The sequence below is a fragment of the Emydura macquarii genome, unplaced genomic scaffold (assembly GCF_026122565.2).
Source record: "Emydura macquarii macquarii isolate MOO-44397 ecotype Brisbane River unplaced genomic scaffold, CSIRO-AGI_Emac_v2 contig_2422, whole genome shotgun sequence".
NCBI classification, from domain to species: domain Eukaryota; kingdom Metazoa; phylum Chordata; order Testudines; family Chelidae; genus Emydura; species Emydura macquarii.
In genome coordinates this window covers 20,989,263-21,111,469 of record NW_027132559.1, presented here as the reverse complement: position 1 = coordinate 21,111,469, position 122,207 = coordinate 20,989,263, and the positions used below count along the sequence as shown (strand labels likewise).

At 41.4% G+C, this 122,207-nt stretch overlaps 2 protein-coding genes and 1 long non-coding RNA gene across 3 annotated transcripts; 2 read left to right on the top strand and 1 right to left on the bottom strand.

The window, feature by feature from the left end:
• Positions 1–570: 570 nt before the first annotated feature.
• LOC137162100 (uncharacterized) lies at positions 571–9,984 on the top strand. Its single transcript, XR_010922278.1, has 3 exons — positions 571–643; positions 8,372–8,561; positions 9,521–9,984. It is a non-coding gene; the product is annotated as an uncharacterized lncRNA (long non-coding RNA).
• A 3,375-nt stretch (positions 9,985–13,359) lies between these two features.
• Positions 13,360–61,645, top strand: ABCB5 (ATP binding cassette subfamily B member 5). The gene is made up of 28 exons (XM_067561665.1): positions 13,360–13,446; positions 15,596–15,690; positions 19,876–19,936; positions 20,409–20,559; positions 22,633–22,687; positions 23,762–23,953; positions 25,815–25,986; positions 28,785–28,909; positions 28,999–29,176; positions 30,706–30,819; positions 31,215–31,325; positions 31,975–32,100; positions 34,011–34,214; positions 35,243–35,413; positions 37,154–37,315; positions 39,225–39,380; positions 39,929–40,072; positions 41,202–41,309; positions 41,616–41,693; positions 46,847–46,930; positions 47,995–48,198; positions 48,867–48,967; positions 50,134–50,274; positions 55,131–55,287; positions 56,646–56,843; positions 58,530–58,736; positions 59,398–59,544; positions 61,011–61,645. The coding sequence occupies exons 2-28, from the start codon at positions 15,620–15,622 to the stop codon at positions 61,206–61,208; spliced, it is 3,816 nt and encodes a 1,271-aa protein (XP_067417766.1). The 5' UTR covers positions 13,360–13,446; positions 15,596–15,619; the 3' UTR covers positions 61,209–61,645.
• Positions 61,646–79,172: 17,527 nt separating this feature from the next.
• On the bottom strand, positions 79,173–81,752 carry SP8 (Sp8 transcription factor). Its single transcript, XM_067561664.1, has 2 exons — positions 81,732–81,752; positions 79,173–80,781 (listed from the first exon to the last, which is right to left on the bottom strand). Exons 1-2 carry the CDS (start codon positions 81,750–81,752, stop codon positions 79,336–79,338), a joined length of 1,467 nt encoding a protein of 488 aa, XP_067417765.1. The 3' UTR covers positions 79,173–79,335.
• Positions 81,753–122,207: the final 40,455 nt, after the last annotated feature.

The window sequence follows — 122,207 nt, the reverse complement described above, 5'->3', positions numbered from 1 at the left end:
TGAGTTCTTCGTGCCAGGGACCTGTTTACACAGATTCTCTTCTTCTCCACACCTCAAAGAAGGAACTTTTAGGGACACAGAGGCTACTGTGCCCTCTAGGTTTATCATCTACAGAGCAACTTGACCATCTAATTAGAAAGATTCCACCCCCCTGAAGCCCTTATGGCAATACTCAGGACTGTTTGGTGAATTGGAGGATTTAAACTGAAATCACTTGGCAGTGATGATGAGATTTCTTAATGGGTTAGTGTGATGGGAAGGAGTTCTTAGTCACATCTATTACATCTGTGTCATAATTAGTTAATAGCTAGACAAGATGAGTGAGGTAACATCATTTATTGGACCAGCTTCTGTTGGTAAGAGAGCCAAGTTTATGAGCTAACCAGGGCTCTTCTTCAATACTGCAAACAATAATTAGGTTATTGCTTTTCAGCCAGAAGAGAAGAACTAAGAGGCATCAGGTGATGCTTAATGAACATCTGGACCTCATAAAAGGGGGGGGGGGGGAAAGAGAAAGTCCCTTTTGAAGGGAAGAGCCACAGGGAAAATAGAGATCCCTGTGAAGGGGGTGGAAAAGCTAAAAGACTCAACTTTGGTACTAGAGCAGTGGAAGAAGGAGACTGATGCTAGAACTCATAGTCAGGTAGATTTGTTGAGACACTTTGGATATTGATCTGAGTTTTTGTTCCCTTTAAGGGGGTTGGATTTAGATGCTTCTCAGCTGGAGGGCTGAATTTTGTAGGGTGGATAGAAAACCCACAGGTGGCTGTAGCTAAGGTTCCTAAAACCTCCAATCCTGACTCAAAGGGTACTCTAATGGTGAGTGTGCCCTCTAAGTTTGCGTCTGACAATCTTGGTTCCAGATTGTTACAGCTGTGGAATGCACCATAACCTAATGAGATGCAGGGAATTCAGGGATGACGCCGCCCCCTCCCCCCCCCCCCCCCCCCCTAGGCTCTAATGAACAACATCTAGTGATGCAAGTATTGGGTATACTAGTGGGCTCAGAATCTGCCTTGTGCTATATCTGACTGCCTTAACAGGAGCACATTTGACATCATAAATATAAAGAAAGAAAGCTGACAAGTAGTAATGCATTTTAATTACAGGAATAAAAAGTGGATGACCATTAGGAAACAATGAGTGTCTAGGGAGGACAGGACTAGTAGCAAGAAGTTAATATTTTCTATTTCAGCAAGCCTGCTTCCATGTGACCAGGGACAGGGGAAAGTGTGTGTGTGTGTGTGTGTGTGTGTGTGTGTGTGTTTGAAGTGAGCTAGTCAGAGCTATTCAGCTAGACAGTGAAGTAGCTGTCAGACTCTGGTTAGAAATAACAGCTCCCTCCTTTTTGAAGAATAATGCTGTTTCTCAACACTGTAAACTGTGTTTCCCATCTGGTTACTGAGACAGCTATGAAAAGTGGCTGTTGCTGATAGTGTTAAATCTGATGGCCTTGCTAAATACCTTGTCACATGTAGCTCTCAGTTACGTATATGCAACCCTATTAGGTGCAAGTAGAAATCTCCCCCGCGTGCCTCAGTGAAGGATGCTTTGTCTCATTTATAGCTGAAGTACTGGAGCGTGCCTTCACCATGTTAAGTAGCTCTAAAATTGTCATTGCAGGGGTTCCATATGTATCGTCTTTCAGTAATATCCTATCATCAATTTACAAGTAAAGTGTTGTCTAGCTACCAGCTTCACAAATTAAAACTGATCAAGAGTCAAACTGTATTTTTGGCACCCTCTGAAATATGGAACTGTGCATAAGCCTGAAGAGTTCCATTCCCATCCTTTTATTGGCAGTAAAAGGAGTAAGTAGATCTAGAGGGGCCAGATCTGTAGAGTGAAAATGGGGTCCTTTATACAGTCACTTTTCTGAGCACAACCTTGCTGTAGTGTTTGCAAGGAGTGTGTGTGCAAATTAGCATTACATACACAACAGTGACATCTAATGGTTCAAGAAGGTTCACCTTCTACTTGTTTCCTCTGTTTAAAAGGGCTACAATAATGTTTAAGTGTGTTTTAACTAGCACTGTGTCAAATAAAAGTAACGAACAATGTTGAAATAGAATAAAAGCCTCGGAACTAACTCCTGCAGACCAGCAAGATTCAGATATAAGTGGAAGCTGTCAGAGGACTTTAATAGGAAGGAACTGAACATGCAGTTTTAAATATGCAGGCTCTATTTTCTTTACAGTTTTATTGATTACAAGCTCAGAAGGGACCATCTAGTCTGAGCTCCTGCACACTGCAGGTCAGAGATCCTCATCCACTCCTGAAATAGACCACATAGCCTCGGGCTGAGTTACTGAAGTTCTCAATCGTGGTTTTAACACTTCGTTACAGAGACTTCAACATTTACTCAAACCAACAAGTGACCCCTGCCCCATGCTGCAGAGGAAAGTGAAAAACCCCCAGGGTCTCAGCCAGTCTGGCCTCGGGGGGGAAATTCCTTCCTGACCCCAAATATGGCAATTAGGTAGACCTTGAGCATGTGGGCAAGACCTACCAGGCAGAGTCCTGGGAAAGAATTTGCTAGTAACTCAGAGCCCTCCCTATCTGGTGTCCCATCTTCAACAGGTGGGGACTTTTTGCTACTGGCAGTTGCTGAAGGGCCATATGCCATCATAGGCAGTCCCAGCCTACCATCCCCTCCACATTGATTGAGAACAGTTAGCAAGTTAGGTATTCCCATGCCCTCCCACTGCTCCCCTTGAAACTTCACCCCTGATGATTTAAAAACTAGTTCTTTATCCATCTTTCGATTCTCCTATTAATCCCCATCTTCTCCAATTTAACTAATTTCCCATGCGGAACTGCATCAAATGCCTTATTGACATCCAGGTAGATTAGATCTATTGCATTTCCTTTGTCTAAAAAAAGTGTTCTCTTATCAAAGAAAGAGATCAGGCTGGTCTGACACCATCTATCTTTTGTAAAACCTGTTGTATTTTATCCCAATTACCTCTGTCCTTAACTACTTGCTCCTTTAAAAAATGTATTCCAAGACCCTGCGTACAAGTGAGGTCAAACTAACAGGCGTGTGGTTTCCTGGATCACTTTTCCCTTTATTAAAAATATGAACTACATTAGCAATTCTCCAGTCACCTTTGCTTTGTTGAGCTCTTAGAGTCTATCTATTTAGCTTAATCAGTGATTAAAGCATGCTTTATATTCTCATGGCTCTTCTCTGATCTCTCTCCAATGTATCAACATCCTTCTTGAATTGTGAGCACCAGAATTGGACAAAGTATTCCAGCAGTGGTTGCACCTGTGCCAAATACAGTCATAAAATATCCTTGCTACTCCTACACAAGATTCCCTTGTTTATGTATCTCAGGATTGAATAAACCCTTTTGGCTATAATGTTCCGGTAGTTTGTTGAGCAGAATATCCACCATGATCCCCAGATCTGTTCCAGAGGCACTGCTTCCCACTGTAGATCCTCTTCCCTTCCCCCTCCCCCCCCTCCTGTAAATACAACCTACATTATTTGTTCCTAGATGTCTACAACTACATCTGGCCATATTAAAACATACATTGTTTGATTTGCTTACACGCACCTTCCCAAGTGAGCCAGATCTCTGTATCGGTGACCTGTCCCCTCCCTTATTTACCTATCCCCTGACTTTTGTGCATCTGTAAACTTCAGTGGTGGTTTTACCTTTTTTCTTCCATTGATTAAAAAGCTAAATAGCACAGGGCCACTATGCTGTAAAAACTACAAGCAGTTTATGTTCCTGGAACTCAAATGTTTTGGAAAAAGTTGGCTAAAATCTCCCCCTGCTCCCCATCTTTGTTTTTAAACCCTTAATTTAAAAAATGAAATCCTCTCTCTATGGGTTAGCTGAGTAAGGGTGGGGGAAAGGGATTTCATGGTTTGCCCATCTCTTTGGGACCTCTATGGTATTCCAGAGCTATATGGAGTGAGAAGCAAGAAGACTAATGTGACAGGGTACCCCATCCTCTTAAGGCTGATAGGATATTAGTCCACCCTGTTCTAAGATTTTTAGGAGGTCTTTTATGGATTCAAGGACCTAGAAAATAAGAGAGATTTGTGAAGGGATGCATGTCCAGGAATAAGTTGTATTTTTTGAGGTAAACTCCATTACTGTTTCTTTAAGGAACTGGAGCCAGGAGCCTTGCAAAGTAGTTGGGATGAACTCTGGGAAGAGGACCAGCATATATATTCTGCCCCCTCCATAATAGCAAGGGAGATGCCAGCAGGAGAACTTCTGACTACTGAGCCTTCCAAGTCTGAAGTTAAAGCAACTCCTTGGGGGAAAAGGGGTGGAGAAGCAAGCTGATGTCCTCCAGCTGACTTGAAATACAACCCAGATCCAGGAGAGGCAGAGGGACTTCTTTTTTTTGGAGGGGGAAAGAGAGGGAGAGTAACTAACTGTTCAAAGTTCAATACAACTTCAGGATGACACCCGGGTCTTCTGAATAGGGAAGGAAAGCTGCCAGGAGCCTTGTAGGGACCGAGAACATGAATGAACTCAAAGGCCTAAAAAATGGTTTGGACTCTGGTTTTGGGGTTTGTTTTTGTTTTTGGTGTGTTAAAGTTAATAAACCAGACCCCATGAAGAGGGCATTTTGTTTCAGGTAATCTGGTCTGGGTCACTGATTGGAAGAACCTGAGCAGGGGCTGAGTGTCCCAACAGGACCACAAGGGGGTTTCATGCCAGAGGGCAGGCCCACCCCCGCAACTGTAACTGGTACCAGCAGTGGGATCTGAAACCCCCTACAATCAAGGAAGGATGACCAAGCAGCCAGGCGTGAACCTGTTCCTCGACTGTCAGGTGTCCACCCTCCAAATCAACATACAGAGGGGTTGCAAGGATGGGGGGAGGACATTTTTTTGGAAGTGCCCAGAACAGGAGCTACAGCAACTGGAAAGAATCAGTTGCTGCAGATGTAGAAAGGAAAGAAGAGGGACCCTACACTTTTGCCTGTGGTCACGATTGAGGGGCATGTAAAATGAGTCTGCCCCATAACAGCACCTTGCTACAGGGATCAGGGCAGAACCATGGGCTAGAAGGGGCTCCAGGCAAGAAGGAGCTGACCATGCTCTGTGCCCTGAAGCGAGGGGGCGCTTCAGAGCCCAAGCTCCAGCCCAAGACACAAGTCTACACAGCTGTTTTTAGCACCATGGTGTGAGCCTGAGTCTGTAGACATAGCTGCTGAGACTCACTGCCACAGGTTTCAAATGCAGCATAGACTTACTATGTGCAGGCACTTACCACACCTCTGTATGGCCCCGTAGGAACTACGCACCAAAGTGAGGTATTCTCAGAAGTGAATTTAGGGGAGGCTTCCTCTCTTTCGTAACACCTGAGTGGCACAAAGGGAGGAGAGCAGGTAGAGAATCTGCCCTCATTCTTTATGGAGAGGCTTGGATGTGACTATTTTATTACACGGCACTTAAGTGGGCGACTGGTTTGCAAAAGGGTAGAGTTGACATAATAGTGCACTAGTGAAATGGACAGAGAGAACAGGGGAGGGAAATAGTAGCATATCCAGCTTAGTCCCAGATCTAGCTACCCATATTTTTCCATGCCATACGGGATTCTCTAAACCACTCAAACAAAGCTCTGTTTTATTAAAAGAATCCTGGAGTTTGTCTCATTCATAAAAATGGCTTCAGTTTTTCAAGAGCTATTCAAAGTATTTAAAGGGATATCTGTCAGTTGTAGAAACTTATCTTATGACTAAGAAGAGAATAGGAGGGGAAAAAAGTGAATGAAAAATTGTCACAAACCCCATCAACCCTACCCACTGTGGCATTGGTGGAGCCATGGAAAGTTACTGGAGGACTCAAAGCTATGTAATTTCTTTCTGCCAGCAATTAGGATGAGCCCCAGTCTTGCTCCTTTTAGATCACTTCACTTGAAAGACTTCTCTCCTTAAAGCAGGCTTTCAATCTTCTGACAAAAGCTACCATGTAACTAAACATTATCTGGGTTACACAACTAAGTGATCCCACTCAGGAGGGCAGAGCGTTTAAGTTCTCTACTGCATCCAGTTGGATTTAGGGGGACCGCAAGGGACTTTTGTTGTCTTTGTAAATGATTGTTGCACTCCAGAAGTGATAGGAATTGTATAGCACAAGAAGAAAAATGAATGTTGAAAGATAAAAGCACCTAAGTGGGGCATAGCTTTGGAATGGTAAAAAATTTCTTTAAAAGGTGGGAATTCCAAATAGGCTGGGCTAATACTGAAATGAACCCAGCATTTAAAAAACACATTATACACTGATGCCATCTACTGGATATTGACAGAAGCAGCAGAAAAACTAAGTGCTGAAATCTGAGAGCCAGTTGACCAGTGCCCAATAGAAAATAAGAGAATTGCCTTCTCCCAGGCCCTGAAATAGGTTATATAAACTTGGGGCCACCATGTAGACCTCAGAGTTTTGCTGAACCCCTTTGAATGACCTTGCCTCTCATCCAGGGTTACAGGACTAGAAGAGTTGATGATCTACAAATAAGCTGCAGAACCCAGACAGTCTATTGGTAGAGCCCCATGTTTTCAAACATGCAAAATAAAACAAACAAAAATCTCGGCAGCCATGGTTCCTACAGCTTGTGTCCTGTGGTGGGGGGGGAACCCAGCTCTCCATTCTGGGTGTTGCAACCAATCACAGAGGGTTGTAGCATCCCTCAGGTTTGGCCCAGCCATCCCTACAACTCCATGCACCAGGTCGCAATGTCCAGAGCAGGGAGCTGGGCCCAGTCTCACAGGACAGAGTTGCAGAAGCCACAGCTCTGGGGTGAGTATGGGGAGGACTTGCTCTGTAAACCCGTAACGCGTCCCTGCCCTCCAGTACCAAACAGGACCTGATCTCTGGGTGTGAGGGAGAATGCAAAAAAAAAAAAAAAAAATCACAAAAGATAAAATGAAAAATTACAAAAGAGCCTTGTGAAGTTATAAGACACTCGGACCAGTCTGAACAACTTTCCCTCCTCTAGTGTTGCAGGGCTAAGAGTGTGATTTCCTTTTAGAGATTGTATTCCTTTCTGTTCTTGAATATAAATTACTGAAGGGTTTTTATGGAGCCCACAAGCTTTAATGAGGCCTCAAGTAACCACATTTTGGATTTTAACTAATGCTATAAACATGTTCTCCTTTGTAAGCCCAGGCAAATTAGCCCAGGAGATACTTAACTAATAACTTTATGCAATTGCTTTTGATATTCTAAATGTTGTCCCTTTCATACAAAACGATTCAAACGGTAAGAGAAACACACTCTTACAATAGCCTTTTAGTTCTCCTCCTTCCTTGGAGAAGCATTGAAATGTGATAAATGTTAGATGTACTAAAGAACTGAGGATTAACTTGATCATAAATGTAATACATTTGGTGATTTGTGTAGTGTTACAATATAATTGCTGCACATAGGATGTTGCCTGATAATTTCTTCAAAACTTTACTTTGGGTTCAGTGCATACCTAGAAGGTAGCATGTATCATCACTTGATTAATCAAGTGTTAATTGGTTGAGAGCACTAAGTGTCTTGATTTGAAAAATACTGTCCAAGGTAAAAGTTGCACTGACCTAGTGTTAAAATTATTAAGCAACATTCCCTGGACTCAATAAAAAAAGGAGTTACCCTAAGTAGATTTCATTCCAATCTTGGCTAGAACATTTATCAAATTGACAAATCTAGTTTTAGATTTCAACTTAAAAATCTAACTAGCATATTGGCAAATTCATAAAGTTGATCCCATGCACATTTAGTGTCTGATCTGTAACTGAGTATTTCAGAGAAATCCCAGGTCAAGTTAAGCCCCAAATTTTGAATTCTGAGTTTTTTTTCTCAAATCTCATTTTAGTAGAATGGAAGTAGTTTATGCTCTCAGCAGTAATTCCCTCCAGAGTTTGCAATTCAAATATTGTGGCATCCTGTAAATATATGAGAGCAGGTGAAAAGTTGAAAAGATTAGAAATTGAAACAAACAGCTACTGGTTTGCTTTCATTGTCCCAATATAACTCGGAGGAGGGGAGGAGTAAACAGAAGATATAAATGTTTGGGGTTTTTTTTAAATTAGATTTTTAAAATCTCTCACTTTCAATAATCTTAGGAGACCTGGGTTTTCCTTATTTTAATAGAAACAGCTAGCACTGGTATTAACATATAATTTCAGCATGACAGGTGCTTCTCTGTAGTCTGGTTTAAAAAATACTAAATTAAAGAATGAGATCACACACCAGGAATATTTTGAAAAACTTTAAATAGAGACTACCGGGAAACGGCTGTGTGAGACAATCTCCCGCTGTGGGGGATGTGCAGATCCAGAACAGAAGCACAGGAGAAAGATTGCCTGTGGGACTGGATCTCAGATGTGATCACATCCCCTCTTCTATTAGTTGCCGCCTATGGAGGAGGAGAGGTTAAATGTATTCGTCAGCTGTGGCTAAGGAAGCAGAACCCCATCTGGATGCAGTACTTTAGAAGAGGAGGGTGAGCTCTTTCCACAGAAATAAAGAAAATCCCCTTTGAGTCATTCTCTCTTCTCTGGGCGAGGAAGATAGCGCTTGCTCAGCATAATGGAAGAAGGTAAATTATTTACATTCTCTATGGCTCTTTCTCACACAAGGGCAAAGTCTGCTTAGGTTAGCAAATCCAAGCATTTAAGATGCTTGTTAATGAATTTCAGTGTCCGAGTTAGAGCTAGGCAAATAGTGGGGAAATGTTTTGAGAACACTTTCACTAAATCTGAATGGCTTTGGGAACTAGCCATGGTCACATCCCCCCCCTTTTTTTTTTTTCCCCCCATTTTTATTGTAATTTTATTTTCAAAGCGTTCTTGAGCAGCTGTAGCAATGGTGACTGTTCTTGTGCACATGCAAACCAGGGTCTTCATTATTCAAATCAAAATAATGCCTGGCTGTAAAGTTTGTCGTACAGTCAGGGACTAAATACACTATTGTGCAGCTTAGGTGACCAATCGCATATCTCAAATAATGAATAGTAAAGAGCTGAAGACAGAGTCCAAGTGGATCAATTTTGAACAACTTACATGTCACATGTTAACAGCAATGAAGAAAGAATGATTTCTATAAAAAAAAAAAATCCATGTCTGTCTACAGAGAAATCAATAATACCAAAAGGGCTAAGATTGTCAGACAAATACTCCAGGTTGCCCAGCTCTGATCTGAGGGACTTGCTAATATGTGAGTTGATACCTCAGAACTGTCTGAGTCTGAGCGAATCCCAGTGGCTAAGCTCAGTGCTACTGACTTTCATGCCTGCGTGAAATGCTGCAGGCTGCTAATATCAATGTTCTCCAACTGGTAGCTGGTTCCTAGCAAGCTGGATGTCAGAGTTGTCTGTGAATCAGAACTTTTCTGCCTCAAGCAGTAGAAAGAAAAGAATATTGTCTAGCAATGACTTGAAGTGGGGAGGAGTGGGATGGAGGCTTTGCCTTGTAATCATCACCACTTCCTAATCTGTTTTGTTTTTCTCCTTAGAAAAATATTCACAAATAAAATTGTCCATCTCTTCCCTTTTACCAGCCTCATTACTCTAGAACTTCCCTGACTGCTGGAACTGTCATCATGGTAAAGCTGCAGGCAGGATGTTATCACTGAAAAGCCAAGGGCCTGGGGGATTGGTGGGTAGCAGAGTCAGAACCTGAATTCCTCCTTCTTTTTCCCCAATTCCCATTGAAATCCTTGTTGGAATCTGTGGGTGTGATAGTGTCACTGGGCTGTCTGCTGTCTTCAAGCCTTGTGTGTTCTGGGACAGCCTAAGGTTATTTGCAATCCAGACTCTGACAGAGAAGCCCTGCGATTTGATCAGATGGCCAAGACTGCAAACATCCCTGATGGAATATGACAACGGCAGAAATCCTTCCCCAACTGTGTGTAGGGCCCACAACACCATAGGAGCAGCTTTAGTTGCTGAGGGGAAGTAGGATAAAAAACAGCTCCAAGATCTGCCCCTCTACCCTCTTTCTGATCAGCCTGCAAATGGGTGAGGGCAGGCATCATGTGAACATGATAAAGAATTGCAGGAAGAGTCACTTTCTTCTAACAATGAGCAAGGAATTATATTAGAAATAACAAAAAACAACACTGTCTTTGAAGTTGTTCTGTCTCCCACTGTGCTTAGAACCTTACCCAGCCCTTTCCTGCCTTGCTTCCGGCTACAGTTTCAAAGAAACAGTACATGTACCCTCACAGCAGGGGAGAGCTGAGGGCAAGGAAAACTGCCAAATCCTGGCTCCAACTGCACTAAGGTCCAGATCCTCAGAGGTATTTAAACACCCCACTCAAGTTAGGAGCCTAAATATCATTGAGGATTTGGACCTAAGTTTGTATGGCTACTCTTATGGTATCGTGAAGAAGTTGGTGACTCTTTCAAAACCTGTCACACATTTGTGTGTTTCCTCTCTCTTGGTGAAGCTGACTGTAAGAGCATCCTGGGGAGAGCTATCTAGCTGCACACCAGCCTGCAGGGGATAAAAGGCTGAGGCTGGTTATGGCTCCATACTTGAGGTTGAGCTAAGTTTTATGCTTTGAACAAGGATTCAACCTGTTTGTCTGAAGAACACACTGAATCTTCCCCAAAACAGCAGCACTTACTCTGAGTATATAACGAATTTTATGAGAACTTAACATACATTTTAATCAATTTGAATTAAAAATTTTAAACAGGCCCTTTAAGATATTTAACATTTGGTATCAGACCTGTTATTTTGTTCCAAATGACCTCAGCTAAGGCATTATCTAACTACATAAAAATTGACAGAGGTGAATCTTGAGGTGATCTGGTGCAAGGGTTAAAGTATTTTTTTAAAGTCTTTTTTGCAATTAATGGTCATTTTTCTCAGTATTCTTAACTGAAGTTTCTCCTTCAGCAGAAGATCAAGAATAATATCTTTCAGAGACACTTGGCAAAAATTGCACACTTTCAAAATGGCAGCCATTTTGTTTTCAAGGGGACTGAGACTACTGGTTTTCCTTATTAAAGGTGGCCACTGCTTCCTTTCATCTGTGCCTTACAATTGTTTTCTCTGCATCCTGAAAGCAAAGGAACCACTGTATTCCAGGAGTCAGAGCTGCGCTCTTAACTCCTATTGGGCGCAAAGGGAAACAGTGACTATCTTAACTGAGGAGACCTGTGGAGAATAATGGAAGAAATAACCTTAAACCAATAACCTAAAATTTCTCTGCAAAACCTACTTATTGCACCATATCTACTAAACAGAGGGAATAGATGTGGGAAAAGTGGAGTAGGGAGTGTTTGCATGGTACTGTAGTGGGGAATAGTTTAGGACTAGGGAAACTCTGTGTGTGTGTGTGTGTGTGTGTGTGTGTGTGTGTGTGTGTGTGTGAGAGAGAGTGATGGGGAGCACAGGAGAGGTGAGGTTGAATTAGTAACTTCTATAGCAAAACCATATTGTCACAAAAAAAATGTAAACACAATTTTGTAAAGCAGTTTAATTGTTCTACATATCGTGTCTGTTGTATGAAAAATTCCTTATGATAGTGAATGTGTAGGTATTGCTGTTACAAATTAACATTCCTACAATGTATTATGTACTGTGGAAGGGTCACAATGAAATTGACTGTTGAACCTGACAGGCAATCACGAGGACATGACTCTTTAGAAGTATGTAAGAGTCTCACTAAGATCAACCAGTATATTATAAATAAAGGACTTAGAGACCATTCTAAAGCATTTGTAGATGCAGAACATATTGGTGGAGGTAACTCTGCTAGCTGTTGGCACATGATAAGGTCAGTATGCTTGTTTTGTGTCATTTGTGGGCCATATTCTTCCCTGGTACAGATAAATTGGCTGCAGCAGGATTTACAGCAGGGAAGAATTTGGCCCAATAAGCTTAAAGAACATTCAATTATGGACTTACAGTGTCTCTTTATTTTTACCTCCTTGGTGCAGAACTCAAATCTTGCTGATGTACAAAAGAGTTTAAGTACCAATTACTGTCTGTCAAATCGTGCTGTGTATGATGTTAATTATAAATGTTACCCTTTCAGGTACTGTTGATTCAGTGAAATAAGCTTAAAATGACCTGAAATGTCTGTATGAGGATGGAAGGTGCTTGTGTCAATTATTATATTATCTAAATCACTTCACCAATTCCTTCTCATCCAAAATAATGTTACGTAGTCTTCCTTTTCTGTCATTTTATGAAACCATTTTTTCAAAAGTATGGAAACTAAAGAGACAAATTGAGTGATGTAATATCTTATTGGACCAAAAATATCAGTCTGTCTAATATCCTGGGACCAATACAGCTACAATATTGCAACCAACATGCTGACACTAACACAGTTATTGAATAACCTGCCCATAAAGCAAAATTGATCCTAAACTTAGGAAGGTTGTGGAACCCCTGTGATTGGAGGTTTTTAAGAACAGGTTAGACAAACACCTGTGAGGGATGGTTTAGGTACACGTGGTCCTGCCTCAGGGCAGGGAGATGGACTAGATGACCTCTCAAGTTCCCTTTCAGTCTTACATTTCTATGATTCTACAGCTTATGCAGGCCATTTTTGGAAGGGGTGTAATTTTATTAAATGGTTTTTAGAAACCTCTGAAGTCAGTGGGAGTTGTGCTATTCATGTCAATGAGAGCAGGCTTGGGCCCTAAATAAGAAAAATTTTAAATAGATTTAACATTTACTTTTGTTACAATTAATTAGCTAACTATTATTTGTTTTGGCTAATAATAGATTTAGAAGTATGGGAATTGCCTTACTGGATCCTATGGTTCTAATATCTTGCCTCTGAAAGTGACCAGTGTCAGATGCTAGGAAGGTGTAAGAAACCCCATTGTGAAAGATTCCTCCTAAACCTAATTAGTCAGTGGCTGGCTTGTGTCCTAACATAATAGGATTTAAGCCTGATCATACATGTATTGAAGTCAATGTAATGAGTCCTATTGACTTCAGTGGGCATTAGATTGGGTTCTATGTGTGGTCTAACTTTAAAAAAAATCCCATCTAATGTAACTATTGGTGTTCTCATTCATATAAAGGTCTAATAATTCATTTTCAAACCTAAGGTCTTGGCTAAGTGGTGATTAACAAAGAATGCCACAGATTAACAATGTTATATTGAAATGAAGTACAGTAGAATCTCAGAGTTACAAACATCTCAGGAAATGGAGGTTGTTCGTAACTCTGAAATGTCCGTAACTCTGAACAAAAGATGATAGTTTCTTCCAAAAGTTTACAACTGAACCTTGTCTTCGGATAGCTTTGAAACTTACTATGCAGAAGAAAAATGCTGCTTTTAACCATCTTAATTTAAATGAAACAAGTTCAGAAATAATTTCCTTATCTTGTCAAAACTTTATTTTAAATGTTCCCTTTATTTTTTTTAGTAGTTGATGTTTAACAGTAGTGTACAGTATTGGCGCTTTTTTGGGTCTCTGCTGCTGCTGCCTGGTTGCGTACTTCTGATTCCAAGTGAGTTGTGTGGTTGACCGGTCAGTTTGTAACTCTGGTGTTCTTACCTCCTGAGATTTTACTGTATTTCCGTCACTTTTAAATGTGCTGCCTGACAACTTAATTTAATGTCCTCTGTTCTCATTTTATGAGACGGTCAACAGAAGCATCAGATTTAACTTCTTTGTATCATTGATTATTTTGTATACTCTCTATCACGTCGGATGCCTCTGATTGTTCTCATTGCCTGTCTCTGAATCCCGTCTATTTTTATTATGTCTTTTTTGAAATTTGACTACATTTAAAGCGCCTTCAGATGTGTCGCATGGTGGAAAATAAGGAGCCCAATTGCTTAGCAGGATTTGCATGCACTACGTTACACTAACGTTGTATCAATTGCGCTGAATTCCTATTTGCTACTGGGGGCAATTTACACTGCACTGCAGAAAACAACCCTGTGACAATGAGTCTCCAAACCTGAGTTAATTGACTCAGGCTTGTGCAATGGAGCTACAAATAGCAGTGTAGACTTCCCCGCTTGGGCTGGAGCTTAGGCTCTGAAACCCAGAGTGTCTTTGGCCCCGAGACCCTTCCCCGTCACTGGATTTCAGAGTCCGGGCTCCAGCTCAAGCAAGGAAGTCTACACTGCTATTTGTAGTCCCATAGTGAGAGCCTGAATCAGCTGACCCGAGCTCTGAGACTTCCTGCTATAGGGTTGTTTTTGCAGTGTAGATGTACCCTTGGGTGCTGAGAGGCCCTATATGTGAATACTCAGGAGCTGTCATCAGGAAGATGAATTCAGCTCTGAAACTTCCCCCATTGGTCCAAAAGAGCTTAAGTTTGTTAAACTCAGGGTATGGCGCCATGCCATATCTGTTTAGGCAAACCATAAACAAAGTGTATTATTTCTGTTTTTAGGGTGAGTCCATTTTTCTTTAACATTTGTTATACTAATTTTGTTTGCTTTACAATAAGCATCTGATGGATGTAGTGAAAAATTGTAAATAAATTTAAAAAAAGAAAATATGTAAAAGATGAACTGAAAATAATATTCTTGGAAGTATTGTATCATACTAGAGAGATAATAACCAGGAAAAAATATGATAAAAAAATATGATAAAGCAGTCCATGATAAAGGACAGGAAATTGGTTCCAGTTGAACTAATATTTCTGTTGAAATGAGTTGCGTCTACTATTCACTGTTCATCTTCTGCATATCCTAGAGCAATACCGGGTGCTGCCCAGGAAAACTCTCTGAAGCTACATACTGCACTGCTATATAGGAACAGATAGCAGAATTTCTTATTCCTTTAGCACATCAATGCAAAAGAATTATTTCTGTTTATAAAGCATGCTGTGATTTTTTTTAAAAAATGCATGTGGCATTGGATAACTTATTTAATATTTTCCCTTGCTGAGTGAAAAATAAAGCAAGAAGCATGTCTAAAACAGTATCTGGTTCAGTGCTTCTAATTTCCCTGCATGGGTCTCTATAAAAAGAAATTGATCCTGAACTGACACAAATGACATACTGTACAGGCAGTTATAGCGGACATGGTCCCCAAAATAACTTTGAAGTGAATTTTTATGCTTCTAATAGGTACCAGATCGATCACCCTTTGTTCTTTATTATGAGATTGGGAACTTTTGTTCTACCTATCCATCTTATTCTACATACTTTTATCATGGCCCCTCTTATTTATTTTCTCAATCTTTTCAGTCTCTCTTCATAGGAAAGCTTTTCCATGGCCCTAATAATATGTTATCTTTCTCAGTGTGAACTTGGAAGGATGTCATAGAGCAAGTGTACTCCTCACGCTGTTCTTGTGCCTGTTTATGTACTATTTGACATTTCAGAAGCTATCGTGTCTGCTGTCGGACAAACTAATATCTAATTCCTTTATCTCTCATTGCTGCTTATTTAATCGAAGGGAGCAAGGCAACTCATTCAATAGGGAAACCAGAAAAAAGTGGTAATACTGGAGAAAACATCTTGTTAATCCTGTTTTTAATTGAGAAAAAAAAAAAAAAAGCTACAATGACCAAACTAATATATCTAGTATTAAATGCTATATTAGAGATTTCTCATTGGTGTCACTTAAATGGAAAGTCTGTTCTTACTGGATTTCATGATGAATAATGATATTAACAGCATTACATTTTATTTTAGAATAAATAACCTCATCACATAGTTATGGGTGACATTGACATAGAAATCACTGGACAGGCACCAAAATATTCTACTAATGAAGATGTAGCTGACAGGTAAGTGTTTGGGTCTTGCATCTTATTTGAGTTTGGCTTTATATCTTGTTTTGGGTTGATCATATTTTTTTTCAATGGGACCAACTGTCTTAAATGACCTTAGTATAGCTTTCTGAATAAAGCAGGCTTTATAAGGAACTTTAACCCAACTACACAGATGAGCGTAGCAGACACACTTCATTCAGGGTAACAATAGTGGTCTAAAAAGTACGGGGGCACATCCAAGACCACTCAGGAGTTTGAGCTATGTAAGCAAAATTCTAGGCTGGGCATTGTCTGACGAAAGAGGGGTGTGTATGAAAAAGAGAGCTGGTCTACACTGAAAATTTACATCGGCATAGCTATATCTCTTGGGGGTGAAAAACCCACACTCCTGAAAGACCGAGGTAGGCTGACCTAACCCATAGTCAACCAGAAGAATTCTTCCACTGACCTAGCTACTGCCTCTCAGAGAGGCGGTGGATTAGCTAGAATGACAGAAGAGCTCCTCTCAGCAATTCGGTGAATGTCTACACTGCAGTGCTACACGGGCATAGCTGCAATGCTGAAGCTGTGCCACTTTAGTGTTTTAAGTTTAGACCTACCCAGAGATAGAAACATAGAATGTTTAGCGTTGGAAGGGACCTCAGGAGGTCATCTAGTCCAACCCCCTGCTCAAGGGGACTAACCTCAGCTAAATCATCTCAGCCAGGGCTTTGACAAGCCGCAGCTTAAAAACCTCTAAAGATGGAGATTCCACCACCTCCCTAGGTAACCCATTCCAGTGCTTCACACACAGATGGGGAAAGACAGAGAAAGCTTGGACAAGCACAGGATGTATGGTGTGTGTGACCTGGGAGAAGCCAAGAGCAGGGCCTTCTGGGTCTGCAGAAGCTGGGTAAAGAGGCTTGGAGCTATTAGCAAAGAACTAACTCCTATGGGTAACACACATACAGACACCAGTTAATGAGCCTTATGGTCTTCTCATAAAGGTCAAATCTATTGACTTCAGTGGAGTTACCCCTGATTTACATCCATTTAAGTGAGACTGGGTTCAGGCCCATTGGTTTCACACTGAGTTTCATTTTCAATTCTCAACATTTGTATCATGTGCCCAGCAATGGGTTGAATTTCTTGTTCTTTACAAAAGTATTTGTTTCTATTTTAAGTAAACTTGTGCTAATCTGAGCTCCCTGTGACTTGTGCTGTTGGAATGATTTTCCCAGTGTTCCACCTACACAAACCATTTTCTCTGCTTTCTCATCTCAGAGGAACTGTGCAGTCTTTCTATTGATTTCTTAATAAAGAATAAAAAGAGATCCAATATGCTGATCTGCTTTTGGCATGCACTCCAGTCTGGCAGCACATCAAAAAAGGACTAGTGTGACAAGATGATTCAGATGTAAATTACAGCTCCCTGCCCCCATGTGGCTCCCAAGTCCCAAAGGGGGAGAGGGGCTCACCCTGAAGGAAGGTGTTGCCACCACCTATGTTTCTTTAGGATTATTTGAGGGTAGTTAGCTTTAAGTTGCTTAAAAGCCCCCTTGATGTTGGCACATCCTGGACGGCACATCCTGGACGACCCCTGGCTCTACCCCATCCCTAGCTAGTTCCACCTACATGTGGGTTGTGATAAGACCCGATAGGATCCCTGGAGTTGCAGTTTTCGGATAAATGCTACATTGCTGTCTGCCAAACATTCTGTTAAGATCACTGTCTATGCCAGCTACTGGGCTGAAGCTGGGCCATAAACTTTGGCTCCAGTTTGACTGTATTGTCAGTCTTCCTTCTATGTATTAAAACAAAATAACCTTGAAAATTAAGAAGTCACTGGTAAGGTAACAGATTGAGGCATGGCCCAGAATTTCAAAGAGGAGCAGAGCAGAATTCAGTCACCTTTTGTACCCTTCCAATTCTGAGCTGCTTGTGAGTTGGAGAGGCCCCAGGAGTAATTCCGCCCTGAGGACCTGTCTAAACTACATCAGCCTTTCCAGATTGCCCTATGGCCCCCAGCATTTTAGACGGAATCCCAACCCTTCTCACCACCAGCCAGGGGTGCAACCAGACTCTTTGTAAGGAGGAGGTCCAGAGGCAAAGGTCACTAAAAGTCTGTAATATTCTGTGACACATGTACAAATAAAGTCCAGACATTGCATCACACTGACCGGTGGGACTAGCTTATCAACATACAATCAAGAGCTGCACATCTCTGCGCATATGCTACATTCCCAATTTCCACACTGCCAGGATCCCGCTTTACACGTGCATTGAGTACCAAGATGCACGCATGTATACCGGGTTCCCCCCACTTTGCATTGCCATGTGATGTGTATCCTTGCTGAGCCACCATTTCTTCTTCCAGAGTGGTCCTAGAAATGGAAGAGGTGAAGGAGGCAGAGTGAGGAGATGGCAGCTTGGGGTTCTGGGAAGCAAGGAGCTGAATCCCGGGGTCCCAGAAACCAGGGTCCCAGGAGGAGCCCCAATCCCTGCTCTGGCTCATGCTGCTTGCTACCAGCTTTCAGTTGTTTTCTTCCCCATCTCTAAGGTCCTGTCCTGGGTGAGAGAGACCTCTGTCACCTCCCCTTCCCTCCCACCAGCGAGACTGGGAAAGACCGTGAATTTGTGGTAGCATCTATGGCCCCCTACCACTACTTCTTTGCACCCCTGCCCCAGTCATTCCTCCTACAGCAGGGCTTGCAATGACATCCTCAGAGGGCAGTCTTACAGCTGTCTTCTGCAGTGTCTTCAGGAGGGGGAATTCTCCCTCAGCAGCAGTCAGGGCTTTTACGGTCCCTATACGCTGCTCTGGCCCTTTTTACCCAGATAATACAACTGAAAGAATTTTAAAAATCAAAATGACTTTTTATGACTTTTGTGATGAGTTCACTCAGTGAAGCAAGACTAACTACTTATGAGCCATTTCCCTTTCCAGTCTTTGTGCTGCTGTCCGGTTTGGGTTTACAGCACAATGTTTGATTTTCGAAATTCCAGTTTTATATTGAAATACAAAAAAATCCAAGTAAAATGTTTTTATTCAAATGTGTTGCTTTAGAGGAAACTACTACTAAAGTTTTGGCCTAAATTTTTTTTTTTAATATGAATCCCAGCTAATCAAGTTATATTTTTATTTCATGTTACTAACCCAGCTTTGGCTAGGAAATGAACTTCATGTGTTATCTGTGCAAAAAAGAATTGAATCAGAACATCATAATGTTTTTGCTGTCCTAGCTGTATAATTTCCTTCTTTACATACGGATCTCCATCCCTCCTTCCCCAACAAAATGGTGTGAACCCCAAAGGTCATAGATAACTGCTCAGGTTCAGAATTAATTTAGGTGAGGTGATCCACAGTAGGGTCAGTTTTTGCCCCCCTCTGGTCACATAAATATTCCAACTGAAATGAACAGAATTACTCTCATGAATAAAGAGAGATGAGGCTGAAATCTTGCCCTTTCCACCAACAGAAACTGGTCCACTAAAAGTTATTACTCCACCTGCACTGTGTGTCTCATGTTGGGACCAGCATGGCTAAAACACTGCAAACACTGCACAAATAAAAGCTATTGATGTGGATAAAAGCTTTTAGGATCATCAAGCCCTATATACAGCCCTGATACTGCCACTGCCTCCATATGGATACAGGGATCCATCCATGTGCAGCAGTTGCAGGATTGTGACTTTAATTTGTGTTGCCTGCTTACTACATACTTTTTTCCTCTGGTAATCGTGTTTATATTTGACTTTAAGATTCCATTAAGGTTCAGTGATTTAATAGTATGACCATGTCTGCTAGAATAGTTTGAGTTCAAATGGTATTAGAACCAACCCAAATGGTCTACAGGTTACAGCACTCCCTTATGACTCTGGACACCTGGGTTCAGTTTGCTGCATTGCTCTAGGCTTCCTGTACAACCTTGGGCAAGTCACGTAACGTGAGTTCCTGACCCTAGTGAAGTCAATGACAAAACTCTCAGGATTCCATCATTAAATCTCCCTATTTTTCACCCCATTAGAAAATAGGGATAACAGTACTTAGCTACCGCACAGGGCTGTTAATGTAAGTGCTATAAAATATTGTGATACGCTCCAATTCTACAGTAACGGGGGCTATAAAGTACATAAGATAGCTAGGATGTAAAATAATTTACATCTTTGTGCCAACCTTATAAACATGGGACATTTCCACTTTTAATTTATATCTTTCAGGAGACACACAGAAAAAGAGAAAAAAAGCAAACCACCTGAAGTTGTTGGTCCAATCACAATTGTAAGCAAGAGTACCCTTGTAATAGTTGTAACTACACATTGGTCTAGTTTACATGCAGTGAAATGTGAGTTTTGTATTTCTTCCAAAATCATATTATTCCAGGTTAGTTGCATTCATTTGTCAATCAGCTTCTTTAGAATTATACTTAAATTTGTAACAACTAATTACAAATGCGGCCCTTCATCCATATGAAGCACTCCCAATGCCATCTGTAGGTATTTCACCACAGAGGGCAACATAGGAGAGATGCCACTTGAACATTTCTATACCTCTTTTGTATTTCCATTGATGATGTTCTGACACATAATCCAAAATACTATACTCTGTTAAATGAATCAGAGCATTAACTTCCTAACATTTTATTTTAAATAGTTCAGTTTATTTTATTAACATTCGAACAACCAGGAAGTCATCCTGGTTTCCACTGAGTAAAATAATCTGATATTTACTCTCTCTTACTTATTCCCATCAGTTTAGATATGCAGATGGACTGGATATTACTCTTATGGTATTTGGAACAATAGCAGCAGTCATAAATGGAGTTTGCCTTCCCCTGATGTCACTGGTTTTTGGTGAAATGAGCGATGGTTTTGTGAGTGGCTGTATATCCCAAGAAAATTTATGTAAGGAAATTATGTATACACTGCATTTACTTTGCTTTTGTTCGTGATATGTTCCTCTCCCCTCACCCGTTTATTTCCTTATGATCGCCTTAGCGTTCCTCTGCAAAAAGAAGGGCTGTAGCAGAGCTTGGACATGTGGGTATTTTCATGGCTAAGTAGTACCTTAGAGAAAAGTTTGGAAAGTAGTAAGTCTTCATATAAACTTTTAGTTGGTTTCTTCTTATATGTGTGTTTAAACTTCACTCCTCATTGTCATTTATTTTATAGGTGAAATTCATTCCTGGCTAAAGGGCTCGCACAAGGCCTACTAGTCCTTGAGAGGACTTAAGTGGTACTGCTGGCCTTTTCATGGGGATGGAGTTCACCTTATGACATTAGGCAAGGTCTTCATGAAGAAATGCTTATGTATAAGAGTTGCTAATTTAGTGCTGACCCACTAGTATTCTTCAAGATGTCACTAGCTGTGTTTCCTATGGAAATAATGGCTGCTGCTCTTCTTCATTCATGCTGGTGGTGCTAGGTAATGTAATGTTATAACCATGGGTGTGGAACCTCTCTTCTCACTCTATTTGTGCTGGTAGAGGAAAGTGGAAAAGGCCAGGGCTGGGATGAGGAGCATGGAAGTGAGGAAGAAGCGGGGCAATTACTTCCCTCGGTGGCTTCTATCACACTCAAAGAGAAGGGCAGAGCATATAGCCAGTGGCAACAAGTCTTCTAAGAGCTCTCTGCTCTTCCAGGGAATCCAGAGAACCAGTAGAGCCAGGGAAAGCCATCCCCAAGGTAGCCAGTGATCCATTGGTTTGTGCTTAGTAAACACACTTAGTTCTAATAATAATAAACAATATCCTCTTATTTTTATGGTACTCAAAAGCAGAAGGTAAGCAATGATCTACAATAGACTGGAAGGGTTTTTTCCCCTTCTTGTGCGCTCCTTTTTTTTTTTTTTTTTTTTTTTTTTTTTTTTAAAAGATGCATTTTTTTAATTTTTGCTTTGTTACATTAGAAATTTGGATGGTGTTTACTCCACAGCCCAGGAAGACTCTAGGCATTGTAGAGAATTAGTTGGATTATTAAATCACAAAAACCCAGGAGGGAAAAACCTGAGCAATTGGAGGGGTGGGGGGAATTTCAATCAGAAGTAAACAAAAGCACCTGTGTAACTCAAAGTTCTGAGAAACAGTTGGGAGAAAAAGTCCCTTTGTAGGAGATTCAACACTGGTGTCTCTTCAATTGAGGGCTGAGGAATCCCCAACTAAAGCCCTCTGACTATCCAGTGTATACTCCAGTAGGACAGGGAAGACAAGACCAGACATTTCTGATATTTATCATGTACAAATACAAACTCTAAAAACACCTTTAAAACAACCACCATCTTGGCTTATGCAGGGAAAAGTTCATGCAAACTGGGATAAATCTGGACTATAAAATATTACCCTCCCTAGCTTAATTTTTAATGAATATGTTTGCATGATTATTTTCAGCTATTCAGTGTTTTCAGTGTTGCTTGTGAGCAGGAGGGGAAATAGTTCCACATGTCTGTGTTTTACTTTCACATAATTCTAATGGTGATATGGTAATGTGACAATTCCTAAGTTTAACCACTTTGCTGCTGATTAACACACCAGGCCTGTGTGTCAGGCACAAAAAAAAATTAAAGTGGCATAGCAGTTATGTTACAACTTTCAATTTCAGTGGAATGATGTACTAAATAGAATGACACTGTATGTGGTCACAACAAATACTAGTGTGGAGAATGAGCAATGGATTGTTGAAGGCAGATGGTGCAAAGAATTAACCATTTACATTGTTGTATGCAATGCTGTTGTTGTATCCATGTTGGTCTCATGATATTAGAGAGAAAAGGTGGGTGAGGTAACATCTTTTATTGAGCCAGCTTCTGTTGGTGAGAGAGAGACAAACGTTCAAGCTTACACAAAGCTCTTCTTCAGGCCTGTTCCGTGTAAGCTTGAAAGCTTGTCTCTCACCAACAGAAGTTGGTCCAATAAGACATTACCTCACCCACCTTGTCTCTGTAACAACTTATATAACTTTTAAACTTCTTTCCCCCCACAGCAAGTTCATTGAACTGCAATCAGTCACAAGTGCCTTTTGAAGAGCAAATGACAATGTAAGTTCAAAGTAATTATTAACTTTGGGTTGACTAGCAGCTGTTAGGTGTACAACAGATAAAGACTCTAAGTACACTGTCACTAGAGATGGTTAATAGCATTAGGTAGGTGTTGTAATTCATCACTTGCCCTCAAATGAGACAACATGACTTATCTCCTGCATTGAATTACGTCCCCATGACTACTTGCCCTTCTGTCACACATCCCAACTGTTTTACCTCATGAGTAAAATTAAAATGAATGAACCTGACTCTTGGCTCCGATACATTGCTGTGAATCAGGGCTAACGCCAGCTGCATTGATGGGAGTCACTCTGGTGTAAAGCTGGTGAAAGTACAGAATGGGAAAAAATCGCTGAGTGCGGGGAAGAGCAAATGAGGAGATTCCAGGCACTTCATGCATAATTGTGACGTAATGAACAGCCTTTTAAACTCATTAGCATCCAAAGATGTAGCATTTTTATTGGCCTTTTCAATAACAATGAGGATGAAAAGGTTTTACTTTTGAGTGGAGATAAGGAAAGCTCACCAAACAGAAATAAGATCTTAGATTTAATGTGCATTGTGAGGAATATGTTGAGCAGCTAGAGGTCAGCAGAGGACAGTATAGTGAATCTGATGAGAGTGAATCTATTGCTACCTTTGTGGCTTCTGACTTGGGGGGTGATAGAAGGCAGCCAAAAGGGAAAGGCTCTGTGTAGCAGTTAAGAGGATGGTTGGAGACCTGTAGGAACAGCAAAGGAAGCAGTTGTTCCTAGCGGCTGGGAGCGGATGTGGTGACCGAGCTGGGGTTTCCAGAGCTGCTTGTGATATGCTGGGTGTGTCTCTGTATCAGAGCCATAAATCTCATCTACATCTCACTTGCACTGAGTTCAGTGGAGTTACACCATTGTGAAGGGATGAGGCCTCAGAGATTTTGCTAGATAAACATCTGTGGTTCACACCACCCCAGGAGTTTGGAATTCTGCAGTGAAACTCTTCGAAACAAACTTAGGTTACCTCTTTAATAATAATAATAAAGTTCCCTCTCTTCCAAGTTGTCACAATTTAAAACCTTTTTTTTTTTCTTTTAAGGTTCGCTTTATATTATGTAGGTATTGGAGTGACTGCCTTAGTGTTTGGCTACCTACAGATTTCATTTTGGGTTTTGGCAGCAGCAAGGCAGACAAAGAAAATAAGAAAAACTTTCTTCCATGCAATTCTGGGACAGGAGCTCAGCTGGTTCGATGTCAGTAACAGCGGAGAGCTTAACACACGTCTGAATGAGTAATTGCCTTTGTATTTTGTGTTCGTTTAGGGCCCTGTTCTGCAGCCTTCAAGTAGTCCCCATGAGTAAAGATTGCAGAACCATATCCTTAGTCAGTCATTAAGCCTTCTGAGGACATTTCTATTTGTTCTTCTATTTGTTCTTGTGCCTGAATTGTGTATATATTTCCAATGAATGTGAAATTCTGGATAGAGCTGAGCGAATGATTTTTTTTCATTTAAAAAATTTTTTTTTTGCGTTAGTAGCCAAACCCAAAAAAAAATCTGGGGGGGAGGGGGAGGGAAATAATTTCGTGTCAAAGAAAAACTGAATTTGTTTTGTTTTCTTGCCACAATGAAAAACAGAAACAAATAATTTCTGATCAAATTAAACGTTTTGTTGGACCAGAAACAAAAAAACGGTTTAACCAATCTAGCTAAACTTCTAAACAAAACACTATTTAAAAATAAAAAGTTGAAGCATTTTGTTTAGAAAATGTCAAAATGAACCTTTTTGACTCTCTTTTCATTTTGTATTCACCTAAAAATATTCACCAAATTTAACTTGAATTCACAAATAGGTTCATTTAACCAAAAACAAAAAAAATTACCTGGCTCCTGGACAGTTAGGTCTTGTTTTCCTTGAGAACATTTGCACTGGTGCAGCTATTTAGTGGTCGCTGAGTGGGGACTGAGCTACTCCTAAACTACCCGTAAGATAGACATGCTGCACCAGTGTAAAGAGGGCCTTATATTGGCATAGTTAAAGGTCCTTAACCATCTCCCCAAGTCTGTCTTAATTCTGTGGGCTAATTCTGCCATAATTCACCATTGTGAATTAGGAGTAACTCTTACCTTCACTTGAGTTCTTCCAAATTTCCACTAATGTAGTATGGACGTTCCCTCATTTACAAGTGTATCAGTTAACACTTAGTGTAGCGCTGTGGTGTAGACCCTTGTATAGCAGCGGAAAAGGTTTTTCCATCACTGTAGTAAATTCACCCCCCTCAAGAATTTAGCTTGAATTCTTCTGTCATCCTAGCAGTGTCTACACTGGCTTAACTTAATGTACTGTCTTAAGGCGGCTTAAGTATGTCTCTCGGGAGTGTGAATTTTTCACAGCTGAGTGATGTAGCTGTGTCGACCGAAGATTTTAGTGTAGACCAGGCCTGAGATCTGAACTTGACTCTTTGTCATTAAAGCTATAGAGCAGGGTGCTCTGGGTTTTTTTTTTTTTATATATTACAGAGGGAGGGGTGGATGGCTGCAGAGCAGTGGAGTTCAAACTGATGGCCAAAGGGGTCAGGATAGTCATTGTGGAACACTTCCTGGAGGCTATTTACTACGACATAACCAAGCACAGTGTCTATACTGACGGTTTGCCGCTAAAAATTTGGCACAAAAAGCTCTATGCCTCTCATCAAGGTGGTTTTATTTTGTTGCAAAATCAGGGGAGTTGGGTTGGTAGGGGGCAAATTGCAGTGTGTACACCACCACTGTTTTGATACAAAAAGCTGACTTTGGTCAACAGAAGTCTGTAGCGTAGACCAGACCTGAGAAGGGCCAAACAACATAGCTGGCTGAAAAGAGGCTTGGGGCTGTAAGCAAAGAAACTACCTCCTAGTTTGGGTTCCTCCTGTGTTTAGGGAAACAGGATTTTGTACGTGCCTTGCAAATAAGCAATACTGCATCAAAAGTATTTGACTCCATTGTCAATTTATCCTCCTAACTGGAACAATATGCAAGACCCCAAATTTTTGACTAGCTACCCGGCCCAAAAGGGATAACAATAATAATAAATATTGTGCTACAAATTTGCATCTATTTTGAAGTTACCCTAAACAATCTTCAACTGAAAAAAATTGCTTTTTTTTTGTCTTAGAGACATTAATAAAATCAATGATGGCATTGGAGACAAAGTCGTTCAGCTGTTTCAGAACATGTCAACTTTCATAGTAGGCATAGTGATTGGCTTTGTGAAAGGATGGAAACTTACACTTGTGATCCTGGCCACAAGCCCCCTCGTAATGATGTCAGCAGCATTTTTTTCTAAGGTAGGCAAGATTTTAAAGATTAACATGTAACAAATTTCTTGGGGAAAGGGATTTTCATGGAAACTATTTTGCTATGTACTTGCCAATATTACAGTGACCAAAAAGCACAGATTTCCACTAGTGAAATCCTGTGACTTATCCTTATGTGTGAATAAATGTATGTTTATATCTCTAAATTACCAAAATACACTTCACTTGTTAACTTTGCTTTAGTAAGCATTTAACAGCCACTCACAATTGCTAAGGGCATGATTCATTAAAAGAAAATAAACTAAAAAAAATGCATGGTTTTTTTTAGATGATAAATAGTTTCTTTGCACAGATAGACGTCTATACATAGATATGTTTAGGCCAGCTCAAATTTTTATCTTTAATATTAGAAATTCTCTTCATTTTTAATTAATATTAGATAATCTCTTTATTTTAATAAGCAAATTATCCAGATAAATATTGTGTGGTCTTTATCAAAAAAGCTGCCACAAAGTTCATCAGAGAATGATAGGAAAGAGAGCTATACTCCTGGCAATGATTTCGATCATTTGTATTATTCTGACAAAGTTCTGACTTTCACTTTATCTCGAAGGCAAATCTATTAGGTTTTAATAATTTGTTAGAGTGATAAATGACAACTCTGAGACAATAAGCAGCTAAAGCATGTTTCAGTGCCATTCATTCACTTTAAATATATGTCATACTTTGGATGGCTTTGAATAAAATACAAGATAGGTAACAATATCAGATTTTAATGATTAACATGACTATAGAACTTTAACATGTCAGACAAGAGACACAAAACATAAGAAAGCTATTGATCACATGTACAGAGCACATCACATATGACATGTAAATTCTGATAATGCTAGAGTGGGTTTAACCCCGTTACATTTCAGAGCCAAAAAAAGAAGCTCTAAGTCTCAAATCCATCTAACGGGGTCCTTATTGAAGGCAGCGCTGGAATCCAGATGCATAAAGACATAACAAAATGGCTGGAGATGAAGGAATTGTTAGCAGTAGCACAGAAATAAATAACGCTGCATCTTAAGGCCACATGATTTAGTGTGGAGTCAATCACGCAGGCCTGATCCTGTATTAGGATATGAACCCATATCCTATTTGTAGTGTGTAACCTATCGCAGGAAGGAGCCTTAAAACAAACTCAGGTGCCCATTTCAATTACTACCCAAACCTCTGGCTCATCTTCCCATTCCTGTACAATGTGTACTTTGCTGTCTTGCCATGACATTAATTATCCAGTTTGGGACCCAATTTGCAAATATTACCCTGTTTCTATTGACCCCAAAATTAATCAAAACCAATAAGAATTTTGAAAACTATAAGCAGCACAATTGCCTTGTGCCACTTTACTTCCTGTTAATTTTTGACATTTTTAAACCTAATCAGAGTATGAACTGATACTCTGACTCCTAACATCTGAATTTTGCTTAGTAGCTCTGAGACAATTTATATATCAACTTAATTCCCCGGGGATATTCTACCTTGTTATCTCTCTTCCCTTGACCAAACTGAGGGATTTAAGGATGTAGGAGGCATTGAATAGGGCTAGCTGGAAAATAAGAATTCCATTTTGAGGTTTCAGCGTTTATTTTTGTTCTTCATCAGGACAAAATTGAGACCTTTCAATGTTTTTGCTAAAATAGAGAGAGAGTGAGAGACTTACTCCAGAATAGCCAATAGCCCAGTGGCTAGGGTACTCATCTATAATGAAGGAGCTTTAGGTTCAAATCCTTGCTCTGATTCAGAGCAGGGATTTGAACATGGATTTCCCGTATTCTGGCTGAGTGCCTAGCCACTGGCAATCTGGATGCTGACTTGTTTCAACAGAAATTCCATTTCTGGACTTGAGAAACCTTCCTGACAAAAGTTTTGTTGAAACCAATATGTTTCCATGAAAGGTTCCATTTCAGTGAATCTGCTTTTTCTGTCCAATTTCTGACCAGCTCCAGTAGTAAACATTTTTTTTAATTTAGCCTGAAAAAGATATTTAAGGGAATGAAATATATTTCTTAGTTTCTATTTTCTTGTGTTACTGTTAGGGATGATAGTAGGTTTATAGTAGCACCTAGAGGCCACAATCGGTATCAAGACACCATACTAGGTGTTGCATGCACACACATAACAAAAAGATAGTCCCTGTCCCATAGACTTCACAGTTTCTGTAACAGATTATTTGTAACAGGCAATGGTCCTCCTAAACATATGCCTTTATTATTTTAACATTGTCTTTTGACATCTTAAAATGTGTAAAGAAAGTTGAGAAGATTCAATAGCAAAAAAAAACAACATCCCTCTGGGCCTACCATTTTATTCCTGGTCTCACCACTTTCTCATTGAACCATCTCAAGAGCAAGGTCTACAGGTGTGGTGTTGGCAATTCCAGTTAATTAAACATCCCAGCACTCACCCTGTTTAGGTAGGTCTAATAAACTCTGTCCTGGCAGTCTATAAAATCTCAGATTATTATGCTTCTAAGATCTATTCCATAACAAGTTCTGTATCTATGGAATAGCATTTAAAATGCTTCCTAGAGGCTCAATTCTGTAAACATTATTGGGATAGTGCACACGATCATGCAGATGTAAGTGTTTACAAGAGTGGTTCCTTGATCAGGTGCAGAATAATGACCCAGAATGCATGTCTAAAGATCTGTGAACCTGGCAGTTCTGAGTTCAGCAATATCTGCCACTCTGACCTACTGCAATAATATAATAAACATGAGGTATAGAGCTACTCTAGATTGGTTTGTGAAGTTCACTTATTTCTGCTTCTGTTGACTGTAGATGATCATCACGTTAACCAGTAAGGAGTTAACAGCCTATGCCAAAGCAGGTGCAGTCGCAGAAGAAGTCCTGTCATCAGTGCGAACTGTTGTAGCCTTTGGAGGACAGGAGAAGGAAATCAATAGGTCTGACCCTCAATATTTAATGTCTTTGTAATTTATGACTTTGTCTGCAGCCACAGTGGCTAACAAATATGTTTATTTCTTTTTAACAGATATACGAGTAAACTAGGAGAAGCAAAAGTCCTTGGTATAAAAAAGGCTATTGCTTCTAAGCTGTCTCTTGGTTTTTTATACCTAATTATAAATGGATGCTACGGGCTTGGGTTTTGGTATGGAACTACCTTGATTCTTGATGAGAATACTGACTATACCATTGGGACTGTCCTGGCTGTAAGTATCATGTTTTAACATCAGTGTCTTTCCACAAACTAACTTCATTGTGAAGGTTATGTTGGGTATATGGTATGTTGGCGATAGGCAAGGACAAGAGATATCATACATATGGACAACCCACAACTGCTCTGGAGCTAGATTCTTTCTATAACTTCCTGCAGAGTTGGTTGTGTTCTGTAAAATCTAAGCTTGTCCCTTGCCCCTGTGGTTGTGAAGTTGTGTTCAGCTATCAGGGTAATGGGCACCAATATAAGAATTTAGATAAGCAGAAGAGAAACTTCACAAGGGAAACTGGTTCATTGTTGTCTTTTTAATGAAATAACAAAGCAGATGTGACGTTTCCCCCATTCACCTCAGTAAAGTGTTTACTCCGAAGTCCAGTAAAGATCGCTTAAATCCACCTGGTTTTGTACTTCACAAACAGTCATAGCTGAGACACCTAACATGCTTATCTAATAGAGCAAAGCAAATACTGATTTATTTCCCGATATTAATTTGAATGTATATATAAATTTGTCTCGGCCCTATTTGCATCTCTTCTGTATTTGCTTTCCATGAATATTCATGCGCACTATTTTTCTAGCAAAACTGTGCATAGAAAGTGAATGTTAAATTTACTTTCCAGAAGCACTCACACCAGACACTGTAATTATAAGATTTACAGTCAGAGAACAGAAACAATACCATGTGACTGTGTGACCAATCACAACTAAATAGCAGTAAATGAAATTAATTGAAAACTTAATCCGATAATTTCAAATAACTAATAAATTAGAAAAAATCATAATGTGCTCATGAAGATCTCACAGAGAAAGAGGTGGAATTTGCCTAATAGATTCTTCATCACAAATTATGTGATAACTGTTATCTAGGATGGCTGTATTTACTCCTCTCATCTTGTGTTTCTTGTGTTTGAAGGATATTCTATAGAATAAAGTTGAAAGTTTTGACTATGAGGAGTTTTTAATTGTTTAGAAAATTGAAGCTCTGCTTAGTACTTGCCTTAAAACTCAATGTAATAGTGGGGTTTATGGTGTAATCAGTTAAAGACATGTTGGACTTTCGCATTGTGGTTTGTGGGTTTTCTGAGTTTTCGGTAAAACTTGATCTAGCCACAGTAAAGGCCATTCATTTTAATAAGCCAATACATATTTTTGAATGACCTTCTTTGAATTTTTTCTAATAATATTTGGTGTTCAAACATAGTACAACAGAAAACAAAAATAGTCCTTTTCTTTCGGTCTCACATAGAACTTCCATAGAATTTTGTCAAAAATCCCTGTCAATTTCTGTTGTTCCTGACTATAAAGTATTGTGCTGGCATCCCAAGGTTTAAATTTAATTCTTTTGATACTTAGGAATGTCTTGTGAATGACATGCAAATGCATGATCCTGTAGTCTTTTCTGAAGGATAGCTCCAATGGTTGTAAATGGGAGTGTTACCTGAATCAGGGCTCTTGGACCAGCCTTTAATTTTTGGTTTGTTATTTTCAGTGTGGCTTTCAACTTCCTCCTCCTCCTCCTAGGTTTTCTTCTGCGTGACTTTTAGTAGTTATTGCCTGGGCACAGCAGCACCGCACTTTGAGACCTTCTCTATTGCTAGAGGAGCTGCCTTTAAAATTTTCAAGATAATTGATCAGGTATGGATCCTTTTACCTTGTCCTCACAATTGGGCTGTTATCTTGTATGAGAGCACTGATGATGCCAGTAGAAAAATAAAGAAGTAATAAGCAAAAAGCCAAGGTAATTTCCGTTGAAAAATAAAGGAGGAAAAAAATAGCGTTTACCAAATGGGAAAAGACCAAATTGATTTAAAAAGAAACATTATGTTCAAGCTCTTAAAAGGATATTACAAACAACAGAATGCAGTCACCAATCCAAGTAACTATAAAATGCTAAAACAGGTGCAGTGTGTAAAATGTGTTTAAAGTATAGAATAAAAATATTTCATAGTCAGGACGTAATGATATCTCCTTCCCCCAATTGTGCATTTGTAAATTTTTTGCTTGAATTTAAAATTTTTTCCACTCCCCAGAAACCTGCTATAGATAGTTTTTCTTCAGATGGCCACAAACTCGATCACATAAAGGGAATATTGGAATTTAATAATGTACAATTCAGTTATCCTTCAAGACCAGATGTCCAGGTAGGAGAAACACCTACTCTGTGCTGTGTTGTAGACACTGTGACTAACTTGAAATGTGCCATGTTATTTACGTAGTATGCTAAAAGAGTTGTCTGCTTTAGAGGACAGGATGGAAGCACAGCAGATTGGGGTCAAGAGGTTGACTTGAGTTCCATGTGTAGAAAAGAAACATAAAGAAAACATGGAGAGGAGTGTTGGCGAAGAATGTAAAAAGGGGTAGTTAGCCAATGGAATGTTTGAGCTGAGTGAAGAAGGAAAAGCGTGGCGTCTAAAAGACAAGAGCAAAGAGATCGGAAGGAGCAAAGTTATGCAAGATCCTGAAAGTGAAAACAAGAGCTTGAAAGTGATGCAGGAGGCAGACAGGAGCCAATGAAGGACTTCAAGAGGGACTGAATGTGGTCAGAAACATGATGGCAGATGACATTTTACTGCAGAATACTGGACAAAGTAGAGTATGTGAGGTGATGTGTCAGGAAGGGCAGGTTTCAGTGGTTGAGGTATGAGACAGATTAGAGCCTGAATTTGCAGTTGGAATGAGTGGATTTTGAAAATGTGGCAAGGACAAAACTGGCTGGATTTAGTGACAGAATCTCTTTAATTGGATGAGGGTCTGTTCTTCGTTTTATTTCATTTTTTTAACTACCACAAGGTTTTGAAAGGTCTGACTCTGAAAATTGACTGTGGACAAACGGTGGCATTGGTTGGAAGCAGTGGATGTGGTAAGAGCACAACAGTCCAGCTACTTCAGAGGTTTTATGATCCACAAGAAGGAGTGGTGAGTACAGGCATTCTAAAGCATAGTACTGCTTACAATGGTATACCAATAGCAAATGAATCTTGGTAAAATAGTATAAAAAAATTATAGCTATACAAGTCCTCAAGGAAAAAGTAGATGAGTGGAGAACAAAGTTGGGGATATTGCTCCAGGAAGTGAGTTATAATAAACAAGATTTCTGGGCAGTCAGCTGCTCTGTTCCTCCATTTTAGTGCTGGGAGATTTAATAGAAGTCTAACTTTTACAAAGCGAGTCTTACAGCCCTCAGACAGTGAGTCACCTGGAAGTTAGATAAACCACTGGCAAGCTTTTTAAAAGTGTATTTTCTCTTTTATGAGCAGCCTCATCCTTTACATTAGGAATTTGTTGCAGATGCTGGCTTTGGGTTTAGAGCACCCAAATACACACTTTGTTGGTGTCCTGCATATTGACTAGCCTATTAGCTTAACAGTGTTATAGGGTTTCCTAAGAATGGTAGATACAGTATTTATTTCAATTCAAGACAATATTTAACTATTAAATATTATTTAGGCGGGACCCTCTAATGCAGATCTATCCTTTGCTAGCAGATCTCTGCAAATGAATCTGACCCCAGATCTCTGTTTGAACCAGCTGGTACCTGCTATTCAGATCTAGATCCAGTAGAACTAGCTATGCAAATCTACACTCCTCAGAGGGACCTGGGGGCTCATGGTATTTTAATACAGTATATGATCAGAGGAGAGAGAGAGAGAGAGACTGCTGCTGCTGTTGTTGAGCTTAATTACTTTAGAGGTGCTCATCTGCTATGGTGATAGAGGCCATATGTGTATCTAAATAGACTGACGTAACATGATCACATAGGAAGATGATGCCACTAATTATCTATACTTAAGTTACTCCATCCTTGCTGCTCACTTCCGAACTGGAACTTCTTGTCCTGGTGCTGTGAATTGGGATAACACTTACACAAGCAAGTTTTGGAGAGGTAGGCCATGGTCTTGATAGGACAGTCTGGGCTCAGCCTTCTTGCAACTCTGCCCTCCAGACCAGTAGGCAATGGTGATCCCCCTCGTGTGAAATGAAAACACCAGTGTAACAAATTACAGCCAACCACACTCCACCCAAGCTCCAGTGTCGCACAATCATGTGAGAGTGTGTTCTGTGAAGACCAGTGATCAGCTCAATGATTGCCTGACATATATCTGTCATCTCCTATTTGCTATCCAGACACAGAATTTTCATGGGCATTTGTGTGCACAATGTACAAATTATTGCCAAACCTTTTGTTACCTCCTCCACCATATGGATTACCTGCATAGGACTGCTCACCCCATTTAAGATACATGAATTTGTCCTCTTTTTTTCCTTCAATCCTTGTTGCACCATGCTTCATGCAGGTTTTAAGGTGTATGTCAATGAACCATGATACCATATGCTTGATTAGCAGAGATGGCCTCTGCTGGTTTCAAGCTTTTCCTCTCCTGCAGAAGGACAAAAATGAAAACTATTTCCAGCCAACACTACGTAAGAAATGGTAGGATTCAGATTGTGGGCCCCTTCCTTTAATCAGTTACTTTACCCCTACTGCATATGTGGTGCATAGCAGAAGCAAATTTCCACTTGGTGTATGGAAGCATCTGGCCAAGAACTATTTCTTCACGGAAATGAAAATAAATCAAGACTTCTATCACAAATCTTAAATCCGCCCTGCCAAATTGAATGGAAAGATTTTGTCCTAAATGTATGTAGGTTTAGAAAGACTCATGAATAAGACTGTCTCTTTGGTCTGTGTTTGTACAATGCCCAGTACAATAGGATTATGGTTCATGACTAGGTCTCCAAGGTGCGATAGTAATACAAAATACAGTAATAGCAAAATAATAATATATAACTTCAGACTCCTATAAATGGTCTTTTTTTTTCTTTAGATCACAGTGGATGGGCATGACATAAAGTCCCTTAATGTGAGACATTACCGAGAATTCATTGGTGTGGTCAGTCAGGAACCTGTTCTGTTTGGGACAACAATTAGAAACAATATACGATACGGTCGAGAGGATGTAACCGATGAAGAAATTGAGAATGCAGCAAAAGAAGCAAATGCTTATAATTTTATAATGGACTTTCCTGATGTAAGTACAGTACTTAAAATAACCTGCGTTCTTGGAAATGAACTGAAATAAAGTGAGATATTGAGATATGGCCATAGAAAAAAACATTTTTCTTTTGTGTGTGTTAGGGCTGTGTGTGGCATAAGAAATTTACAGCACTTGCATTGTTTCTCTAAATTCTCTGAAACAGAAATCTAAAGAAATGAAAATAAATCAGGCCAGGGATGGGGGGAGGGATAACTGTGAATCCAAAAGCTGGAAGCATGGATGATTTGGCTATCAATGCATCTTAAAAGTAAGAACAATGGTTGTCTTTTCTTCACTCTCAGCCCCAAATTGAGGGACAGCTGCCCCTTTGCAAAATTACAGAATATGGTGACAGAAACTCAGCAACAGCTGATAAATGTAAGCAGGGAAACTTTGATTTTTTGCAGCCACCTTGTGGCTAAGAGTGGAAATTGCAGTGTCATTCAAAATTTGTATTTGTAGGCGTATAAAGTGATGATCAGGGTAGTTAGTGCTTATGGCACAAAGGTCCCAATTCAACAAGGTACTTGAGTATGTGCATGACTTCAGGCACATCAGTATCCCCACTGTTATGGAACTTTTTACGTGCTTCAATTTATGCAGCTGCTTCATTCAGTACCTGGCTGAATCAGGGAAGCAGATCTGACCCGTATTTTCTGAGTGGTGTCGTGGCTGAGTGGATAAGCTGTGGTTCTAGTACCAGATCCACCAGAAATTTCCTCTGTCACCTTGGGCTGCCCCTCTGGTTCTCACTACCTCGTCTGAAAAAATTCGCTGACCACCTGCTTGTGGGAACATTTTTGCTACTGAGACTGACTTTGTGTAGATTTGATTTAAAATGGGATTTGTGTCCAGTACTCTGTGGATCACACAATATAACCTTATCTTTCATTTCAGTAGGGTGCACCCGTATTACATAATTATTTTGCTCTCGCTGCAGGCCTGATCCAAAGTCCATTGAAATCAATTAGCAGTTAATTGTTTATACTGCAAAACTGATGGTATCTCTCCTATTTCCTTAGAAATTTAACACGCTTGTAGGAGAAAGAGGAGCACAGATGAGTGGGGGCCAGAAGCAGAGAATAGCCATCGCTCGAGCTTTGGTGCGTAACCCTAAGATTCTCTTGTTAGATGAGGCCACATCTGCCCTGGACACAGAAAGTGAGTCAGTGGTCCAAGCTGCACTGGAAAAGGTAAATGCTGTATTATTGATACAACCTCTGTTTTCCGTTTTCTTGACTCAAATACATTTTCTTTCAATGCAAGGAATAGATGAATAAGATTATTATTGTACAGCAGTGACAGGGATCATTTACTCAATTACTGCCAAATTCTGCCCCATCGTTCAGCAATAACAACACTGTAACCCCCCTGGGAACAACAGTAACCATGCGGTAACTCACCATGGCCCAGTCCCCCGTGAGGCTCCGTATGAGTGAGCCCTGATTGCAAGACTGGAGCCTAAATCACCAAGATGTAATGAATACATTATCATGTGGTTATGGGGCTCAAAAGATGCCCTGATGCACAAGCAAACACATTGACTACAATCAGATTGTAAATAGGGTGCAAATCATTGAGGGCTACATCTGCCCTTTAGCAAATAATTTGCATCACCGTTAGAGTTCTTAGGATCAACATCTTCTCGTCATATCTTCAAAATCAATTTTAAATGCACAAACATCTGAATTGGCACAATCGATATTTCTGTATTTTCAGGTCATCGGAACAATGCTAACAAAAATGCAGAATAGGGTATTAAGAAGTGCTATGGTAATGTTAGTCTTTCGGGTGTGTCAATATTGATACCTTCTAGTTAATGCTTTTCACAGAGAGATGCTCTGCCAAAGAAGGGTGCGTTCATTGTTATTCCACCGCATGCTACTCATGGCTATCTCATTCAAAAGACAACTTGGGCCAAATCCTCAGCCCTGACTAATGGCTTGTCCACATAGCGCTGGATCAAAGGTGTATGATTTGTGAAGTGCGGCACAGTGTTGTGCCCTGACTGCCCTTTAAAAGGTACCTAGTTCATGTTAACATAGTCCCATTTGAAACAGGACTACATCAGTGTGAACCAGATACCATTTAGTGTATGTCTACACTGCAATTTAACACCTGCGAGTGGCCTGTGTCAGCTGACTTGGGCTCGTGGAATTTGGGCTGTAAAACTGTGGAGCAGATGTTCATGCTTGGGCTGGAGCCTGAACTCTGAGACCCTTCTCTCCCCCACCCCCACGCATGGGGTCCCAGAGCCAGGGCTCCAGCCTTAGCCTGAACGTCCACACTGCAATTTTATAGCCCCACAGCCCGAGCCCCATGAGTCTGAGTCAGCTCACCGAGCCAGCCGCAGGTGTTTTATCACATCGCAGACATACCCTGGGTGTCTTTATGCTATTCTGGCAGCAAAGAAGGCACTTATAGAAGCCTCAAGAAGACAATTGAGAGCTCCCTCAGTTCAGGAAAATCCCTGGGAGATGTGAAGCTAGCACAGCCAACTTCATGCCACCTGGACCCCTATATAGAGGCATATTACGGCAGGGCCAGGGCATGCGTTGCTCCATCTGCTCCCCTGCAATGAATCAGTCCCTATGAGACCTCTCCACATGGCATAACAGAGCAGCTCATAGTTTAGCTTTTTAATTTTGAATAAAATAAGTAGAGAGACAGGCAAGAAAAGCAGGAGAAGCAAAACAAGCTTCCTGATTTTGTTCAGTGTGGATGCCGGCAAGCAGGTTGACTCTATCCAGCAGAGAAGGAACCAGGGCACGCATCCTGGTTTTAGTTGAGTCAGTTGTGAAACTCATGGACTGTCAGGATGTTTCACAAACGAAATCGATAGGAAGTAACTACAGTAGGACAAATGAGAGTAAATTACACTAAATCTCCGAGCCACAGGGGACACAAATTACAATTTGGTTGTTTGTTCACAGGCCAGCAAAGGTCGAACCACTCTTGTAATAGCTCATCGGCTTTCCACCATTCGGACTGCAAATTTAATAGTGGCCATAGCAGATGGTGCTGTGGCGGAAGAAGGAACACATGTAGAGTTGATGGCGAAAAGGGGATTATATTATTCACTTGCAACAGCACAGGTACATTGAATTCACAATTTTAGATACAAAACCTAGAAATGAGACTGTAGATATGTCTGTTTTGTTTACGTATGAAGTCTCTTGGACCTTAGAAAGATGCTAAAGTTTTGCTGTAAAAGTCTTGTTTGTGATCTGTCAACTTTGTTTATTTAAAAGATGGTGTAATAAGCAGGTCACACATGTGCTAGTACATGCCTCGTTTATTACTCTGACAAGAAGTGAGAAGCACAACCTTAACTAAAAGCCAAATCGCCGCCACCTACAAAAAATATCAAAAGTCAAGATTGTTCTGTATGTACATGTCACTGGTGTTTGATACTCTCCCTGCCCCCACTCCCAAAAGAGGCAGTGCGCTTAGGCCCCAAAAGCCACAGATACCCCAGGATGTGCTGGAATCAGGGCTCCTTCCCCACCCTCCAGCTTCCTTGTAGCACAGCTCCTTCGGCAACTGCTCTGTGTGGAATCCCAGATAAAAGGGTGGATGGAGGCTTTCACAGCACCAAAGGTGGTTCCAAAGAAAAGGTAAGAGTCCAGTCCATAATTCTAGTTTCTAATTTTGATGTTGGATCCACACTACAAACAGAATCTGTGTCAGAACCCAAATGCCCCTAACTTCACTAGACAACCAGGTGCTTGTACAGTTACAGTTGTAGTGCTGGTGTGTGTACACACTGGGAATTTTCCAGCAGCTTTCCCCACTGTTGCTCTGGCACCAGGGCAACCCCTTCAATGGTAGAAATGATGGTAGCATACTGTAGGCAGGGTGAAGGCATTTTTACTACCATGTTATCTAACCAGGGTTAGAGCAGAGGCTGATCTACCTAGTTCTGTCGTCGTTGCTAGCCCAACTGTGAGAGAAGTGCTAGTCGTGTGCTTAATGGGGACAAGGCCTTGATGGGTCTTTTGGCCAAGCTGGCAGTAAGGCTGTGATAGTGGAACAATTTTAAAGCAGTGTTTTCATACCATTCCTGGTACCGTGGCTTTAAAACCATTCCTAACACATTTGAAGAATGACCAGTAGATATAACTAGGCTGTCGTTTTTTAAGCCATATTTTAGAAAACTCTTGAATATACTTTGGAAATCGTTTTTAAAAGACAAGTTTTAAAACAAGTATGACCTGCTCTGACCTGGGAAATAGTGTTTTAAAGCATATTCGTAGGAAACTTTCTTAAATGCTATACTTAGAACTGTTGTACTGTCATGGATTCTTCGATCTGTGCGATTCAGAACCAGCCAACTTCAATACTCTGTTTGTTTGGGGGAGCAGGGGACTTTGGATAAACTGGAAGGAAATGCAAAGGAAATGGTTTAAAAATACTAGGGGTGAAATCCTGCCTCTATCAGAGTCGATAGGAGTTCTGCTACTGACTTCAATGGGGCCAGGATTTCTGCCAGAAATATAGGGCACAGCAAACACATTTTATCAGCAGTTTTGCAAATCATTTAAAAACAGAATTAAAGCAATATGTCAAAGTATTCTTGAATATACTGTTTGCTTACAACCTTTTGGGCCCACTTCTGAAAGATGCTGAGCAACCTCATGTCTCATGGAAGTCCATGGAAGCTCACAGGAATAACGGCACAGGTTCTTTGGAAGAAAATGAGCATGTCTTCCTTAATGCTTGACATAAAATGGTAGCTTTTGTGTAAACATGTAAATAACACAGAAGACACTTGTAGCTGGATTTCAGCCCATGAGGAGCGAGAATCCAATAACTTGGGGAAACACTCCTATGATTCTGCCAAATAAGGTTATGAATAGCAAATTTAGTCAGAGGACTAGATCCAAAATAGCAGTCTGGGTCTCTCAGAACCTACATGACACTGCAAATGGAAGTGGAGTCTACCTTATGCAACTACACTGACCCACTTGATATATTTGTGACTGAATTTATGTTGTGTTAAAGTCTATTAAAACAACAGAAAACAGTGAAGAATCAACAGAAACCATGACCATAAAAGATCACGAAGAAGCATCCCCTATCAATGGGTTGATCTCCAAAAGAGCAAGCATAAAACATATTCCAGAAAAAGGGGCTGAAGAAGAAGCCACACCTGAAGAGGTAATGATTTACTGTAGCTTACTCTAGTTTTCTTTGTGGGTCTTGTTTTAATCCTAAAAAGATGCAGCAGGCAGTGGTAAAGCCAAAGGATACAATTTCAGTGGAACCTGCACAATTCTTCCAGGGAGATCATGACCGTTCTGAAATGGGGCATATATCAAAGACTATTTCATCACTGATTCAGGGTGTGACTTTCAGCAAATCACTTCTCAGTGTCTCGTTTCCTCATCTATAAAATGTGGGTAAAACATAACCTGCTTTGTAGAGCTTCTTTGAGATGCTGCTATATGTAAGTACAAAGCACAGTTACCCATGCAGAGTTTGCTGTTAAGACTATTCCAGAGTGAGTGTTGTTAGAATGGATTGGGCCAGTCCTGTCACCTGTAGTCACTCCATTTACCTGCCTTGTTCTCTACTAGTCCAGGGTTCTTAAACTCAGCTTTTCCTGTAGGCACCGTAATGTAGCTCAGTTCTCTTAACAACATAAGAATGAATTGCATATGACAAAAATAAAATATCTGAATTAATATCTGTATTTTCTTTTACAGCAAGACCTCCCCAAAGTTTCTTTCCTCCAGCTTTTTAGGTTAAACAAGTCTGAGTGGCCTTTCATTCTGCTGGGGACACTTGCTGCAATTATTAATGGAGCAGGTCACCCTATTTTCTGCATCATCTTTGCTAAAATTATAACAGTAAGTGGAGTACTGACATTTCCATAATGTAATTGTAAAAGGATGGTAGTTAACTTGTTCTGATTAGTACCGTTGGCCCTATGTACATTACAGTGAAATGAGGGTCGTTAGAATCATTTTTATACCTAGTTCTTCACAAAAAGATGCTAGCATAGTTTCACCACTGTTTCTTGGGTCACTGAGCACCCAACATAAGCAGATTATAAACAAGGTTTCTAAAACCATTCAGAACAGTTTTGCTTGGTCTAGGGAAACTGTTTGCATTTTTCTATTTAAAAAGAGTTTTAGCTAACATAGTTTCTCTATAGTATAATAATCCTTGGTATTTATATTGCACTCTTTTCCCCATTTATAAAGCACTTTATGAACATTAATGAATGAGTCCGCACACCACAAGTCCTGTGAAGGAAATATCCCCATTTTACACACGTGAGAAACTGAGGCAGAGAGATGTGAATTGTCCAAAGCCCCAGAGCATGTTAGAGCATGGTGTAGAATTGAGACGTTCCAATTCCTGTGCTTAAATCACTGGCTCACACCTTTTCCTCTCTCCCTAATACATATGGGGATCTTTCTGCACTGAATAGGCCTTTAATGGAGCTCCTGTTCCTGAAAGATAATGCCTATTGAAATATAATCAAGAAGAAAGGTTTCCTGATGGCACTAGAGGGCTAACTTCTGTTATGAAGTCACTGACCAACCAGTTGCTAACAAGATTGCTTTGTGTGTATTCCCTCTGATTTTGACTTCAGTGCTGTGTCAGCATTCCAAAGCCAGGGAATGGGCACAACAACTACTGCAGCCTTTGACACCAGTGCCTAGAGGTCTGATTATAGGTAACTCGGTAGCCAAGCAGTTCAGGAAAGCACCATGACTATCAGGATGGTCCCAAGCAGATTAGGACGGGAAGCGAGCGTTAGGTAGAAAAGTCAGTGTGAGGCTTTTGAAAATTTAACCCCTAGTCCTTGTTAACTTTAATCTTGAAATACTCATTCATATAAATACTCTCTTCTCGTCTTCCCCAAGTATGTAAGTAACTCTATGGGATAGAATAGAATAGAGTGTTATACAGCATCTTTTAGTAGGCTGACTAACAAAACATTTGGATGATTTCCTTCTATTTTTGCAGATTTTTTCAATAAAAGATGATACAGAGAGGATCCAGCATGAAGCTAACATTTTCTCCATCATATTTGCTGTTATAGGTGTTGTTTACTTTATCGCTTGTTTTCTGCAGGTAAACTCTCATACTCAATAGAATAATTGGTCTGCAAAGCAGTTCGCATTCTAATAACTGCTTTAGTCAGCTCTGGATTTAAAGTTGACAGCTGAGGGATCGTGGCATGAGGGGGTGGAAGAATGTCTGGTTCTGTAGCTGTATTGTTCAGCTCTTGTTTGTTTTTAATTTTATATGCGCGCTTAGCCATTGTGTGCTATGCTTGTAATAAATGAATGCATTTATTGCATAAGTACCTTTAGACTGCCATTTAAGTTAAAAGTTGTAAAAATCAAAGATATGAGGCGCTGCTGTTTTTTCTTGCAGGGTTTCCTTTATGGGCGATCAGGAGAAATCCTAACAATGAGATTAAGGCATATGGCATTTAAAGCCATGCTGCGGCAGGTTGGTGTTAGAGTTTCTTATAAATACACTGTTTTTTCATTTGCTTTTCCTGTAATAAATTGTAGAGGATTAATCCACCCTCTTTCCTCATACACAGAGCAATTTTACTGCACCACCTTTCACGTGAAGATTTAAGTATTAATTTTGTGTATACTTACCCTATCCAAAGTAGGAGAACTATGCTAATGGAATTCCATTAGCATAGTTCTTCTTCTGCTTGGATAGGTAATTCTAACCAAGACTACCTACTATCATTGCAGATTTCCTTTACCACTTTGAATAGAGATTTGTTTGCCTGAAAATTATGTTAAAACCTCATGAAACTGTGCTACATACTACTAAGATAAGGCCCCATTTACACGATAAAAACAACCACATCGAACAACAGTCATTAAACTTGATTCTAGCTCAGGCTTGTTCTAACAACTGGGAAAAGGTTTGAACCCCATTATAATGTGATTCAGTCCCACCCATGCAGTCTGGGCCAAACCATGTTAGAACACAGTTGAACTGCAACCAAGTTGAACTGCAGTTGTTAAAATCAGTATTTCTTACTGTGTGGAAGTGACCTTAGGTTACCACCTACCTGGTTCTAAACCCAGTTAATTTTAAGCCAGATGGTTTTTTGAATGTCAAAATCATATTCCTCCTTTTCCTTGCTGGTTTTCTTCTGTCTGCTGACAGATGTCCGCCATCATCCTAAGCATCACTTCTTTTATTTATGTCAGTCCCACCTAAACAGCCAGTTAGCACGTGCTTGTCATCTTTGCTCACTGCCACTGGCTAATCAGAAGGCCCCTGGTATGAATTTTAATTTTCCTGACAGTAGCACCTGAGGTAAGATGTTCAGTACCTGACACTGGCCTAATATAGTGAATTCAAGGAGAGAGGCCTCGAGAGAACCACAATGAAATGGAACTTCACCTCAGCCGAGAAGAATATTTAATGGCTGCCAGAGCTCCCAGTGAACTTCTTGTCTGCCTGCACAGCAGAAAGTCATTCTCCTTGTTGCTCTGCATACCTGACACTCAAAAGTACTAACCTGGCAATTTGGAGGCAAAAAGACCAATAACACTTTCTTGAGCAATGTCTTGGAGGCCCTGTACCTTGAAGAGCTTGACGATATACCAGGAAGGAGAGAACCAAGAGTTCTCCTGGCATCCTTGTTTTGCTACTTCTGGAGTCCAAGAGCAGCCAGTAGCAGAGCACGGGGTGGAAGGATGGGGGGGACGGACACACACACTGTCCCACCAACAGAGCACAGGGAGGAGCAGAGAATCCCTGCTCATAATAACTCAGCCAGTGTTCATGGCTTATTCAAGGAGGAGTAGTTTTATGGAATGAGTGGAATAAGCTAGGGACCTTTTTTCCCAGGGTTGTGGGGGAAGGTTTGCCTGACTGAAAGATGGCAAACTCTCTGGGTTTTCTATAATAGGTTTGGCTGTCTTTAGACAAAGAGATCCTTCTCTGTAATGATTAGGGAAGCCATACTAGAACCCTGCTAGCAATAACCATATTTAAACAACTTTAGTTAGCATGATTCTGTCCCTAATACAAACAAGGCCTATGAAGTAAGGCAACACAGCAATACTATGTATTTTTAGGTCACATCTACATCGTAAATCCCATCTGTGTTGAGTAACTCAGTTACAATAAAGTTTCCTGAGATGGTTAAAACATGTTTTATTGTGTAGACAGAACTGAAATGCATTTTAGCCATACTCCTGAACTGTTCTGCAGCCTTTGACTCTTGTAAATCTGTGGTATGATTCACAAACATGGTTCTACAATCCATGCTCTGATTCTGTAAACACCATCGTATAACACAGTCATTGGACATGCGTTTTGTAACCTTGTCTCCCAGTGCAATTGGCATTTCAGTGTAGATGGGACCTATGAGAAGCTGGAATGGGAAATTACTGTCTTAGTCAGGAAGAGACTATGTGAAAAAGCCTCGGGATAGGTTACTTCTTCTGTATTAAGAAATATGAAACAGATTTATCTGATATTTACATGGTTGCAATTTATAAAATATAATGTTTTATTAAGGTAAATGTTTGTTTTATCCACAGTCTTTGTTTTTGTTTGTGTAATGCTGCTATTTTTTTTCTTTCTTGCCATATATAGTGTACATTTGTCCATTGCTGGAATTCCGGACATTTTGGCCAATCTCTCCATTCTAGTGAGAGCAGCACACAATTTGGTTCCCAAAACCTAACAATTCTAAGCCTGCCAAGAGCAAATGATTAATCAAATCTTTTTAAAGTAACTTAAAGGCAGTGGATCAAGTAGTAATTCCCAGAAAGGCTCAGGGACAAAATAGCTGTTGAATCTGTTGGGTGGCAGAGAAGAGTATTTGGCTTCCTTTTGATGCCAAAAAATGTCTGGCTATTGGTTATTTGAAGGTCAGACAGATCTTTCCACAGTGCAAATCTCAGCATACCTGCTTCACTGGTTTGGCTGGTCCTCCTCTCTCTCAGCTTTCTGTGCAGTAGGACATCAGAGGGGTCATTCTAAGGCTGACATGGTTCTGGCGCTTTCCTGTGTGCGTGTCTGTCAGGCTCTCTACTATTGCTGAGGCGTCACAGATCCTACTGCACACTCCCTGCCAGCCCCCCACTAGAGACTGCTGTTGTGAGGGGAAGCTAAGCCTTTGTTGCCCTGGATCTCTGGAGAGTTTCAACATTCTAGAGGCTCAGCAGGCTACAGCACTGTTTCCTCCCTTGGCCCCTCTGGTATAGTTCCTGGGCACTTACTGTGTCTGTTACCCCTTCTCCGAAAGGACCAGAACCAACGCTGGCCCCCAAGATACCCCACTTACTCTCACAGCCTTCTCCCAGAACTCCAAACCTGGTTTACAGTTTAACTCTCTCAGTGGCACGCTGTAGTTTTAAAGCAGTCAACACACACCCACTTTGCATGGCTAACACCTTTATGCTCTTTTGTACTGAATGTAAAGCACAGGAGAGTCAAGGTCATAGAGCAATAAACACTAAACATGTGTCCCTGCCTCAGTTTCCTTATCACTCCAGGGTATTGGCTGGGCTGGGATTCGAGTCCCTTGGGTTGTCAAGAGTCTTTGGGGCCATCTGGACACACGCTGCTCTCTCTCACCCAGCTTCTGTGACTGGCTATATTTTGCCCCACAGTTTCTCTTTCTGTCTCTCTTCTTCTGTTCCTGAGTGATTTGCTATTTAAACCCCCCGGGCTTCCTCGATTCTGTCTCTTGGTAACTTTTTGTGACTGCTCCTACCCTTCCCAAAAGAGGAATTAGCTACATTGATTTTTCTAAGGATGCAGCTGCTTCTTGCATAATCACTGTGAGGCCTGAGTATCATTATTAACCTAAACAGAGAGAGTCCTGTGGCACCTTAAAGACTAACAAATTTACTTGGGCATAAGCTTTCATGGGCAGAAACCCACTTTGTCGGATGCAATTATTAACCTAAGTATCTGTATCTCTTTGTATCTGTCTAGTTTGTGTACGCTACAGGACCTGTCACCAATGGTGGATCCACCTATAGACACGTATAATACAGCTGTTTTTCATAATATCAGCTTCACAGTACCAAGATGCACTAATACAAACATTGTTAGAGGCCATCTGCTGGGTGTAAAGTCAGAAATATGATTGACATACATTTATTTGTGTTGTGGAAAAAGTGCTCCTGTGTGGACACAACCCAACTGTGTTTGTTGTAACTAGGGCACACAAGAGTGTGACAAACTGGTTACAAAAATGTGTTTTGTATTTGTATGATGGACTGGGCCTAAAATTAAACCTAAAATTACATTCAAAGGCCTGATCCTCAATGAGTTGAGGCTAGTGGAAAGACACAATGGGCTTTAGGATTAGGTCCATCCTTTCTAATGGCAGGCAAGTGGAAATTCTTGATTTACGAGCCCTGAACCATGTTTTCTGCAGTGCTTGTGTTTTTGATTTTTAAAACACTTAATGTAAACTCGTGTTAAAACCATTTTAGCCTGACTTGAAGCTTTTTAAGTCCATTTTAGAAAACAGTTTCCCAGTACAAGTGTGGAAGGGGCCATGGTGACAGAATGAAAGTACCCCAGTTAAATCCAGCATCTGTATCAAAATAATATTCATGTAGCTATAGTGACATTTAGGTTAAAGAAATATCTGAATAACTAACCCTTTTATTCCTACTTCACTTCACTCTGTATATATACAAATCAAGTTCAGCAATTAATTTATCTCAACTCCAGCCCTGAAAATCAGAGACTATACTGATGCTGACAGGTCAGCTGGTTTCCCTTTGTTACCCCATAACGGATCTTCACTTGATCAGTAACTAAAAGTCAATCTGATATATAGGGCCACCCAAGGCCCCTAAACTAGCATGACATCCTTTCTGTAAAGGCTAATTGCTGGCCTCCTTTGCTTTCAGATCCAGGTTGCTGGGCATAAGAAGATTTATAGGGGAGGCCCCAGAGTCCGTGAGTGTAGGACTTCAAGAAAATACAGAATCTACGCTATCTTCAGAGTCCAGCTATTGCCTTGCTGAGAACACACAGGCCCACCATTTTAAAGGGTCTTTATAATTAATATCTGTGATATTTGCAAGAATATAAATTTGAATGCACAAAAAAAATCATAGACCCTATCCTCAGCGGGCGTAAATCGGCATCGCTTGATTGAAGTTGAGGGAGCTACACCAGTTTATAATGGGATATGATTGTAATGATCTGGGGGTTCATTAAACAACAACCCAGTGGATGAGAAAGGAATAAAACTTTTAATAAAAAAAACCAGAGAGATTCTGTGGTGAACTGCTGTGCACAGCTACACTGTGTTCTCAACCCCAGCTTCCAGGGCACATCTCTAAATTCCTAGGTTCATAATACTGTCCATTATGAGGGAGTGTCTCTAAATTATAATCTTCCACAAACATCTCTTTACAATGATCTTTGTATTCATAAATCAAGTGATTGCATGCACAAACTGATAGTTAACATGATTTGCATGTGTAACTGTCCACATTAAGTAGAGAGGATGTTTTTGAACAAATGCACTTTTTAATGTGCAAACAGATGTACTCACAGACAACATTGAAGATTTTGTTAATAAAATAAGATGAGGAAAAGAGGCCTCTTTCTCACTGAGTAACCTCATTTTCCTGTTTGTTTCATAGGACATCTCTTGGTTTGATGATAAGAAAAACAGCACTGGAGCTTTGACAACAAGATTAGCCACAGATGCAGCACAAATTCAAACAGTACGTCTGTATGAGAGAGATTTTAGTATCTATGTAACACTAATATTAAGTATGGGTCATTCTGCCAGGTTATTGATAACACTGAACTATCTGTAAAGCTGGGGACAAGCACGTTTATTCAGCTGTTAGGAGGCTGGTGACGAAGGAAGAAGGCAGATTTATGGAGGGACGGACAGGATTGGGAAGAGAGAAAGCAAGGAGGCCCAAAATGTTAGGGTTATTTGTAAAGGTGGAGGAGAGGGGACATATATTTGAATGGGGAGCATTAGATTCAGAATGAAGGGACAAATGGCACACTGGGGAGTCGTGAGCTAGAGAGGAGGAGTGAGTGAAGCAAAAGTTGTGCAGGATGTAGAGATGGGCCTGAATTGCAAGTTTGGATTTGGATCTGAATTTTCCTGAAGTTCATGAGTATTTGGATCTAAGGTTGTGGTTCAGCCCATTGGAGTGATACAGGCCAACCTTGAAGTTCAGCAGAGTTCAAATCTGGAGTTTCAAATTAGCCCATTTCTAGAGGGAACAAGGGATGGATGAAAGGGAGAGCGACTGAATAAGAAGCACTTCAGCTGAAAGCACTATGTACATGTTAGTAGAGATTCTGTGTTTTAGTTTAAATTTCAAACAGTCAATAAAAGGCTAAGTCTGCTATTTTTCAAGAACTGGTTTTCAAGAACAGGGGAAAAAACTCAGGCGATGTCATGATTCCTTTAAGCAGAATTCACTTCCTGTGTTTGCTGTAAGGTGCTATCTGTACCATCCCTCTGCCTCCCTTCTTGGTCACTCAAAGCTGTGTGATCTGCAGCTTTTTAGATGGAGTTACACGCAGTGTGGGAATGTGGGTTTCAAACAACAAATGAGGCTGTTTTGAGCGGGAGGGGTTAGAATGGAGCTTCACCGGTGCTGGATTTCACAACCCATCTCTGCCAGAGGAGATGAGGCCTGAGCAAAAAACCTCTCTGAAAGGTGTTGTGTTGTTTTTTGATATGCTTGTTATCAGATAAGGAGAAGGACTGTATTTAAAACCCATTAGCAAATGACAACTTTCACATGATACCTAATTATAGGCAACAGGCTCAAGGCTCGGTGTAATAGCACAAAACATCTCCAGCATGGGATTGTCAGCCATCATTTCTTTTATATATGGGTGGGAGATGACTCTGCTGATACTAGTGATGGCGCCTGTGCTTGCGGTGACTGGGATGCTGGAGACCAGTGCATTGATTGGATTTGCCAACCAAGATAAGAAGGAACTGCAACAAGCAGGAAAGGTAAAATGCAGCTTCTTCATAACAACGTAGTTAACCTAATGGAACAAACAAAGAATAGAAACTTCTCTTTCTAATTTGATTTGCAATGTGACCCCTCCAGGGTGTGTTTTCAATATATCACCTGTTCTCTTTTTCACTTGTACAGCCTAGTACAACGGGGTCTCAGTCCATGACTGGGGATCCTAAGTGCAATTGCCATAAAAATACACCATCATCATCATCACTCTCCCAGTGTATATAGATGTGTTGTGTGCGTGTGTATGCGAATACCTCACCACCACTCTCTTCTAATTTTTCCAAAAAAGAATAAACCAACACTCAAGTATATAAATCAACAAAAATTCACTCTTACTTACCTTTCCAGGACTCATGCTAAGCACCCCTTTGGCCAGACCACAGAATCTGGGCCTAACTTTGCATATTTAGTTGTATATCTGGAGTCAGGAACATTGAAATAAAAGCAACTTCATTTATTTCTGTGATTAAACCTTTGTGCAAACAAAAAAACAGGGTATTTATTTTGTTGCATTGAATATATTGCCACCATAAGTATAAGTAATTACATTCCTCTGTATGAAAAAGTTTACCAATCCCAGGTTACGTTAGGAAGGACCAGTGGTGATTTTTTTCCATCTCATTTTGTCTTTGTTTTTCCTGTTTAAATAAAGGTAGCAACTGAAGCTGTGGAGAACATTAGAACAGTTGTTTCATTAACTAGAGAGAACACTTTTGAACAAATGTATGAAGAAAACCTGCAGAAACCATACAGGTCAGAAATAATTCATGTTCTATTAAGCCAGGCAATCCCACTGGTTATCAGGCATGTTGAGACCATCTGCATTGCTCTTTCCTCCATTGCAATTGTCCCATTTTGGTTCTTTTTCCATTTTATTTATCCATTTAAAATATTACATTAAATTAATAGTTTGCAGAGAAAAAACAAAGGCAAACAAATAGCCATATTAATACATCATATAGCTGTTTTGTTAAGGAGAAAAAGTCCTCTGTATCAGCTTGAGAAAAGAATGAAAGAGCTTGCACCTCCAGTGTAATCTAAATAGTCCACAAGGTATCAAATGTTGTTGTTAGTGACATATATTCTAAACCAATTGCAATATTTTTGTGTTTCAGCATAATTTCTCATAAATTCACTGGAAAGATGCTTGAGTGGGAAGACTGGGGCAGTTAAATATAAAGTATAAATTTGCAGTTCTAAGATCTGATCCTGCAAACACTTATACATGTGACTTTAGGCTCAGACTGGTGCATGGTGCTACAGGGAATTCTCTCAAGAGACTCAAGTGGTAATGAATTAAGCATAGGTTCTGTTGGTCTGAATCCTGGTTAGCATGGGCAAGGATCCATCTTAACTGAACTGTTGTTAGAACTGGTGGGAATGTATTGGTAGATTTCCAGTGTATAGCCGTGACCTAGAGGCAGTGGTGGTGGGTAGATATTGTATCAGCCGCCACAGCCCAGATCATCCTTAGAGGCCCCTCTTCTCTCCTGTCCCAGGAAGCCCTGGCCTCCCTAATTTGATGCTGCATGATTTTGCTCATGTAAGCAAAGTCATGTGTAAGCGTGTGCAGGATCAGACCTTTGGCTACAGCTGAATACTATCTATATTTTTACAGGTTGTTTCTCCAGTTTCATTTACCCATAACTGGACCTATAATTCTCCACCATTCCTGCATCTCCACCACTGGAAGCAGTGTGGTGGTGGTAGTGTAGACAAGGCTTGGGCATTTTTGCCATCTATGCAAGCTTTCCACTCTAGAGAAATTTGGGTGTTGACCATGTGTGGCCTCTGTAGCTTCTTGGAGTGAAGCTGTACTAGCTACAGCATACATAAGCCCAGTTCCTCTTTGAGCAAGTAGAATATACTTAATAATTTTACAGTTGGTTCATGTTTTTTATAAATACTGTATGTTGCAGAAATGCTCAGAAGAAAGCTCAGATCTACGGTTCCTGTTATGCGTTCAGCCAGGCCTTTATGTATTTCACCTATGCAGCAGGCTTTCGATTTGGGGCATACTTAATTACGGTTGGAAGAATGACCCCTGAAGGTGTTTTCACGTGAGTCATATAAATTAACAAATATTTAAAGTGCCATTTTACACCTCCCCTTAGATATCTGAGGAAATCCCCCAGCACCCACCCTCTTCATCTCTCAACATTGTCACTGAGATAAATTATTATCAGACTAGAAGGAGGTGAGTTTATTTTCTGTATGTTTTTGTTGTTTAAATACAACTGGAGCCCGCACTGGAGCACTGTAGTACAATATCTGCACCAAGATGAGAAAGTTTTTGTGACAGGTTTTGTTAATTTCAGTAAATTCAGCATGTAAAATTTGGTTTCAAGTATTTTCTGCTCATTTTTGTTTGCAGAAATAAACTTGGGCCCTGGGTTTGCCTACAGAGAGCGCCACCAAAGTCAATGACGTTCTGCACAGGGATCCCCTCAGGTGGGCCTCTCTGCACGATGGAGGCCCTAGAAAGTTATCATTTACTGAAGTATTATTTGCTGCCTGTTTCTGATGGTTTGAATGCAGAGAGTTTTGCTTAGGGAAGGGAAAGTCTGCTATTAAATTGAGGTTCTGTTGGTGACTCAAACGATATCCAAATTCTGATGCTGTGGAATATAAACAACCCAATTGGGGCAGATCCTGCTACAGGTGCAGAGGACCAGAACAGTTCAGCTGCACAAGCAAGGGGTGAGAGCGATAGTGTTTGGGGGCTGCATTCTCACAGAATAGAGCTCACTTTGCAACACCTCCCTGCACACCACGGTACCTGGGGGTCAGAGCAGCCATGGGCCAGAGAATGATTGGAGATTAACCCCCTATCCCCCCCCCCCCCCGGCCATTGTCAGAGGGAGCCTGTAAAGGCCACAGAGACCATCAAGCTTCAGCATTGAGGCTGAAGGGCGTTCCTCCATTCATATGTACCCGGTGTACAGTATTCCAGCTGTGCACTGGAACCATGATACAGCAAACAAATCACTTCCTTAAGCACTTCACTGAACTGGGGTGGGATTTTTAAAAAGAAGTTATTTTAAAATTAAACTAAAACCACTTAAAAAGGGGCTTCTCGATTCATGGCGGGATTTATTTATCCCTGCAGTAGGCATTCACTGCTGCCCAACAGTTCTTCCTTCTTTCCGTTTATGGCCTTTGTGTTTTGTGGTATTGGGCAGTAAAATGTAGGGATAGTTTTTACTGGCAAACAAAAGACTTAGGCACGTTTCATTTTTGGAGCAAAGTAATTCAGATGATGACACATTTTTGGAGCCTGCCTAGATCTGGTGTCACAGTGCTGGCAGCCCGTTTTATTTATTCTTTCTGTGCCTAATCATATATGCTAATAATGCTTGGAGTTATTGGCAACCTAGGTCAGACAGGGCTGCATGGCAGCTGATCAAAGATTTAAAACAGCCACCCAGGAGAGGGGAGAGGAAGACAGAAATTACAGTAATGAAGATGGCTAAGTATTGAGCGTGGCTGTTCGTGACAGAGATGTGGTGGTGGAGGAATATGGCCACTCGAGAGACAGAGAAGAGAGATTTATTGATGGACAGAGTCCAGCACACACATACCTGGAAAGAAAGTGTTCTGCTCACTAGTGAGCAAAATTCTATTACTGAACACCTGGCCATTAAAATTAACAAATATATCAATATTCTCTTCTGCTGGCATTGGTGTAAATCAGGAGTATCCCTGCTGCAGTCGGTAATGTTTTGAAATCAGAATCTGGACCAACGTGTCTCGTGTTCCTTAAAGAAATGCAGTGGCTTTGAGGAGAGGTAAAGTTCTGTCATGGATTAGAAACTGGCTAAGAGGCAGAATAGTAAGAGTAAGAATAAATTGAGCTTTTAATCTGCCTTAGAATTTCACCAGTGGGATATCTGATGTTCAATACTAGGACTGGTGTTAATAAGTAATATGGAGAAGGAGTGAGCAGATGACACAAAATGGAAAAGAGCTCCAGGGGGAGCTAACTTCAGAGAGCAGGATAACTTTAGAGAACATAATCCTTTGTTATGGGTTGGTTTTGCATCTTCCTCTGAAGCCTCTGCTTCTGGCCACTGCTGGAGATAGGACAGTGGACTAGATGGGCTACTGGTCTGATACTATATGGCCGTTCCTATGTTTCTATATAATACTTAGTGAATTTCAGGCTCGCTGAAAGTTTTCCTGCGTGGCTTATTCCACATTACCCTCGCTTACACAAATTGATCTTTTTAGTATGTTTAAATCTGTTCAGAGGAATCAACTGGCTGACAGTGGCATTGTTGGCTGGCATGTCATGGAGCTTCTATTTCAAAAGAAATACATGTGATATTAGTTGAAGTTAACAGCCCCTTTTACTAAGCACCTGCTCCAAGCACTAGCCAAGTGTCATCCTACTGGATTTCAGTAGGCATGATGGCATATAGAAAACCGAGGGCTCTCTGGGTAGTACATTCTGTCACAGTTGCAGGAGGGGCAGGTTGGTTTTATGCTGAAAATGATTGTTGTTCTGACAAAACATTGTGCTTTAGAAGAATGGCTATTTTCTTAGCAATGCCAGCTGTGTTTTGCAGTAGACAATAAGAAACCAGAAAGAGTCAAACAGCAGGAACAAGCAGAGAATAAAGCATGTGAATGGGTGATATTCCATCAGCAATGGCTTTCACAGTATTGGATTGGATTAACTCCCAGGAAGCTGGGAGGCATAGGGTTTCTGGCAGCTAAAATCTGCACAGTGAAGTGTGGTAAAACTACAAAGCACATATTCCTCCTCCTGAAGAAGGGTTGACGGCTAGTATATCCCCAAAATGAGGCAGTGCTTGCTGGGGAGGTGGTGAAATAAAAAAATGCTGATTCAGAACATCCCTTTGATAGACTTCGTATGACAGGGCACCTACAGAGCCAGGCTACACTTTTAAAACTGCCCTTACCTGACTCCCGTGGGAGCCCCGTGGGCACAATGCACTCCTGAGTTTATTGTTCTGTGTAGACACATTCATTGCCAGCTTCCACCATGTTGGTTGATGATGAAGCAAATCTAGCAATTCCTCTGGGAGAGGAGCTTATTGTTTTGTTTTATTTTTACAGAAAAAAATTATTTCACTGAATTTTTTTTTACATTCAAGGAAGGTAAATTTTTTTTGTAACATTGCTTAATATTAGAAGTCAGTGGAGCTAGCTGGAATATTTTTACTGAAATATGTGTTTTGTCAGAAGGTGTTTATCTCTACAAAACTTTCATCAGGAAGGTTTTTGGGGCTGAGAGATGAGGAGAGAGATGATAGTTGGGTGGTTAGGCCATTCACCTGAGCCGGGAGAGATCAAGCTTCAAGTCTCTACTCAGTCTGATTTGAGGTGTTCTGCAGTGAAGAGCTTTGCTCTGAAGCAGGCAGAGCATGGACTTAAATGTGTGTCTCCCACATCCCATAGCAGTACCCAAGACACCCAGCTGTAGAGTGACATACATCTCCTTTCATGAAAGAGTTTTGGGGGGATTTTTAACACCAAATGAAAAATTTTGAAAACCCAAAAATTGCTGTGAAACAGAATTGTCATCTTCCAGTCAGCTGTAGAAGCCAGTCCCTCAGAGACTGTATGTGGCTCATCCAGTAGGTCCCCTTCTTTACTATTATTTACTAGTTCAACATGTGAATTAGCAAATATAGGAAATATTGTGTTGAGCACATATATGCTGACAGGAGGCAGACTTTGCAGATACTTTCTCTCTTTCAAAAGAGCTTATTGGTATCCAGTCAGAAACCAAGCAGGAAAGATCAAATATTGGTAGACTGCCCTATTTCTCTCTCTTTCTTTGTATTGTATGCACACCCTCTTGCCTAACTGTAACCTGACCTAAACTTAGCGTGATAATCCTTATGAAGGCATACTGTGTTTGCCTGTTTTATATAACAGATGTATTGTGCAGTTCTCTTCTTTAACTTATAAGAAAGTCAGAGCCCCACGTCATGGAAATGATGGCTGAACAAGGTCCTTGAAACTATAGGTCAGGAACAATAAAGGTCTTGTTAGGATTACATGTAATCTTTGCTATTAAATTAAGATTCTGTTTGTGGAAAATAATGGCTCAGGTTTGAATGAACACGAGAGAAATACAAGATGAATGCCCCCTCGTGTTTTAAAATGTCCCTTTGTTGTTGTTGTTGAAACTAACAATTAATGGGCCTAAAGCACTCCAGAAACACAAGGACCTACATTTTCAAAAATGCTTTTTGGTGCCCAATATGAGATACATTAACGGGGCCCAATTTTCAGAAGACATATGCTCATCTTATATACTTAGCTTCCAGGTGATGATTAATATTCTAAAATGAAGATGGTGATCTAGAACTTAATTAACAAAACCTCCTCTTTCAACCTCTCTTCCCTCAGACACCATTGTCTAGTATCTCCAGTCATGCATTGGGCCAAAAGGACAATCCGTGAGAGGACTTGTAAAGTAGTCTCAAGCCTCCGGAGTTCTGCTTTTGCCACTGCTTCTTTCCAGCAGGGTGAGAAGAACCTGAGGTGAAGAGTTCCTAAGTCCTAGTGAGGTCCTTCCCTCTTGGTCTTCCTGCCTTGAGTCCCAATGGTGGCACTGACATTGTCGCTCCCCAGTGAGAGAGGTGGGGGGGACTAAAGAATTCCTAGGACCCTCATGGATAAGCCCTGTCCATTCTGAATCCCTATAGGGCTACTGCAGCTGGCTTTGTTCCTATGAAGGGCTACTGGGACTACAAGGTGAAGCCCAGTGTCATCCTTATATTCCTTATTATACTTGAATATATGATCTGCAGTGGTCGTTTGCTTAAATGTCTGCTACATGTCACAACCTTTGAAACACTTGTGCTTCTACTGCTTTTGCCTCAGAATGAAGCTGGCATCTAACCAGAAGTTACTGTTTGAAACATTTTGCTTCCTATAGAGTTTTTTCTGCAATTACATATGGCGCTATGGCACTTGGCGAGATGTTAACCTTTGCGCCTGAATATGCCAAAGCCAAATCTGGGGCCGCACACTTGTTTGCTCTGTTTGAAAGGACACCAGCCATTGATAGCTACAGCCAAGAAGGAGATAAACCAGTGAGTGCAACTTCAATTATAAGCGTACTCCACATGTCCTTGTTGCTAGCAATTTTCTCACCCCATTGAAGCTTCTGCTTAGAATAAAAGAAAAAGAGAGGCAGGAAGAGTGGGAATTTTGGGCTATGGTGGATTGACAAACCTTTCATCATTCATCATCTCAGTCCTATTGTTGTTATTTATATTACAGCTGTGCTCAAAATGTACTAGTACCTACTAGGTGGTCTTTTAGTGATTGATTGATTTATTATCTCATCCATGTTGTACATGGTAGCAAATATATGAAATCTTATGCTTCTATTGCTGTCACCCTTCTTTTCTTCTTCATCATCCTCTGTTGTGGTCTACGCCCACCAGTCCTGTCATATCCCCCTATTTAGGCTCTGATCCTCCAACTTATTCCACACAGCCCTTGCACTGTCCCCACCCCCAATAGGCAGTGGTCCCCATGTGCAGAGCAAGTTGCAGTATCAGGGCCTTACAACTGTAAGTTCTTTGAGGGCAGAGACTGGCTTTTATCTTATGTTTGTACAATACCCAGTATAAGAAAGCCCTGATCCTAATGGTGGCCTCTGGTTGCTACTGTAACTCTATTAATAATAAGATGCAAGTCTTGACACACACAGTTCACAATCTAAAAAGACAAAAATCAGAACAAGGATGACCTAGTCAAGTTGGGTTGTTCATCAGACACTGGGCCCCTTCTTCACTCTTTGGCTCTGGTTGGATCCATAGGGCAGGTGTCACTAGATTAAATAATGTTTGTGTTTGAAGATAGATGGATGTCACTATGCTTTGGTACAACTTCAATGGGAGTACCCTCTGCAGACACAGTGACAGAATAGGACCGTGAATCAGCCACATATTGTTTTAAATCACAAGTCTTTCAGAACCCTTTGGCGGTGGGCATATGCATGTGTTGTGTTTGGCTGGTTTTAAATTGCTTCATCCTGCAAGGACATAGCACATTACCATATATGGAGACAAAATCAGCTGGTACCATGGTCTTCCATGCTGAGACTGTGCGATTTCTTTGCCTGGAAATGTAAGCATGTAGTCCGAGATCTAAAATTAAAGATTGATTATAGTAGAATAAAATTGAAGAATAGTTAAATAAGTCTTATTAGGAACAGTTAGTCACCATCAAACCTACATCGGCTTTGTAAGGACAGTTTAGAAATCTTTTGGTTAAAATAATAGAACAGGGCATCTGAGTTCAACCAGGACATTTTGGAGTGTATATGTCTGTAATGAACAGAAAATGACTTTATATATTTGCCTTAAAAACACCTATGTCAAGTTAAATATTTAAGTTTTAGAACACGTGACATGAAAGTGTTGCTAATCTCTTCTTACAGGCCACATTCAAAGGAAATTTAGAATTCTGTGAAGTGTCTTTCACTTACTCATCTCGCCCAGATGTTCCCATCCTGCAAGGTTTGTCTCTTCAGATTGAAAGAGGACAAACTGTGGCATTTGTTGGCAGCAGTGGATGTGGGAAAAGCACTTCTGTTCAGCTTTTACAGAGATTCTATGACCCTCTTACAGGGCAAGTGGTAAGATTAAATTTTGATAATATCCGCACTGGTGATTTTATTATCATTTTTCTAACCACATGTTCCTACTTAAGCTTTACTGCTATTTTAAAAGCTCCAGTGACCCAGCTGCAGTGAATTATGAAGCCAACAGGGATGCCTGATCCTATATTGATTCGGTGACTACTGAGCACAGCATGTCATGCAGGTTTTGTGGTCATTGGGTCAAATTCTACCATATTATACCAATTATAGCTGGAGTGAGTGAGCAGATTAGAAATTTGGTTTATTGCTTCTTCAGTAGGGCTTTTTCACTGTTCGTATCCCACATAACATCTTTTTTCCAGCACTAGGCCCAAAAGCATCAACTGTAAATTTAAAAAAAGAATGTCTCACAATTTAGTCATAGTGACAACTGTATCTTCTTATCATTGACCGGGTGAGCTTCAATATTGCTGGGGTGAAGAAAAATGGATGCAATTTTTCTTTTACAACTTCAAAATTTTCAGCTCACCAAAATTAATCATGTTCTCCAGAGGAAACAATTCCATACAATTTTAATGGGAACATCCATAAAGGAAATGTTACTTTTGGAAACTATGTATGTTTAATCTCATGGAGAATGACTAGTGCCCTAGAAGAGTCCTCTTTGAGTTGCTAGTGAACTGGTCTCAGACAACAATGTTTCTTGTAGTACTGCTCCACTTCAGAGATGGGCAGTACAAATCAGCTGATCCAGGCCTGATACTCCAGCAGGATCCCCATACTTTGCGACTCCACCCTTTTGGAAATACATAAGTGGAAAACACATGGCTCTCAGATTTACTACACAATCCCAGTCCACTTGCATTTAGTTTGAGTAATCAACCTTTGCATTTAATCTGTGCTACGTTTAGCCTTAAACCTTGTCTACACAAGAAATCTGAAGCAATATAACATCAACTAGTTTTAAAATCAATATAGTTCAGCTGATGCAATCCCCTGCATGAACACCTATTTCATTTTAAGATTGGTTTACTGTGGTTTAGCTTTAACTTGTTCCCAGTGGACTTAAACTAACTTCCATGGTCTCCCCTCTAACCAAACCATATGGTGCATCATGGGAGTCGTCTGACTGTGGTGCATCATGGAAGATGCATTATAGCCAGGGAGCCTGGTTCAAAGGGGACATGAGAGCTGCAGAATTGTACCTCATGAGGTACTGCTGCACCTTAGGCTGATGTAGTTTAATGTCAAACTAAGTCTAAACAAAACATTTTAACACTTTCAAATGAAAATTCTTCAGAACTTTCATTCCATGAAAAAAGAAATTGATATTTTGACATTTCATTCTGATTTGGGATGAAAATAAATGTCAAAATATTGGAATTTCTCACGGGATGGAAATTTCGACTTTTGCTAAGCTCTCCTCAGAACCAATACTGTAAAAACCAATGACCTAATCAATACATTTAATATAAAGTCTAGCTATAAGGAGGTCAGTACTGAAAGATCCAGCTGACATCAGGAGGTTGCTAGTGCTATGAATTCTTCTCCCCTGTTGTTGTGGCTGGAGGGGTTTCCACAAGGGTTCCATATTCAGTGCTGTTAACTCTTGATAGTTCTTTGGTGTGTAATAAAAATTATCAGAATTGTAATGTTTGTGAATGAAGGCTGATTGAAATATCAGACACCCAATCTTGACTTGATATGTGTTGTTATTGGCAGCTATTTGATGGCATCGATGCAAAACATTTGAATATCCAGTGGCTACGCTCTCAGATAGGAATAGTCTCCCAAGAGCCAGTGCTCTTCGACTGCAGCATAGCTGAAAATATTGCCTATGGGGATAACAGTCGGAATGTACCATTGGATGACATACAAGAAGTAGCAAAAGCAGCAAATATTCATTCTTTTATAGAAGAACTTCCTGAGGTAATCAAGTGACTGAAGTCTTAGACCAATGTTTCTCAACCTGGGGTTTTAGAGGGGTCGCAAGTGCAGAGCTGGTATTGGGGGTGGCAAGAAAGGCAATTGCCTGGAGCCACGGGGGCACCATGAAACTAAGTTACATGCCTCAGCCCCGTGGGGGTGGGACTCAGGCTTCAGGGGTACAGTAGTTTGGAAAGGTTAAGAACCACTGTCTTAGACTATATCAAATATCAAGGTACTGAAAGGTCTGAGGATTCTGATATTACAGCGCTATTATTCTTTTGTGGTTTTCAATATTACTGAAATAAAAATGTTTGATTTGATGTTCAAATGGTACTTTTGGTTTTTTAAGTGAGATGTACTATTCCATAGGATTTTCCCATCAACAGTCCATCAATAGCTGAGGCACAGTGAGTGCACAAGGCCCATAGCAAGGTGGGGGGGGTATGTCTCTGCATTGCTCCCAACCTCAGACCAGGCTCTGAGCCACAATGGGAAATCCAGCAATACTCAACAATAAATTTTCTACTCTTTCTACCACCCAAAAAAAATATAAAGGGGGGGGGGTAAAGGAAACTTGATGATTTTTTTTAATACCACCTACAGTTGCAATGTAATCTACACATTAACCTCTTGCTTCATCAACTGTATGTTCTTATAACAGAAATACAATACCCGGGTTGGAAATAAAGGAACACAGCTCTCTGGTGGCCAGAAACAACGAATTGCTATTGCAAGGGCTCTCCTCCGGCAACCAAAACTTTTGTTGTTAGATGAAGCCACTTCTGCTCTTGATAATGCGAGTGAAAAGGTAACTTGTCTATGTTTAATAATGTACAAGAATGTGTATCAGTGGGCTGGAGGCCGTACTGTGGAAACTAACAATAGTACTAAGGAAAGGACAAACATCCAATTTATTTTCATGTAGTGTTTAGTTTAAAGCTTGGAGCGGGGTGGGTCATTCAGTGTCACAGACTCAGCTTTCTGATGGCTAAGTAGAGATCACAGCATCCATCATCCTCTCTGGGGTATTTTCCTTTTCTTTTCATGACATGGTGTTAGTTGCTGAAAAGGGTGCATGCTCTAGAAGCAAGTTCTGTGTGCATTTCAGTCTGGAAATAATCTCTTAGGTTTTTCGGGGCTTGTCTTCTGGTTTTTGAACACTTGAATTTAGATATTCTACATTTATTTTCACCCTCAGACTCAGCCCTTTTTTGCCCTTTGGTGAACTTCTAACCTGGCTGATGCAGTCATGACGTGCTCTTCAACTTGCTAACTCAGATCATTTCGCGCTGGTCTCCACTCTCTTTCACCTCTCTAGTATCTTCCTTGAAGGAAGAGAATTGCAGCTGTGTTTGTACAGGCTGTACAATGCCTAAGATTATTTTCTGAACTAATCAGATGACCTGCTCAGGAATGTTTTAAGACTACAGTAGACCTTGCCGAAGCCTGCTCACTACCACCTAATACCACATTTCATTATTGAAGGTCACAGTAGCACGTCATGCTCTTCCACAATTTAGCTGGACATACCTGTTGCCTGCTGATATCACATATATTTGAATAAGTGTTATAGAAGAATAACTGTATAAATAAGACTGTACATTCTGAATCGGTATCCAGTTGCATTATTGTGCTTATTTGAACTGAGATGGGTACAACAGTTCTCAAAATAATCTTAAAAGTAGTGATTGTAGTGGTGTGAGATAAAACACTGGAAATCCAGCACAGTCGTGGGAGATCCTCCAGAACAGGATGGGATTGCATGGGTTCTCCCTAGACCTTGGCACAGCCACAGCAGGCCACTTCAAAAGCTAAAGGCCAAATGTTCATATCCTGATTCTCACTGAATAGCACCTTACTCCACAAGTAGCTTCATTGAAATCAGTGTTGACAGAGTATGGTCCTAAGTGCCCTAATGGCCAAATAGGACAGAACATTGTTAAAATCTTCTTCCAATTTTGGGCAGACACCACCCTTTCTACACTGATTTTGGAGGAAAATCCACATGCATTTTGCCATGGCCCTGTCTATACTACAGAATTAACCATGTTGAAACATTGAGAATATATTTTTTACTTGTTTGGACCTGGGCAGGTGGGGAGGAAATATGGGTATTTCCTAGGTTAGGGAACTATGTTTTATCCTGTGCATTTAACAAGGTTAAAGTAAAGTGCATTGTTGGTGATTACAGGTCCAAATTTTGCCAGTGTAGGGGCAACAGTTTTGCAAAGGTTTTAAAACAAAGTCCGTAATGTTTTTTGTATTTTTCCCTAGGTGGTACAACAGGCCCTGGACCAGGCACGGAAAGGAAGGACCTGTATTGTAATTGCTCACAGGCTGTCCACAGTACAGAACGCAGATGTCATTGTTGTTATTAACAATGGAAAAATAATAGAACAAGGAACGCATCACCAACTAATGGCAAAGCGCGAAGCATATTTTAATTTAGTAAATGCACAAACACAGCTCTAAAACAAGGGATAGCTTGAGGCCTTCTTTAGAATTGAGCTGTCAGGAAAAAGAGTAGTTAGTAAGCGGAGGATGTGATCTGACCTTGTAGGTTTGCCAGCAACTCTTCTTCTTGGATACACACAAGCTTCTCAGGACCTGGAGTAGTTTAACTTTCTCAGTGTTCTTGCCTTTGGAGTAGAAAGATGCCCTTTGTGGGAAATCCATGTTGGAGAAGTTAAGCATAGGCTGAGGTTTAATACTGAGTCAAATGGGAACATGGGAAAACATCTATTTCTCATGTTAGTTGCAGAGCATGTTTCAGTATTTCCCTCAGGTGGTTACTCTGTTCCCTCTTCCCGCTCCATAAAATATGCAACTGGACAGGAACTCTTTGCTTTAGCAGCTATATAGAGATGTAGATATAAAAATCTTAATTACATATCATTTGAAATCAATGTTAGAGTTCTTCTTGGTTGCTTTTTTTTAATATATAAATTGGTTTAAATCATTACATTTACTTGTTCGCTACTGTTGAAACTAGTGATGGGCCTGACCTAATCAAAGAACCCAAAACTTGTAAAAAGTTTGGCTCCATGGTCAGGTTTCATTACATAACACATCTTGAGTTTAAATTAGTTACTAATCCACTAACCCTTCAATCCCAATTTAAACTGTTACAGAATCCCTGTTAGCTGTATTATTTCCAGAACTGCCACTGAGTTTTATGGTATTTAAGTTTTCCTTCTGCTTCTTTTCTACATTAGAAATATTGCATCCTATTATTTTTTGTATTACCATAGCACTTAGGAGTGCTAGTCATGGGCTGAACAAACACAGAACAAAGAAACCATCCCTGCCCCAAAGATCTTACAATCCCAGTATAAGATCAGAGACAACAAATGGATATAGAAAGACATGGGAACACAAGGAAACAATAAGACAATATCTTGATTTCACTGTTTTTGTGGAGTCCTGAAGGACTAGAGAATTGAATTAGGCATGTTCTCAGCTCACAGCTGATGGTGGAAGGGTACTGGATATTCCAAAACTTTTCTCCCAAGTGTTTGTCAAGTATTTGAGTTAAATGAGTGTGAACAAAAATCCTGTCCTTCTCAGTTTGCTCAAGTTTCCATCTCTTGTGATGTCATAATCCTACTAGTCCTCCAGTCCTCAAACGAATTCTCCAGCAATATGAAAAAATCAAGTGCTTATAATTCTCCTTTAAAACAAGATGTTTTATCTTTAGCAGTCACTTTTAAGAGTGGCCCATAATGTTGTTAAAATGTCAATTCCAAGAGACATTTTATATTTAATCAGTTCTTACAATTCTTTTAAGGGGGTTAGGAAATTATAAACTAATTTTAAAAGCTGTCAGAGGTTTAGAAGTTTTCTTTAAAATGCTGAAGGCTAAATCCTCACATTATCTGTGCACTTTTTTTTTCAAAGAAGGCACTTAAATGTAGTGTAATCTTGGCTTCAATACACAGGTTATGATATATGGGATGCTTCCAAACTGCGTGTGCCAAGTGTGTTCCAAGTTTGGGGTAAATTTATCTCCCAAAGGTCTTAGCCCAAAGCATAACTAATTTGGATTCTGCTATGCAAAACCTAGCATAACTCAAACCAATCCCACTAAACGATTTATTTCTACCTATAGGTGGAGTGACTAAAGCAGCAGCTACAGCTTCCTCAGATATGGATAGATATACAGTATACCCTATTATATCACTTAATATAATGAAGTGTCCTTAATCCAGAATGGTGTAGAATGCAGAACAGTGCAGATACATTCACATGTATAGTATATATAAAATGCAAATATTAACATTTGAAAACAATCTGGATTAAAGATACTTCATGGATTAAGGACACTCCATAAATCCATCATTGTATAAATTTCCCTGTACACAGCATGAAATGTGTAAATAAGACAGAGCTTCTCTACACTGGCCTACAGGGTGGACTATGGTGGTGTGAATTGCAGAGCACACCAAAGAATTGTGCTCTAATTGTCCCATATGGCCGTTACTGGCGCGAACTAAAAGATACCTCGTTCACGCTGATATAGTCCTGTTTGAAAGAGATGTGCTCTGAAGATCATATCACTGTAGTCCACACTATGGCACAGCGAAGACATAGCCTTAGACATAATCTATATCGCTTTCTCAAAATAGCCAATCTTATCCTCTATTTGACTAAAAAAGGCTTTTCAACTAAACAAAATTTACACAAAAAAATTCAATTTTCAAAATGTTTCAGGTTTTCATCAAAAACAAAAAAGGCTAAATAAATATTTGGATGAAAATTAAACAAACAATTTTTATGAAAAATATTTGGGGAGAGGAGAATAATTTCCCAACCAGCTCTGATTATGGGACCCCCCAGAATTGGACCAAGTATGTTCCAGTTTATTCAGAGTAGTACATTAGAAGTTCAGTCTCTTGCATTTGAGATAACACATAATTTTGTAATGCTACTCTTATCATGCCGCTTTTCTTCATTACCATGGTTTATCTTCACGGATTATAAAACCAGAAGAGACCACTATGATAATCTAATCTGAACTCCTATATAACACAGGCCATAGGGCTTTCATGAATTAATTCCTGTTCGAATTAGAGCATATCTTCTAGACCAAGATCCTATCTATTTTTTTTTTTTTTAATCTTGATTTTTTTAAATTTTCCTCAAAAGAATCCAGCACAACCCTCAGTGAATTGTCCCAGTGGGCTGGGTCACACCACCACTCATTCAAATTTGGCCCAGCTGTCCCTCCATCATGAGGAGTGGTGAGGCTAAATCTGCCGCTCTAAGCCTATGATAATGGATGTGACACAAGGAAGTTTTGCTCAGTGCAGCAGATTGTCTTCAGCAGTCTCTGATCCTAGATTTTTACAAACTGTGGCTGGAGAAAGCTTCATTGATGAATCATTACTGTTACCTTTATTTTCATCAGTTTTAATCATAATCCAGTGGCAGCCCTCACACTGATGCATCATTCCTCCTTTTTTGTTCCCATAAAAACCATTTCCTAAATTATTGCTTCATGAATAAATTCCTTGTCCAGTTTAAAATTATACATATACTAATTGGTTTAAAAATATTGCAATATATAAGATTTTCAAAGAGACATATGCAACACAAATTAAAATGTTTAGAATTGTAATGAGATGGATACAACACAGCTTTTTATTTATTTATTTGTACAGTAGATCTGAACTATGGAAACTTATTTAGGATCTTCTGCATCAGTGACAAGTGCTTGCCTTATCATATTACCCCTCCCTCCTCACCAGCCCCTTCCTTCCACCAATTATTTCACCACTGAATGCCCATTTTTCTCCTTCTGCCACGAGAGTTGTCATAGTTCTTTCCATACTGCTTCACGTGCATGGAGAATTCTCTGACTTAAGCTATAAAGCCGTTATCTTCTCAGACAGATCCACTTCTACTGTGACACCCACAACGAGTAACGTATGGGTGGATCAGAAGTTGAAAATCCCTGGTTTTATTTATTTTTAAAATCCCAACGCACACATACTTTCAGTGATTTGGAAGCCTCAAGTTGTGCAATAGCTAACCTTCCTGGGGTTATGTTTTCATTACCTCTAACCCTCCTCTGTCTTGTCATATCCCTTACTTTGTCTCGTTTCACTCTCTTCAGGGCGAGGGCTGTATGTATGTCTACACTAAGAAAAGGGTGATTTTTACAATGAAATATCTAATGTAATAAAGTTCTATTGTAAACAGGCCAGGATGTACTTTTACCTTCATTAAGCTAGTCAAGATGAACCTAGGGTTCCTCTCAACCAGCTACAATGAGGGGAAAAATTACAACTCGTGCTGTCTACACCAGGGTTTTACAGCATGTTAGCTCTCATGTTGTAAAAATACACCTTTTTTCCTAGTGTTGACATGTCCTGTGTCTACCTGAGCACCTACCACAAGGGCACCTCAACGGTGATTGGGAGTTTTGAGCACTACCATGGTGTTGTTAACAGGCAAAACAATAGCCTGTGTATTGTTGAGGAGACAGGATGCTCCTTTGGTCAGAGCATAGGAAGGAGTCAGGATATCTGTAGTCCACCCCTACCACAAATGTCCTGTGTGCCTTGGGCAAGTTACTAAGCCTCTTTGGCTTAGGCCAGGTCTACACTGCAAAATTTTATTGGCATAGCTATATCAATCAGAAAAAAATCCACAACCCAGACCAACATAATTATGCTGACAAAAATAACAATGTTGACACAGCTATAACGACAAAAGAATCCTTTTGATGGCATAGCTTATGTCGTTCAAGGAAACAGTTTACCTATTCCAACAAAAGATCCCCTTACACTGTTATAAAATGCACCTCTGGAAGTGGGCTTTCCCAGTATAGCTATAATGATGAGTGTAGACATCAGCTCCACCAGTAGATGGTGCTATATCTTTATCTTAGTGTGAGGTTGCTGTCTTGTATGTTGTTGATAGGGCCTGGAGGTTAGCATGCCTGTGTGTGCTGGAATTGTAATTTGCATAGGGTGACCAGACCTCCTGATAGTATTGGGACTGTCCCAATGTTAGGGGCTTTGTCTTGTATAATGCAGCTATACCTCTCTCCTTCCCTCCCTCCCTGAAAAAAGTGTCCTGATTTTTTACACTTGCTATTTAGTCACCCTATACTCGCAGTGTCCTAATAAATCTTTGAATCTATAAGTATGTATTACATTATATATGTAGAGCTGCATCAGCAAAGCCTTTCTAGTGTAGACGTAACCTAAGTTTCCCCATTTGAAAAATAGGATTCAATGAGCTTTGAGAATCTTGTCAGGAAGATTCTGTACAAGTACAAAGCATTTTCAGATGAATTTCACACATATAGCAAAATTTTAAGATTTTTTTATTGTCATAAAAATACCTGCTTTATCTAATAAATTCAGGCACTATCACTATAAATAATTATATGTTTTCAGAACAGTTGTCAATAGCTGGACCTTGCAACATGGCCAAAAGATATCACTTTTCTTTAAACATCTATGTAGTTTCAGTGTTGCTTTCCTAACTTAGTTCTTCCTGGCCAACTTGACTCGCCATCTGAACCCTGTAGATTTCCACAGCCCCTCCTGTTTTTAGAAGAAAAACCCACTATAAATCTGACAGAAGTTGATGCACCTTGATCATGATCTTTTACAAGGAATGGTTGCAAAGCTGAAGGAGTCTGCTGAGTCTCCTTCTGCCTCTGCAGTATTCTTCTTATTCTGTCTCTGCAGTATTCCCAGTGGTTGCAGTGCAGTGCATCACCACTAGACCAGTTTAATATCTAGGTTTCCCGCATGGACAAGTGTCACCACTAGATTAGTTGGCAGTGTCACTCACGCTGTGCTAGATACTTCCCCAGAAACAGGATAAAATATTTGAAAGTGTATAAGGCCTTGTCTACAAAGGGAAATTGATCAGCATATTTATTGCAGCCTGGGGATCTATTCCAGAATAAAGGTTTCTTGTATAGTATTTCTACTCAGATTGGTAGTAGTAGAGTTGTATTTCTTTCCTTTTTGGGTTATTGCTACAATTAACTTCCAAACCTCACTTACTAAACCAGGAAGGAGGGTGGCCTAGCACTGTTTATGCCCTTTTTAGAGAATAGGGCCTAACACTATTTTACCCCCATTGTGTACATTTTGTTTTAACAATTGTGCCTTAAATAACATTTATAAGAATGTTACAGATCATACTGTTGTGTTAAAGTGAGTTTGTATCCCCATGTCTTTGAAAGCTGAAAGTACAGTAAACTGACAATTGTCTGACTTTTAACAGTTTATGGAGCTTCTGTACAAATCCCCTAATTGTGGAATTAGCTTAGCTGCAGGGCATTTAACAGAGCAAGAAAGATGTAGCCTTCATTGATTATGTATTTTGCGTCTCTAACAGCAACGGAATTTTATTCCAAGGTATTACCTTACAATGGAGGAATATTTTAATGTTAACTGAAATAAAATTACAAAGTGTGTACAAACAGGCTCTGTGTAAAAACAAGTCTCCTATGAGCAGCCTATACATAGGACTAAATGTGATTGGAACATATAGTTTTCTATGTATCAAATCAGAGCAGTAAAAGACACTATGAACGTATATGCTGTTGCCATATATTCTGCATCATATTTATTACACCTTTTCTGTTTTGTAAATAATTTAAAATGTTTAAACTCAAGTGAATTTGAGTGATGGAAGACTGAGGGAGCCAAGAAGAATCATAGCAGGAAATGTTCAGTAATCCATAGCAGCTCTAACTTGGCAAGACAGAAGGTGGTTGGTTGTTCTGGATATCTTCAGAATCCAGATATGATCATAAGAAACACCTGGTTACTTTTATATGGGCAATTTCTAGTTCCATACTTAATCTACAAACAGTAGGAAAGTGACAGCCAAGTGAAGTACTACTAATAAAATTTAAAGACTGAATTAATGAAATTCTGATTACTGGTGAAAGTTGTGAAATCAAACTGATGTCTTTATTTTTAGAAGCATACTTTTCTTTGATGTCTGTAATTAAAATAAGCCAAGTGATATGTTTGCTTAGAATTGTTATACATATTTTTTTTTAAATAGCTAATTGATTATGAGGCAAGTTTTTTTTATTCCAAATATCATTTAACTTTTTTGAATTTTATAGATGTGTTAGAATTTAGTAGCTATTTTTGTTTTAACTATAAACATGTAATAGAAAAAATAAATTTATCTTAATACATTTTCAGGTAGCTCAGTATTTTCAAACAGATAAACAGTGCTTTAACCACTTATATCACATTAGTGTTATTTGCATGGCTATAACTCTGTGGCCAAGATTTTCAGAAAAGACTGATTTTATTTGCCTCAATTTTTGTGTACTTGCCCCGACACACATTTAAAAGATCTGATATTTCATCTAGTAGTTGCTCAGCACTTTCTGAAAGTCAGGGCCAGTTAAGGTGTCTCAAATTGGGCACCCAAAAATATTTATTTAAAAAAAAATCTTGGCCTGTATGCCCAGTTCAGAAACTTCAGACCATATCCTTACATATGTCTTGACAAAAGCTGCCCAGGGAATGCTGCTTTTAAGAGCTTTGCTTTTTATATATTGCCTCACAATGCACCTACATAATTTCCAGTAGCAGTGCTAGATTTACCATACACTTTCCAAATGCTTTGTTTCTTTTTGGGGAAGGGTACAAGCATCTTGCTCATTTTGGTCACTTGTATCTCTTATTGTGATCTGCAGAGCTTAGACAAACCATGAGGTTGTACTGTGTTTTCAACCTGGTCTTTACTCAGGCAAATTCCTAGTGAAGTCAGAGAGTTTGCCTGTATAAGGACCCTAAAACTTGGCCTATAAAAAGGCAGAAACCAGTTTTGTCACTTAAATTATTAGAAGTGTATTAGTTATAACTTCCACATAACTTTATGTGGAGGTTCTAACTACCAAGAGTCTTTAAGGGCACGATATCAGAAAAGGGATTTACCCATGTCATGATTCCTATCAACATGTGGCTAAATCTTTGTGCTGAAAATGTGCCTGTTAGTGCCAATATTACTCTCAGGTCCCTTCTGTTCAAGTACAAACATCATAAACTAATCAGAAGGCATTTATAATATTGCTTTGTTGGTATAGGCCTTCTTTTTCTCAGACAATTTTCTCTCCAGAAATTTTACTGAATAATGTGTACACAGTGTAAAGGTACTACACAAAGTAAAACCTTAAAGCAGTAAAAGAAAGTCACCAACTATTACACCACTGAAAGCAATGCGCTCTCTGTCCACCAAGTGATGTGCCAACTTCAGTATTCTCTGATTTCCCTTTTTTAAAACCTCTTAATTCTCCCATTATCATTTCGGTGAAAAGCCAACAACTACATTACAGACAAACTAGTCTTTTCACCTGCCAAATAATGAAATCAAAATTAAATACTACTAGAAAATAGAAAGATGTCGGTTCTGACAAATTACATTTTACTCTTTAGCTTTCAACTTTTATTAAAATCTCATTGAGAGATGCAGTAGAAAAATCTGTAGCTTTGCCTTTTTCTCTGTGTGTTATGCCTAGCAGAATAATATAGCCTCTCCTGTTACCCAGGACAACATATCATCACTAACTGCTGCCCTATGGATTGAGTTTATGTTTGCATGAAGATTCTTGGGGTAATTCTGAGTGTGGGCAAACTTATTGTATTGGGATTCATGTGTTAGCTGCCAACATCTGAAAAAGTTGCATAAGGCCCATCTTTATAAATACTCTCTGGGCTTTTGTACTTCTGACTGGCAAAGGTGTACTGTGTATTGTGGCAGACTTTTGAATGTTGTTTGAGAGCACTTTGCAAACACTTCAATGTAACTGAAGTTGATAGCTAATATTAACCTCATTTTGCAGATTGGAAAACTGAGGATGAGAGGTGGTTCACTTTAATGGCTGGCATATTAGAGACAATGTCAGAGGTGTGATTAGAATATAGGCGTTCCTAACTCTCACACCTGTATTTGGTGCACTGGACCTATCATATCACTGAGTTGCTCCTAATGGTGGCCAGAGGTCATATTGGCTGTTTTCCAAAGAATGCAGTTCAAAAGGCACTTGCAGATGTGTAGAACAAGCAATGACAGCTTGGGTGATACTGACCCCTCCAGCCACAAATTGCTCTGGAGTCCTTGTAAAGAAAGGGACCTGTGTTTGCACTGAGCCTAGAAGATAACTGTATAGGTGACCATAAATAATCCATTGCCTTCAACATTACTGATGACTAGTTAATTTTTTAAAATGTATTTGGAAAGTATTTTTCATTTATTAAGCTTCCTTCCTTTCAACATAAGGGAGTTAGCCACAAAAACTCAGACCCCGTCAATATATGTAAACACATTAAGAGTTGCAAGACCAGACTCCAAGTGATGAAAATAATAAAACTATTATTAAACAAAGTAAGCATACCTAGCAAACAGCTAAGCTTGCTAAATTGTGTCTCATGTACTGCCACTCTTACTCAGGTAACAACTTATCCAAAAAGAGAAATCCCACTTTAATTGTCCAACTCAATAGAAAAAAAGCAACAAAATCCTGTATATCTTCCAACAATTTCATGGTATATGTATTTAAAAATGAGTGAAGAGAGAAAAGAGATTATCCTTCTAAAGTTATACAGGCAAAAGGCATGGTTTGTTTAACTGTCTCAGAGGAGATGGTACTGCAATGATATGGCAATTATAATTAATTTCTGACAAGGGAGAATTGGTTAAAAAAATATGTGGTTAGATAATCTGGTCAAAGCATTATTAAAAATATTCACTTACTTTCAATATTCCTAATTATTGCAACTGACATTGAAGGCTTAGAGGAAAAGGTGGTGGTTAAAGGCATAGGAAGAAATATACAGGACGGAACATCTATGTAAGGGAGTAAGAATGGGCAAATGGTAGGTACAAAAGCTTCTTCCTTGAAGTAGTTCAAAATCTGATAGTGGCTTTTGGGTAAGTGAAGGCACTACATTTTGGTTCAGTTTAACTAGGTACATCAACTGCAGTCTGAAAACAGTTTCTTTGCTGGTCATTACCTCTTCACTGTGAGCCCAACTTTGCAGTCCTGCTCCATCAACAGTAAATTAACATTTGTAATCTGTGGAAATTCTGGGTTCTACCATTGGTCTATGGGAGATTTAATTTCCCCTACAATGTAAACCAGAGCAGCCCATAGCATTGTTAGAGTCTTGGGCGAAATCAATGTAATGTTGATTCTCATTATTTAGTCCCTTTCAAAGCAGTTGCTAATGGAATTATACGAATTTAATAGCAAGTTCTACTATTTGATTAAAGTACGAAAGCTTTCTAAAACCATGGAGCTAGTGAGCTGAATTACGTGTGGAATAATGTAAGGCAACAAGAATAGTACACACAGCACTAGCTCGAGAAAATACTCTTCCTGCCTAGTGTCAAAAGAATTTGTTTAAAAACAAACTGTAAAGCGCTTTGAAGTATTCCTTTGGGATTTAAATCTCCCCAGTGCCGTTTTGAAAATGTTATGATCTAGTGGTAAAAGTAAGTGCTTAAATTGTTAAAAGCAGAATCCAAAGCGCATAGCATACTGCCAATTCTTTCCAACCCAGTTTTGAAAGAGCTCTGAAAAAAACCCTAAATAAAAGCAATTTTCAAAATACTGCTTTGGTGCCGCCAACGTTTTCAAGAGTCTCATATTTTGATGGTGCTTTGATTTGTGACAAAAGCATGTTTTACTTGTCTTGGTGTTAAACGAAAACGCCCGCACACCCGCTCTTCTTCCTACAGCCCTCCGTCTTGCTCAGAAAGTCAGAATAATCAGCTGAGAGGCTAAAATCGCTAAATATTGTTAGCTGATTGCTTCCTCCTTCACAGCAATCCCAGCGCTTCATCTACCAGATTGCAAGGAGTGATTGTTTATACTTAGGGGAACATAAATTCTGGGATCAGATTTTTAAGGCAAACCCACTGGGACTTGTTTGCCAGAGGCTGAATCTCTCTGGCAAAGAGATCAGTGCAGCTAGTCTACGAGCAAGGTCTCCTCTACAGAGAATGAATTTTTAAACCGCGGCTCCTTCTAAGGCTTAAAAATTAAAAGCTCTAATGAGGATAACGCAAAAGTAAAAAAGTCGCTAATAAACCTTAGTGGAGGGGGGAAGGGGGAGTAAAGAAGACTTCCTAAGGGGAAGGGAGGGAATTGACTATGATCTCCAGTAAGAGAGAGAGTTGAAAGCTACTTGTGGCTGTTACTTGTGAAGCCTCATTTAGCATCGAGTGTACCAAGGGGCTTCTGTTCAGTGGTGACAGCTCAGTGGGAATTCCCACTCCTACAACCCATGAAGTGTTACCGCATAATTATTCACCTTCTGAGGCCCATTAGAAGGTGTCAGCAAAGAAAGAAATTCAATTTAAACTCACCCCTCTGTGCTTAATACTGCAAGGCGTTGATGTTACCTATTATATGTGGTAATGCCAAGGCACAATGGCGCGAGTTAAGGAATGGCAGTCGAACTTCGGCATTGCTTTGATTTCCTGTATTTCAGACACATTCTTCATGTGACTTTTAACGCAGGTGAGTTCGTTATTTGCTTGCTTGCAGCAGGAAACGCGGCAGCGTGTCAATATATTGAGTCTAGATCTAGGGGTGTGTATAATACACCAATACAGCAGAGTGTTACCACGACAAACTACTGCGCGTTATGGTGCCTGAATCTTGGCAAGCCATGCATGATAGCCTAGAAAATGACATCCGAAAGTAGATCATAACCGGGTTGACCTGAAGCAGAGCTCTGGAGGGGGAGGGGGGGGGGGGCTCTACAGCGTGTCTCATTCACCAGCAGAAGATGATCCAATACCAGGTGTTACCTCACCCACCTTCTCTCTCTACATTTGCTGGGACCAACAGGGCTACAACCAAACTGCAAGCAGAGAAGCTGGCTCTGCATCTTCCCAGCAGCAAGCGCAGTGGTTACCGCTTACAAGAGTTTGCCTGAGGGCTGTCCTCGTCTACGTGCGCGCACACAAACCCAGGGGACAGGTAAATGCCAGCCAGCAGAGCCTGCGGGCTCCTTAGGCCCCAAACGGGTTCGGGATGAATAAGAACCTGCGGGAGGCTCGTCACTTTCCTAGCGCGAAGAGCCCGTCCAGCGTGGGAGATGGCGGTGAGAACAGGCGGGCCCCTAGCCCCTCTGCTCAGGGCCACAGGTACAGGGAAGCCGTGCCGCCGGCCCGGGCAACAATCCCTGATTGTAAAGCCGCTCGCCCAGAGCACTGGGGTGGGCCGCCCCGCCCCGCCCCGCCCCGCGATTGTCTGCGGTCAAGTGTCCGGGGCCGGCCGGCGAGAAGACGGGGCGACGCCTGGCAGCACCGCTCCCCGACCCCGCCGGGGACGGCAGGACGCAACGGGCCCGTCGGAGAAACTCCAGCAGGGGAAGCGAGCCCGCTTGCCCACGCCTCCCCGGCCCGGCGGGAGAGCGACTGGCCGAGGGACCCTCTCCCAGCCTACCGAAAGCCGCCCTCCGCTTTGACTTCAGTGGGGCCAGGGTCAGCCCGTACCCCTCCTCCTGCGGCTCAGCACAGCGGAGCAGGGCAGACGCGCAGCTCCTAGCCGGCCCTGCGGTGCCTACTCAGGCCAAACCTCGCCGGGGGACTCTGGCCCCATTAATTACCCCCATCAGGCCCAGGATTTCCTCCGCCAAAACCTAGCTGCAGCTGAGGGAGAAATAACCAGAAAGGAGCCGGGGCATAAGATCCTCAAAGGCCTGGCCGCTTCCCACGGCCCTCCTTCCTCCCTCCCTCCCTCCGATCCATGGCGAGCCTGGCTCTCCCCAGCCCCCGACCGAGCGGCCGCACGGAGCGCCAGGGGAAATCACATCTGGGAAGCGTCCACCATTGATTGCCCTGTGGTCCCGGCCGGGGAAAAGCGCAGGGTGGCGCTCTGAGCCTGCTTGCTCAGGGGAAGGCAGGCTCGGCCTGGGGCGAAGGGTGCTCGCCTGGCGCAGAAAAGCCAGGCTCAGATCTGGAGGGAGGAGGCGGAGACGCCAAAAAAAAACCCACCACCCCAAGCCACGCGGCAGCGCGGGGCAATGAACCCAGCAGGGAGGGAAGCAGAACAGAAACAGGTCAAGTCCGCGGGCGGCTACCTCGCCTCCTTCCGCATCGACCCGGTCCTAGATCAAAGAGAGCGCGCGGGTTAAACTGGGCCTGTGCAATGGGTGTTAAGGGCCGGGGAACATTGCTCCAGCCTGAAGAGTTGCAATTGCTCAGCGCGAATTGCCCCGCGCATTAATTATTATCTAGCCAGGTGGGGATGGCCAAAAAGGGGCCAAGGAAACTTTGAAAGAGAGCCACCGGAGAGATCCTAAAATATTTACATTTCAGATCAAGGCCGCGGTAGGCAATAAGCAAGAGCTGGCTTCTAGCCCTTGGCCTGAAAAGGGAAGACAAGAAAGTTCTGTGCCAGGGTAAGGGAGAAGGCGTTGAAATGTGGAGTCGAGGACTGGACAGAGTCATGAGTTGAACAGTCCTCTGCTCCCGACCTCACCCCACAGCAGGCGTCTTGTCCAAGCTCGGGATGAATCAGCGACCTTGGAAGGAGGAAGTGGGAGGTGATCGTTGCCCCCTGGAGGAGATGGGGAACACACACACCCGTCTGACGTGGAGCGTTTTACTGTATTTGAAGAGATTATGGTGGAGGATAAGTACCGCTTGTACTAAAAACTAAAATCCATAAAGGCGAAAAACAAATGTTGCTCCTCTTGGGCTAGGTCCATTAGAGACCCTTTCAAAGCACGTAGCATAAAACATAATGATGCCTCTTGCTGAGCTAGCCGCCTACCAGAAGTACTGAATGGTCAAATCCTGGTTTCAGTAACCCCCAAACGGAGTAACTCCATTTAAAGGAAGAGGTAGCTCCCTGTTTCTTTAAAACTGCACTTACCGCGATCCCAGACATAATGCGCTTTGCATTAAAAGGAATGAGGGGAAAAGTAGCGAGCAAAGTGAATAGCTCCAAACGGCATTTAAAAGCCACAGGACTAGACGCTCAGAAAGTCTAACTGAAGTAGTTTCTCCCCATACACACTTTTCGGATGCGTAACAAACAGCTTCCCTGCAAGGTTCTAAGCAAATTAATCTGAGCAAAAGAAGAAAAGAGAGAGGGAAAAAAGCTACAGAGGATACTAGAAAAATTAAAAGTAATCGGTCTCAGATTTAAAGTAAATCTTTCACAACCAGTTTTTCCTCCCGGAGGTTGGAAAAATCAAGCTCTGATTCTTGATGAGGTCCTTGAATATAACAACACAGAATATACTAAAACTAGCTGAGTTAAGCAGCGCTCTTCGGTATGTTAGGAAACACCAAACTATTTTGAATTAGAGCGAAAATGTTTCAACCTTTCATCAGATCTGATTAAGCTCTGGGAGCACTAAATCTTATGCCACTACACTATTAATACGTTCACAAGTGTTCCTTGCTATTTCGCCTCAATGCCAAATCAGAGGTCGCTTCACCAAACACAACGGAAGTATGCCAGTTGTAGGCAAGCCCGCATCTATGTATCCACACACACACACGTATGAATATATATGTTATATTCAAGACCAATGAATTATTTTTTTTAGATGCCATCATCCATTCTAACAGTACTGACTTGTTGAAGGCTATGGCAATGTTAATGGCTGTATCGGCATAGAATAAAGTGTTCAGCATTCATTTCCCTTTTTACATTCTCAGGAAAAAAGGCTGGACTTAATACAGGTCAGAAACCTTTTAATTACTGTTTATTATCTTTAGATATTAGGTCGACGGGGGCGAGGGGGAGAGAGCGCATTTAAGCAGAGTCAGGAATCACTAATATTTGCAACCAATTCCTCCCCTCGCTACCCTACTGAAAAGTGAAACTGAAAAATGACAATGAAAAGCTGGAATAACAGGAAAAAGTAGGACATGAAATTTGATAGACATTGCTACAAGTTTGAAGAAGAAAGACTTAAAAGGTCAGAGCAAACGAGAATGGCCGCAATAATTCTAAGGTGCTTGGAAGGTGAGTTGATGGACACTGGTTTGACCTGAAGGTCAGCAACTAGTTGAATTCTACCTTGATCTACACAACGCTTGGCTTAAAGGCAGGATAATTGGCAGCTGGTATCAAACAACTCTGTGCCCTTAACTAGATGGGTTTAGTAAAAATAAATCAAGCTACAAAAGGGAAAGGGATTGGAATTTTGTTCTCGAAGAAGTGATGGGGAAAATGTCTACTCGTGTACAACCTGCAACCACCAAAGAGATAGTCTATTAAAGAACAGGGAAAGCTCACAACACACCTTTGGGGGAGAAGAAAGAGTATTGTCATTTGTAGATCAAATTCTAAACCTGCCCCAGTTCCAGAGAAGCTAGCTCCATAAATTTAGCAGAAGTCTTCTATTTATTGTCATGTTAGCCTCCTTTTCTTTTAAGTGGCAGACTACATGAGCATTATGATGAGTTACCAGAAGTAGCATTCCTCTTACCTGCTGCTAAATTTAATTTTCCTTTTAGATGATTCTCATATTCCTTAGGAGCGAAACTTTTATTTAAACAAAAACCATTTAATTTTACATTTAGATATAAATAGTGCTATATATAAATACATTAATCCCATGTGAACAGCATAAAAAAGAGGCACAACAAACTGTTGCATTGTTTCAATGAATACATTTGCAGGCCTCAGTTACATTTGTAATAAGGCTGCTTAAAAATTTAGTTTATTTAGAATAATTACTGTTTCAGTTTATTTTAAATGCCCGTTACAATCCATAAATTTATGGGATTAAGTTCTTCAAGGTATCACTCCTTTACAATGACTAGGAGATGCTAGTATAGACAGTTATATATTTCACATACGTGCACCAAGTGCAATCATGGGAAAAAATCTCAGTTCTGTATACATATTTCTTTAGTCACTGAGTTTCGCAGGGATACAATAATCTGGCAAAATTAATGTCCTATATTTAAAGAACTGGTTAGGTTTTCAAAGAGAAAAAGGGTCTAAGGCAAGAAGAGTTGGCTAGGACTTTTCACCAAAATTTAAAAATTGTAATGGATCCCATAGCTATTTTTCTATACCAGTAAGAGACATTCAGTTCTAGGAAACCTTCACAATAGTATTTTTAAAGTGATGTTCACTGACATTTATGGACAATAGCCAATTGATATATCAACCGTTTTAGTCCTCCTGGACTTTATGAGCGTCTTGTTAATAAACTACAGTCCTTGAAATTAGCAGATTCTGGGCCCAATAGGAAAACGTCTCTGATCAGGATAGATAATTCTTCATACAAAACCATTAGCTAAGTTTTCCCCCCAATGCCTACATAAAGTTAGAGTTCATTATGTTAATTAACTTATTTGTGGGTAGAGGTGGTGGCCTTATTTATCTAAAAAACATCCCCAGAACATTTCTTTACTTTCGATTTCCAAGAAATAATTGTCTTTTTAATATAAATTGACCGTTTACAATCGAACCGACCTAGAGGGGAGGAAAAAAATTAAAGAAGTATATGCAACCCAGTTAATTCATACACAATGTTTTCATAGGATCAGCACATTGGTGAATAGTAGATGCTAATGCATTTCCTTTAATTTCAGCTGTTGCAGTAATTTTCATACAGTCTGATTAATTATCCATTTTAATATCTCAAGTGCAGTTCGCATTGGATACTACTGTTTAAAATTAGATTTGATTCCTTGTATTCCCTTGTTGACATTAAAATCTAGAGAGTTATTCAGACTGTAGGAGTTCCAGGTAAATAAAGAACCACCTACAATGACTGTATTTAAAAAAAAAATCCAAACAATTAACTGACCTAATCGAATATTTTATCTGGAGTTTATTAATACCATTTAAAATATTACAGATAAAAATCAATTACATATTTCATGCATTTAAAATGCAAATCTAAAATGTTCCAGCGAAAGGCTTTCCATTTCAATGTGAAATATCCAAATTATTTCAACATTACAATGAGACAAATAGTTTGCAGCATTTGCAAACCGCTAATGTAGTGTCAGGAGTGTTTATTAACATTTATCAATATTATTTTCAGGAAATACACATAGGCCAACGTTAGTTCAGTTTCACTTGGACAGTTTATTTAATACATGGGTTTTGGCAAACCCACTTTATGAAATATAGGAGAACTCTCACTTTAACTATACCTGAACTGCCAGCAAATGCAAATAAGTACATGCTCCATTAAATTAAATGTCATTCAACAATTATCAAATATTATTTGCTTACAGTTTAATGCCTATCTAAATTAATATTCAAGCAAAAACTATATCCTGAAGTGCGATCTGAAGATACACTTCAAGAAACAAGTCCGCGGGGGGGGGGGGGGGGGGGAGGAGGGAAAGGCAGTTAACTAGGACTGCAACAATAACGCTTAATATTTTCTCGTGACAAAAGAAAAAAAAAAAGCTCAAGTGTACTTCAATATATTTTCCAATATTTACTAGAAGTAATGTACAAGAAAAATACTATACAAAATCGTCTCCTGGACAACTGCACCTCACACCGATACATTGGTGGAGTTATATTTAATTGTTAGCTAATCTAGAACGATTCCCCAGTTGTACAAACCATTAGATTCAGATGTATTTTACAAATATTTTATTTTCCTATTTCTCTCCACCACCCTCTTTTTGGCATACGAACTACAGCTTCGCCTGAAACAAACGATGCTTCTTTATTTGATTTGAATTTAAATTATAAAAAAAAAAATTAATCCTAATTATTTTCATTGTACTGTGTGAATGGACAGAAACAGGAACTACACAAATGGACGGCTGGACTAGCAAACGAGATTAAATTTGGAAAGTGGGGTGGAAACCTATTTTTCAAAAGGACAAATACACAGTCACTCTGGTTTCATTGGAAAGCAGTGCTTTTTTAAAAAGTAATCGGATCAGGATCATTTTAAATTAAACATCAGCGCTGCGGTTCAAAAATAACAATTGCACTAGGTGTTTATAAAAAGTTTGAAGTTGTTGTAACGCTCCAAAATCATTCCCTCCATACCCAGAAAACAGATGTGCCCCTTCTTCGGCAACTTTGTTTTTGTTTTTTTGCTCCCAGCAGTATCTTTGTTGTTTGTTTTTAATATCTGTTAAGTGTAAAATGCTCTTGACCTGTGAAATGGCGATTACATTAGGCATTTATCTGCTGCAGAGCATGTGATTTTTAGCTAAACACGGAAGGATACTCTGGGAAAGGAAAGTCTCCAATCCTCTTTTCACCAAGATGCTTCAAGCGGCAGCACTTCTGCCCCAACTTTCTCAAGGGGACCCTATTTTGCCCCCTCCCCCCGCACTCGCTCAAGCTATTTTGGCCCGATCTGCCTCCTCCTTGGCCACTTTTCCCCCCAGTGCTTTTCTGGTCTAGCCCCGGCTCCCCTGAAACCACGTGCGTGCGAGCCAGGCGCGCTGTGAGGAGGCTGGCTGGGTGCCGGGCACCGAGGAAGGAGCCGGAGCTGCGGCTGAGGGAGGCCCTGGGGAGAGTGTCCGTGAAAACAGTGCATGTTACTTACATGTCCATGTCCCCTTTACACAGTTACTCACACGGGGAGGGGGCGCGCCCAGCCCCAGCGTCTCCCCCGCGCCCCGCCGCAGAACTTCACTCCAGGCCGTTCCTGTGGCCGGGCTCCGGGGGCTGCAGCAGCTCCGGGGAATGGCAGGGCGGGCTGCCCGCCGCGCTGTGCTCGCTGTCGGTGTCGCTGCCCTTCTTGCCCCCGCTGCCGGAGCCGCCCCCGCCTCCGCCGCCCCCTCCGCCGCCGCCGCCGCTGTGGGTCTTCACGTGCTTGCTGAGGTGGTCGCTGCGCATGAAGCGCTTGTTGCAGACCGGGCAGGCGAAGCGCTTCTCGCCCGTGTGGGTCCGCAGGTGCCGCTGCAGCTCGTCCGAGCGGGTGAAGCGCTTGCCGCAGAAGAGCCAGTTGCAGACGAAGGGCCGCTCGCCCGTGTGCCAGCGCAGGTGCGCCTTCAGGTGCGACGTCTTGCCGTAGACCTTGCCGCAGCCGGGGATGTGGCAGCTGTGCAGCCCCTTGCGCCGCAGGCTGGCCCCGGCCGGCCCCAGCCGCTCTGCCTCCTGGCAGTTCGGGCAATCGCAGGTGGCCCGGCCGGAGTAGCGGCGGGCCGAGGAGCGGGGCGAGCCCCCCAGCGGCGCGGCGGGACCCCCGCCCAGCATGGAGCCCCCGGCGCCGGCCAGCGGCGAGGGAGCCGAGTCCGGGTAGGAGCCGGGCAGCACGGGCTTAAATCCGTCCATGAGGTGCTGCCCGGCGGGGCTGAGCAGGTGCGAGGAGGCGCCGCTGCTGAAGGCCGAGTGGCCCAGGCCCGAGTAATCCGAGTTGTAGCCGCCCAGCGGCGAGTGCAGCGAGGTCTGGAGCCCCCCGGCGGCCGGGTGGAGGGAGCCCTGCAGCGCCGCCGCCCCGTTGGGGTTCTGCACGTCGATCCAGCCGGCGCCCACGTCCCACCAGCTGGAGGCGCCGGCCGAGCCCACCTCGCCGGCGCCCAGGCCCGGGTGCGCGGGCTTGAACCACGACTCGTAGGGGTGCGCCATGCCCACCCGCGGGTAGATGCCCTGCAGCCCGTCCACCGACGCGTGCACCTTGGAGAGGAAGACCGGCTGGTGCGCCGCCGCCTCCTGGGACGCGCCGCCGCCGCCGCCCCCGGAGCTCACCGGCGCCTGGAACACGGAGTAGTCATTGGCGAAGGGCGAGCTGGCGGCGGCCGCGCTGCTGGAGGTCAGCGAGAAGGCGCTGGAGGCCGGCGAGCCGCCGCAGCTGAAGGAGTCCGAGACCAGGGCGGCCGCCGCCGCGGCCGCCGCCGCCGCAGCCGAGGAGCCGTTGCGAGGAGCTCCCGACACCCCGAAACCCGACAGGCTGGAGCCCACCACGTTGCAGCTGCCCGAGGAGGAAGAGGAGGAGGAGCGTTTCCAGGGGTGGAAGCCTTTGCCGAAGGAGGACGCGCTGTCCGAGAGGGACGAGGGAGACGGGCTGGGGCTGCCGATCTTATTGCAGGTGGCGGCGAGCATAGCCAAAGGAGTCGAGCCTAACCTCGGTTCTTCCTGCAGAGGGAGGATGGGGAGCAAGAAGGGCATCAGCTTCGGGGCACGACCTCAGAACAACCCCCCGTCCGCCCGTCTCCCATCGCGTCTCTGCCCCTCTCCCCAGACCCCTGCCCCGGCAGGCTCGATTCGCTCCAGCTCCACTCCCCCCTACGAGAAGGGAGAGAAAAGTTTTGCGAGCCCTGCGAAGTGGAGGCTTCCTAGGACATTGGCTCGCTACACGAGAGCTGGGCTTTGCACAACGTCGGGATATCCAGGGTACGTGAACGCTAATGAGCCTAAAAGGGGTGGGGGAGAAAAAAAGTTATTTCTTTTACCCGCGATGATCAAACTAGACACCCCCCTTCCCCACCCAGCCCAGATGCAGCCACGCTGCGGCTTGCCCTCCTTTCCCCCTTGAACTAACGTGTTCGCTTCTCTCAGGCCAAAAAGACCAGGTTGCAAAAAAAGCTACGCAGCGATCATTTAAAAAAAAAAAAAAAGACGAGTTCAACCTACCTGCTGGACGCGACGGGCTGAAAAACTGTTAAAAGGAGAAAAAGGAAAAAAGAAAAAGAAAACCGCAATCTGTTGCGAATAAGAAACTGCCCACGGCAGGAGAAAGTGCTGCTGTTTTTCTCTCCAGCAGTCACATGGAAAGAAGAGAGGCCACTTCACCGGGGATACAGGAACAGCACAGCCCTGGCGCTGTAGGTCGCTTCTACAAATGCCCTTAAAACCTTTTCCTGCGCACTGAAAAGTGACTCTGGCCCCTTCCCCCCGCCCCCCCCCCTTTCTTTCTTTCTTTCTTTCTTTTCTCCTAAACTCACTTGTACTTACGAAAAAAAAAAAAAAACCCTCAATAGAGGCGACTGATAGCCCTGGTCAAGACAGGGGCTATTTTAACCCCCTCCGATCGACAATAAAAAGAAACTAATTAAACCAGCAAGAGAAAAAATCCTTAGACTCACCCCTAGAAGTGAAGTTGCCATCACACAAAAGTGCCCTCCTCTCAGAGGATCTTTTTTATATTGATAAATCAGAGGCAGTGTTTTTTTTTTAGAGGTGTGCAATACAATGATCAGTTCCGCCCATTCCACCTCTATTGTAGCTCCCTCGCCGGCTTTGAAGTGCCGCTGAGTCTCAGCCCAGCCAATCTACGGCCTCGCCGGCCCTCTCAGATACGTTACTGCGTGAGGTCATCAACACCACCAAATGCATTCAGCGGCCGCCTCAGCAACAGCAGCTCTCCGAAAAGAAAGACACAGGGAGAGAGAGAGAGAGAGAGAGATTGCAAATTGAAGGGCGGGCGGGCGGGCAAATATACAGCGCCCACAGATTCTCCGAGCAAATACCCAAGTGCATTTCTGCTTCCCCTCTTCTCGATCCGAAACACTCTGTGCAGCATTTTCAGTTTAGTCAGTGGCACTCAGTTCAGTCTTTTGTAGATCTGGTTACTCTCCTCCCCCCCCCCCCTTTAGAAATGTGGACGTAGTCAGGTTTGTGTGTCTAGAAGTTGTGGATTTGTCTTCCGCTCGACTTTTTTCTTTTGTTTGTTAGGTATTTCGGGTTGATCCGAAGGCCCCACTTCTTTAATGGGGTGTTTGTTCCCCCTGCAGCTAGTTCTGATCCCTTCATCCTGTTTTCGGACGGTTCATCTTTCCCAGGGAAGCAGGGAAATATGTCAGCACAATGACTGTCCCCCCGCAGTTAGGTAGATTTCTATCCGGATTGATTCCTTTTACATTTCTTCTGCTTTGTGCGAATGCTTTTTTGGCAACCCCCAGTGCCCCAGGTTATAGGTACACGGAGACCATTTGTGGCATATATTCTCAGACAGTGTCATCAGAGTTTCAGGAGTACAGCAGATATACAGCGATGTAACCAATATTTCATTTGTTATTCCACTCTGTGTATTGGAAATACGCAGCTTAATCTCCTCGTCTGTCGTTGTCCAAATGTTGATAGTTTAAAGGTAGAAGTTATTAATACTGTGAACAATGGAGAGCTGCGTTGTTTTGACGGGCCTACTATGTTTGGGTTGTGTTTTTTTTTAAAAACAAACAAAACAAAACCTAATCAAATGCATCAGCGCTTCTTAAAATCCTGACAAATCGAGCTGTCTCTGAGTGAGGTGGTATCACTGGTGTAAATTTCGTGTAGCAAAGTCGGCTTGGATGTTTGTTTGATTTTTTGACTTGTTTTAATGTTGCGGGGATATTGACCGTACATCATATCTATTGATTAAGGGGGCAACGTACATTATCATACTTTGAAGTAAGAGTGAAGTAAATTAATGAACTGCTTTCTTTCTCTGAAGGCTGACGGTTACCATAAATGTCGTGTTTCTCTCTGCGAACTGCTCTGAATGATTTTAGCCTGTTGAGAAGGCGTGACAGGCCAGCCCAGAAGGAGGAAGGGGTGGGGGAAGGAGGGAACTCTGTTTAACAAATAAAAAAGAATTAACTTCATTGCTTTGGTCTCTTCCTATAATGATATTCATTTTACAGACCTAATGCACACTTGTTTAAATTTCGGGTTTAATTCTAATCAATACCATCATCCGCAAAGGGAGGGGGGAAGCATTTTCTTGGGAGACTCCCTTGTATGAATGCTTATTAACTTTTATCTCTACTTCCTTTATCTGCTAGAGCTGGAGTGTAACTATTAAGACATAGATCAGAAAGTTTAAGAGCAAAACACGCATTTTAAGCAATATGCTTTTAAGAGGAATAGAAGATCGCATTTTGTGGTCTGCCAGAGGCTGCATAAAGATCATTTACCCTCAGTCTCATAAAGTTCCTCTATGCATGTCACAATACGTGAGCAAAGTAAAATGCTTAAGTGATATCTTTTAAAAATAACCTCTCTAGTTAGGTCTTCAGTTAGTTCGCGTCCACATTTGTCTACATTTTGTATGAAATGAGTCTCTTTCGTGAAGTTTGTTTGTATCCTTGTACTGACTTTTCTTTTTTAATTTTGTTCTGACCGTCTTTATTTTTCACTTTAAGTTTTCCTGTGTCAAAATAAATAAAGCAGTAAGACACTGACGTGGGGAAAAATGAAAAACCCTTACAGTAATCGTGAAGTCGCTATGAGGGAACTCGACAAAAGGTTTCAGGAAAAAACAAAGGCAGTACATAACCATAACTGAATAAAAATACAAAATTAGGGTCAGTGGCATCATTCTGCTGTTCTGATAGTTTCATTGAAACTGGAAAAATAGCAGCTCTGAACTTTGAGAGAAGTGAGCTGATCATTTCTGAATTCACCCCAGGAACATCTGTAACCTTCCCCTTTTGTATACATTGCCTGCTGTGCAGAGGATTTAAGGAAGCTTACAATTTTGTTTGCATTTGCGTTATTGACCACTACACTTAAGGGTGTATTACATCAAGATAATATGCAGGTTTGTGGGGAAAAGGGGGGGGGGGGAAAGAAGCTAGCAAGTAAAGGCTTTTCCGAAATTAATTAAAACTTTTTTTCCATGTGAAGTTTAATGTACTGGGGTAGATAAATGTTCGTGCTGTTTCTTGAAAACCTGTGGGATCCACTCTCAATAAAGCGAAAATCTATTAGCATTCTGTATGCATCTGCGGCATAAATTTCATTTGAATTTCAAATTTAATAAACCAGGAGGTTTTTAATCATCCCTGGTTTTATTTGTTTGATATTAACATGCTTATTGACCGGGTCTGTTGACCAGTTTGATCATTACAGGACAGCAAAAAGTTAATTAAAACGACCACAGCTCCTTAATCATATCATCTGTCTCATCCATGTCGCTCCCTTTATTACAGGCTATGATGGATAGTCTCCCAGATTAATTTCTCTGTTTCTTCGATTTGGACAACAGCTTTTGGGACCTAATTTACATCCTAATTTACAACAAGTTGCTCAAGTGTACCAAACACCTTGTGTCTACAGTATACATTAGCAATCTCAGAACTTTAGCCGCAAGGATGGCTTTCGGTAACCCTTTCCTTGTACCAGAAAAATGGCCCGGTATGACGCCCAGTCCCCTGGTAATCAAATAAATAAATGCTCCAAAAAGGGTTAGCTGCTGCCTGTATACAACGTGCTTTAGAGGTAGCTCTTTCGGTTCGATGCAGTGGAAATATAGTTCCTCTCCGGCTATTTCCAAAGGGCATAGCTGGAAAGGATTTAATCTAAATAATGACCAAAGCACACCTTGCAGGTACATTTCAAAAATAATGTATTTCAAGTGTTTGTACTCTGCGAGTGCGCGTTTTGTGTCTATATCACCTGAATGTGGTTGTGATGTATTTTTATCATGTTATATCCTGAATATTACACACTGACAATTAAGTGGCGTAGTGATTATGCCTGTTTTCTCAGCTGTCTCGGTGAGCGTAAAGGGAACGCTACAGCTTGGAGCTAAAGCTGACTGTTTATGAAATTGGTTTAAATTCAGGTTTTGACATATACATCGGCAAGGATCTCATTGACTTGCATGGTCACTGCACTGGAAACTCCTGTCTTGGGCTGGTATGCTGATAAATAAACCTTGCGGGAGGTGGAGGCGGGGGGGGGGGGGAAGGGAGGGGCCCCCTCTGGACGCTGTATTTGGACAGTTTTGAAGCTCTCAGGTTTATGACCAAAGTTTCTCCAGTTCTCGCATTCCTGTGGAAAGGAAAACTTAGACAGATTCTAGCAGGTACTTGTGGATTCAGACGGGCACCCCCTTTTTCATCCCTGCTCTAAGCCATGGTCACCTGGAAGTTGCCTAATGACTTACTGAGCAGTGACAACAAACTCTCCAGGCTTCCTGGGTTCAGCTTGGAAGGAAAAAAACACAGCCCCCTCCCAGAAAGGACTGTACTGTTGTTATGATGATCATTTACTAATAATACTGATTAATGTTATTATTCAATTGTCATCCACACATTTCCATTGCTATGGCTGATTTTGGACGTTTCTCTCATTACTTAAACTGGGCAAATCATTTGTTTACAGCTGAGCAGTAGGGTATCTTGGTCTAATGAGAAGCAGACTCTGCTGAAAGCAGAGAATCCTTTTTTGTGGCTGTATTTATTTCCGAACACAACTTACCTATCTGATATCCCAGATTGTACCTGGAAGCCCGCTTCCCACTGCTGTACACCAACTCTGTTGATTTTTTCAAAATCACTCAAGCCTACTTTTGTAACTCGAAGGAGTCTTAACGCTGCGGCTTTCTCCTCTCCAAAGGGATAAAATGTCTCCAAATGGGCATCGCTCTTTTTATTTACCGACTCCTTTTAGCTAGGGCACAGATGGATCTTCTATTTTCAGCCGATTGTGAGAAAAAATATGGTTGTGTTTTGTCAAAAAGAGGGCTCTCATCTTATGTATGCCCATGTAATTAAATCAGTCCGTGAATACAGGATGCACAGATATTTATAGGGAGAAAGAGATACACATTCAGATCGCGATGTTTGTATATGGGGGTGTATAAAATATAACCGAGCAACATTTTCACAGATATTATGTCACTGTACACCGGCGGCGTTCCTAAGTGATCACGTAAGTACCCGAGGCATGTTATGGAGAGAAAGTGAGCTGCTAATCTACGTGCGTGTGTATGCATGTATTTCTGTTAGGCAGAGAGAGGGGACAGCGAGAATGCGCGAGATAGACCCGCTCCCTGCAATACAGTAGGTCGCTTTGGTTTTTCCTAGAATAGATTTGTTTAAGCTGTTTTCTGTTTTGCTATTATATATCACTTCCTCACAGCCACCACTTATAGTTAAAAACCTGCTAAATTCTGAGCCTTGGAACTATTGATTCCTTTTCATTCTGCACTGTTGGTAGAGGAGGTAATGCTTCCAGATTACCCAGCGTCTCCTCCAGACGGCTGACAATTGCAATCGCAGTTTCGGAAAGATAAATGTTACTTTGGGAATTCGGTTTAATTACAAATAATCTAGGAGCTGTTCGGGGTCCGATGGTTTAACCGCACATGTGTTCGAATCACTGTACACGCTTTACAAATGTGTGACAAGAAACTGAAAACGTTTGAGAAGTCGGTATGCAAGATCTGACGTTCCTATTGATAGCGATTGTCTAAAGCCAGGTTATGCCCTGAAAATACATTTTAAAAAACCCACCCACCCACAGACCACCAGAGCAACAGAAGTCACGGTTTGCAGAGTAGATAAAAGAAGAAAAATGAAACATTTCCACGGATATCCCCATTCTGCCAATTGCAGAAGAACGACAACATGAAAATAAATCCTTCTTTGCTGTTGTCAATTAAATACAAGAATTCCTGATCCTCAGCTAATGATGCATACCATTAAACAGTTGTTGCTCCTGTTTTCAAGAAGTCCTGCGATTTGCCTTGAAAGAGCCCAATATTGATATATTTACTGTTCCACTTACAATATAGCTGCCACCTTTTTTTTGTTGCCATTTGCCTATATAACAGAGCAATTAGCGTCCCCCGTCACCCCTCCCCCCCAAGTTGTATTAACTGGAAGGGCGCGGGGGGGGGGTGAGGGGGGCGAAGGTGGTGAACAGGTTATTCTCTTAACCTGACCTGGCTGTAAGAGTGAGATGAGCAACGGTGAACAGATGTCCCCATTTAAGCCATTCTTTTCCCACATGCCTGCTGGATATTGCCATCGCGCAGGAAGCTCGCTTCAAACCTGGCCCATTCCCGGTCATAATGGCCAAGTTATTCTGGACCAGTGAGCACGAACAAAATGGGCTTCAGATCGCGTGCTTTAGAATAATTCGAGTCCAGGAAAAAGCCAGAGGGAAAAAATTAAAACTGGTTAAAAAGCATTTTGAGCTCTGATCGCAGGAGGAGAACTTGCTCAAAAGATCGTTATTCCCCCACCCTCTCCTTCCCGGCAAATATGGTATAATTTACAGAGCAATTTAATAATCCGAGGGGCACTGCAAAAGCCCTTTGCCTTGTAAACCGCTTCTAATTACTTGCCAGAGCAATTAGCTGACTATCACGAAGAAATTAGATCGCTCAATGTAGCATAAATAATGCGAATAATTTTGTAAGGAGAATGGAAAGCGAGACCTGGTGTTTCTTTATAAGGAAATAACACCTCGTACTGTACGAACCCTACATGAACACATATTAATGTCTAGGCATGTCTGGAAATGAATCCGAACATGAACCCTCTGGCTTAGATTCAGGGCTTTCTTCATTTACATATGCGGGGTGAAAGTCGGCTTCCAGGCGTTTAGATACAGAGCTCTTCCAGATCACAGTAATTAACACATAGCGACTTCAATAGGAAAACCTGTTTTCCAGATGATTTTTACAATGCGGCTTTATGTCTCATTTGGCAGTTTAAATAGCTGGAGTTGTTTTCTGGCTGCATCTCTACTATCATCTGTTGAGCATATTTTGCCTAGAATCCTGACCAAAATGCAGGAGCCGAATTTTTTTGGGTGGGTAATGTACTGTGTATGCTCCCAGATTGGGGGCCATTTCTGTTTCTTATGCTACTACAGGGTAGAGTCTAAACAGATTGTCTATAATTTTGTTATGCGATTGTCTTTTTAAAAGTTTACGTTACTCATCCTTTATATTCACTTCTCTTGCTCTGTTGCACAGGACAATAGAAAACGTTTGCACGATTCTCAGTGCTTGAAGAGTGTTTTGTCTCAAAGTGAAAGTTGTTTCTGAAACCAGATTTTTCAGAAAAGAAATCGCATTCTTCAGAGGGGAAAGATTATTTATTTAGGAATCTAGGTATCAGTCTATTTAACAACACAATTTAAAAGATACCGATACTTCCTCTACACTGCTGGAACTTCAAATCTGGAATTTAGTAAGGACATTTTGCTTACAAATGTGTGCATACATAGACTGTACATAGTCTCTGATGGTTATGTAATATAATGTAATGTTGCATTAATTTACAGTTTAATTGAGTAGTGGTTTTTTTGTGCTAAAGTTGATCGAGTTCTGTATTTTCCTTTTTGATATGGTTCCCCCAGCAGTCAGAAAACTGCTAGTCAGAATGCTACATGAAAAATGGCAATACAAAGTGAAATTGATCAAATCACAATCTGCTAGCTAGTTACTATAGATAGGCCTGATTCTTGAATTAATAAATTTCATTTGCAGTCTTCTGAATTATTTGCCAACACAATTTACTAGGCGTCTGTCTAATATATATAAATACATGCATATGCCATTATTGTTTGAAAGTTATCTCTGATCAAGATCTCCGTCGATGATAAAACTTTCCATAACTGCAGAAATGTGTTAGTCTTTAAAGTGCTTCAGGACTCTCTCTGTTTTTGCCATAACTTTCCAGTAATCTGTGTTCCCCTGTTGTGATACTACCATTTCAGTTACTACACTAGAAATCACTGATGAAAATACTTGTGTATAAGTAATAGTTGTAATATTATATGACTGATTACTACAATGCCCCAAGATATGAATGGGGAACATTTAACTGTTTCACAGTCCCCACATAGAATACACTTAACCTGTACAGCATGAACAAACGTTTAAGGATTCTTACTTGGCTGCTAATTAGAGACGGCTTTGAAGCTCCATTACCGGCAACAAAATTATTGTGGTCACTTTAGGACAAATTCTGCAGTCTTTAATGGAGCGAAACTCCCAATGAAGTAAATGGGATAGAAGTCAATGGGCGTTTTGCTCTATTAAGGACCACAAAATGTGCCCCTCTGTGATTTAGAGCTTACATACTGATATCAATAAGATGTGAAAAAATATAGAGCCAGATTCTGCTCTCTGTTTTAACCGTAGACATTCTATTAACTTCTGTGGAGCTGCTTCGACTTCACACTGGTTGTAACTCAGAGCAGAATTTGGCTCTGAAATTCTTCTTTTTGGCTGTTACATGTAAAAAGCCAAATCCTGCTTGCTCTACTCATGCGAGTTGGGCCCGCTGGCTTCTCTCGGATGTAATGGGGGGAGGGAACAGAATTCGGCTGTAAATGTTGTGTCTCGAATGGATATTAATTTCTATAGCACAAAGGGACACATTCTGTGCTTTTTAATGGAGAAAAGTTCCCATTGACTTCAATGGGAATTTTGCGTCGTGAAAGCGAGCAGAATTTGGCTCGTACTGTGCTACACGTAAATCAAGCTAATTCCCAAACCATAAGTGATGACATATAGTTCACATACCCTAGACCCTCAGACAGAACGATGTCATTCATTTTCGCATTAGGTGTACATTTCACACACAGACACACACACACACACACCCAGTAATCTAAACACTGGTCAGGCAGGTTGGTTTCCAAATTTGTCTTCGGATACCGAGAGCATTAAATGAGCACACAAAAACTAACCCTGGATTTCACGGACAGTATATTACTTACTTAGATCAGACTTAGGAAGTGCGTTTGAAACCATGGCCACCTACCGCTATTAATGGGATTCGACAGCCAAAGATGCAATGCACTGCTTTTAAGTCACTTAACTCTGTAGAGGTGCATTCTGCGTATTCAAAATGGGGATTTCTATCCACAGGTTCAGAATAGCATTGCCAACAGCACGTGCGGTTAGATCATTTGTGTTGCAGAACTCGAGGAAATGTTGCTGGCTTCTATTTTAGTTCGATTGTTTTTCTCTCCTTGAAGAAATAATACGACAACGATCTTCCCTTATTTTCAATGGACAGTCAAAACCTCCATGAAAACTTCATAGCCTTATCCAAAGGACTTTTAGGGGGATGCAGACCTGATCATCTAGGAAGCTGCACACAAGACTGGGGTCCCCCTCCCCCTCGCTGGAATAATTCATTATACAAATCAAAGGTCAGACGTTTGCTTTTCCGGTGTTTATCAACTACAATAATTAGCTCAATTTTTCCACATACTGTGTTATATTGCAATAAAATGCTGCCGGATTGACGCCACTTTGGGTAAACCTCTTCAGAGGGGCTCCTAAAGAGCCAACTTATGCATTGATTTTAACAGCAAATGGCGAACATAACTAATGGGTGAGATAAGTAAAGGCTTCTGGAGCTCTCATGTATACGCCGGCTGGAAATAAAGCAAACAAACCAAGAGTTCTGCATCAAACGCTTCAAGAGTTTCCTGGAGCTTGGACTCGCCCCCACCCCCACAGGACCCCTCTGACTTAGCTGACTGAGCAGAAATTTCGGGCCCGATCCTGCGACCTTTACTTCGGAGAAACTCCCTTGGGCGTCGATCGTGGGACGATGCCTATCACCTTTAACCAGTGTACTGGTATTTTCATACACCGCCCCTGCAGTGTCAGATCTAGCCCACACAGGGAATCTGGGACAGCTGAGATGCGACCATCTTGACACATTCTCAACTCCTGCCTCTATTATTTTGCAGCTCTTCCCCAAATATATTTGGATGAATCATAAAATATACTAGTCCCGGAGGATGGCCTCCTAATCGGGGACGCTTCCCACCCCTCCCCCCTTTCTGAAGGCGAACTCTCTTCGCATCTCTAAGAATAAATGTGGTGCATATTTGCCTACTTCTAAAAATATCATACAATGGGCACGGGTAGTGACCCGGTGCAGAGCAGAGGAACGGGAGTAAAGGTGCAAAAGGTGTATTTTAAAAATATCTATTTTATAATACTCATCAAACAGTTCATTAATCAACAGGTTTGTTCGTTTTCCAGTTGGTTAGGGAGACACAGAGGGAGGGAGATGCTCGCTGGGGTTAGATTTCTGAGGAAGCTTTAGTAGCCAGAACACTACCGGTGAGGATGAAAAGAGCCATCTTTCTTTTGGGATTTTCCTTCGGGCATTTCCTTGGTAGATGCTTCTACCACATATTGTGTCCTCCTTGGCCTGAGAGGCAACAACAATTCCCTAGTTCATTCTGTTGCGTGATTTCTTACCGATTTACCCCTTCATGCCCAGAAGCATATCAAGGTGCCTGACACGCGTCAACCCTAAAGAGGGGAACAACCTGGTAAAAAGGGAGGCTAGAACGTGAATGCCCGTTCACACGAGCAGGGAAATAATTGGTGTTAGGTGTGAAGTGTGGGAGTCGCCAAACATGCTGTGAAGTGCCCCAGCGCTGGAGCGCTAGTTACCAATGGGATACAATGGGGGTCATTTAGATTTAAAAAAAATGTGGATCAGTCATATTGACCGGAGGTGGACAGAGACTTCAGCCGGGAGAGGGCTTTTCTCAAGTGAACTCTTTGTTATACATTTTGTTGTGCAAAATGGACGCTCTCCTGTCATCAAACACAAGGCACGCTTGAAGACATTTGTCCCCACTGCCTCTCCCCCCGCCTCGCTATTGGAAGTTCATAGATGACTTACATTTGACTCTGTCTTCAGTAAAACATTTTGGGAGTCAAAGTCCGCCTTCCCTCGCATATCCGTTATACTGCCCCATTAGAGTCTGGGGGATTTGCACAGGGTGTGTGGTTTGGGGATTTCTCAGACTCAGATTCACACGGACAGGGCCTGATCAAAAGCCTCTTGAAATCAGTGGAAAGATGCCCAGTGACTTCAATGGACTTTGGATCAGGTCGTTGATGAGTTTTTCTGCCATGATGAAGCTGGGGGGAAAATTGGTCGCAGAAGTCAAGAACTTGAAAGAGCAAATATGCATTGCAACATGCTGGTGCATTTCACTGACGCTGCATTTTTTGGAAGGACAGTGCTAGTGCTTTAAGTACTTGAGTTCGACTCTGGAATAGAGACCCAGCCTGGCATTTTAGATCAGGGGGAGTCACAGCATTCAGGCCTTTACAAGGAGAGGCCAATGCCATGATTGACAATGCGTTTAGCTAATTATCTAACGACCTGTAGGAGAGCTGCAAGATAAAAGGACAGACTAACCCTCTGCAAGGGGGACACAGTGAGTAGAAAAACGCCGGGATGGTCTCTGGGGCTCTGCTCCGTGTGAACGGGCACACTCCCTGTTGCGCAGCAGGGAAACTGATTTCCAGCCCAGGTCAAAAATGACCATGTACACAGGCAGAAGGGGATGAAGGGCTCCCCTAATCGGAAGGCACGGGTACACACATTACAGCGAAGCCGGAGAGTGCCCGGCCCTATATACAACTGTATCAACAAGGTGAGTTCATTATCAGAGGGGCTTCTGAGCGCTGGATTTCCTTTTCGGGTTGCTTGGGTACCCATGTTGTACGAGGACAGCGGGGATCTCCACCGTTCCCCTATATCTAACACACACACACACACACACATCTGCCATCCCCACACTCACACAATTAGCACGCGCGCGCGCACTCCCTACAAACCACACACACTCCCACAAATTCGAGCGCACACCCTCTCAATCACTCTTGCCCTCAGCACTGACAGACGGGGAGGGTAAAGGACAAAAGGCAAATCCCAGCTCAGCACGGTGGCTCGCACCCTACCCAGCCCCCCTCCGCCCCTCGGCTCCCACCCCTTCCCCTGATCCCGCCCTGCTCCGCCCTCTCGGTGTGAACAGCGCCCTTGTCTGGGAACGCTAACAGGGAACCCTCCGACACTGCTCTGTGAGTGTTGATCTCTCTCGCTCTGTGTCTCTCCTCCCCTTTGCGTCCTGTTTCCTAGGGTGTGAGAGACACTAGGACCCGAAGCACGTGTGTTTGCTACTTGTTCTGCTGGCAGGGGCCAGCAACAGGGTTGCTATGAATGGGCCCGAGGGTCTGCGCCCTCTTGCGAGAGGGGAGCTGATAGTGGGGGCTGGAACTCTTTACCCCCTCTCCTCCCCCCCCACCCCACTTTACGTTTGCCCAAGGCGCAGGCTACACACCACGGATTCTCGCCCGCAGCTCCGAGTGCCTTTGGCTGTTGGCAGGCTACCGAGGCTACTTTCAAGCGAAGCGATTGCAGACTGTTAGGGGTGGTCGGAGGCTGGCACGTCGGATCCTTTGTCTTTGATTAGCAGGGAGGAGGGGCGGTGACTTCCCACCTTTACAATAATCCTGCTGGCTGCCCCCTTTGTTTTCCGGGGCATTGCGTGTGCCTGCCTAATCAGAGCCCAGTGACACTGGGGAAATACCAAGTTAGAAGGAACAGCCCAGCCCGGAGAGGACAGTCACTCCTGTTTAGTTCCCCTTAGCCCCGAGAGCTCCGATTAAACCCATGATCAGCTCTAGGACTCAAATGGGGAGGGGGGGATGTTAAAAGGAACCCAAGACACTCCAAAGCGTGGAAGGGTAATCCCAAACTCCTTAGAAAGGCCAGAATCTGACACCCTTACTCATACTGAGTAGCACTTTACCCCCTGAGTGGTCCCCTTGAAACAAATAGGACTGTGTGGAGTAAAGGATTACTCAGTGGAAGGGTATGGCAAACTGCGCTTCAGTGAGTAGCAGCTGAATCTCTGATCTTTTGGGGATTTTTTGAACCATGAAATGAAAAAGGAAAAAAAAAACCCACGTCTTGATCTTTAATGGATATTTTAATAGTGCCTTAATTGATAATACATATTTTATCTTTTATCCGTTCTATTTACAAGTAATTCTTTGAGTTACAAGCGTTTATCCTTCTAATGCACTGATTTATTACAATCTAACGCAATGTGTGCTGTATCCCATTTTCTTTTAAACCATATAGAATTACATATTTCACTTTAATGCAAAGTTACAGATTTAAATTAAAGAATTCTAGTGTCTTGCCCTTAAAATGCACCATCGTTTTAATTCACATTTCTGTTATGTACAGTATTGCAAACTTCTACCTGCCCAAAATGCTTAGAGCTCAACAAATTTGTAAATATAGAAGGTTATTTACAATTTGTTAGTTTTGATGTTTGCCTGATTGAAAAGCTCCCATTGGCTTCAGTGGGCTTTTAATCAGGCCCAATGTGAGAACTAAATTTCATAAATCAACTACTCCCTTAGCTCAAAGTTCTGGTGTCTTAATTCAATTTAACTAATGTGATGTATCTCTTAACAATTAGCAAAGTTTTAAAACACAGCTTTTTTACTAAATTTCAAAAGGCAGAATCTCCTAAATCTTATTTTTCACCATAAAATAAAAAGTTACAGGAGTTATTTTGCTAGTTAAACAATAAACAGCAAAATATTAGTCCCACCTCACCCCCAAATCTCTTTATGTAGGTTTCAGTCCAACAGATTTTTAACCAAAACAAGTCTGTCATTTTAATGATTGCTGAATGTTTCTGACAGGAAGATCATTTTTGGCTATATGTTGTCATTTGTGTTTTTCAAATACTGCCCTTCAAAATCTACTGTTCACCATGTACATTTTGCGGGACATATTCTATTTCCCCCTTATATCCTTGGATGATGAAAAATTGAAAGATACTGATAAAGTACTCTCTAAATATACATTTGTGTCTACATTAAAAGTAGATAAAATAGATATGGAATGTATTAGTTAAAATGGTTCAAATGCATTTCTTACAAACGTTGGTAAATTAAAAGCATGTTCACACATAAAACCTTGCCCTTTCGGTAGTATGTTTGAAATTAATTTCTCATACAAGATACAGCCAGTAATTTGAGAAGAGCTTTATATTTTGTATATCTTATTGGTGATTGCTAATTAGGTATAATACATAAACTGGAGACATTTTTAGTTCCCAGTTTAGGAACCTAATTTGTTTAGTAGTTTATATGGACACCTTTTTTTTCTATGAGGGAACAGGCATTAAATCTACTATAGTTTATTGTGAGAGTACTGTGTAGTTAAAGTAATTCAACAGATAACATCATGTTAGTAGTTATTAATTTATTCATCTACTTTCTGCTGCACTAGGAATACTGCCTACAACTGTTAAAGAAGCAGCTGGCTTTTTTAACCACATAAATTGGGCTCTGAGACTGTCAATCTTCTTTGTTTGACAGAGAGGAGTTCCTGCCTTCTTTGAAAGAGTAGCTCTACATCTGTCATCCCATTCACTAGTGTGGCCCAAAATCAGAGAGACTGTACAGCTGTCCTATTCCTTTCAGATACTTCTGGGATAGAGAGGTAGGAGGATTGAGTATTTGGTCAGCATGTTCATCATGCATTAAGCAAGCCTCTACAAGTCCTTCCATGTAATTGTATTGTTTTTCCACTACTTGAATAGTAGAATATGCAGTTTAAAAGGTCTTTGGAATGTTGATTCCACTGTGTGTTTCTCTTTATCTAATTGGTTTAGTCTGAACTTGCATTTGTTAATAAAACACATTTTTATTGAATCTAAAATTGTTAGCAATAATTTACATTTAGGCATGCATACATGTGCATATAAATCACAGCTTTATACAATGAGTTGAAAGCAAAAAATGTTATTTATTCTTACAGGTTTGGAATGACACCACAACCCTTGAGTGCTGGAGTAAAGATGAGAAATAAGTGACTTACATTAGCTCATTCAATGGAAGTAAAAACAAAAACACATCTTTTAAACAGACACACACACACACACACACATTGGGAAAGAAAACAAGTTTCCAATTAAAAGGAATCTGAAACTTTATAAATGATATAAGATATACTTCTCAGAATTCAATGGAATCGAAAATGAAGTTGTTAATTACCACTAGCACTGATGTTGTCACCACATAATAGTCAAATAAAGAGTCCATACTGGTTGGTTTCAGTTATGGGCTGCAACTGTTATTATGACAGTTAAAAGTACCTATGGTAAACCTCACCCTATCACATGGTAGTAACTATTATTATTATTATTAATAATAATCCTGTTTATTATGGTAGTACTTCAGGACTATCCAAGAATGGGGCCCAGTTGTGCTCGGCACTGTACAAACAAGCAGTAGTAGATGGTAGTAGAACTTACCATCTACACCTCTGCATGCAGCCACTTTTTTAACTCTAAGTCATATCTTAAAAAGGCCAAGGCTGGTGCAGGTGTTTCCAAGTACCCAGATTATCAGGAATTACCCCTCCACAGTCTGACCACTGGCTCTAATTGGTGCCTGCCCTCCTTTCTCAGGGGCAGTACAAGCTTAGAGGTGCTTGCCCCAGCGTAATTATGCATGAGAGGGGATACACACTTCTCATCTGACCACATGTGCCAATAAAAATTATACCGTTTGCCCAGACCTGAAACAACAACAAATCTTTTGTCATGCCATCTTGCTTTAATGCTTATTTAACAATCATCGAAAACTTATTAGATTTGTAAATAAAACTTTTTTCAACAGTAAAGCTAGTTCCTCCCTGATTTTAAAATCAGAGTGAACATGATCTTTTTTCAAATAGAGGGCTTACTTTTTCTATATTGCACGTTTCCAGCAAGATGGCCAATGTTGGCAGTAGTCTCCTCTCATTCACTTGAAATCAATGGCAGTTAGGCTCCCAGATAATTTTGAAAATTCCATTAGGCACCTATCTGCACTTTGAGGCACTTAAATACCTTTAAAAATCTTTCTCCAGGTACAAAGATTTTTGACTTCAATGTAGTTTTATTAATCATTATCATCAATGTAAATGAGAGGAGGATGGGGCGCCACTTGATCTAATTTACTCTAATATCATCATCGCAATAGCTAAAATGAAATTCACCCCGGGCAGAGGGCCTACATGGAATAAGGTGAAGTGGACCTTAATTATAGTGTAGGGTTTGTGTGGGTTCTCAGTCTAGATGTGAATTTCATGGCAAGTGCCTATGAAAGGATTATTAGTATGAAGTCCTTCATGTGTTTCCTCCCTCCTTTCCCTTGAGGCAAATGGGAAATAAAACAAAAGATGCATCTCAATATTTAGTCAAACACCGATCCCAAACCCTCTGAGAACTTGTAATAGAATATGGTGGCCATTGAAAGACCTAGCCTAACCTAACAAACACAGTTATCCAGCCCATCACTTCAAGGCCAGGAATTCTAGGGGAGGTAGTCTGGGGGGACAAGTGGGAGGAAATGTCTCCTTAGGGGCGGGAGGAGATGTCATAATGTGATCATGTGATTGATCAAGTGATAAGGCTGAATCCAAGCCAGGAAATAAAAGGCAGGGTCTGCTTCTAATTCTGAAAATTGTCTGTATAAGGTAAGGGCCGTTTTGGGAGCTATCTGCAAAGGAAGACCAGGAAGATGTGGTGACTGTGGCAGCTGGGAGACTGAATCTAGATGGAGGTAGGTTGACGAAGAACCCTAGCGGGGACTGAGCAATGGCTGAACTAAGCTATAAAGGAAGGCTTAGATGCTTTAGGAGCAAATTCTTTTGGTGACAATGCACCCTACAAAGGAAACTAAGCTTGAAGAGAAGACTTAGGAGGGCAGGACTCAATAATTGTTGAAGGTATTTTGTGATTTTATTGAACCAGATGCCAGGAGGAGTGGTACTGTTAGCGACTTTATCAAACTAATCCCTGGGAGGGGTGAGAAATGGTTTGAAGTGACCTAGGGAAATAGCACCTGCCTCCATGTGTCATCAGATAACAGGAAACTGAGGCATGGATATACCAGATCCTAGGGAGGTATGTTGTTGTCACCCATACATTTTTTTAAATTCACAACACTAACTAACTAAAATAAAACAATCTGTTTCCACAACACCCAATTTTACTAACAACAAACATAACCCCTATTGCGCCAAATGGGACCTCAAATGCTCATACACTCTCTAAATCCTGTCTCAGGATCATCATCATGTCCTCTCCTCAAGAACCTGAGAGTAAAGATGGCTTTTCACTGACTGGAAGGCAAGCCAAGCTGGGCTGTAGCAGGCCAAGATGGGAAACAAGTTCCAAAGCTGAGGATACAACTACCTAGCAACAAGTATCTCCTGTTTAAACCAAGTTTATCTCCAGTACAGCAGTATGGCATTGGAAGAGGGGCAGTTTCTCAGGTAGGTGGGTCCCAGTCCATTTAGAGCTCTATAGGTCAAAACAAACACTTTAAACCCTTGCCAGGAAACATAGCAGTTTATGAAACGATGGTGCTAGGTGATCTCAGCATGCAACTCTACTTAATGATTAGGCAACCACATTCTGGACCAGATCATACTTCTGGGAGTTTTCAATGTGTATCGCTGTGTACAGTACGTGAGTCTAACCTTGAGCTCAAATAGGCATGAATAATTCAGGCAGGGCCTCAATACAAAAATTTTTAAAAAACCCTAGTCCTGCTTTGCGATCTATAGCTGGAAAAGTAGGCCTTTTGCTTCAACCACTATGCAGGCATCAAGTAGCAGCTCAGGAACTAGAAAGTCTCCAGAGTTACAAACCAAAGTGGCGACCGATGGTCACACACCCTCAGTCAGGGTGCTGAATCAACCTCCTCCTTCTTTTGGTTGCTTTTGCCCAGTGCTTAATTTGTAATGAAAGAAGTGCTTGGGCTTAAGCAATTAGGTGCCACGGCTCAAGCAATTTTTTTTACTTTCATAACTGATGCGGGAAGCCTAGAGGTGCTGGGGCTATGAATTGCCAAGCCTAGAGGTGCCAGGTCTCAGCCCTGGCAAACCCTGGCACAAATTAAGCACTCCTTCTGCCAATCTATCCACATCCTCTCTGCTTTGTGTGGCTTAAGCTACAACCTGCCAGTCCCTGTCCAAGCCTCAATTCCCTGGAGACACTTGCATTCGTATTTACTCAAGTGTATGGGCCAAATCCTCTGCTGTGTCCGTGTTGTTGAAATAAGGTACACAGAGCAATGACTTGACAAGGGATGCAGGACATTAGCCACCAAATAGTGGCTGTGCCTTAAAGTAAGGGAAGAGATGTCCCCTGTGTCTGGCCCGAAGATAGCAGAATCTCTTTGTCTGTGTCAGGAAGAAAGAAGCAGCAAGTGGCCCACTGGGCTAAAATTCATTCTTCCTCAGAAGAAACAGCAGATAGAGACAACCTGAACCATCCCACTCCTGTGATCGGAGTCGGACAGGCCTCTGAATTAACATTTGAAGTTCTGCTTAAAAAATAATTCATCACCCAATAGAGACATATAGGGAAGTTATTCCAGTCCTAGGTATATAGGAATTTCCATGGGCTATGTGACCTCAGATAATTGCAATATTGCCAAGTCCAGGTGTTCACAAATCACGAGTCAGTACTCAAAAAATCATGAGATTAACTTAAAAATCAAGAAATAAAATAAAAAAGGTGTGAGGGTATTTTATTTGCCTTTCAGTGTTTGAGCCTATAGGGTGACGTCTGGATACTTTTTCAAGCATTTCTCTGAGGGCTAGAGCCTTTTTTATTTTTAATCAAAAGCTGAGATTCTCACGTAATCATCTGACTCTGGGAGCTGAGTCTTTCATAACCCCACAGCTGATATTGTGAGACTCAGAATACATTTATGAGAATTGGCAATGCTGTAATTGGCTCATTGGGAATAATAATTTAGCACATCCAGTGTCCTAATGTAAAGACAGGGCCTGAAAGTTAATAACCCCAGGAAGACATAAAAAGGCTGTTTATGGTTCAAATTTATCAGAATATTTATATTTGTCCTTATGAAATAATCACAATTAGGTTCCATATTACTTCTGACATGCAGGTTGTGTTCATTGGAAACATTCACAGATTTACTGTAATGAACCTTTAAGTTCTATGAGACAGAGGTAACTCCACAGTCACGGAGGGTTTGACTGAGATTATTTTTGTAGAAAACTTCTATATGGATTGATGCTTTCACTATTGAAGTAAATGGCAAAATTCCAAATGATTTCAGTGAGACCATGGTGCTTTAAAATATTTTGCAGACATTATATCAAGTTTCAGAGATCTTTTTTTATTGTGGAAATTAATAAATCTTTTGCCTAGCATTGTCAATTGTACATACTTTGGACAAATATCCAGTAGGAAATATATCACATTTAGTCACACCTCACTATGTTCCAAATAGATAATGCTCACATGTTTGTGAAAATAAGTGTAACAAAACAAATGGAACCATGATTACAGCAATCTGTGTACTAGCAAAATAAAAACTCCTAAGAGTCAGGGTCTGTCTGGGACTAGTGTCCAGCCTGGGTAGCTGACTAGGCACTGGGCATATGAACCGAGGGCCCAGGGAGAGGAATCTTTATTCCCATGTCACAAAGTAGCTGCAGAGCCATTCCACAGAGGTTACTTCAAGTGGCTGAATTAGCCCGCTGCAGCCTCAGTGTAACCCTGTAGTGGGAGCAGGATGAGGACTGGGGGATTCACCCAGTGAATTGTCCTGTTCTGTCCTCACCCTAATTTGGCCCACACCTTGCACCCTATGATCTATGCCCCCAGCATACTGGCACACAGGGAGGCTTCAGCTTCATGCTGAAAGTGCACCCCTCCTCAAATCCAGCCTCATCACATCAGTTCTGCTGCCGTGGGGAACATCATCCGCCATAGGTGAGGGGGTTGTATTTGTCCCTTAAATGATGAAATGCAGTCATTATTTGTGCATACTGTATATTAAATAAGAGTTTGATTGAGCCTTTGCAAGTGTAAAAATAAATTAAATTATACGAGATGGAAATATGAGCATGAAGAACTTTTGTGGACTTTATTTTTTTAAGGATGAGTATTTAGCTGAACGAGAACCAATTTTGCAACTGTATTTTTAATACTGACACTGAACGAAAGCCATTTATACGTGACATGGTGAATGGGCAGGGGCCAGCTTTAGGGGCATGTGACATGGGTGGCTGCACAGGTCACCAAAAACCAGGAGGCACCATTCATGCAATGTGAGAGTTTTGCAGTATCATGGTTGTGCTGCTGATTCTGCTTCTTATCAGCTACTCGCTTGGAACTTTGATGGCTGATCCGACAAACCATAAATAATAGAAGGTCAAACTGAGCAATGTTGTTCACTCTGACCTTCTAATACTTCTGGTTTATTAGATCCGTCATTAGAGCTTCAACAGGCTGCTAAGGAGCAATGTACAGAGAGTGCAGCTGGCAAATTTCTGCCTGACCAAAGATTGGTTCTCTGAATAGAAGTAAAATTCATTTTATTTAATCCATGTATAAGGTGTTTACTGTAAGACCTGGAAGTGACATAAAATATAACAAAACAAAATACCCACATACAAAATACTAAAATGGACTAAAAGTTGCCAGCTGTCAAATACGGTCAAACAGTTTGAAAATGTGTCACAAAAACAAAGCTAATATCCCTCAGATAAATTACCTTACCCAAACAGGGACCAGTTCTTGGCTATCAAGAGGATAAAAGTAGCAGTAAAAATAAAAGAGTAGCAGATGCAACATGTAGATGGGTCATCAGAATAGTCAGAATTAGGCCATGAATATATATGTTGTTATTATCACATTTTTATAGGTGGAGCTGGTTCTGCTGCCTACAATGAAGGTTGCCTAACATGTTCCGTTATAAGACCTTGTTTTCAGTTGTTTATAGACTTTGTCAAACTTCAATTGTTCAGGCAGAAATTTTCCATGCTGGGTCTTGGCCAAAGATCAGATCATGTCTGCAAATTTCAGCAAAAATGATTCTGCCAATTCTGAAAATGAAATAGGGACAAATACATTGTGTAGCCAATCTTAAAAAAAAAACCTTACTTTTTTTTGAGAAGGTCTGGCTTTGTAAAAGGGACTCAAAATTTTGCAGGGGTATTACCCTGGAAGTCAGAGAAGTGCCTTTTGCTGTTCCCATGAAATCCACCCAAATTTTGCTAAGTTATAAGCGTCTGAAAATAACTGCTTGCACATGATCACTAGTAACATGTGAGAGGTTGGGAGAGTCCATCTGTATTGAGCAGGAGTTTCTCTAAAGTTGGTCTTCCCATCTGTTGGGGGCATTATAACTCAGGGCACCAGAATTGAGAGTAGGGGCACTGTCTCTCCTGTGCTCACAATCATAGAATCATAGAGTTGGAAGGGACCTCAGGAGGTCATCTAGTCCAACCCCCTGCTCAAAGCAGGACTAACTAGGACTAACCGCAGCTAAATAATCCCAGCAAGGGCTTTGTCAAGCTGCAGTTTAAAAACCTCCAAAGATGGATATTCCACCACCTCCCTAGGTAACCCATTCCAGTGCTTCACCACCCTCCTAGTGAAAAACTTTTTCCTAATGTCCAACCTAGACCTCCCCCACTGCAACTTGAGACTGTAGCTCCTTGTTCTGTCATCTGCCACCACTGAGAACAGCCTAGCCCCATCCTCCCTGGAACCCCCTTTCAGGTAGTTAAAGGCTGCTATCAAATCCCCCTTCATTCTTCTTTTCTGCAGACTAAACAAGCCTAGTTCCCTCAGCCTCTCCTCATAAGTCTTGTGCTCCAGCCCCCTAATCATTTTTGTTGCCCTCCATTGGACTCTCTCCAACTTGTCCACATCCTTTTTGTAGTGGGGGGCCCAAAACTGGACACAATACTCCAAATGCGGCCTCACCAGTTCCGAATAGAGGGGAATAATCACTTCCCTTGATCTGTTGGCAATGCTCCTATTAATGGAGCCCAATATGCTATTAATCTTCTTGGCAACCAGGGCACACTGCTGACTCATATCCAGCTTCTTATCCACTGTTACCCCCAGGTCCTTTTCTGCAGAACTGCTGCCTAGCTCGTCAGTCCCCAGTCTGTAGCTGTGCATGGGATTCTTCCGTCCTAAGTGCAGGACTCTACACTTGTCCTTGTTAAACCTCATCAGATTTCTTTTGGCCCAATCCTCCAGTTTGTTTAGGTCCTTCTGTATCCTATCCCTACCTTCCAGGGTATCTACCACTCCCCCTCGCTTAGTGTCATCTGCAAACTTGCTGAGGGTGCAATCTACCCTATCCTCCAGATCATTAATGAAGATGTTGAACAAAACCGGCCCCAGGACCGACCCCTGGGGCACTCCGCTTGAGACCGGCTGCCAGCTAGACATGGAGCCATTGATCACTACTCGTTGAGCCCTATGCTCTAGCCAGTTCTCCATTTTTATAGTCCATTCATCCAACCCATACTTCTTTAACTTGCTGATAAGAATACTGTGAGAGACCGTATCAAAAGCTTTGCTAAAGTTTGCAATGCTCCTTCTGCTGGTGCTCAGGCAGCTTAGAGGAGAAGGAGGAAGCTGTCTGACTCAAATGCAGAGAGGTGAGGAACAGAGAAGAGAAAGGGCAGGCTAAAGGAGGCAGTGGGAGCAGAGCGTGAACTAGAACGGAACTCAAGATTCCTGAGTCTCAACATTCTTCTGCTGCCTAGCAACCAGCTGTGAAAACCACCAGCAAATTGTGTGTCTTATCCAACTTTTGTGGCTGGTCCACATAGAGGTTAACAGCCTACATCTGCTACTGTTACTCTGTTATCTTAATGGCAAAGATCTGTTCTATAAATCTAAAGGTCCCAACCCTGCTGTTAAACCATATGGGGGATCAGTGTGATTCAATATAATGGAATTACTGGTTTTTCAGCTTCTTGTTTTAGGCAAAAAATTAAGAATTTGCATTTTAAAAACCCACATTAAAAAAGTGGTAAGGTTGCAAACTCAAGCATTGAAAAGTCATGAAATGACTGCAACAATTGTTAGCATACTTTGGTGTTATCTGCAGCTCCTTCCACCTGTCCAGGACCCCTGCAAGTTTGCCTGTGCAACCTTAATTTGTCCCCCTTGTGTGTATGCATTATGAGGCAATTCTTAATTACATGATCACATGCTAGTTTTTCAACAGTACACCTGCCTCATTCCCAGCACAGGATGGATGGTGCTCAGGGAATGTATCAGAGGGGCATGAGGTTGTTGTCGATAGTACGGTGTCTTGATTGCTGAAGAAGCTGGAAGGTGTGTAATGAATGAGGCAGGGATAGGCAGAAAGAGAAAGCATGGTCTTGTGGCTAAGGCAGGTGAATGCTACCTTGGAATCTTGGATTCTGTCCCTGCCTTTGCCGCAAAGTTTCTGGCTAATGCTGGAGAAACCACTTAAGCCAGATTTTTCATAGGTGGCCATTAAAGCCTTGTCTACACTAGCACTTATGCTGGCAAAACTTTTGTCGCTCAGGAGTGTGTAAAAACACCTCCTCGATCAACTTAAACTCTGCCCAGATAAGCGCTTGTGTGGACAGTGCTATGTTGGTGACAGATGCTCTTCCCCAGACATAGCTACTGCCACTTGTTTAAGTGGTTTTATTATGTCAGCAGGAGAGCTCTCTCCTGTCGACATAATGCGGCTACACAAGCACTCTTACAGCGGCACAATTGTACCACCAATACAGCTGTGCTGCTGTAAGTTTTAAGTGTAGACTAGCCCTAACTTTGGGTTCCTCATTTTCTGAGTGCGCAGCTTGAGACATTTGAGGTTGATTTGCAGAAGTAATGAGCACTCACAACTGCAACTGACGTCAATGGGAACTGTGCTTCATATATATTAAGTGCCATAAAAATGCTAAGTACTCTGAAAAATCAGGCTCTAGGCATGTAAATTTGAGCACCCAAAATTAGTGGACACTTTTAACAATTTTGTCCTTAATACCTCTGAGCTTCAGCTCTTTGTCTCTAAAATGGGTATAATAATATCTGATTTCACAGCAGTGTTGAAAGGATAAATTAATTAATGTTTGTGAAATATTCAGAAACTATGGCAATAAGCACTAGCTTGAATACATTAATAATTCAGTATTCAGACAAGGGTGTGAATGGTGTGCAGTAAATAAGGCATGGAGCCATATATTGAATGATAAGGATAAAATGAAAGAGTGAATAGCCGCTCATTCAGTGAGCCCCATCTATCCTGTGCACCGAATGAAGTAGCGATACCGTTGGGGAAAAAAACAGTATGTGATCATGTAATTAAAGATTGTGTTATAATGCATATACACACAGAGCCCAAATTAAAGTTATACCGGCAAGCTTAATTCTGGATTTTCCTAACTTTTGAATGCTTAACTTTGCAAAATAAATATCTTTTTAATAGAGGGTTTTTATTCAATCACTAATGTATATTCATATTTTCTTAGTGAGTAAGAGAGGTGGCTTGTGCCCTTTAGCCCAGTGACCACTCACTTACACTCCTGCTGCAACTCCGCTGATTTCCCTTTGATTTCCATGGAGTTATACCAGGCATGAATTTGGTCAGACCATTATCTTAGCCTCATTACGTATTTTTAGTGGCTGTTGTGTGGGAGTGGACCTAAAACATGTTCTGAGAATAATAGATCTGTATTTTGGTTTTACTTTACTTTGTGTCAGGTTTTTGTTTTTGATAGTTAATATAGCATTTGGAGAATCAGAGAAACTTCAGTCCCAGAAATAAAAGTATTACCAGAGCAAAAATTCCTATATTTACATATAAATATCCCCATTCAGCATGACTGAATACCTTTCTCATTTATAATGAAATGGCAACAATCACAACAATCCAGTGCTAAAACACAGATGTCAAATTAAACTGAGAATATCTTTGGATCCAAAAATAATTTTTCAGGTTCTTCCTGATTCAACTGGATAATCCTTACTAAACCTGTTTGAATTACTGCCAGATTTCTAGATTTGACTGCACGATCCCAGTCAAATAATTTATCAGACCTTTAAAAGAGAGAATAAAATTGCTGCCTCATCCTATGTGACACAGGAAAAGTAGCTCTATTTTTAGTATGTCATCTATCTTTAGATTAGAAACCAATAGCTTGGATTTTTATAGTGACCTATAGCAGTCAATGTACACTGTGGTCTTCCATTAACCACAAGATTGTCATTTCAACTGGGCGGTAAAAATGTGGCACCCTCTGCTTTAATGTTTTAAGTTCCAGAGAAGAGGAGAATATATTTTTAAACAATGTTTTTGACTGTAAATACAGTTAAAAATATTTGCTTTTCCCCTTTCTGCAATTTCTCCTTACCCCAATTATAGAATAAATTAAATGGATTTATTAACAGATTTGGTTTGATATTCATTATAGTCCTGTCTCTGGTATGATTTTGTCTATATGCTATAGAGCACAGTTTAGGCTCCAATTCAGGGAAAAGTATGCTTAAGACCATCCCTATTCAGAAAATAATGTAAGCATTAAATCCTATTGATTTAAGTATGTGCTTAATTTTAAACAAGTGCTTGGATGCTTTTGCAAAGAAGGGTCTTTTTGTCTTTTACATAATCCTCCTTTTTGTTCCTCTCTTTCCTTCTCTTGTTTTCAGAGACATAACTTATCTATCTACCACAAGATTAAAAGTATTCTAAACCACATAAACTGAAAGAAATAGCTATCCTGTTGATTTAAAAAATGTCTATAATATTCCATCTAATGTATTCTATGAATTATTTATCTTTTAAAGAGATACAATAAATCTTTACCTACTGTATTTCATGATTTTCATAGTAAGAATACTAAGTAACATGATTTGAGTGTGATTGGAACAAGGTATATTTTGGATTCAATTTAGAATATTTACTTGAAATCAGAAAATAAAATATGGAAAATAAACTGTGGCCATTATTAAATTGCTCATTATAATTATTTTTTCAGTGAGGTAGAATAATATTTATTTCTATTCAGGTTAAAGAGGTGGACTAACTCGGATATTTATATATTTTAGGAGCAGCTCAGGTGTAGAAGAACAATAATGATTTTCAGTGTCATTGTTCTCAGTTACATTGGAGTGAATTCAAAGCAACTGCATTGATTTCACTGGATTCACACTGGGGTACCCAATTTGACTCATGTCTATACTGATGGTGGCAAAGTCACCACCGTCAGATTGATCTTTCTGGATCGATTGAGCGGTCAGTGTAGACCCGCTCAATCGATCAGGAAGTCAATGCTGGTAAACCACCCCCTCAAGTGGCACAGTGCAGTGAAGACTCTGCGCAGAAGGGAAGCACAGCAGCCGATGGGAGTTACCCAAGCTACTCTGCGTAGCTTGCATAACTCCCGTCGACTGCCGCTGAATCTCCAGGTAAGTGTAGACCAGGGCTGTGTGTTGATTTTAAGGGGGAAAAAAATGATGAGACTGCAAATAACGCAAGATTAGCATTTTGAAACATAAACCTTCTACAAGAAGATCTTTGTCTTTCAAAAACTGTCCCAGTCCTCTTTCAGACTGGTTCACAGTTCAAGAAATGGACCATCTAAAACTTAATTTTTATGATTGTAAAAACTGTATCAAGCTACTAACTCATCAAAAGACAACTAAGTTGTCACAGATGTCAATTTAGGCTCATAACAAATTTGTAACAGAGGTGAGGCTCTTAGTTTAATATCCATTGTATTCTGATGCTTAGAGAAGAGGGCTGGAAAGCAAGATTCCCGTGTGATATCTGCCACTGACATGTGGCTGCCTGATGGCTATCAGGAGCTAATTAAAGGGTTAAGTAGGTTGTCTTGGGTCTTCAATACAGAGCCATTTTTAGTAGTATTTGTTAGTGTCTGAAAAGGAATCTTGTCAAATATATGCTTCATATATTAATTTCAGTTTATTTACAGCTTTACCTCTTGTCCTGCCTAAAAACTTAAACATTGCCATTTCTGTATAGTAGCTTCTATTGTGGGACTAGAAGCTATAGTTCAGGTTGAACTACAATTTAGAATAACCCCTCCCTACTTGCCCAGCCTTCAGTAACAGTGTATTTTGTATGTATTATTCAGGACCTGATCTTGTTCCATCTGGAATCAGCAGCAAAACACCCATCAGCATCCAACTCTGTATGCTCCATCACCTTAATATTCGGGCACCTGGGAGCCGGAGCAGGCCCACAATCTTGAAATCACCTTGAGGCCCTGTTTTTCTGGTGACTGGTAATATATAAATGTGTGATATTATCAACGTTTTAGTCATCAAAATACCTGATCTTTAAAATAGAGGAAGCAGGTTGACTTAAGTAACTTCAGCTGAAGACACTTTCCTACTTAAATATGTCTGCTGTAAAAAGCTATTCCAAACATCTGTTTGCATAAATGATTTAGTAATTTGCATCTGCTGACTGGATTGCTGATTCTGTTTACATTTTCAGGAATAGTTTGCCTTAATATGCCAGATAGTCAATGACATTTGACTAGTAATAAGACATACAGTGCTAGCATACCTAAATAGATGAATTCTTGTTTCACTTTTTATCTTTAAGGCAATCTTCTCTTTCCCCTCTCTTCTGAATTAGAGTTGTAAATAATGATCTAGTTAATGCTTGTACTGCTGCTGCTTCAAAAGGTTTCTATAACATAAATAAATTCAGTAGGAATGTAATTTTCAACTCTGGGTCATACAAGTTAATAGATTTTTCTTTTCAAAACATCGTTTTATCTACTAATCATAGGACACTTTCTATCTTTGTTATGTGTCTATGAGCAAATCTAACAATAGCATTAATATGGCAAAGCAAATAGTCTGTCCACCTATTGGCAATTGCCAAAGTTATGGGTCAAATTCAGCCTTGGAGTAAATAGGTGAAGTCAGTGGTGTGGAACCAACTTTCGCTAGGGCTAAATGTGACCCACTGGGATAAATTCACACACCCCGACCCACAGAGATATAAATTGCACCTCTCTGTGCTGGCCAGGTCTCTCATGCTGCAGGGAGGGAAGCTGATGTCCCACCCACTGTCCTCTTTCTTTGAGTCAGCACAAATACATGCACCTAGTCATACCCTTCTTTGGCTGGCAACACCCAGTTTTCTGTCTGCAAAGGCTAACTACAGGTTTCCCACAACCAGGAGAAGAGGTAGTGACCACTCACTAGCATTGCAAACTCCCTCTCTGAAAGAGTTGCCACTTATGGAGCCTTGAGTCTGGGCGTACACCAGTGGAAACCAACATAACTCAGGGGTGAATGTAGCCCTAACTCTTCTTTCTTACCCTTTTTTCGTTCAGTGTCACAGGAAACTGTACCCTAGTTAAGTGACACTTTTGCCCCCTTGGACATATTTAGGATCTGGCTTATCCAATTTACGAGTGTAGCACAGCTCCTTAATCCTGCCCCCACTACACTCCAGCCAATCAGTAATCTCTCTTAGTGATGAACCACTGTCACCATCAGGCCAGGTTTTTTTATTCCACAACATTCTTTTTACCAAAGTAGGAAATGTATCCCCTCTCCCGTGCACAGACCTCTTTGTTTACCAAACGAGAATGAAAAAAATGAGAACATTATTTTAGCACAATATTTTAGATAAATGTCCATAATCATAGTCTAATAAAAATGTCCTGTTTCAATCAACATTTAAAACCACAGTGAAGAAAGCATACTTGTTTATTTAGAAACTCTGGGAAAAATTCTGCTGTCTGATATATCCATGCAACTCCACGGTCTTTGCGTATGGAACAAAAATAAGTGCATACAGTCAAACTTATTTATTGTTGCCGATAAATAGATTAGATAATGGTGGCATCTAAAGGTGCCAGTCGGGACTGGGGCTCCACTATGCTGGGTGTTGTAGAAACAAATAAAAAAACATTCCCTGCTCCAGGGTATTTGCCGTCTAAGGTCCCAATTCTGCAGTTTTTTGCATGTGAATAGACTGCTGTGCATTGAGACGCTGTGTGGGTACAGCAGTCTGCCGGCATGCAACATATTGCAGGATTGGGATTTATGGTCCCAGTCTTACAGCGCTTATGCCCATGCTTAACTTTAAGTATACGCATAGTCCCAATGGCTTCCTGAGTCTACTTGTGCTTGAAGTTCAGCGTATGGCTAAGGCCCGGTCTACACTTACCTGGCGATTCGGTGGCAGTCAACGGGAGTTACTCAAGCTACACAGAGTAGCTTGCATAACTCCCGTCGACTGCTGTGCTTCTCTTCTGCGTGGCGTCTTCACTGCACTGCGCCGATGGGGACTGCATTCCCGTCGATGCAGCGCTACGCCACTTGAGGGGGTGGTTTTACTGCATCTACTTCTGCATCGATTGAGTGGGTCTTCACTGACCGCTAGGTCGATCTGATGGCAGCAACTTTGCCGCCGTCAGCGTAGACGTACCCTAAGTGTTTGCAGGCTCAGAGTCTAAAGACGGACAGAAGGATGGGGCAGGGATGTAACGTACAAGCAAACGATCATGACTATGAATTGACAAAGTTCTCTTCATAACATATATTGATTTGGTTTGATTTTTAATTTGGGGGTAGAGTTAGGGTTCAGGGAATGCCAGAATGAGGGAATTATTGAGAGTAAGGGAGAAGAAAAAGGAAGGAAGGGGAAGAGGGACAGTCGCAATTTGTCACTTGCCTAACTGTGCTCGGGAGGTAGGATCTCTAGGCATCATAAAGACATAAAGACATCATTTACAGACAGATTGAAAGAGGATAGGAATAGGATAGGCTGTGTGGGAGTTTATTGGGGAGTTTGCATCCATGTGCCTCTTCAAAATCATTGAGAAACTTAGGTGAGGTCAAAGACCACAAAATTCTTTAAAAAACCCTCAATGACTGGAGAAGGGTTTCACCTCCTTGGAACTATCTTGTCTATTTATTATGCTAGGCTCCTGACTCTCTGGTGGGCCAGAAGAATGCCCAGAATGTAGTTTCAGTTTAAAAACCACAACTCTAACTTAATGAAGCAAAGTGTATCGAGGCTGCAGACAGCACAACTGTGTGTTTATTTCTTTTTGTTAAACCAAAGTTTACAAAGAATAGTGTTGAAATAAACCTTCATGGGTTGCTCAGCAGTGGCATACCACGGATCTCCGGCACCTGGGGGCCAATGCTTATATTTACATTCCCCATCCGCCTCACGCACCCCCCGTGCAGGGCAGGAGGGCTCCCTGGCTCCCACCAGATGGTGCTGCCCCCCCAATTCCCCTGGGGAGGTGGGGGTCTATACCTGCAGGGGGACACACACCACTTTCCTCCTCCTGGGCCCTGGGGACTTTCTGGCGCTCATGGCGGCGGCTCCATCAGCTCTGGCTAGGCTCTGTCACCGCCTCCCCCTTGCACTTACCCGCCGCGGAGCACCCATCTCTCTTGCTCCAGCCCCACAGCCCAATTGAGTCCGGCGCTGGCTCCCCTCCGGGCGGGGGGGCCTCACCCCCCCAGCCAGGGGGTAGCAGGTGGAGTTCCTCCTCCTGGTCACCTACAACTCCCCACCCCCCACCTGCGCCTGTGCAACATTCAACCGCCCCCTCAGAGTCTCCTGCACCCCCGACCCTCTGCATGTCATGAAGGGCCCAGCTGGTGCCCCCCCAGGCCAGTGCCACCCTCCAGCGATATGCCACTGTTGCTCAGTGTTTGTTCTTTTGGCTTAGTTCCCCCCCAATCTAGATTTGTCAAACATGGTAGAGGTTAGGGATTGTGGAGCTCAGTTTTATCAATATATAGAGAAGTGAACATCATTAGTTCTGCCTCAGTTTTTTAACAATCGTGTGTTCTCGTAGCACCAAGGAGATCTTTTACAACTTAACATCAGGTGACAAAACTTGGTAGTATCTTTTAAATCAGGCTTCAAGCCTCATGATGTTCTTCTTGAACAAAAACTTCTGCATTTTTATTCCTGGCTTTACTGTATATGGAACTGGTTGCTAAAACACGAGTAAAAGATTTAAAAAAAAACCCCAAAACCATAAAAACCTGTCAAAATCAGCTTCCCACTAATTTCTCACATTAGACTGAATTATCCTTGATATTAGAGATGTATTTGAGCTTTGGATATAGCTAATACTTTTCTTATGTGCATCATCATGTGGAATACTGTGTCCAGCCAAGGTGTCAACATTTTAAAAAGGATTTTGAAAAATCGGAGAAGATTCAGAAAAGATCAACAGGGATGATTTGAGATGGAATGCATGCCTTACAGTGAGAAACTAAAGGAACTCAATCTATTTAGCTTACTAAAGAAAACGTGAAGAGGCAACTTGATCATGGTCCATAGGCATCGGCACAAGGAGAGGATACCTGACCCTAGAAAGTCTTTAATCTAGCAGTCAAGGCATAACAAGATCCAATGGCTGGAAGCTGAAGTTAGCAAAGTTGAAACTAGAAATAAGATGTAAATTTTTTAACAGTGAGGGCAATTAACTATTGGAACAGATTGCCAAGGAAAATGATATATCTTACAAACTTTAAATCAAGATCAGATGTCTTTCTAAAAGGCATGTCTAGTTCAACTGCAAGTTGTTGGGTTTGATGCAGAAATCTTTTGGTAAATTTCTATGTCCTGTGTTATGCAGGAAATCAGACTAGATGATCATAACAGTCTTGCCTTAAAATCTGGGAATCATGTTTGAGCATCATGGGGCAGTATTTCTGTTAACAGTTTATTTATTCATTTTCCAAGTTCCATTCAGGGTGTGAGAGCCCTTTTAAGTATACCACCTTTAACTTCTATTAAAAATCTGCCCATTTTGCTGCATACCAAATATAGGCTCGAATTGTCCCCTCTGTCTCTGGGCGGAAGGGGTAAAGACCTGGTAAGCTAGGTGGTAAGCAAGCATGAAAGTGGAAATGCACCTCAGCAGATTGTCCCCCTACCTCCTTCCAGCAACCATAGGGAAACCCTTTCTGGGTACATCATGGATATTTGCAGTTTGGGAAAGGGCAGGCTGGAGATGGAATCATTCAGAGGGGGCATTGTCTCACTGCCCATCCTGTGCTTCGCCAATCCAGGGCACAGTTCAAGTGGTGGTTACAATCCATAAACCCCTAAAGGATTTGGGACCCGGGCACAGCATACGAAAGATTGTCAGGATGTGATTTTAAGCTCATATAGAAGAATTGTGCTGGTCACAAAGCAATAGATCAAAAATAAAAATGCAATAATGTTTTTTATTTTTGAAAGATTTAGTGAGTTCTTAAAACAGGAATATGATACGTAGGATCCTGAACTACTCAAATATTCTAATCCCAGGACCAAACAGAACAGTGAACTAAACCAAGAGCAATCAGAGGAGAGCTTTAAGAATTCACAAGCAGCACTGGTAGGACCCCCTATTAAGATGGTCTGATAGTTGCCATTATAAAACTCAATTTTCATTTGCTTCAGATTTTGCCAAACATTAACTTTTTGGGCTGAAAATTTCCATGCCACATGTTTGTAATGGGCTGACTTTCTTGTGTGGGGTTTTTTTTTTTTTTTCTTTGAGGTGGAGAATAGGAGGAGGGAGAATTTTAGCCAAAACGACGTTTCCATTTCCAAGAGTGATGCTAGGGAAAAATACATTGTTTTGCCCATGATAAAAAAATTCCAATGATCTTTTGTTTGAACAGCTCTTGCACCCCCATACTCTGGAGCACAGAGTTGAAATTTGGCCAGGAGTATGCTTTGTGTCAGGGAAGTGCCTTTTGCTATCATTGTGAAAATCAGCTCAAATTTGGCTGTTATCAGCCTTTGAAAAATCACAAGGTCGCACATGCTCAGTAGAGACTTTTTGAGTTTTTAGCAGCTAAAATCTCCAGTCAGTCATCACTGAGCATGCTCCGGCTTCTCACAGCTCCTAATGCTAACCAGTCTGGGCATGCATCATCCCTGTAGAGCAACTGAGCATGCTCCTTCCAGCCCAGGGCTACAAGAGCTGAAACCAAACATTTCTAGTAATGGCTGCTGTAGGCTGGGATGGAGCCAGATATCAGAACTGAGAGCAGGGAGCTTGTCTCTCAGGTGCTCTCAGTGACCCTCCCTGCTGGTACCCAGAGAGGCTGGAGGAGGTAGTTATCTAATTCAAATGCAGAAGGGATGTAGTGAGGGGGCATGGCCTCCCTCTGAGACTGACAGGGAAGGATTGCCACTCAACCCCTGGAGGGCGGAGTCAGGGAAGCCACGCCCACTAACCAAAAGCGGAGCGGCAGAGCCAGGACAGGAACCGGAAGTATGAAGTGCGGGCCACACAACTCAGACAGGAGGCAGCCACTGAAGGAGAAGGACATCTCCTGCCTACTGCTGGACAGAGGAGTCAGCAGGGACCCCACCTACTCTGAGGAATCACCCGACCCGCCTCAGTTGTTGGACAGCCCAAACAGTGAGGATTGCTTGGACTACTCTGGCAACGTACCCCAAGGAGGCTGATGCTGACCCTTGGCCGCAGGTACATGGGAACAGGGGTGGAGGAAGTAGCCCAGGAATAGCCGACTTAGGTCTGGCTGAGCTCACACTTGAGCCCTTGTCAGTGAGTTGCGGCTGGAGCCCCGCTGACCCAGTGACGGAACACTCTGCCACTGATGGGGCCCTGGGCTGGGACACGGTGGAGTCAGGAGGGCCCACGTCCCCATCCCCATCCCTTGCCACCCCATCCTTGGTGTGATAGTCTCATCCTGGCCTGTGAAGCCTCATTGGGCTAGAGACTGCTTTGCCATCACCGTCCTGGCTGAGAGTCGGAAGCTAGAGACTGCTTTGCCATCACCGTCCTGGCTGAGAGTCGGAAGCTAGAGACTGCTTTGCTGGCCCCACTCCACCTGAAGGCTTAAGGCTATAGACTGTGAAAAACTAATCTCCTGCCTAAAGTCTGCCCACAGTTTGCGGCAGCGAGGGGGCATGGCCTCCCTCCGAGACTGACAGGGAGGGAAAGACCCACCTCCTCTACAGGGGACAAAAGCCAGACTGGAGTGGGGGAGGGGAGTGGGGAGAGAAATACATTTATTGGGACAAGGAGTCTGGTGAGATTAGGACTGGAAGTGAGGAGAAAAACTGGAACTTTTGGGCAAGGAGATGGACTGATTAGTCAAACAGATTGCAACTGTGAACCAAAGTGTGAAGGGAAGCTAGGACTGGGAGCCAGAACAGGGGAGGAGAGACTCGGACTGACTGAGTGGAGATTCTGATAATGGAAGTGGGGGAGATTTAAATCAGACAACAAATCTGGAGGTGGAGACTAAGACTGGCTGGCCAAGGAAACTGGGACTGAGAGGAGAAGCCTGAGGAGTGGAGACTGGGACTGGAATAAGGAATCAGTGATGGGGAAGAGATGGGACGGGGACGGGGACAGATTGGAGGGGACAGGGCAGAAGGGGATGTAGTTGGAGGGAATGGGCGCAGAAGATTTTAGAAGTAGAAAACACTCCTTTCTGGAGGCTAGAATGGAACCCACGATTCCTGAGTCTCACCATTCCTCTATCGTCAGTAAATATCAGTGCAAATCTCTGGCAAAATGTATGTCCCATCCCTTTCTAGTGCTTGTCCACAGAGCAGATGACAACCTATTGTTGCTATCAGTTATTCTCTTAACTCAAGGGCAGAAATCTGTGCAGTGGCAATAATGATTCCAACCCTGCTGATGAACCATGTGGGTGTCAGTATGATGCCACATAATGGAATTTCTGTTTTTTAAAGTTTTTTTTTTTTTTTAAAAAACCCTGGTCAATTACACACATAAACCACATTAAAAATAGTATGTGATCATGTAATTAAAAATGCATCAGGATGCCTATTCCCAACAGGGCTGAATTATGACATTTCCCATCACTTGAGTGCTTGATCTTGCAATCTTAATAATGTTCTTTTAATGAAGTTTTTTTGTGTGTAATATTTGTATAGAACCATAGACTCCACGCAAAGTAAGATCTCAAACCCACCTCACTGATTTAAAACGTGGGTTTAACTTTAAGGAGTTGAAGTGGTTTAAGAATTTAAAGAACCTTTGGGGATAGAGGGGAAGGAGAAAGTGTGTGTAGTATTGGTGACAATTCTTCAGGCAGATTCACAAGCGTTTGTCTTATGCTAACCCCTGTAAACCAAACATTACAGGGTCTGTTATGTACAGCCTACCAAATCCCTTAGGGATATCCATCAATAAGAACCCCATTCTTCTGCCACATCACTGCCTTTTTACTATAATTCAGTTTCTTATCTTAATCCACTGATATTTGATATCAAAGTAAGAGAAGTACAAAGTGATCCAGAAATAATGATGCAAATTCCAATATTTGCACTCTGACTTTTTTTTAAAGTATTGTAGTATTCTGCAGTAGTAATCCCAAGCGCTACATTTTACACCAGTCCTGCTGCAGTGCTTGGAGTTATTACTGTATAATACCTTAATACCTTTTCTTAAAAAAAAGTTTACATCAAACTTTCCCACAATCTCACCCTGTTGCAAGATCCTCAACACCATTTTAAGATTATTCAAGGACTCACTGGTGGCCACAGGAGTCAAAAAGAAATTCAATCAGTTGCCACTGGATGGGTATTTAATTTAATTGTCTTTAGGTGGGCTTTGACTGAGGTAAAGGCTGTTCATCTGCACTCACACCTGTTAAAATAATAGCAGTGCACCACAACAGCTCATAGAATCATAGAAGATGAGGGTTGGAAGGGACCTCAGGAGATCATCTAGTTCAACCCCCTGCTCAAAGCAGGACCAACCTCAACTAAATCATCCCAGCCAGGGCTTTGTCAAGATGAGCCTTAAAAAACTATAAGGATGGAGATTCTACCACCTCCCTAGGTAATCCATTCCAGTGCTTTACCACCCTCCTAGTGAAAATGTTTTTCCTAGTATCCAAACTAGACCTTCGTCACTGCAACTTGAGACCATTGCTCCTTGTTCTGTCATCTGCACCACTGAGAACAGCCTAGCTCCATCCTCTTTGGAATCTCCCTTCAGGTAGTTGAAAGCTGCTATTAAATCCCCCCTCACTCTTCTGCAGACTAAATAAGCCCAGTTCCCACAGCCTCTCCTCATAAGTCATGTGCCCCACCCCCCTAATCATTGTTGTTGCCTTCTGTTGGACTCTCTCCAATTTGTCCACACCCTTTCAGTAGCGGGGGGCTCAAAACTGGACACAGTACTCCAGATGTGGCCTCACCAGTGCTGAATAGAGGGGAATAATCACTTCCCTTGATCTGCTGGCAATTATTAATGCAGCCCTATATGCCGTTAGCCTTCTTGGCAACAAGGGCACACTGTTGACTCATATCCAACTTCTTTTCCACTGTAATGCCCAGATCTTTTCTGCAGAACTGCTGCCTAGCCAGTTGGTCCCCAGTCTGTAGCAGTGCGTGGGATTCTTCCATCCTAAGTGCAGGACTCTCCATTAGCATTTTACTCCTTGCTAGTTACCACATTAGCTAACAATGTAAGAACACACCCTTTTTTTAGTGAAGACAAGGGCTAAGAGATCAGCAGCAAGAGATATGCATTTACTGAAGCAGCTAAGGAACCCAAAAATGATACAAAGCTGCTCCTCCCAGTTATTGGAGGCTAATCCACCCAAAAAAAAAACAAAAAAAAAAGACTGTTAAACATAAGTGGAACAGGAAACACAGAGCAGGAGTGTTTTACATAGTAAAAACTGTAGCCACACCTTTAACAAGATCTGAACTGAATAAATTCAACAGGGAGAGGACAGGCTGGAGGGGTCAGGGTGAGTCTCCCTTCAGAAGCCAGGATTCCAGAATTTCAACATTCATCTGCTATTGCCAAATAGGTGTGAAACCCACTGCCAAAAATGTGTGCCTCATCTCCCTCTAGTAGCTGGCCCACGTAGAGGCTGACAAACTACTACTGGATTCAGTTACTCCATTTGCTCAAGTGACATAACAGTGCTGTGGATCTAAGGGCTCTAACACTGCTGATTAGCCACATAGTGGAATTTGTTTTTTTACAATTCCTTAAAAAACCTAGGAAGTTATATTTTAAAAATGACATTAAAACAATCTTAAGGTTCCAAAGTCAAGCACTCGAAAGCTAGACATGCCAGATTTGTTTACCAGCACAACTTTAATTTACTCCCCCACCCCTCGCCCCCACCCCCGATGCTCCCTCACTGAATGAGTCAAGTCCCAGGAAGTTCATTGTCCCTCTGATGTTAAATGCTACACTCAAATCAAGTTGAAATCTAAGAAGTTTAACTATTATGACTTGAGGTTACTGGTCCCCAAAGTTTTATCTGTAAAGCCTGGAGTATCGTCTCCTTATTTTGAATGCCGTGTTATTAACTAAAGTTTTCGTAAGTTCTCTGAGTGTTTGCAGGAATGCAGTCATTAATGATCCAATGGGAAATGATGGATATGGAAGAAGGAAATGTGAGGAAGGTGGTGAACCCTATGCCTTCTGATACCCTCTACCCCAACATGTTCCACTGATCTTTCTGATGATGAAAAATGGTACTTTAATCAGGTGAGACAGAGGTTTTCCAGGTTCTTGCCAGATTTTCCTAAACACATGATATTCCCTAGCAAATTTTGGAAACGTACACATTGCCAGTAGAGTGGTGTGTAAACTAGGACATTTTAGAACAAAATTCCCATTGGTGCTACCACTGGTTCATGTGCTGGTGCTGATGGGAGCTCCAGAGTGAAATCTTGACTGCGATGACGGCAGTGGCAAAGCTCCAAATGAGTGCAATGGAGCTAGGATTTCAGCCCTACAGTGTGGAAAATGCTCCAGATGTTTTTTCATCATATTAGTCCATAGAGTAGACAGTGTGTTTGTCCCTAGTGTGTGATACGGCCTAAGGGTTAAAACATACCCCTCATATTTGGATTTTTTTATTTAGTTACTTTTTTGTAGTTCACTTTAATTAGAGGTGTTCAGAATTTTGGGGGCTTTTTTCTGCAAAAAACGTCAAGGTTTGGGTGAAAAATCTAAACCTGAAATATTTTGGGTGGAAGCTGAATTAGTTTGATTCTTAAATGCCACCATGATGCCTCAGAGGAATTATATTTTGGGTGTCTCTTGCTCTCATTCTCTTCTATATGATGGGCTTCCTGTTTGGACTACATTTCCCAGGAGGGGTGGCCATTCATCATGGCAGTTGTGTGGTTTGGGTGCCACATGGAGGATGACTTTTTCAACAAAAAATGTTTAGTTGAAAACCCAATTTTCCATTAAAATAAAGTTTCTAATGTTAACATTTTCTAAAGTTTGCCCAAATTCTAAACTTACTGCTACTTTTTTTTATTTTTAATCTTTACAGATGAATATGGAAGGCAATTCATGGAGTCACCACTCTCACCCATATCTGAAGTTGTTATTTTCATTGTAAACCACAAGCTCTTCATTCAGTGGTTCTCAGATTGTGGTCTTTGGACTGCCAGTGTCTCTCAGAGGCTTTGCTGGTGGCCCGCAGAATTAAAACAAGCAGTGGGCAACTGGGAAAGTGTGGGATGGAATAACTGGTATGATGATCTCTCTCTCTCTCTCTCTCTCTCTCACAAATTAGATGACAATGAAAAAAATGAACCACTTTTTCTACTTTATAACACAAGCTTCCCCAACATTCTGATTGTATTGTGTTAGAGCTATTGGCATTACAGCCTGGCATACATTGAAGTGTATATAGACAATAAATGAAATAGCAGCCATTGGGCCAAATTTGTCAGAGGTGACAAATGGTGCTGTAAGCACCCAACCCCAGCAATGTATAGCAGCTCTGATTTGGTTGGGGCCTCTAGATTCACTGAATCCATGTGGGCCAGATCCACTTGTGCCAGCCACCTTTAGGCACCCAGGATAAGCTGGGCTTGTAGGCTTCCCTACTCCAGGCAGACTTACTCCAGCGGAAAAGCAAGGACACCCAAAGACCTGTATAGAAAACACTTAAGTTGAGACACAAAGGATTTGACCGTCTTAGCCAATTCCTGTGCTCGAAAGGTTAGAGGAGTGTGTAATGTTACAAAATGTATGCTGCATAATGGGGTAACTTAAGGACATATTGTCAGTCTTTGCTTTGAATTCTTTGCTTTTGTTGTCTTGTGTCACAATCTAAAGGTTACTTAAAGATTTCAATATGTTAATTAATATGTTGTTGGTTTTTTTTTTAAACCTCTGTCTTGGTGAACTTCTGTCTAAGGCATGTGTAAATCTTTACACGTCTTCATATTTTCAGCATATCTTATGCAAATAGTCATTAAAAATGAAAACTCTAATTTCAAATGAAGAAAATTCATGACATGCATCTTGTGTTGCAGTTTAATCACTGTATACCCAGGAAAGTATTGACAGTTGTCCCGTGGAAGCTATTAAAGTTCCTGTCCAAGGTTAAATGAAATTGCAGTTTATCAGTGCAGCATTGAGAAAATAAGGGAATCTGTTCATGGCTCTTGATTAATGCCAAGCGTGATCAACACAAGGGGGTTCATTAAGCTATACATCATGTGGGTAATTTAACATGTCATTGTGCCTGCTGTCTGCTTAACTCTCTACACAACACAATGTTGCAAAATTGTATCAGTTGTGCACTTGAAGTTTTTTTATCCCAGAGTTCATCACACTTGGGTTGACTTGCTATTTTAATGTTTTACATAAGTTCATTTATTTCTAAATGCATTATTTAAAAAAAAAAATACAAAAAATACCCTCCATAATGTCACAATCTTGTGGCTCTTTCAAATACATTTGTAGCATATTAAGATGTAAGCAAGAACCTTAAGGAATGTTTCCTTCATTGCCAGGATCCTCAGTGACTGCACTGATTTTTTTTTTAGGCATTACCACGTTACATTTTAGTTATATGGCTGAATAAAGTTTCCCGAAAGCTATTCAGGATTTAAGGAGTAGGTCCTGGGTGTGAGGGGATGTTTGGCCTTAACTCCCAATGAAGGTAATTGATGAGTGTATCACCTTGCAGGATCAGACCCTTACTGCTTGTCAAAATCCAATAAAGTGTGATCCTTTACGTATTTGATACAGCAAGACAAATTCCTTCCGATACATTAGTGGAGTTACACCAGGGATGATTTAGGCCCATGGCTTTTCCTCATGTGTGTAATGTAATAGGAGCAGTGGAATTAGCATACTGTATCAGACCAATTGTCCATTCAGTCCCATTTCTTGCACAATCGTAGCTAGCTTTAGATGCTTTAAAGCAAGTGCAAGAAACTTCATATTGGTCAATTATGGAATAGTCTGCAAACAGAAGTTTCTTTCTAACTCCTGTCTCTTAGCAGTTGGCTTATGTACTAAAGGATGATGATTTATACCCCTTATACATTTTTTTCTGTTTTAAGTAACTGGGGGATATACATCCATATAAGTGTCTAATCCTTTTATTTTAATTCTACTAAGCTCTTGTGTACCATGGTATTGAATGGCAGTGAGTTCTGCAAGTGAATTATGCATTGTGTTTGTACAATCATATTGTAAATTAACTGCAGAAGGAGCTGAAGGAGACACAGTGCTGCAAGATGCTATGCTTTACAGCTGGTTTAAGCTGAGGTCATTTTTGTTTTCTTTAAAGGATTAATACTGTGCAATGGAATCTACATTTTGTAAGGTTGCTGGTTCTTGCCTAGTGTTAGATTATTTTTTATTAACAGATGTAGTCATACCAATTTGCATTATAGTATGATGTTAGATAGTGCCGAAAGAAACCTCTGTAATCTGTTTATGAAGGTGCCTTCCATCTCGGAAATGAATTGTGAATGGAAAGCTCTCTGTGAACTTGGGAAGTCACTGTAGCACCATTATTTCATCATTTAACATAGGTTCATGGAAGAGATGGATTTGAACCACAGAGTCTGATATAAATCTAATTTCTTCAAAGTTTGGAGTAGTACAATTGCAAGGTTTTGTTTCATGCCTATCTCTAGTGCACAGCTATTACAATGAGACAAACATATCATATGACTTTCAATTCTACTTCTCCAAAGTGACTCATCATGAGAAGACATGATATTTAAGGCCTGGGTCCTCATTAAAGACCTAGGGCCCACCAAGGATCACACTCAGGCTGAATTAGTATTGAAAGGAAGGGTATTCCAGTGATTAGCACACTAGCCTGGAAGTTGGAGTCAATTCTCTACTCTGTCACAGATTTCCTGTGTGACCTTGGGCAAGTCATTTAAGGCCAGATCT

Excerpts from the sequence above, each read along its gene's own strand:
- ABCB5 (XM_067561665.1), top strand. The coding sequence starts at position 15,620 with ATGGGTGACATTGACATAGAAATCACTGGACAGGCACCAAAATATTCT. Across the intron at positions 19,937-20,408 it reads TTGTTGGTCCAATCACAATT|TTTAGATATGCAGATGGACT; the intron begins GTAAGCAAGAGT and ends TATTCCCATCAG. Across the intron at positions 39,381-39,928 it reads AAGAAGCCACACCTGAAGAG|CAAGACCTCCCCAAAGTTTC; the intron begins GTAATGATTTAC and ends TTTCTTTTACAG.
- SP8 (XM_067561664.1), bottom strand. The coding sequence starts at position 81,752 with ATGGCAACTTCACTTCTAGGG. Across the intron at positions 80,782-81,731 it reads TGGCAACTTCACTTCTAGGG|GAAGAACCGAGGTTAGGCTC; the intron begins GTGAGTCTAAGG and ends CTCCCTCTGCAG.